This window comes from Pelmatolapia mariae, linkage group LG6, assembly GCF_036321145.2.
Source record: "Pelmatolapia mariae isolate MD_Pm_ZW linkage group LG6, Pm_UMD_F_2, whole genome shotgun sequence".
NCBI classification, from domain to species: Eukaryota; Metazoa; Chordata; class Actinopteri; order Cichliformes; family Cichlidae; genus Pelmatolapia; species Pelmatolapia mariae.
This window is the reverse complement of record NC_086232.1, coordinates 3833956-3978134: the sequence shown is the minus strand read 5'-3', so window position 1 is coordinate 3978134 and position 144179 is coordinate 3833956. Positions and strand designations below refer to the sequence as shown.

General features: G+C 40.3%; 1 protein-coding gene across 2 annotated transcripts; it reads left to right on the top strand.

The window, feature by feature from the left end:
- The first annotated feature begins 31841 nt into the window (after nucleotides 1-31841).
- Nucleotides 31842-117336, top strand: vegfc (vascular endothelial growth factor c). 2 transcript variants are annotated; one of them, XM_063475653.1, is made up of 7 exons: nucleotides 31842-32225; nucleotides 60889-61129; nucleotides 61492-61682; nucleotides 81058-81197; nucleotides 96768-96910; nucleotides 101886-102201; nucleotides 116813-117336. In XM_063475653.1, the coding sequence occupies exons 1-7, from the start codon at nucleotides 32109-32111 to the stop codon at nucleotides 116919-116921; spliced, it is 1257 nt and encodes a 418-aa protein (XP_063331723.1). In that variant the 5' UTR covers nucleotides 31842-32108; the 3' UTR covers nucleotides 116922-117336. The 2 variants fall into 2 exon arrangements, with proteins under 2 accessions (XP_063331723.1, XP_063331724.1); XM_063475654.1 differs by lacking the exons at nucleotides 101886-102201; nucleotides 116813-117336 and adding an exon at nucleotides 81804-81886 and having other exon boundaries at nucleotides 96768-96871.
- The last annotated feature ends 26843 nt before the right edge of the window (nucleotides 117337-144179 follow it).

Below are 144179 nucleotides of genomic sequence, written 5' to 3'. Positions count from 1 at the left end.
TCAGCTGATACTAGAAATGAATATTAAATAAATTCTAACAACAGCTGATCAAGCTTAAACGTGCTGCTGTTGTTTAGCGTGACATCCGCTGGTTTCCTCTTTCTGGCGCAAAGTCGGCGATAAACAAACAAGAGAGACGATCAGCTGATCATTGATCAGTTTCATGATTGAAGTAGCAACAGGAGAGAGAGGGGAGAGAATGAGAGAAGAAGAGGCAGCTGACAGCGTAAAGACGCTGAATAACTCCACCTTTGTGTCTTTTACCATTCTAGCTGAAGTCCGGGACAAACTGTGTTCCTTTTCACCTCAATGCGAAACGCGTAATATTTTCTCTGAATACGAGACGATTCCGTTTTTTACAGGACAGTTGGCAACGCTACTAACCTTATGAATAAAATAAAGTTCACTAATAGTAACATCATAGCACCCACCCAGCTGTATAGAAACTCCATCATGCTAGCTAGTACGCAGTACAAGTTATTGTAACTGAGGGTAAAAAGTCAGCACAACAAAAATAAACTCCACCTAAACTTGGTTTATATCTGACCCAGATAGACTGCAGGTCATAACTTCAGTTCAGTTCACCTGATACTCGGACCGGCAGCCGCCTCGGGTCTCTCCTCCTCCTGCCTCCCCTTTCCCTCATCCACCCGCTGGCCTTTATGGTAGCTCCGCCACAGCCACCACCAAACAACTGAGTTACTTCTACATATCGGCCAGCATCTGGCCAATCCACCACCTTTCATAACTAAGAAAATGAGTCTGTCAACAACAATTACTTCTTCATCAATGATGTTCTTGTGTCTTCCAGTTCTTGCTCAGTGCCTGGAACCAGCCCAAATTTCACCACGACTGCAATGTCATTTTGAAGAAGTTTATGTAATTTTCTTGGATTGATCATAGACAGACTTTGTAGGCTGACTCTTCAAAGGATTTGAATATTTTATATAAAATTCCAAACATAATAATTAGTATCTTGGGATGTAGACTACCGATCAAAAGTTTTAGAACACCCCAATTTTTGCAGGGTTTTTTTTGGAATATTATGCAGTTTAATGTCTCATTGCTCTCTGAAATGAAAGTATAGTACAAATAAGCAGTTGGAGCAGACAGAGAGAGTTGTAAGCAATCCAGAAAAGTTGAAACACCTGTAGGAATTAGTAGCACCAGCTTTTAAGGCTTGATCAACCTCCATTGCTGCAGAACTGCTTTAAATTGTTAACCTATGTTGTATTCCCTGAAAAAGACCTTTTTCATTATTTTTCAGTTTTGACTGAATGACTTGAATTGCAATAAATAAATGGAATAATTGGGGTGTTCTAAAACATTTGACCGGTAGTGTATGTTACTACATTTACTAACATGTTTTACACACAGTCCTGTTAATTTAGGTTTTACAGGTTTGAAATTGTTATTGACTGAACTGGGAGGTTTTTCCAGGGGGAAAAACTAGCTTAAAGGATGAAGTTTGATTAGTGTAACGTGCCAATTGTTAATGTATTTTAAGGAATAAAGCACTATATCTGTTAAATATATAGATGATAGAGCTGATAAGAAGACAATGCCATGTCTAAACTAAAAATACAAGTTGGAGTTATTTAGAGAAATAGGAGATTGTACCACACAAACACACACAGAGATACAAAAGAACCAGCTATTAGTTAAGTCAATGGCCTGTTTCCTTGGGCCCAGTCTAATTAATGGCGTCTAAGTGTCAACCAGCGAACAAAGGAGGCTTATCTCATGGCTAACATGCTTTCCTATGCCTTCCATCTGGTGTGGAAGGCATAGGTGTGTATATGTTTCTGCATGTGAGAGAGAGAAAGAGAAACTGCTTTACTTGTCCCATTTGACAAATTTAGTTGGACTTACTCTATGAGAAACAAATCAGGGTTTGTTTATTTCTTTTGAACTCATCTTTGGGCCCATATAAGGGGAATTTCTGTATAGTTACTGGTGGAAAATATGATGGAAAAAGAAGTAATGGAGGTCCTTCTGCTCCTTCTACAATGCTGCACGTATACAAGTGACTGTTTTGGGCACTAAAACCTCCACTGGTTCCCAGGGTGTGGGACGAGAGAGCCTTTTTTAGTAGTTTTGTTTGCAGGCTGGCTGTAGCCAGGGACAAGTAAGCACCTGAGATTCTGATATTAATCAGCTGGAGTATTATTTGTCAGTTTGTTTGTTTTTACTTTAACACTAGAGTGGCCTTCCAATGAGATGACAGTGCCAGCACTGTCATCTCATCTAGTCAGACCTGAAACTGTTCACACTTGTGCACCTCAACTCAAATGCTCTTGACTACTAACCCTACTATCAATATTAATGTTGGTTTCTTTTAGAAAGTACAGACATTCTTAAGCTAAGAGCAAGTACAAATACTCTGGGAAAAGTTGAAGTACTAATTCAACTTCTTTACTCAAGTAAAAGAAAAAGGTACAGGTGCTGAAATGTACACAAAGTACGAAAGTAAAAATTAGCTCTTTGGAGGACATTTTTTACTAGCTGTTTCTGTGCAGAGCTAACTAAACCTTGTCCTATATTAACATATTAGTAAAATAACATTAGTACATTGGGATACAGTGATTTAAACAGGATTTGGAAGGTTTGGGACCTGTAAGATCAGTGCTTCAGTGTGGGGAAAAGAATCACAACTCACAGTCATTTCTATTGGAAGTTAGAGGTCATCAGCAATCAGCTGCTGCTGTTTCTGTGAGGTTTACTGCTCTTTGTGGATTCACACAAATAAATTCAAAGATATGTACACAGACAAGCATACATGTCTTTAGCTGATATGCTGATGATATCTATTCCCTACAATGACTTTAAACAAGACAGTATACCACTCGCTGGTATGCAGGTTTAATTCAGTGGATGAATCTAAGCATCACCAGTTTAACTTCAAGCTCATCACAATTTCACAAACTTTAAATTTCCAGTTTATTAAATGCCACTGAGCAATCCTTACCTTTTAATTACTGTTGTGGAAACACAACTTGAACATCAAAACCAAACTAATGTTCTGAGATTTATTGATAGAAAGTTCAAACCTTTGCAAAGGGGACAATACAGTACAAACAGGGTTCATACCAGCATTGACAACTAGGCAAAACTAATTACAGCTCCATTCTAGCCACTGTGTGGATACAATCTTTGGCTATTCAGCTGAAGAGATCACAGTACCCTCAGTCATGTAGGAAGGCAAAGAGTGTCTTTTGACCTGAACAGAGGTGACAAATAGTTGTTTTCAAATGTTCACACTCATTCTTTGTTCAAGAAATTTACAGTTACATATCAACAGTACACAAAGGTTGAAATGCAAATTTTCCATTACAAATATAACCTCTCTTCTTCCTCTCTGGTTCTGTCTTTCTTAGCTTCACACAGAGATGGAGAAAGATATCTTTCCCTCTTTTCTCTCCCTAGGAAATCTGGCAGCTGTATCTTGAGCTAGTAGACACACTATGTGGCAAACTTCACAGTTACAGTTTATGTGTTCGCTGATATATGCTGAGCAGTTAGAAATGTTACATTTGAAATGACCTGCCTCTTAAGAAATGTTACTCCTGTTGTGCTCGCTGCTTTTCAGTAGCGCTAACTAGATGTTGAAGTACTACAAACACAACTTATGGACATCTGCACCAAAAATGCTGTTCCAGGTTTTTGTTCCAGCCCGCTTTAACCCCTGAGTATAGTGATATAAATGATAGATTTATGGCAGATAAATGATAGATAAATCAATAGGATTGTTATTTATGAGTTATTCCCACCATTTAGACTAGTTGGTTTGATGTTTAAAGGCACTCAGTGATGGAAACTAATAATTCTACTCAAATGCGTAAGAACTAAAGTAATGAGCCTGTTCTGGAAATGTAAGGAGTAGAAAATACAGATATTTGTGTAAAAATGTAAAATGAAATACTCAAGTACAGATAGCTGAAAATTCTACTTAAGTACAATAACAAAGTATTTCTAATGTCTAATGTCCAGCTTCCCAACCCTTTCTTTTTTTTGGCTGCGACCTTTCTCTCACTTTGTTCGGGTAGTTTTAATGGGCCTAGCTTATCCAAAACTTAACTACAAAGGAAAGCACACCAAAAACTGGATTTGGATAAACTACATGTTAAGACTAAGATACAGTCATATTTATCTTGTGTCCAAACGATCATTGGCACACAAGATAAATATTGTGGAACATGGTTTCCATATGGGAAACCATCCACAGTCAAACAGTTGTGTAAATATCCTTAAACTTGTAAATACTGGAGGAACCTTATGCCTTTTCAATCAGAACATTGTGAATTACAATCTCAAATAATCATTGTAATGTTTAAAAGGTAGCAAACATTTATGATTGTACAGAATGCTGAATGAGCCAATACAGATCAGGATAGATCATCAAATGGTTAGCGTTTGCACAAGAGCCAACAACTAGTTTGACATTCATATTTGTATTTATTTATTTGTTTACTTACTTTCCTACTTACTTATTAGCAAACTCTCACTTGGGCAGTCTTGAACAACGTTAAAATGAGCAAATGAAACCATCCAAAGACTGCACTAAACATCAGCACCTTAACTGTCAAATCTTCTTCCTTTTTTTGCTGGAAAAGTATTAACTTCATTCTGACTTTACAGTGGTCGCTCGCTATATCGCGGTTCACTTTTCGTGGCCTTGCTGTTTTGCAGATTTTTTTTGGTGCAATTTTGCATGTTTTTTTTTATTTTAACAGAGCATTGTGTTCTGCGTCCTGATCAGCTGTAGACCATTATCAATCAATCTCATGCCGTGTCTCCTGTACAGTACAGAATGCGTTCAGCTTGTCAAATTAACATAAATCTTCGCTAGCAGAATAAAACAAACACAACAGTGTCGACGTCAAAGGATTATAAGGCGCATTAAGTGAAACCAAACAGTCAAACTTTGCTCAACTCATTCTTCTTGCTTCCTCTACTTCCCTACCATTGATTCATTAATGTTGAATTCTCTCGCAGCTGCTCTATTCCCATGTTCTGGACCTGAAAACAGGGTTTGAGCTTTGGTTTGATTCTATAATACTGGACTTATTATTCTATGAAGGTTTGAACTTTGAGAGTGTTTAAACAAGAGGGAAGCATGTGAAAATGTTGATGCCTGTCCGAGAAAAGTGTATAAAGTGTGTAGTGAGGGGCTTTACAGCCTTAAAACATCTATAATAATTGTAAAAAATTGTGGGTTATATTTAGAACGTAACACCCGTGATAAACGAGGGAACACAGTACTTCCATCTGATGCAGTGCATTCCTTCTAAATTCTGCCCTTGCACCCAAATAATCCATGCAGAGTTGTTCTGCCTCTTCTCAGAGCTGTATGGCTGAACTGAGATATACTGCAGTTTAAACATATTATACATTAAAGCATCAAAATGTGACACCTTATTCACCTTGTGGTAGTCTACACAGAACCGTATAGACCCATCTTTTTTCACCATAGGAACTATAGTGCTACACCATGCACCGTTCATCTATTACTCCCACCTTCTGCATCACAGCCAATTTATTCTGAACAATTTGTGAACAATTTGAGAACACATCTGTAAACTGCTGTTGCAGTGTAGCAACATTTGCCACTCTCTGGCATGTGATCGTGATTACAAAGGAGTGACAGGAATGGTTGAATGTGGTGCATCATGCCCCAGCTTATCTCTGTCCTTTACCATCGTCACAAGAGAAACTGACTCTGCTCTCTGCATGCATTTCAGGAGGTTAAGGTAATGTGACTCCACCCTTGTCTGAACCCACCACTTCAATATCATATAATCAATATCTCTATAATCAATATCTCCCACTCACTATTTACCAGTTACTTTTACTAACTTTGAGCTTGGTGAAGAAAGCAAATATTTTATCTCCCAGTGTAAATTGCCTTATTGATTCTAGTTCCTGTGTTGTACAGGCAGTGTTGACATTCCTGGAGCAATTTTCCCACGATAACCTTTCCAGTGTATGAAGTCCAGGACATACTGAGTTTTGTTTTTACTCAGACTTGGACCCTCCTCCCAGTTTTCCTTATGTTGGTCCAATATTTACATAAGCCAAACAAAAGCTCAAAGGGAAAAAAATCCAGTGGCCTGGGCCATTTCCTGGATTGCAAACAACAGAAGGTCTAATCAGTGATACCATTTGTGTTCATCCTCATGAATAAATTGATGAATCATGGACTGCAAGGTCTTATTCAGGCATTTCACCGGCCCATCAGTCTCAGGGTGGTATACACCTGTCTAATGTTCAGCAATTGATACAACTCTTCTAAAGTGTGAGGCACTCTGGTCAGTCACTGTCTCTTTTGTGACTAACTCGGGACGTTACCTGAAACAGTGTCTATGCCGCACTCTTTTTGGAAATTCTGCGCAGCAGCACTACTTTGGGAAATCATGTTGCAGAATCTAATAAGATGATATCCCTGTGCACTCTGGGGAAATGGTCCAATGAGGTCCACACTACTGCACTTGCACAGGATCTCTATTAATGTTAATGGGCACAAAGGTGCACTTGGAATGGGCGACTGGTACACTAATTGGAACTCTGTGCAATATGCACACCACCAGCAAACATCCCCCAGGATGCTTGGCCATTAAAATCAGCCCATAATTCAATCCAGATTTTTAGCATACCCCATGTGACCAGCCATTGGGTTATAATGAGCTGGCTAGAAGCTTAATTCCAGATGGCTTTTGGGCACCAAGAAATAGGTGTTTGTCTCCAGTGCGAGTGTCATGCCTCACTACGAATAATTTGTCCCTAACTATCAAAAAATTGGGGTTTGACTGCACTGTGTTGGGGCATAATTTGACCATCTACTTTTATCACAAGGCTGAGTCTGGTGTCACTGTGAGACTGCTCCAGTTGAAAATCTTCTGTGAAGTGAATCAATGACCTATCTATCCCCCAAATTAAGGGGTGTGCAAGGTGGAAGCTAACTCGATGTGTTTTACATTTATGTTTAATTTTATCTGACATCACTTCGCCATTCGTAAACATCAAAATGTACACACCTAATCTCCAGTCATTCTGCCTCCAACAATACCCCACGCTGAACCAGAATATCACAGACCAGGGCCTATGTACAGCTCAACTCCACCATAACCCAGTGTGTATCTCCTTGGGAGTGAGATGCCTTTTCTTTAATGCTTGGACTGGATGGCTTTCCTTTGGCTCCCAGTTAGTTGTTCAAGGACCACCAGCTTCAGCATTGTGGATGTCTCCCTTTAACGATCCTGGCTACAATTACTTGCCCCCCCCCCATTTTTTAGTTTCTGGGGATAGTCTAATGGTCAGTGCCTGCCTCCGGAAAAGAACCCCATAAGCAGTGATGACTGTCCTCATGGTTCTATACGATCTAACACAGCTTGGCAGACACACACAAAGCCCTGCAATGCTACTGTTGCAGTCTCCCAAGATAGCAGAGGAAGCAGACACACTGCCCATTCAGCCTCCATCCATTTAAATGCCTCGATCTCAAGCTTCCCCCATTTTGTGCAATGTGATGGACAAAGTCAGTGAGTTAGCAGAGACTTAGACCGAGGAACCAGGGTTTCCAACACTGAGCCTCTACTTGAGCCTGCCGCAGTTGCTTTAGCTGCTCGAGCCAATTCCACCGTTATCTGCATCAACATTCGCGCGGTTGCATAGGCAGTGGGCCGTCATGCTACGCACGTTGGGAACAGTTGGGTGCCAGTTTAGCAAGTCATCCAAGGGTTCCCCAACACCTGGACAGCCCACATAGTTATTACAGTTTTCTTCTTGGTTTTTATTCTGTTTGACAGCTTTACACTGTTTCCTGTGATTCACACAAATGTTGCATGGCCTGCTCGATCACACATGCTACAGGCTTCCAGCTGGCAGACACACACACCAGTCCCTGCTTGCTACTGTGTGAAACAGAAGCAGCATAATTAAATGATGGCTGGTAGCTGTGCCAGATAGCCTCCCCTGGGACCATCCCTGAACCCACTGCTCCACCCCTCCCCTGCACCTAACCCCAAACCACTCACCACTACCACGATTTGATTTTTTACATTTATCAAATGGAGTATCACAATAAGGAGAGAGCAAACTGTGGTTGCAAGATAGTTGCACAGTACAGTGTTAGTGAAGCTTACAAATGATCTTCTTCTTGCCTTTAACAGTGGACTCAACTCTGTGCTTGTCCTGCAAGACCCAAGTGCAATGTTCAGTACTTTTTATCATAATATTTTATTTCAGAGATCAGAGTATGTTGTGATGTCATTTGTCTAACAGACTCCAACTTGTTCATGTAAATATGTAGTCTTTCTCACACATAAATGTTAATACTGGAGTTCTAAGTAGTTCTGTGCTGGGACCATTATATACATGCTTATACATAGTTTCTTTAGTAAGTATCGTTCAATGATACTTGCAGATGATACCCATGAGGACTCACACCAGTTACTTAAACTGCAGGAATGACCTCTATTTTCCTGTTTCTAAATTTAGATAAAAACAAGGTTAAAGTACTCAGCTCTAAAAATCTTAGAAGCAGTATATCTAACCAGATGCTTACTTTGCATCTGGTTAGTAATAGTGTGAGTCACTTGGAGCATTTTTTGAACAAGATATGTCTTCCACTGTGCTTCGCTAGCATAGCTATAACCTTAGCTATTAGCTGAGGCTTCTAAAGTAGTGGCTTCTAAGCCACCTGTTTGGTGGTTGTTTAAATATTTTTGAGAGGTTTAAATTGAGATTCTGGTGTTTCTGGGAAAATACAAGTATATTTAAAAATCAATTCAGGATTTTAATGAATCGATATCACCTTATTAAAGCTAAAATCGATTTTAATCAATACATCAATTATTGAAACCCACTCCTAACTCATAGTGAAATGTATCGCTGCATGTTCTCCTTACATTGCTGACTATACCAGTAGTATCCAAGAAAATATGTATTTTACAGATAATTCAGAAAATTTCTACCAAAATTGTGGTCATGTTAGGAGAGATGGCATCCATCGCACTTTAGCTAGAGCAGCATTCATTTCTAGAAATCTGGCCAAAATTATTAAATCCCCCAGTATGCGACAATGATAAGTGGAAGAGAATGGATGGATGGATGAACCAGGAAGGAGGCTTCCATTCTTTGCACACCAGGAGCCTAAAATCTGTGCAAATATTTCATGTGTTAAAAATAATTTTTTTAATGCAGCTTTGATTTCACTGGATGAATTTGTAGCATTTTTTTTTTAACCTAGCCTGATTTTTCAGATCTGTGTAAACAGATCTGACTACACAGACCGCTGTATTTGGCAACACTTGCACTTGTAGCTCAAAACGCACTCCGGTACTCAATACACATACCTCAGACGCACAGCTAGACACAGCTCTGGGTCAGTGGGGCTCTGAAATTATTTCTCTGTGTCCTCAGATGTGGTCCCAACACTTCCAAGAAGAGTTCAAACTGCCCTCTGACATCGTGAAATATGTATGAAAGTGGTTGTGATACAGCTTGTCTCAAACCATGAAATTCTCCCAGCTGCTGCCTTCTCCTGAGATTCAGATGAACTCAGACTCTCAGTTTCTTCCTTTCTTGTTTAGACAGAACAGCAGGACCATCTCATCATTGCTTGAGATCAACTTTATTTTTTTTTCCAGCTCGTTTTTTGGGAACAAATTTTTTGCAAAAACACAATCCCTTCGGTGTGTACATATGTTACACGAGAACTTTAGATCCAGAAAATTCAGAACTTCATGTTGCTGTTTTACTTGGTGTGTAATGGCCTTTACACACTGCAGCAGCTTCTTTCATCCTGTCATCCCCCCTAAAGCCTCATGCCCTCAGGGACTGTGTCTGCTCCCAAATCACCAACAAAGAAACCAAAAATTTGCAAAAAATAATTAGGGAATAAAAATTCACAAAAAAGCAGTAAAGCATTCTCAGCTTCACCAAAGAGTAAAACTGTCCAGTCTGAATTATTAAATATTATGTCACACAGGACTGAACGGACTCAGGCGCAGACACAGCTTGGAAAACAAAAGTTCACAATTTATTTACACAACCATTGGGGTGCAAGAATATTTACAAGTGACAGATGGGGTTCCAGGGCTCCGGGGAGGAAAGGGGAAGGGAATCCACACACACAAATCTTCAGTAGTTGCTGGTCTAATCTCTTCTCTGCTCAGAAAACGCTCCGTAACTCTCTCCTCAGACAGCACTCACTTTTCTTCTGCCACTCATACCTTTCAGCTCTCACACTCCAGTCCACATTGCTGCACAAGGGGTCCAGGGAAGGAAACACGAACAGGTCCAGGGAATCTACGCACAGAAGCGAGTGTTAACACTACACCAAGCAATCACAAAAGCAAACTTAGACTTAGCCGGGCTTTATGAACTCAGGGGGTTCAACATTCCAGTGATGAGCTGCTCCAAGCTGTAACCTTAGATAGCCATCCATCCATCCATCTTCTTCCGCTTTATCTGGGGCCGGGTCGCGGGGGCAGCAGCCTAAGCAGAGAAGCCCAGACCTCCCTCTCCCCAGCCACCTCCTCTAGCCTATCCGGGGGAACACCAAGACGTTCCCAGGCCAGCTCAGAGATATAATCTCTCCAGCGTGTCCTGGGTCTGCCCCGGGGCCCGGTGGGACATGCCCGGAACACCTCACCCAGGAGGCGCCCAGGAGGCATCCTTATCTGATGCCCGAACCACCTCAGCTGGCTCCTTTCGATGTGAAGGAGCAGCGGCTCTACTCTGAGCCCCTCCCGGATGGCTGAACATCTCACCCTATCTCTAAGGGAGAGGCCAGCCACCCTTCGGAGGAAGCTCATTTCCGCCGCTTGTATCCATGATCTCGTTCTTTCGGTCACTACCCACAGCTCGTGGCCATAGGTGAGGGTAGGGATGTAGATCAACCGGTAAATTGAGAGCTTCGCTTTTACACTCAGCTCTCTCTTCACCACGACGGACCGGTGCAGCGTCCGCATCACTGCGGCTGCAGCACCAATCTGTCTGTCGATCTCCAGCTCCCTTCTCCCATCACTCGTGAACAAGACCCCGAGATACTTGAACTCCTCCACTTGGGGCAGGAACTCCCTCTCCCTCTTCCAGTGCAAGCTGGAGGCCATCACCCGATGAAGCCAACAGAACCACATCATCTGCGAAAAGCAGAGATGAGATTCTGAGGCCACTGAAGTGAAAGCCCTCCGCCACTTGGCTGCGCCTAGAAATCCTGTCCATAAAAATTATGAACAGAATTGGTGACAAAGGGCAGCCCTTGCGGAGCCCATCACCCACCGGGAACGAGTCCGACTTCTTGCCGGCAATGCAACGGTTGTATAGGGATCGAATGGCCCGTAGCAATGGGCCAGACACCCCATACTCCCGTAGCACCTCCCACAGGACACCCCAAGTGACACGGTTGAATGCCTTCTCCAAGTCCACAAAACACATGTAGACTGGTTGGGCAAACTCCCATGTGCCCTCAAGTATCCTTGAGAGGATAAAGAGCTGGTCCAGTGTTCCGCAACCAGGACGAAAACCGCATTGTTCCTCCTGTATCTGAGGTTCGACTAGCGGATGAACTCTCCTTTCCAGCACCCTGGCATAGACTTTCCCAGGGAGGCTGAGGAGTGTAATCCCCCTGTAGTTGGAACACACCCTCCGGTCCCCCTTCTTAAAGATAGGGACCACCACCCCGGTCTGCCAGTCCAGGGGTACCGCCCCTGATCTCCACGCATCATTGTAGAGGCGTGTCAACCAGGACAGCCCTACAACGTCCAGAGCCTTCAGGAACTCGGGGTGGACCTCATCCACACCAAGGGCTCTGCCACCATGGAGTTGTTTAATTGCCTCAGTGACCTCGCCCCCGGAAATTGGCTGGTCATTCCCCTCATCCCCAGACTCTGCTTCCTCCTCGGAAGACGTGTCAGTGGGATTAAGGAGGTCCTCGAAGTATTCCTTCCACCACTCGACAATTTTCTCAGTTGAAGTCAGCAGCGCTCCGCCAGCACTATACACAGTGCAGGTAGAGCACCGCTTTCCCCTCCTGAGACGCCTGACGGTTTGCCAGAATCTCTTCGTGGCAGTCCGAAAGTCTTTTTCCATGGCCTCTCCGAACTCCTCCCACACCTGAGTTTTTGCTTCAGCCACTGCCCGAGCCGCATTCCGCTTGGCCTGTCGGTACCTATCAGCTGCCTCCGAAGTCCCACAGGCTAACCAAGCCCAATAGGATTCCTTCTTCAGCCTGGTGGCTCCCTTCACCTCTGGTGTCCACCATTTGGTTCGGGGATTACCACCACGACAGACACCAACCACCTTGCAGCCGCAGCTCAATGCAGCAGCTTCGGCAATGGAGATGCTGAACATGGTCCATTCGGACTCAATGTCCCCAGTCTCCCTCAGAATGCTGTTGAAGCTCTGCCGGAGGTGTGCGTTGAAGATCTCACGGACTGGGGCCTCTGCTAGGCGTTCCCAGCACACCCTCACCGGGTGCACCGGGTCTGTCCAGCGTCCTCCCCCGCCACCTGATCCAACTCACCACCAGGTGGTGATCAGTTGACAGCTCAGCCCCTCTCTTTACCTGAGTGTCCAGAACATATGGTCGCAGGTCCGGTGATACGACTACAAAATCGATCATCGACCTGCGGCCTAGAGCATCCTGGTGCCACGTGCACTTATGGACACTCTTATGTTCGAACAAGGTGTTTGTTATGGCCAAACTGTGATTTGCACAGAAGTCCAATAACAAAACACCGCTCGGGTTCAGATCAGGGAGGCCGTTCCTCCCAATCACGCCCCTCCAGGTCTCGCTGTCATTACCCACGTGAGCATTGAAGTCTCCCAGTAGGACAACAGAGTCTCCAGGTGGAGCACCTTCCAGCACCCCACCCAGGGACTCTAAGAAGGCTGGGTACTTTGAACCGCCACTTGGCGCATAAGCGCAGATGACAGTCAGGACCCGTTCCCCGACCCTAAGGCGCAGGGAACAAACCCTCTCATCCACCAGGAAGAACCCCAACGTACAGGCAGCAAGCCGAGGGGATATTAGAATACCCACCCCAGCCCGCCGCCCGTCACCAGGGGCAACTCCAGACTGAGACAGAGTCCAGCCCCTCTCCAGGAGACTGGTTCCAGAGCCCAAGCCATGCGTAGAGGTGAGCCTGACTATATCTAGCCGGTACCTCTCAACCTCACGCACTAACTCAGGCTCCTTCCCCACCAGAGAGGTCACATTCCATGTCCCAATTACCAGTCTTGGTAGCCGGGGATCAGTCCGCCAGGGCCTCCGCTCCTGGCTGCTGCCCGGCACACAATGCACCCGACCCCTACAGCGCCTCCACCGGGCCCCATGGACTAAGGCCCGGCCACCAGACGCTCACCCTCGGGCACCCTTCCCGGGCCTGGCTCCAGGGCAGGGCCCCGGTAACCCTATCCCAGGCAGGGTAAACTGTTCCCTTGATGTTTTCCTCATAAGGGTCTTCTGAATCACTCTTTGTCTGGTCCCTCACCCAGGACCAATTTGCCATGGGAGACCCTACCAGGGGGCAAAAGCCCCCGGACAACATAGCCCCTGGGATCCCTGGGACACACAAACCCCTCCACCACGATAAGGTAGTGATTCACGGAGAGGACCTTAAATAGCGGCCAGGGAAAACAGGAACTAATTAACGGCAGGTGCAGATCACCTGAGTTCTGCCCAGGCAGACAGAGAAGAGTGAAGGAAAGAGAGAAGGAGAGAGAGGTATGGAGAAACAACAAAAACAACACTGTGGCCCAACGTGAGCCAGCTGGAGAGACATGGGGACCATGACAATAACAGCCCTCAAAAACTGCGACATCTATAGCATTGTGCTGTGTGATCAAACTACATATTTCAGAGTGGCCTTTTATTGTGGCAGTCTAAGGCACACCTGTGCAATATTCATGCTGTCTAATCAGCACCTTGACATGCCACACCTGTGAGGTGGGATGGATTATCTCGGCAAACGAGAAGTTCTCACTAACACAGATTTAGACAGATTTGTGAACAATATTTGATAGTAATGGGTCCTTTGTATATGTAGAAAATGTTTCAGATCTTTAAGTTCAGCTCATGAAAAATGGGAGCAAAAACAAAAGTGTTGCGTTTATATTTTTGTTCAGTGTATATAGTGCTTTCTACGCTACCTAAGCACACATGCTTCATTCACCCATTCACACTCGGTCATACAAGCTTTTTTTTTTCTAGGCAAGTGCTCTCTAACATTCACAGACATTCATACTCTAATGAATGCAGCAGAGAGCAATTTGGGGTTACCATCTTGCCCAAGAATATTTGGCATGCAGACTGGAATAGCCAGAGAAGCACAGTGTTGCAAGCCGAATGTTTTTTTATTCACAGTGTTGTTTGGACTTTGAGTTTGCCCAGCTTTTCAGCTGCCCTCATCAACCCCTCACAACACACGGCTCTCCCATCAGGCTCCGGCATCCAACTTAAATGGGGAGACACAAACCACACAATGTCACAATGTCAAAGGCTGCAGGTTTGGGAGATTTGCTCCTTGCTGGCGCACGTGTAGTGGGCCTTGATCCAAGCCAATGACAGGTACCAACCAGGAGTCCACAGAGTCAGATGTGAGAAACCAATTCCTTTTGGGACAGGGAATCTTTGGGAGAGTGGGACAACCAGGCCTTTAGTTTCACTACCCACCCACCTCGCTTACCCCAGTGTCTGTGAGACTTTGTCCACCTGGTGAGAAGGAACGTGACCCTGGACCTCGGTGGAGAAAGTTTTGCATGCATTGATCTAAAACAAAGCGTACTTATAAATATGCATATGCAGGAGCCTGTATTCCTGTCTCAGTTTTGACCCCAGCTCACTGTTGCTTCGTATGACTCTAGTCTGCGGTGTGTCTCGCAATACTTTGGAATGCTGGCCATGCTGAAGAATTTCATATCCCCTAAATGTCTGTAGAGTGGCCTCTCTCTCTCTCTCTCTCTCTCTCACACACACACACACACACACACACACACACACACACACGCATACCCGCTTAAGTCCCATTTGGGGTCGCATATCTTAACTCCCACCCTTTGGGGACACCACTTTCTGTATGGTTTAGAAGCAAGCTGGCAAGTGAGTTTTACTCCTCCAAGACCACAGAAATAAAAAATCACTTGAGAGTTTCATTTTAAGCAACTTTTGTCCAGACAGTATTTTTACCCTCCCATTGGGGACTGGGAATGTTTAATGTCCCCTTTGGGGTCTTCAGCGATACACAGATAAACAAACTATTTTATGTCACTTTTGGGGACCTTACTTCCATTTGGGGTCTTCAGCAACACACACATACACAAACTATTTTATGCCACTTTTGGGGACCTTACTTCCATTTGGGGTCTTCAGCAACACACACACACAAACTATTTTATGCCACTTTTGGGGACCTTACTTCCATTTGGGGTCTTCAGCAACACACACATACACAAACTATTTTATGCCACTTTTGGGGACCTTACTTCCATTTGGGGTCTTCAGCAACACACACATACACAAACTATTTTATGCCACTTTTGGGGACCTTACTTCCATTTGGGGTCTTCAGCAACACACACACACAAACTATTTTATGCCACTTTTGGGGACCTTACTTCCATTTGGGGTCTTCAGCAACACACACATACACAAACTATTTTATGCCACTTTTGGGGACCTTACTTCCATTTGGGGTCTTCAGCAACACACACATACACAAACTATTTTATGCCACTTTTGGGGACCTTACTTCCATTTGGGGTCTTCAGCAACACACACATACACAAACTATTTTATGCCACTTTTGGGGACCTTACTTCCATTTGGGGTCTTCAGCAACACACACATACACAAACTATTTTATGCCACTTTTGGGGACCTTACTTCCATTTGGGGTCTTCAGCAACACACACACACAAACTATTTTATGCCACTTTTGGGGACCTTACTTCCATTTGGGGTCTTCAGCAACACACACATACACAAACTATTTTATGCCACTTTTGGGGACCTTACTTCCATTTGGGGTCTTCAGCAACACACACATACACAAACTATTTTATGCCACTTTTGGGGACCTTACTTCCATTTGAGGTCTTCAGCAACACACACACACACACATACACAAACTATTTTATGTCAGTTTTGGGGACCTTACTGTCATGTGTAGGCTGTGTGCAGGCAGGAATCGTAGTAGGAGGACCCAAAGTGAAGACACTCGGAGGCAAAACGTGAACTCAAATACAGCTTTAATGCTAAACTCAAAAAGTAACAAATCAAGGAATACAAAATAAACTTACACTGGCAAACGGACAGAACACACAGCAAGATGAGGATAGATCGCGACACAGAGAAACACAGGGCTTAAACACACAGAGGGAGCAATCAGGGAATGAGTAACAGGAGGGAAACACAGCTGGGGCAAATCAGGCCTAACGAAACAGGGGAAGCAAAACCAGATACATTAACATAAGACACGGACTTTCAAAGTAAAACAGGAAACATAACACAGACTGAACTTACAGACACAAACTCACAGGCAGGCACTACAACAGAGAGACATGGGACCAGGGCAGACAGACACTGAGTGGATATAGCAGACAGGGGAGACGGCAACTAAGGATTACACTGAGACAAAAACAAAAAGACAGAACTAACAAAGAAACCAAAGACTATTATATTATTTATCATTTCTAAACTCAAAACCATGGGTCAACGACCCAGGCATCCTAACACTTACTTCCCTTTGGGGTCTTCAGCAATACACACATACACAAGTTATTTTATGTCAGTTTTGGGGATATTACTTCCCTTAAAGGCAAGTCCTTCAAAGTACAATGTAAGGTTAACTACCCAATCTTACAATAATCTAAACAATAGTTAAGGTCTCTATTTATCTTGAAGAAATCAAAACTATGTCCATTGTCTCGGCCATAGAACAATTTAAATTTTTGACTGCATTTATTACTACTGTGTTTTTTTGGGAGTATACATGCACATCATTAATGCAGAGAAACTTGGGGAAAAAAATCATCTGTACTACTGAGTGTTTGTTACCAGCAAATTGTAAGGCAAGAACTTTGCTTCCAAATATGTTCACTGGGAAGAAGTCCCTGGTCCCCTGTCTTCATCTTGATCTGTTTTCTTATTCTATTGTGTTTTTGTTGCCTCCATACCTGAAAGAAGACACTCAATCTCATTCCTTGAGGAATACGGATTTTGCAGATCTTTTTTTTTTTTTTTTTTTTACGTTTCAGGCATTTCTCATGATGCTGCTTCAGCTTGGTTAGCCCTGAGTAGATAAACATAAGTTAAATAGGCAAACATTAGACAGTTAACCTAGTTTTTATATTATATTTAAATGAAAAAAGAAATTTCTAATTTCAACTATGAATTGTTAACAGAGATCATTTGTACACAATTACTAAGGGTTCATTTCATTTGCAGAAACTATCCAAACTTTGAAGCAAACCTATCATAAAAGATTTAATTTAATTATTAATAAACACACTTCTTTAACCTACATTAGAACTAATCAAAATATCCTTTACCTCAGGGCACCAATAAGTACAGTATTAAAGATCTGTGAGTGATAAGACAAGCTGTACGATTTTAGAATGGATTTCTTAATTTTAGTTTTCACTGATGTTACGAGTAGATTTAACATGAATAACAAATAGACAAGAGACAATTGAAAACTGCCAAAAAAGATGACTCTTATGACTTCTGGGGACATTTCTAACAAAAATGCACTGGGTTAACCTGAATGAGGACAATCAAAAGGATATACATAAATGAAATTGAATTGAATTGGTATAGTACCAGAGTACAGTGATCATTCACTGATGGTCATTAACGATCAGTGACCATTAACCATTAACTGATTAACACTAAATACAGAAATATACCTCCATTTAAAAATTGCAAAAACATATCCAACTATAGTTATTGGTACACCTGACTCTTATGACTTTTGGGGACGTTTCTAACACAAATACACTCCTCTTTAACCTAAATGGGGACAGTCAATGGGAAACTTTCCTTAGGGAACTGGTAAATACAATGAATATGATTATTAAATATTTGCTTATGTTAAAGTATGTATAATGATTTGGGGGATGGATTGCTTTATCTTAGTCCTCATTCTGATTGGTATTTGTTTCATATTTCCAAATCTAAGACATAATGAAGGGTTTTACAACATAACTCTTCAGTGTGGTGATCATTGATAAATTGTTCTTGAACTTCATGTATACATGAAAAAAAGTACATGATACTATTTTGTTTTAAAAAATACAAAGCATATCCAACTATTGTCATTAGTATGCCATATTCTTATGACTTCTGGGGACGTTTTTAAACACAAATACACTCCGCTTTAACCTAAATGGGGACATTCAATGGGAAACTTTCCTTAGGGAACTGGTAAATACAATGAACTCTGATTATTAAACATCTGCATATGTTGAGGTATGTGTAACTACTTTTTTGGATGGATTTCTTTATCTTAGTCCTCATTCTGATTGGTATTTGTTCCGTATTTTTAAATCTTAGACATAATGAAGGTTCTTTTTTTAACATAACCCTTGCTTGAGTGTGGGGATCATTGATAAATTGTTTACAGACTTCATGGATAGATTTATACTGAAAAAGGGACATGATAACATTTTTAGAAAAAAAATCCCAAAACATATCCAACTATAGTCATTAGTATGCCGTATGCATAGGACTTTTGGGGATGTTTTTAACACAAATACACTCCACTTTAACCTAAATGGGGACGTTCAATGTGAAACTTTCCTTAGGGAACTGGTAAATACAACAAACTCGGATTATTAAACATCTGCATATGTTGAGGTATGTGTAACTAATTTTCATGACTTACACCAACAAAGTGATCATTAAGTACTTGATTTGTTTGTATGCTTGCCAAAAGGACAAATCAGAAAAGCTGATAACCGTCTTTGTACTGCTGTTTTCTCCACTTCACTCCACGGCCTCTTGACCTTCGCACAGGGTTTCTCTACAAATAACACAAAACACAATGTGGACGGTTAACTTTACAACATATATGCAACTGTAGATTTTATTACAAACTGGGTTCTGCTTGTATATATTTGCAGGAAATGCCTAACCCAACTGTAGGCTGAATGGTTTACTCAAAAATTTGTACCCAAGATATGTAGTAAGCACTTTAAAATTTAGTATTTTAAAGATTACAGAAACATGGGATCAATTATTGAGTAATGTACTTACAAAATGAAACAGCCAATTGACTTTGATACATTTTGTTTTCACAGCTACTTATTGCATCTGGGCAAATCAGATACTAACTAGTTACTGCTGGTAAAATAATTCACCATAAAACTATTTTTGTAAAAAAACAAAAACAAACTGTCAGACTTTAATAATTTGTAATTGTCTTAAATAAGGCAAATATTATAATATCTGATCAATCATGATTATTGAGAAGTGTACTGAAACAGGCTGGTTTTTCAAAAGAAGATAAAACTATAATATTGAAAAAATATGAAGTATCTGAAGTATTTGAAGCCTAATCCTGAAAGTAGAGATAGTGTCTGTCTCCTGAATCCAAACTGGAAGCTGGTTCCACAGAAGAGGAGCCTGAAAACTGAAGGCTCTGCCTCCCATTCTACCTTTAAATACTCTAGGAACAACAAGTAAGCCTGAAGTGCCAGAGCGAAGTGCTTTAATAGGGTGATATGGTACTACAAGGTCATTAAGGTCATTGATTATTGATTATTGTTGATTATTGTTGCCTCCAAGGTGAGTCTTATTTTAACACTAAAACATAGCAGCCAAAGAGACAACACATAAACACACTTTCAATTGTTGGAAGGCACAAATATAACACACTATACAAAGGCTTACATTTTGTATAAGCATGTACATTATTTACTTTGAATAGCCAAATGAATACTACATGACAGCCTTGATGTTCCACAGAAAACACTGTCTGAAGCCCACTTCAGCAGCACAGCGCCAGGCCTTCTGTCCAGTTATGTTTGACAGTGAAAAACAAACGTGAGGAATGAGACAAACGAGGCTAAACAGAGCACGCTGCTCAGCTGGGTCATGCTGATGTGCGGCTACACCAGTAAATATACTGGACGGACAGACGCCGTTCAGTCACTGAAACATCGACACCACCATAAAACTCCATGTTGGCGTAAACACGTGGGAACGTTTATATTTGATGGATAAAGGAGGACAATGATTTCAGTCATTTTGGATTGTAAACACTTTAAGACAACGGAAGCAGTTTCCTTTACATATTTTGAAATGCTAACTTGATAGATGTTATAGCTGGGCGACTGAGGTTGGGTTTTAACAAAAGATTAAAGCGCTCGGAATATAAGTGCCTTTCGACTAAATCTAGGCTAAAACTGTGACTTAAAAAGGGAAAAAACCCAGTCTAGCTATAAAATGCCTTAAAGAGATACCCCAAATAAAACGGTACAAACCACAGTTTGGCCGCTTGTTATCTTTAATAAAGTTTGTGAACAATTAAAAAGCATTCCACTAACCTGCTTTGTTAAAAGCCTGGAACTCACACAGGTCTGCAACCAAAACACTGCATAGGATTTTTCATTATAGATTTTTACTCACTGAAACTGCCAAAAATCTCTAACTTCAGGTTTTCTTGCAAAAATCATGTTTTTACTGTAATTAAGCGTACATTTTTCCCTTTTAAACTGAAATCCAGATCCAATAATAATTTCTTACGTTAATTTTATATTTCTAAGAGCGAGACTGAAGAGAAATACAGATAGAAAATGCCAAGAATTGAGGGGGAGGGGACGGTAGGTTTGGCATAAAATTTAGTGTTAAATATATCACGAAGGAATCGGTTTTTGTCCCTATGTTCAATTATAAGAAAAATTGTGCATAGTTAATTGCAATAAAATATAGATTGAGACGAACTTTATGCATTATTCGAAAAAAAAAGTATATTTACTGGCGTGTCATTAAGTTTAAAAAAATTAAACTTAATGTAAGATACCTTTTTCTTTCGTTTCTTAGAAAGACAGCATTTGCACAGTTTTCATATAGTAAAAATGTGAAATCTTACCTGCAGAAAGCTTTGCAGTCTTCAGAGCTCCACTTAAACGGCTACTCCGACTGTGGACTGAATGACGTCACATGCCCTGCAAAAGTTTGCGAGCTGCAGTGCAGGTGCGCGGGGGGAGGGGGAGGGTCACTGATGGAGCAGCAGAGAGAGCCAAAGTTTTCTCCTCAGCTCTGACTCTCAAACCTGATTTACAGGCTACAATATATGAAATAAAGGAAGCCTGACATTTATTTTAACTACAGTTTAGTACACATTATGAAATAACAAAAGAAAATTTATCTAAAGTAAGATTTAGTTTTACAGTCTAATTTAACTTTATATATATCAGTAGTGGAAAGAGAGATTACCATATTATTTATTTATTTTACACACACACTAAACAGCTATATTAGGTACACCTTGCTAGTCCTGGTTTGGACTCTTTTGCCTTCAGACCTGCCAAAGTGCTGGAAACATTCGCCTGCCCCTCCCCCACTGCAGCAGCTATGGGGGAGGTGCAGGGCATCAGTTAAGTTGGGAGTAGAGTGAGCTACAATTCTCGGCTCAGCTCCTGACTCTGGCTTATTGTACAGGCCTGAACACATGAAACAAAGGAACCCTGACATTTTTTACTACAATTTAGTACACATTATAAAAGCACATACTAAGATTTATCTAAAGTAAGATTTAAATTTACAGCCTAGTTTTACTTTATATACATCAGTAGTGGAAAAGTACTTAGTATTTATCTAAAAATATTATTACCACAGGGGAAAAAATACATATATATATATATACACACACACACAGTGGACTCATGGCGAGCCCTTCAGGAGGCGAAATGATGCAGTTTAATGCAAAATAGGTATTTCATCTGCTATGATGGGAAAGCCAGATATTTCATAGATGAAACTTTGAAATATCTGGCTTTTGATGATGATCAAACATTATTTTTTCTGTATAAGCATTTTTATAGTAGCTTAGTGTAACTAGTTTGAAAATAATGACAGAAGGCTGTGGACAGTTATGTTCTTTCTGAATGGAAAACAGAAATACGCATAAGATGCTGAGCACTTGTTGGCCCTTTTGCCTTTGCTCTGTGCTCCGTCTCATCCCAAAACATCTCCAATGGGATTGGGTTAGGTGACTGTGGAGGCCATCTGGTAGGCACTCCATCACTCTCCTTCTGGGTCACAGAGCCCTTACACAGTCTGGAGGTGTGTTTGGGGTCATTGTCCCGTTGAAAAATAAATGATGGTCCAACTAAACTGGTGTCACCAGCAAAGCTTACTTAGCTGATTGGTTGTTGCCATAATATGACTTTTAACAGTAGTCAAATAGGGCTGTCAGCTGTGCACCAACCTGACTTCTGGACAACACAACTGATGGCCCAAACCCCATAAAGATGGAAAGAAATTCCACAAATGAACCCTGACAAGGTACACCTGTGAGTTGAAACCATTTCAGGTGACTACATCATGAAGCTCACTGAGAGAAGGCCAAAGGTTTGCAGCGCTGTCAACAAAGCAAAGGGTAGAATCTAAAATATAAAACATATTTAGAGTTATATATCAGCTATCTCTTTGCTATATAATTCCATATATATTGCTTCATATATTTGATGTCTTCAGTTTGTATGTACAATGTAGAAAGTAGTAAAAATAGAGATCTGATGGAAACTGTGCTACTATTCGAAGACAAAGAAAGAGGAAAGGGGAGAAGCGTGTTAGGAGTCGAAGAGAAGGACAGGCAGGAGCGTGGAGGTACTATGACTGGCAAAGGGAGAGAGCTGGCTGATATGAATGGAGAGAAGGAAGGTAGATTTACTGTGTGTGCAGGAGACGAGGTTGAAGGTTGGATTTCAGTTAGAAGAGAAAGAGGAATTCTGCAGTTAGTTTGATAAAGTGGTAGAGAGTGTTGATTGGAGCAGACGTCAGTAGCCATGTAGGTGAAGGAAAGAGAGATAATGAGGAGGTGTTAGATAGGTATGGTGTTAAGCAGAGAAATGCAGAAGGTCAAAATTAGGAAGAATGGAAATGGCTGGGGTTAACTCATACTTCAAGAAGAAGGAGGAACATAAGGTGACGTAGAAGAGTAGAGGAAAGTGCACACAGGTGGCTTACATCCTAAACAGAAGGGTCAGTCTGAAAGAGATAGGAGGCTGCAAGGTGGTGTCAGGAGAGAATGTAGCCATGCAACATTGGACACTAGTCTGGAGGATGACTTTGGACGTCAAGAAGAGGAAGAGAGTGAAGGCAGAGACAAGAACTAAGTGGTGGAAGCTGAAGAAGGAAGAATGTTGTGCAGTTGTTAGTTCAGCGAGGAGTAGAGACATTCTCTGGGTGGAAGGGAAGAGTTACCAGATGACTGGAAAAATACAACTGAAATGGTGAGAGAAAGGCAAAGAAGGTGTTTGGTGTATCTTTTGGAGAGAGAAAAGAGGACAAGGAGACTTGGTGGTGGATTGGACACTTTCCGTAAGTTCCTCAAAGGAATAGCTAAGAGAAAGTGCGGTAGTCAGGGAGATGGAGAAAGTAGACAGGAATACTGGGAGGCCAGGCCTACTGCAAAGATAGAGGTGGCAAAGGAAAAAGCTTATACTGAGTTGTATGTGAGGCTGGGCACTAAGGAAGGAGAACAGTACTTGTATCAATTAGCTAGACAGCGATTGAGCTGAAAAGGATGTGCAGCAGGTAAGGGTGATTAAGGATAAAGATGGTGAAGAGAGTGTGTTGAGAAGATGGAAGTATTCTCTCATTGTCATCATTAATGAAGACATTAATGAAGACAGAAAATGAGGACAGATGGAGGAAAGTTAGTGAATCAGGAAGTGCAGGGGATTAGTAAGGAGGAAGTGAGGGCAGCTATGAAGAGAGGAAAGGCAGTTGGTCCACATGACATATCTGTGGCAGTATGGAGATGTTGAGGAGAGAGGACTTTTTAACCAGATTGTATACAGTGTGTTATGTAGACACAATTTGTAGCTCACTACTAAAGCAGGGTTATAGTGGTTTTTCAGATTCAGTCTCCTATTTGTAGAGATATTTTGGTAAAATATGCTGGTAACGCTAAATGGAAAGCAGCCCCTCAAGACCTTAAATAATTTTTTAAACTGAATAGTCTAAAAAAGTTACTGATATGCTAATTATTAAATATTTGCTTATGTTAAAGTATGTTTAATGATTTGGGGGAGGGATTGCTCTATCTTAGTCCTCATTCTGATTGGTATTTGTTTCATATTTCCAAATCTTAGACATAATGAAGGGTTTTACAACATAACACTTACTTGAGTGGGGTGATCACTGATAAATTGTTCTCAAACTTCATGTATGGAGTTATACAGAAAAAGGGACATGACACTATTTAAAAAAAAACAATACAAAAACATATCCAACTATAGTCATTAGTATGCCATATAGTTATGACATTTGGGGACGTTTCTAACACAAATACACTCCGCTTTAACCTAAATGGGGACATTCAATGGGAAACTTTCCTTAGGGAACTGGTAAATACAACGAACTCGGATTATTAAACATCTGCATATGTTAAGGTATGTGTAACTACTTTTCAGATAGATTCATTTATCTTAGTCCTCATTCTGATTGGTATTTGTTCCGTATTTTTAAATCTTAGACATAATGAAGGATTTTACAACAATAACCCTTACTTGAGTGGGGTGATCATTGATAAATTGTTTATTGACTTTATAAGTAGATTTATACAGAAAAAAGGGACATGATAGCATTTTTTTAAAAATCCCAAAGCATATCCAACTATAGTCATTAGTATGCCATATACTTATGACTTTTGGGGACGTTTTTAACACAAATACACTCCACTTTAACGTAAATGGGAACATTTAATTGGAAACTTTCCTTAGGGAACTGGTAAATACAACAAACTCGGATTATTAAACATCTGCATATGTTGAGGTATGTGTAACTACTTTTCGGATTGATTTCTTTATCTTAGTCCTCATTCTGATTGGTATTTGTTCCGTATTTTTAAATCTTAGACATAATGAAGGATTTTACAACAATAACCCTTACTTGAGTGGGGTGATCATTGATAAATTGTTTATTGACTTTATAGGTAGATTTATACAGAAAAAAGGGACATGATAACATATTTTTAAAAATCCCAAAGCATATCCAAATATAGTCATTAGTATGCCATATACTTATGACTTTTGGGGACGTTTTTAACACAAATACACTTCGCTTTAACATAATGGGGACATTCAATGGGAAACTTTCCTTAGGGAACTGGTAAATGCAATGAACTCTGATTATTAAATATTTGCTTATGTTAAAGTATGTGTAATGATTTGGGGGGGGGATTGCTTTATCTTAGTCCTCAATCTGATTGGTATTTGTTTCATATTTCCAAATCTTAGACATAATGAAGGGTTTTACAACAAAACACTTACTTGAGTGGGGTGATCATTGATAAATTGTTCTTGAACTTCATGTATGGAGTTATCCAGAAAATAGGGACATGACACTATTTAAAAAAACACAAAAACATATCCAACTATAGTCATTAGTATACCATATAGTTATGACTTCTGGGGACGTTTTTAAACACAAATACACTCCGCTTTAACCTAAATGGGGACATTCAATGGGAAACTTTCCTTAGGGAACTGGTAAATACAATGAACTCAGATTATTAAACATCTGCATATGTTAAGGTATGTGTAACTACTTTTCAGATAGATTCATTTATCTTAGTCCTCATTCTGATTGGTATTTGTCCCATATTTTTAAATCTTAGACATAATGAAGGATTTTTTTTTAACATAACCCTTGCTTGAGTGTGGGGATCATTGATAAATTGTTTACAGACTTCATGGATAGATTTATACTGAAAAAGGGACATGATACTATTTTTAGAAAAAAAATCCCAAAACATATCCAAGTATAGTCATTAGTATGCCATATGCTTAGGACTTTTGGGGATGTTTTTAACACAAATACACTCCACTTTAACCTAAATGGGGACATTCAATTGGAAACTTTCCTTAGGGAACTGGTAAATACAACAAACTCGGATTATTAAACATCTGCATATGTTGAGGTATGTGTAATGATTTGGGGGATGGATTGCTTTATCTTAGTCCTCATTCTGATTGGTATTTGTTCCGTATTTTTAAATCTTAGACATAATGAAGGATTTTACAACAATAACCCTTGCTTGAGTGTGGGAATCATTGATAAATTGTTCTCCGACTTCATGGGTAGATTTATACAGAAATTAGGGACATGATACCATTAAAAAAAATACAAAACCATATCCAACTATAGTCTTTAGTATGCCATATTCTTATGACTTTTGGGGACTAACACAAATACACTCCACTTTAACCTAAATGGGGACATTTAAAATCCTGCAGCTTATTTATGTTTCTTTGTTTCAGAATAATAAATAAATAAATTACACAAATAACATAATATTCCTTTTTATGAAGCGTATTTATTTTTTCCGTTTCATTAGCCTCTCTTAATTAACGAGATAATCCTCATTGTTAGCTTGCACATGAAAAACTTAAGGATGCTAATAAACGTCCTTTTTTATTTTAGAATCATAAAAGCATAAAAAAATTGAAATCCCCTAAAATATTGAAAGTTTGGTTCATTCAAACATCCCTTGATTTTTAATCCAAGACAGCTCTGAATGTGTAATTTATACGTGGCTAGCTTTTTCGAGCTAATTAGCTAAAGCCTTTTTTTTTTTCAAAATTATCAAGGGCACATCTAGCAAACCAATATTAGCATTTATTACTAAATAACTTTCTTACATTCAAACAGAAAATGCTGAAACATTTCAGCAGAAACCTTAAGATATAGGTATAAGAAACTAAAAAAGTTTTAATTACCTTTCATACCTTTAAAGCTGCTCTACATGCTGCTGCTTCCTGGCACACACCTCCATGGCTGTGATCAAGGCCTATGGTGACATAGAGGTCTTACCTCACCTCCCCTACCTTTAGGCTGTCCCTGCTCTGTCCCTCTTGACTCTCACACACACAAACTCCAGACCTGCGTTCATCTCTTTCCTCTCATCCCCCCCACCTGACAGACATACAAAACTCTAAACATCGCCCTTTAACTGACTGCCCCACCCCTACTTGCACACAAACTCTTGCCAGAGAGCACTCTGATTGTATGACACTAGTGTTTATTGTATTGTGTTGTACAAAGGACTTTTGTTTTGTTTTTATCTTTAAGTTGTTCACTGTACACTGAAGACCGTGGGAGCATTACAATTTAAAATTCCTGTGTACATCATCTGTACATATGGGTTTTCACAATAAAGCTGACTTTGAATTTGACTTGAGTCAAGCTCTGCACATATCTCTAAGGCCCAGTCCAACCATGCTACAGAAGCTAATCTTTCCCGCTTGTATCCAGGATATAATTTTTTTTCTGCATGATCCATATCTAATGACCATAGTCTTACACAGTTTTTGATCAGCTGTTAAAGAGACTTTGGTGAGAATTAAGTTTTATCACCATTCAATAGAAATTCAAGAAACATCTTAAATATGTTGCAATACAAGGATCAAGAATTTAGAGTAATTTATGTCAAGCTGCATGTAACAATGTGGCCCTTAGCAGCTGGAAACACAGTGAGATGGACCAATTTATTTGCTATACAGCTTTCCTTACAACAATTAACTCATCGAGCTTCTTCACAGCACAAATCCACCCTCTCTGATGACAACCAGCAGCCTTAAATATGTTCAGCTGTCACAGACTAAACCATTCTTCCACTCTCAGGTAAATTCTTAAATCTAAGGATCTAGGATCTAAAAGAAGGCTACCAACTGATTTTAAAATTCCCAATAAATATTCAATAAATAAACTTCTTATGTGCAAATGTTTTACTGTGCAAATCCATGCTTAAAGTGCAATGCTAAATAAAGTGCTTGATAAGGTGCTTTTAATAAAATGAAAGGTGTGCTCTAAAGTGCTATACAAATCATATAATATAAATAAATTTAGTAAGGGAGTCCTCTTCGTTACACTGCAGTTCAGAAAGCAAATATGAACCTAAAGTGCTCCATTATTTCATGCATCGGCTTCACATCATGCCAAATAATTCTTTAAAAAATATTAAAGCTATTTATATCATAATTACGTGAAATATGAATCTTTTGTATTTTCTAGTGTCCTCTTTACCTTTTGAAAATATAATCTACTTTCTAACAAATAGTCTACTGATTTCTATTATTTAGTCAAGAGAACAAATGTTTGTTTATATAAAACCATTCATACAAAAGAATGTTGAATAAGATTTTCAACAAAGATCAGTATATTAAAAGAAATCTTACCTCTCCCTAACCCTTGTATTATTATAGTGTAATACACACACAAAAAAATCCAAGAAATGTCACTTTTGGGGACAGTGGAAATTTTTGCAATTTCACACACTTCCACTAGGGGCAACATAGAGTTATACACAGATTTTGAAAATTTTTGGGGGCAATGTCATACACATACACAAAAAATCTAAAACATGTCACTTTTGGGGACAGGTGAGTTTTTTGGATTAAAATATGTTTTAGAGCATGCTGAACGCTGTCAGAGGTAAATCCAATTGGGGACGGTGGTTTTGGTCCCCAAAGGGAGAGGTGTCCCCAATTGACTGGTGTGTGAGCTGATAGAAGTCCCCAATTTGGACACAAGCAAACTCACACACACACACACACACACACACACACACACACACACACACACACACACACACACACACACACACACACACACACACACACACACTCACTATAAAAGAATCTTGGCTAGACTTCAACCTGGAGACAGACCTCCTGCACAGTACTGCCTTTACCCTTCACCAGTGTTTTAAGTATGTGTGTATATGTGCTTCTGTGTCTCTGTGTATATGTCATTTTTGGGCCTAGAGCCTGAGGCCTGTATAATAAGTGTCACTCCATCTGTCAATGCTATTCGCCAAATTTGAAGCAGCTCATTTTGTTCACTGTGGACTCTACACTTCTGCAGATATAATCAATTACTTTTTAAATTAAGTAATTCACTGCATTACTTTTAACATAACTAACAACTAAGGTTATAAATTATTTTTTCCATAATGACCCAGCCACCTGAAGAGTTTGAGTTGGTTGATAAGTGCTTTTTGAAAAACAGTACATCAAAACTACAATGCCTGGCTCTATTTGCCCCATAAACTTTAAATACCTACTCACCTAAAAGGCACCCTATTCAGACACCTGACCCACCACAGCTAGGTCTTTTTGATGCTGAGGAGCAGTGGTTCTGTTATGAGCTTTTTTTAAGCCTTAATCCAGAAACCGTTCGGGAGAATCTTATTATCAACGCTTTGAAAATAGCTTCTCACCGCTTGTGGCCATAAATGAGGAAAAAATATCAACCACTAAATTGATAACGCACCAATCTATTAAAAGGTAGATCTGCATCTATTATAATGAAGCTAATTACACACCCAGTCACCAGACTCAGAAAGCAGTGGATAGATTTTAAGGGTTTATTTACTGTGCGCTGGCTGAAAGTTAGTGGGCTGATGCAGGGGATATTCCACAGCTCCAAAGAATGATGCACAGGAGCTCTGCCAAAAGACACAGAGAGTTAGCAAATATCCAGCGGCGATAAGGTGCAGACAGAGGCGGGGGGAATTTACTGAGTTGGTCTTTCTTAAATAGCTGGCTTACAAAGGCATGGAGAGAGTACTTGTGCAGCTTTTGACTGAACACAAATCTATGAATGATCCAGAGTAAGAGTGGGCAGGTCAGGGAACAGGTGAGTGCTTACTTTGAGAGCGCACAAAGTTTGGATTCAGTCAAACATTTACAGTCTTGACTGAATGACTGGAGCTCAACGTTCGCAATAGTGACGATGACAATCCAGGAGGGAACCACTGCAACCTGCAACCTCGTATACTCGATAAACTCGATTGAGAAATATGAAGCAGGTGTAGGAAGGATGACACCCACGGAAGATCCCACTCAGGGGTGGGGCCAGTGCGTTGTTAAAGATACACAGTTAAAGATACACATAAAACCAGTCTTCAAGGGCCACCAGCCGCACCACAACAGCAGCAAAGGAGACAACAGACCAGCATAAACACCAGCATCCAGTTTAATATAATGGGACTGTTGACCACTCAAGGCACATTTTTGAAGTCATTATACAATATTAAATGATATACGATATATCGACTTGCTTCCTAAATCATTTGGTGTCCATCATTGACATTAAGCAGAGACGTCTTTGTCCTGCTAGGTTTTTGTGGCAGTAGTCTTACCATGGACCTACAGGCTATTAAAAAGTTTGCAGATGAATGATTTTGTAGGTTTTGCATGCAGCTGTGATAGCACTGAGGCTCTGCCAAGCTCAACACACACAAGGAATAATAATTGCATCTTTATAAGTACCGACAGAATGCTGAGGTGTACAATTGTAAATGGCTTCATTAAATGCAACTCATAAATTATCACAGCCAGAGAGACGCATGCATGAATTCACTCTAGAATGCCCGGAACAATGATACTCTGTTTTGTTCAGACGTGGGTGATGTAGGATTGAAAACATATATTGCATCAACATAATTGATGACATAAATGACATATTAATGTAATATGTCATTTAGAAAAAAATGAGAAAAAAGTGCGATGATGAATGAGCCAGTTTTAAAAGGTAGCTGGTTAGTTTGACAGGCCACCGGGGACAATGACCTGCAGTCCAACAGTATATAATGTTTCTGTGACCTTCACTTTCAGTTCCTCATTAAAATGTTTTGTAGCATTAATAAGTTATGGCAGATATTTTTCCTTTGTTTTCCTTCAATTTAAGGGCAAAATGGTTAATAAGAGATAAGATAAACCTTTATTAGTCCTAGACGTGGGAAATTTTTTGGTCAAGGCAGAAAGTACAAGTTAAGAGCATTAAAAATTAATAGCCCTGAAAATGAAACATTAAAAAATTAGATCCCTGCCTCTGCTAAATTATTAATATCCCCACTGGGGATAGAATCATACCATAGAAACATTCCTACTTTGTGTTGACCACATACCTGATTGCTGAAGTTAGGTTATTCAAAACCCAACTTGTAAAATACATTCAAACCTGTGCTATCTCACTGTTATTGAATGCAGTGAAATTACCATAAATGCATCTTACTTTTTTGGTGTCATTTTGATTTTCCCACGAACAACTGCAAAATACTGCATTACTGCAGAAACCCATGCTTAAATGATAGTAAATATTGTCAAATTTTGAGACTAAATTAGTTATCAAAAGCTTGCAAAACAACTTTTTTTTCCCCATCAAATCATAATTGAGTTTAACCATGATAGAACCACAACAATCATGAAAGAATGAATATGCTACTGTTTTATTTTTGGAGTAAGAGTTTCAGCTGTGACTCTGTCCATAATTTCGTCGTACACGTACAATAACAATAAAGGGCTGTTCTTCAGTTCTATTCTACACATGTAACTTATTTGTATTATATAGCATTCTACAAAAGAACTAAAAACCAAACAAAAACAAACTGGTGATGCAGTTTCTGTCACCTGGTGACAGAGGTCAGTAGAAATGATCGATAACTGTTGCCATCCTCTGAGCTGTTTTTCCAGAGACGTGGTTACTTGTATGCTCTTATTTTGAAGGCAGCCTATTTTCCTGTAATTGTGCGCCTTGGCGTTCTTAATTGCCGGGACAGCCTCTGTTGACCCTCCGGATTTATCAGTTTCCATGTGACCGGGCTTTCATCCACAGCGGGGTTCACACACACACACACACACACACACACACACACACACACACACACACACACACACACACAGGCCCTCCAAGGAGAAAGTACTGGACCTTGCCAAGAAGACAAAGGAGAGCGAGAGAGAGCGAGCGTGCGTGTGTTTTCAGCGACAAAAAGAGGGGAGCGCAGATACTGGGGAGCTTTCTTTTTTTTAAATTCCACATTTTTTATGATTCTCGGATCATAAACACTTCAGGAGTTGCTCATATAAACATGCACTTACGAGGATTTTCTCTTTTACTGGCATACCTTCTCAACACCACCCTCGGCAGCGCATTGAGTCACAACGACTATTATGAATACTACGAGCAGGAGCAGCTGGATGAGCCGGTGAGTGTGAAGCTGTTTGAGGGGAGCGCACGTCTCTGCCTACATGTGCTGTAAAGTTTCAGCTGATGCAGTCACTGAGGACGTCCAGTGACTCAGAGGTGGCGTTCCCACTGAATCACAGTATATTATCAACTTTGTTCACGCTGTGGATATTTAGGGATTAACATGTGATCAGCTGAATATCTCATTCATTTTGCGTTCATGAAGGGATCAGGAATGAGGTGCAGGGTTCCCTATGTGACTCTGGTTCCTGTTGCTTAAGAATGCAGACAGTTGTCTTCACTGACATTTTGTTAGTTTAGAATAGACAGAACTCTACACATGTGTCACTCATGCATGAAGATGTGTATCTGAACAATACAGCAATATCTAAAAAGTAAAATCGAGAGTAAATATAGAAAGAAAACCTTGTTGTTGCATTCTTTAACTGTGTTTTAAGCTAGGGTGGGAGTGGACTTCCAAAGACTTTGAAATAATCCCACTGTTGTCCAACTGAAAGTTAGTATGGATGAAAGATGGACTGGTGATCTCTCTCTGTCTTCTCTTGCCCCTGTTTTCTTAAAGATTCTGGGACCAAAAATCAAGAGAAAAGCAAGTTTATGATTTGCAGCCATTCAGACTTTGACAAGTTTAGTATTAGTATTTAAGAGACCTAGAATATTAAGTGAAAGCTTAGAGGAGTCAATAATATAAGTCTCACATGTAACTTTATTTACTGGTCTCTTAAAGGAAATAACTGCTCATCATAAGAGTTAACACCAATACTAACTATCCCAGCTGTTCACGCTGGTACAGCTGTTTTTCTGTTGACAACTATCTATATCCAACATAAACCTCTGCCAAATCCCAAACTCAGGGAGCAACCCACTGTGATGACCCCTTGTGAGCAGCCAAAAGTAGCTTCTTCTCTTCTACGGTATGTGGGATATTGTTTGTTTAGCCTAAAAGTTCACTGATGATCTTTTATTTTTAAATCAAGTTGAAGTCTTTGCATATTGCAGAGAATTTATTTGCACAAGTAACCGAGTGGACAAGAATATTCAAGTTTTTTTGAAACACAAATGATCTCTTCATCTATTTGTGGGTGGGATATATTAACAGGAAGGGACAGTGGCGAACAGTAGTGAACCAGTGACAGGGACATAGGCGGCCAAGGCTCATTGATTTCATGTGGGGGTGAAGGCTGGCTTGTGTGGGCCAGTCCAATTGATTTGAAAAACTTCATGCTGGTTCTGCTAGAAAGGTGTCAGAATACCCAGTGCATTGTAGTTTGTTGCGTATGGGACTGCACAGTGGCAGACCGGTCCCATGCTGACCTCTGTCCACAACCGAAAGCAACAGTAGAGGCAGTGTGATGTTTTGGGCTACGTTCAGCTGAGAAATCTTGGGTTTTGTGGCTGTTACTTTGAAATTTACCACCTACCTAAGCATTGTTCCACACCATGGACACCCTTTCATGAAACAGTATTTTCCAATGGCTATGGCCTCTTTCATCAGGATAGCGTGTCCTGCCACAAACCAAAAATTCCCCAGATTCCACAGATATCGATTGGATCCCATAGACATTTAATCGAGCATCCGTGGGATGTGCTGGAGAAACAAGTCTGATCAATGGGGGGCCCACCTGGCAACTTACAGGAGTTCAATGATCTGTTGCTAACATCTTGGTCCCAGATACCACAGCACACCTTCAGACGTCTTGTGGAGTCCATACCTTAATGGGTCAGAGAGATTTTGCCAGCAAAACGGGGACCAACACAGTATTAGGCAGGTGGTCATAATGTGCCTGATCAGTGTATATAGTTCGTTCCATCTTGATTCAACACTTTTTTCCCCTCATCTCAGTACCATTGGTTATCATGGAACAGGTTCTTGGTTTTAAAATTGGTAGTCAGACAGTTAGACAGGCAGGGCTAATAAAAAACACTTAATTACATTCTGGGATGAGTAGGGTCCATTAGCAGATAAAAGCCTGGATGTCTTTAATTTGTTACCGGTGTACATTCTTCCAAATGTTTTTCAGTTCCACAAAATCCTGACAAACAGTAAAAGTATCCATTTTTTAATTTTCTCGGTTATCTCTGTTTTCATTCCAAGTTTCATTCTTTGGATAAAGACAAGAGAAAACAAAAGGTGTTAGTAATAGTGATCAGAATGAGAAGCCTGGCTCCTCAGTTTGATTTAGTCTTTTTCTGCCAAGCGTCTGGATCTGAGAGGTCAAGGAACACAGAAACGCTGATTTCATGCATTGGTTCATAAACCAGCATCTTTTTTTTTTACATAGAGGATCTTAACTGGCTTTTGTTAAATTGCTATTACACATACCTGTTGAGTGTTACAGCAATAGTTGGACTAATACACCACCAAAAAGCTGCCAGCAACCCAGATTGAACTGAATGAACAGAGGAACTGGAGGAGAGGAAGGGAACATTTTTCAGGGCAGCGGGGGTGGGTAGCAGTAGGGATTAGGAAGAGGTATTTTCAAATTAGCCACAGAAAAGAGCCAATGGAGGCAGGTGTCATAGGGGTCAAGGGTGTTTGTGTGTGTGGGTGTGGGTGGGGGGCCTTTCACTGTGTCTGATGAGGGTGAGGTGGCAGAGATAAATGCTGAGCAGTGGCATGAAGTCATGTGATCTCAGGGTATTGTTAACTGTAATGATGAGTTTCTCTTGTAGCTCTGGCTTTTACTCTGAGAAGTTTCACCAAGTCATCCCTGCTGTCAACCTTTTCAAGACAGACTGGCTTCTAGCGTTTTCTTTCCCTTGCTAGTTGCTGCTAAGCACCAAATTTAACATAATTAGATTTTTGATTGCTCAGACTTTAACTGAGCAATGTTGTCCAAGTAAATTACCCCAAGCTCTTCCTTTCTTCTGTTTCCTTGAGGCTGACAATGCTGCTCGGGTGGCAGTCCTTAAAGTCATTCAGCTGTTGTCAGTGAGGCAAACTCCAACTCCACAGTGCTGGACTGCAGCTGGCACTGCTATTTCTTATTATTTTCTGGAAACGTGCCATGGGCTACTTTAAGTTGAACCTTCACCAGATGGAGAACTAGTTCATGTTCACGTTCAACTTTGCAGTGCCCACTGAGCCTACAGAAGAAGGACTGCTGTTGTTTCCTAAAGTTTTACACATTGCTTTGGAGCTCCTCCATGGGATTTATATATTAAGCTGTGAAGTGTAATGAATGTTGGAGCCTCTATTGGAGCGCTCCCTACTAGGTATCTTTTCTGCTAAGACAGGGGTGTCAAACTCATTTTACACTGTGGGCCACATACAGCCCACTTTGATCTTAAGCAGACCAGACAAGTGAAACTCCTCTTCATGTGAGTGTAAACAAATGGCATATTTAACTGTTTTTCTACATGTTAAAGAAAAAGCTCTTAAACTTCTGGTAGGTCATTGCTCAAACTTTCAATTTTTTTGTTGATATTGTTCTTTTTTAGCTGTAGTCATAAAACAAACAGATTTCTGTTGTAGAAAGTGGAAAAAAAAACTTTCCTGAGAGGTAGAGCTGTGAAGGAAGTGCAATTTTATCGTGGTGGCAGCAAGCTCTTTAATTGTTTGCTGTTTTTGCTGTTTGGTGGTTGTTGAAATGGTTTTATGAGCTTTTAGCTGAGATTCTGATGTTTCTGTGGATACCATACACATCTGTATTTAAAAATCAGATCTGGCGGTACATCACGTCAAGCTAGAAGTTCTCCCTCTTGCCCCTGCTACCGGGGGCATTGGGGTTCAAACAATCCAAATGCATTTTGGGAGATGTAATTTATAGTCAGTGTGCGCTTTTAAGCACCATATAGTAAACTTATTTTAAGACAATCATGCACATGCTCTCATGGGCACATAAAATGACGTGACGGGCTACATTTTGCTGGTGGGCCTTAAGTTTGACACATGTTCTAAGATGTGATCTAGAAGAAAAAACATGTTTAACTCCTTGCAAGGAATGTGCGTGTGTGTGTGAGACATTATAATGCACACTTGTGTATCATCCTTCCCTGATTCATTTGACTTACTACATTGGCTTGGTCTTGAAGGAAGTATTCCCAGTCAGCCTCTGCAGTGAATCTTGTTGTCATTTATCTTTACCAGTTTCCTGTTGGCTCCTCTTTGTTTTTACCTCTCCTCCATGTTTTCATTGGCCCACAAGATTTTAACTTTAATTTTTTTTGCTTGATAGCTTTATATTATTTTTTTTAAGTTAAACCCTATCAACCTACTGATCACAAAAACAATTTCAAAATATAAATAGTGTTGCAGGGTAATAATAACACATTACACAAGCCCCTTCCTGGAGTAACAGATGAACGTTTGTTTTTTTTGTTTTTTTTTTAACCACAAATGGAAATACTGCATGTGCCAGGGACTTTTAACAAACACATTAAAGGCCAAATTTGTTGTTACTGGCAGCATACTGGGCATTAATTTACAGCGTGCTATATGTTAGCACATTGAAATTAGTTTTTACTGAGACTTTCAGTGTGGTTCTGGCTAGAAGAAGGCATTCAGTTGCTTTTATATTAAGTAAGGCTGCAATTAAAGATTATCTTGGTAGTCAACTAATCTGTCAATTATTTTTGTGACTGGTCAGTGAGGCGGCGATTAGGTCCAGAACGTGTTGACTTTCATTTTTTGGAGGTCATCTCCTTCCGCCGAGGCATACTGGTGGGCCCGGTGTGAACTGCAGTGGCGCCAATGACCAGCCTAAGCAACCAGACTGTCCAACACCTTTATTCAGGGCTCATACTCCTGCAGCTGTTCAAACTGGTGGCAAACCACTGCAGCCTGCTCCTGCTGCATGTCAGCTCGGCCACCATCTGGGCCAGCGCCTCAGCTGGCTGATTGCAGGTCCGCCACACTGCAGCTTGGGTTTTGGCACCAATGTGTCAATAAATTACCCATGCACACATGGGTCCTTTATTACATGTTGAGGGTTTTTTTTGTTGTTGTTGTTGTTGTTGTTTTGAACAGTTTCTGCAGCAGCTGAGAAGACAGCTGGAAACCTGTTGCAGATGCTCAAATGGGGAGATGTGATCAGATGTGATCAGATGTGATCAGATGTGATCAGAAGCGCGGGTAAACGGCGGGAGTAACTATGACTCTCTTAAGGTAGATCTCCCTGTTGGAGCTTAGTCTGGGGGGAGTTATTTTTTTCTCCTTATCTTTCCTCATGTTGTCCTTTTTTAATGTTATACCCCTCTGACCTGTCTTCCCCATGTGATGTTTGTGTAATGTATGTATGGTCGGATGGGTAAGACGGCGCTGGCACGGCTGGCAGCCTTAACCCAATTTCCCTCGGGATGAATAAAGTATAATCAATCAATCCATCAATCAATGATAAAGGTCAACTATGTGTATTAGCCTCCCCTGACACCACACCCTGAACCCACTGCTCCACCCCTGCCACAGTGGACTTCAAAGGCCCTCTGATAAGAGGAGGCAGGCCAGAGACTGTTACAGCTTTAACCACTCAAGTAGACAGTGGCACATTCAAAGACTCAGTGGATCCTACCAGAGGAACTGGCAAAAGCTCTTCGATTGTCTTGAGGTTTAGGTTTTGTTACCGTAAATCAGACAGAGTTTCAGTCAGTTGCCACCTCTGTTCCAACATCTTATAATAGTGGCTGCTCTGCCTGGTAGAGGCTAGAGCTGTGCTATAGCATATTGTCCACGATAATACTGATAAACAATTTTAAGTGTCATTGTGATATCATTGTTATAGCAACAATACGGGACAACCCCAGACACGTGTGACAGTCAGAGCCACAGGTTAACTTCCAGTGAAGATTTAATAATACAGGTAAGCAAAATCAGAGCCAAACTAAGATGCAGAGATTTTTAAGTTACAGTAAAATGCTTTGTATCCATATGTACAACTAATCACGTCATCAGAAGTTGAGCTAAATTTGTGAAGAGATTTGTAATTCAGATCATTCTAACTGAAAAGGCTTTGACATGTGGGCACACTCATGCTTGTTTGCCTTTTTTGAATTCACATTAAATCTAAATCTGGTGGGTGTCTGAAGACCCTCTCCTTTCTTTCTGTGTTTTGAAAGAAGGTGAAAGACCGCTGGTTTGGCAGCATTGCTAAGGTACAAGTCAGTCATCATCGAAGAGCTGACTATTATGAGCAGGGCCACAGATTGTGCATAACTCTTGAAGTTGGAAAGATCAGTGTTTTCATAGACGTTGTAGTAATGCAGTTTGGCTAATATATCAATAAATAAAAAGATTTTATTTTGTTAAATATTGAAAAAGTAACCACAGGATGGAGCCCAGACAATGGCACTGTGTGTGTGAGTCATATGTTTGTGTTAGAGATGGGCCGATCCGATATTACGTATCGGTATCTGTCCGATACTGACCTAAATTACTGGATCGGATATCGGACAGAAATAAAAAAATGAATCCGATCCATTAAATATCACAAAAGCACCTCGATTTTTTTTTTTTAAGCCATAAAGTAAGACCAAAAAGAGAGTTCTTATCAAAGCTGTGTCCCAGATCTCACACATCTCTGTAGTAACGTCTTGATGCATTCTCAATCATCCAGGAAAGTAAGTCTCCAAAAGTTGATTCTGTTCATCTGGACGTAGCGTTTTGTGGGAGAAACGTTTCGTCACTCATCCAAGTGACTTCTTCAGTCTCAGCTGACTGCAGGTTTCCCCAAATCTTATAAACAGTACATTTGCATAATGACTGAAACCAGCCCACTGAAGGAACAATGGGCTGGGAGGTCAGTTCCTTAATCATAATTATGCAAATTCTCATGACCATTGATCAACAACCACTGACCAAAACCCACTGATCAAAACCCACTGATCAATGGCCATGAGTACCATTCACAGAGAGTTGAGGAATGGCTGCAATCACAGCATTGTAAGATGGCGAAAGATGTACCCTTAGGCCCCCTCCTCGATTCAGAGATGGTCTTTCCCTTTTCACGTAAATGGCCTCCTTGACTCCGCGCTCAAACCAGCGTTCCTCCCTGTCCAGGATGTGTACATCCTCATCATTGAAAGAGTGTCCACTGACCTGTAGGTGTGAATAGACTGCAGAGTCCTGGCCTGACGAGGTAGCTCTTCTGTGTTGTGCCATCCGCTTCGCCAGAGGTTGTTTGGTTTCCCCGATGTATAAATCCTGGCAATCCTCCTGGCACTTAACAGCGCACACTATGTTACTCCGTTTGTGTCGGGGGACCCGATCCTTGGGGTGGACCACTTTTTGGCGCAGCGTGTTTTGGGGTTTAAAAGCCACAGAGACCCGGTGTTTAGAAAAAATGCATCTCAACCGTTCCGATGTGTCAGGAGTATCGGAGCAGTTTATAAGATTGAGGAAACCTGCAGTCAGCTGAGACTGAAGAAGTCACTTGGATGAGTGACGAAACGTTTCTCCCACATATCGCTACATCCAGATGAACAGAATCAACTTTTGGAGATCTCTGTAGTAACATACAGCATAGATGTACATGAAAGATTACTCAGAAATAAAGTATCAGCATTTATTAAAATAATGATCCATAAATAAAATAAAAAAATGTTGTTTTTGTGCATAACAAAAAGCTCACAATTGTGCAGTCAAAATGTAAACTAAAGACGCTGAGCATAATAACAAAGACAGATTTCGCAGCTGCTCTGTTCCCAAGTTCTACTGTGTGACTGACAGCTTTGAGTGACGCCCACCAGCCCCACGCACGAGGCAATCCGCGGTAACTCGTTAACGGCGATTCGCCGCATTATGGCGTTAACGTCATTTTAACGAGATTAACGCTAACAGCACTAAAATAGTAACCTCCAAATGTTTTCTTTTTACCGACCAGCTCCTCTTTGATAGCTGCCGTGTCCATCTTGTCGTTGCCTGCAGGTGAAGCGATGGGGGAGGGGGAGTTGTGTTCAGTGCAAGAGAGAGGCGAGGTGGAGAGTAACGTTGCATACAGACAAAAGTGGACGAAAGAGATGCAAACTAGCAGCTCCACAAGTATAATTATAATGTAACATAGACTATATCGATATAAACAATATTGTCACATATCATATCTCGTATAAAAATATATCGATATATTTAAAAACTCGATATATCGCCCAGTCCTACTCAGTATTGCTGAACTATGAAATATTTTGGGTGCAGTGTATTTTTTGCATACAGGTTTAACAGAATAGCTTTAGTGTTTTTTGTTTTTTTTTTTAAACTTGAGTATGAACTTATACAAAATGCAGCAAGATATTAAAAAAACAGTTTTATTGATTAAAAAATACACTACATCGGATTCATGTCAGTATCGGCAGATATCCAAATTTATGATATCGGTATTGGTATCGGACATAAAAAAAGTGGTATCGTGCCATCTTTAGTTTGTGTTAAAAGTGAAAAGGAGTGAGCTTAAAGATGCTGAAACACTGTAGAGCCGAGCTGAAAAGGAGATTGAGAACGAGAATTCTGTGTGGTTTTATTCAAAAAAACATATTTTAGCTACCACCCTGCATTTGGCCTTACATTTGCTACTGGCACATGTTTGCACATGTTTGCCAGAGCATTTTTGGCATATGCTGCCAAATTTTTCTATGCTGTTCTTATCTTTCCTCTTTGAACAACTTTATTTTTCCATTTCTTGGCCTGTATTTGCCTCTTTAGACCTCAGATGTTGGCGTGGTGGAGCTTTGAAAAGTCCACATCACAATAACGCTTGTTTTTAAATGTGATGTCTTCAATTAATAATGTTTATCTTCTGTCTCCTCATGTGCTCAAGCAACATTTTCTTTAATTATGTATTTTTGACCTTCTGTGTGGACAGTTGACCAATTGTTTGGTCTATACTAGAGGTAATGAGTGGGAACTTATCAGTTGCAGTAAGTGAAAAAGAGTTATTAAAGTTGACACATGGTTTAAAAATTGGTTTGTATAGTGAAACGTGAACATTTCTGTTAATTAGGTAGAAGTATAAAACTTGAAATGAACACTAATGCACATCCTGCTATTTTCATTAGTATTTTCTTCACCAATAGACTGATGAGTGGAGGTTTTGAAATTTAAATTTTCCAACCAAAGTCTAAAACTGTGTTAACATGCCGGTTTTTTACATAACAAAGTGGTCTTAAACAGGAGTGGGTTTAGAGTATGTTTCCTGCAGAGGTCATTACACAACATCTCATGCTCATATTACTACACTTGTTCATGCTGAGCACTAGTTTTTCCATCTGACTGAACAGAAACAGTGCAAGTTGTGTTTCTGGTATTAATTTTCACTCCAGGAAATCTTGACAAATTGAGAATAGAAGTAGGGTTGAAAAAGCAAGTCAAATATTGCTGTTTCTGTTATCTTTTAAACGAGTTTATGGTTTACACTGATCTGTAACATAGAAACTGTAAATGACCCTAAATTGTGAAATAGATGTGGTGAATTAACAGTGTATTTCCCTCACTCTCTCACTGAATCTGTCTCAGTATCATCCTGTATGTGGGTTTATGTTGGTCCATCACTTACTTCATCTTAGAGGACTAAGGATAGATTTTAAGCTTTTATCTTGAACCAGTTACAACAAAGTTTCTCTTTCATCTCTTAGTTTCTGTCTAGCCTCTACCAATCATTCTCTCTCTCTCCCCCTGCCCCCTCACCCACCCACCCCTTACTGCTGTCTGTCTGTATCTCTCACTCATATTTCACCAACCCCTGGAGTCTGCAGAAGAATGTAGTGTGTAATTAACAACCATTTTGAAGGAATGTTTTGTGATTTATCCAGCTTAGGCTTACTACTCTGCCTCAGTACAGAGATATGTACCCTTTGGTTCCACGTACCACTTGCTGAAAATATACATAACCTTACCACTGTTAAGAAATAAAATGACTGTGGTCGATTTAAAAAACACCCAGAAGACATTGTAGTCAGATGTAGTCATAAACAATACTTTGAGATACTTAAACTTCTCCAATTGGGGTAAACCTCCTTTCCAATTCTACACCTAGAAAAGATCTTGGGGACTGGGGCCGCTGCCAGGCATTCCTAGAGTAGCGTCACTATATACTTAGGTGTGCCAGGTCTGTCCAGCATCCTCCCCCGCCACCTGATCCAACTCACCATGTCCCAATCATTAGTTTTGATAGTCGGGGATGTTCGCCAGGGCCTCTGCTCAACACACATTGCACCTGACCCCCTGTGGGTGGTGGGCCTTCAGGATGGGACCCATGTCCCTTTTTAGGGCTGTGCCCACCAGCACCACACGCTTACCCTTTGGCACCCTCTCCTGTCCTGGCTCCAGGGCGAGGCCCTGGTAACTCTATCCTGGCAGCGTGAACTGTTCCGTCAATGTTCTACTTATAGGGGTATTTTGAATTAGTCTTTGTCTGGTCCCTCACCCAGGATCAGTTTGCCATGGGTGACCCTACCAGGGTGCAAAAGCCCCCTGACAACATAGCTCCTGGGAACCCTGGGGCACACAAACCCCTCCACCAAGGTTTCGATTCATGGAGGGAATACATTTTTTTTTTAATTTATATAGCACCAAATCACAACAGCTGAAATGTCAGTCCTATGTCACATAGAAAAATGGTGTAAAAGAAGTAGGCATTAAGCTAAACCAAATACTCCTAAGACACCCACTCTGTCCCGCCATATCACATAGTGACACTAGGCAGCATTCAGGGACGTCACACTATCACATGCTAAGACACACTGGGTCCATCTTTCATTATACTACATAGTACACTGAGCTAGTTACCCTAAGCACAGTTCTTACCCCATGCCAAACAAAAAAGGGGTCCTAGATAGCATATCAAGGTTGTGAGACTGCCTCATAATGTGGACCTCTGTAAGTTTATGTTGTTCATCATGTTGGAAATCAGTGCTAAAGGGGGGAGGGTATGCCAGTGTGGCCAAGGAGTACCCTTGAGTTAAAACATGACAAGAGATTTCTGTCACCTCTTAACAAAGTTCCAGTTTGTTAAGAGGTGACAGAAATGGTGACAGTGAGAAAGTGTTGCTTTGAGTGGAAAGTCGGGAATACAAATAATGGCTAATAGTTAGGTATACACACTTCTATCAAGCAAGCAAGTTTTGATTGTAAACCCTTTTCTTTAGTACTTACTTTTAGCACACATTAATTAAACATCTGAAAAATCCCATTAACACAACATAAAAAACATAATGTGACTAGACAATCATTGTAGACATGAAGATAATTATTATCGAATTAAATTGCTCATATTCTTCATACCAACAAACTATCCAGAGTAAATGTGTGCTCAATAACAATGTTGATCCTTCAGATGAAAGTTAACAGGTGTTAGTTACACAAAATATTTGTTAGATACTGCTTTTGGTGTTTCAATGGGATTTGGTGACATTAAGAAATTAAAAAAAAAACAACCCAAAAAACAGCCTTATCTTAAAGAATGCAGTCAGGGCATTTTCTAGTACTATATAACATGCTGCGTGCAACTCTCTGTGGCTATTTGAGTTTCATAGTACAGAAAGTGTACGAGTGTATGACATCTGACACAACTTGAACAATATCAGAATTGTGTGCTGGAGATGGTTTAGTCACTCTGTGAATAACTGTCTGGAACAACAGAAGTCTTTACTAACCGAATACCAGAGTAACCTCTCTGTGATCTCTGCATTATAAATATTATTATTCTGTACTTTAGTTTCTGCCTTAGGTGATTTTCCCTGAAAAGTATCTGGAACTTGTTCTGTCAGTAAAAGTTCCAACTTTAAGGTTTCTTGAGACTGCAAATTAGTAATTAATAATGTAATGGCAGATAGACATAAAGCAATAGCAGCAGACACAATGCTGCTGGACTTTGAAGATTAGGCATCACAAGAGATCTTAACAAACTGGAGTCGGAGACATCCACCTCCCCTATGAACAGCGTCGTCAGTTCAAGTTGAATGAGGCAAAACACAGTTTGAAGCTGTCAAAAGCTTTTGGAGGCAGAGTTGTTCCAATGAAAAACAAGTTGGTCAATGGTAACTCAATTTTATAGAAAACACACCAGCAGCCAGCTGTTTCCTCCAAGTACAGGTTGATAGGCTGGTGCTGCATAAGCTGCTTGTTGCATTCCTCTGACTCACTTCCTCTAAGGCCATGTTCTCCGGGGGCAACCCATTCAGTTCTTAAAATGGCTTGACCTGATGATCCATGATAGTTACATTCTCTTCGTCTTCTATGCTTCCGCACGTTGTCATCCATTCTGATACACATAAAAACTAAGACAGGCCTTTGTCTGCCTGTGAGTACAGCTTTCAGCAGCTCAGCATTACATATGTCACACTGGTAGTAGTGTGGTACTAGTGTGACTACTAGTGTGGCTGGTAGTAGCACCAGATAAACTGCCACTCACCTGCTTTAATTCTACAGTCACTGGAAGGTTCACATAAAGCCCACCCTCCCTACTTTAATGACATTCAAATGCAAATGTGGTCAAATGCAAAATAACACTGATGAGCTCTTTTTGACTGCCTGTGATATATTCAGATTTAACCTATACTTTACTAAAACTGTGGCTGCTGTGATGTATTCTCTCTCTTTTTTTTTTTTTTTTTTTAGCTAGGAAATCTTGAGCAGAAAAACAGCGTACTCAATCTGTAGCCACTGTGTGGGATGATGAGTTTTGGAAAGCAGATGTAATCTGATTTATCATTTTTGAAAAAAAATTAGTGCGACAGACTTTTAAACGTGACATATTTTTATGTTTGGGAAGTGAAATTACATGATTGTTAAAGTAACTATGAGATGTACTTTATCCCAGATTAGGGAAACTGTTTTGTTATAGCTGTTCAAGATAAATTAAAAAATTAAATAATTCAATTAAACACAAAGAATACATTTGAGAATTAACCACACTTAAGAATAAATAGACAGATAGTCTAAGTAAAAGCTTAAATGTATAAAAGCACAATTTAAAATGGCTTACTAAATTAAAGTGAACAAACTTAAGTGTGTAAATTTAAGTCTAAATTGAAGTGATCCCCTGCTAAATATCAAAAAAGTGCAATAACATGTCTTAGTGTGCAGGGTGGGAAAAAACTATTAAGATTTCAGTGTTGTGTGTGGTCAGGATTGTCCATGTTGGACAGAAATTTGTTCTGCGACCTCCTTCTGTGAGCCAGCTTTCCTACCCAATTTATTTAGTCTGTTGATGTTACCAGCTCCCAAACTGCTCCCTAGCACACCACAGCAAAGTACTTTGTGCTCAGGATTAGTGACTGAGAAAAGATCTTCATCTTTTTGCTGCACACATTGAAGGATACTGGCTTCCTAGAGAAATAGAGCCTGCATATCCCCTGTGTTTGTCCTCCTGTTGTCATTGAGGATGCCAAGTTACTCGTACTCCTATACCACATGAGAATCCTTTCTCAGAATAGACGCAGGCTGAAGTCGATCACCATCTCTCTGGTCTTATTTATATTCAGAATTTTCCCTTCCCAGTCCACTCAACAAAAATCATACACTAATGCTCTGTACCCCTCCTCCTGTCCGTGACTGATGCATCCAAGCCCTACAGAATCAGAGTATTTTTGTAAGTGGCATGACCCAGAGTTATACTAAAAGTCTGTGGCTTATAAGGTGAACAGGAATGGAGACAGCACAGTCCACACACTGCACAAGAGCAAATCAGAGCACTGCCAAGTCTCACGTACTACCTGACTTACGTAGTCAGTAATCCATAAGACAGTAGGGGAAAGTGGGGTGCCACCCACTATTTCTAGGGAACCAAAGAAGAAATTGATCATGTGACCGCACATTTTTGAAGAGTCAGCCATTTTACTCATCCTGCAAAGAAGAGAGCCTCTTTGAGAATTAAGCACACTTAAGTTGAAAAACTGATTTTTGCCTTTCAGAGTAAGGCAAGTGTGGCCGTGGCACAGCTCACTCCATCCAACTTATGAATATTTTAAACACATTTTAATGTAATAATATGAATAGAAAAATAATGAAAATAAAATAGATCAGAGTTCTAATTGGGAGGACAGGTGGAGAAGGGGAAGTCCATTCATCAGGTGGCAAGGAAAATGAACATATTCAGGATGACATTAAAACGATACATGGAGAAGAAAAAGCTAGTTGGAAAAGAAATAAGGCTATAAAAGAATATAAAAGAACTGGACTTGCCAATCAAGTCTTTGACAAAAATATAAAGAAAGAGCTGACAGATCATTTAAAAGCACTAGCAGCTTTTATGTGTTCTTATTTTGTGCATTCTCAAAAGCCAGTTCACAGTATTTGAGTATGCACAAAGAAATGATATTTTGATCCAGCTGGCAGAGATATCAGAGGCAAAATCAGGTTGGGATAAGTGTGCATTCAAGAAAAAGTAGTAGAGAACATTAATAATTATTTCCCCAGGAAATGCTCATTATCAGTTATCAAAATGCAGATAGTTCACAGAGAAGCAAAATTGGGTACTTGGAGCGTAGATCTTCAACTTTTCTAAATCTGAAAGTAATTGTGATTGTCATTGTGAACTTTGCAGGCAAAACCAAATCCTACAACCGCGTTGGATTGGTTGAGAAGGTTGATGGTGCCGACACTGGTGCAAAGTTTTTAAGGTGAAGTAGTAATAGGTTTGTGAATGGAAAGCCCATTTTCACTTTCAAAGAAAGTAATGGAGTCATCCCAAGAGAAGATGAGCATAAAAAAACAAAACAAAAAATAAACAAACATGGGTGGCTGTGGCTCAGGTGGTAGAGCAGCTCAGCTACTGATTGGAAGGTTGGTGGTTCAATCGTTGGCTTCCCCGGTCTGCATGTCAAATATATACTAACCCCAAGTTGCCCTCCGATACGTTCATCGTAGTGTAAATGTGTGTGAATGTAGATTAGTTTGCACTTGTGTTTAGAAGTGCTTGTATGAGTGGGTGTGAATGAGGCATGTTGTATACAGCGCTTTGAGTACTCCGGGAGAGTGGAAAAGCGCTATATAAGAATCGGTCCATTTACAAACAAAAAAAATCCACACCACAAAAACTTGGCGGTACACCCAGAAGGGAGCAGTGGATAGCATCAACAAGTGGGATGTTATGGAGTAGGCCAGATGTGTGAAGAGAATTCCAGTTAATCTTGTCTTCATTTGAATTACATTTTGTTCTGAACATGTGTTCATGTGGCGCTAGGCCTTGTTTAAGAAAATTGACTTTTGATGTGCTCACGTGACACAGTTGGCCTTTGATGTTGTAAAATAACTTTAAATAAACCTTAAGTAATTTTGTGTTGAATTTGTCTACCTTTTATATAGCTAGACAGTTTCTGAGATCAAAATCTACAGTTTTACTTTCATAATCAATGGCACAATTTACCCAAAGGTATTCTCTCCACAACTTAGCCCACACCGGCAGCAAGTTGTGCCACAAGGCCACTTTTTTCCCCAGAAAGTGATTGCTCCTAGAGATGCACAACATCCTGAAACATGTGTATGTAGACACTACAGCTGGTGTGCCAAAATACCATACCAGGAGGTTCTTTAAATACAAGAGGGGAGCAAGTGAATCAGAAACCCAGGGCACAGAGACTAAAAGAGTCTAATCAGGAAACGTTTATTCCCAGAAGCAGAAAGCAGGGATAAAGCAAACAAGACAACATAAGAAAACATATGCAATAAAATGTCCCATAATTCAATTGTCCTACAACTCAAGATGAGTGTTTCTCATGTATAACAATTAGAAAGGAATTAATCTTCTAAAGTGGGGACCACCCTAGCCTAGTGCCAGGAAGACGAGGAGAACCCTCTTATCTCTGTCCTGTCCCACTAACAGGCTCGTCACCTCCCAACCAAGCTTGCGCTCCAGCACTCAAGCCTCTTGCTCGCTGCCACAGCGTCTTCCCTCGTGGCATCACCCTGTAAGCAGACAGACACTAGCCAGAAACGTCACCTGTGAAGCTGGCCTGGCTAACAGCCATGTCGACCCTCCCACCCGGAGAATCACAGTGGAAACGGCACTCACAAATGCAGGCTCACCTGCGGTGAGGTTCACCTCTGCCCTCGACATTTCTGTCACCAGAAAATGGGACCCTGTGTTGCGTCGACTTGCCCGTCCTTACACAAGTCGTCGCACCTGGTGATCAGACAGCATGTCCTTCTCTCCCACGCCTGGTTTCTGCCCGCTCCTTCCTCTTCATATCTGGACCGCCTCTCCTCCTTTGGTGCTCAGCCAGCCTTTTTTTAAAACAGGTCTTTCCCACAGCTGATAGTCCACCTCAGGGTACACCCACCCCTTAACAGATGCCTGCTATTAACTAATTTGTCCCATGTCGAGCCAGTCCACAGTGGGTTTCAGACAGCGCTTCCCTAGCCCTACAAACTGATACCTCTCTGCCAGCAATCCAGGAGAAACTACAAGTGATGACACCCATTCCCATTCATTCAGCTTCTCGCTCAGCAGAAGTGGTTTGATGGGATTAAAGGTACTGGAAAAATAAAAGAACATAATTCTAACAATGGCACCAGTACCATCCCAGTGATAGTGAGAACTCGAATAAAGAACTAAATTCTCAATAAAAACCTTATTAAAATTTTTTTTTCAAACTCCTAATTTTATAATTTAAAAAAACCCTTAAAAATAAGTAAATGGATTCAAAAATCAAAGATTTCGGGCATTTAAATGGCCACTCCACCCATTTTTGAATCCATTTCCTCACTGCACATCTCTAATGCTGTAGTTAATCCGGACACTAATCCATTTGCTAATATAATAGCAAATACTTTTTTTGTGAAATACATTTACGATTTGGCATATTTATTAATGGATTAATATTCCATCCATTCGCTTCCACTTATCCTTTCCAGGGTTGCGGGAGCCTATCCCAGCTGTCATAGGGCGAGAGGCGGGGTACACTCTGGACAGGTCGCCAATGTGTCGCAGGGCTAACACAAAGACAACCATTCGCACTCACGCACAGATTCACACCTATGGTGTAATTTAGATTAATCAATTAACCTATCCCCACTAACTGCATGTCTTTGGACTGTGGGAGGAAGCCGGAGTACCCAGGGAGAACCCACGCAAACACGGGGAAACTCCACACAGAAAGACCCCAGCCTGATCGTGGAATTGAACTCAGGACCTTCTTGCTGTGCGGCAGCAGTGCTAACCACCATGCCACCATGCTTCTTACTATTTCATTTAGAAATATTGTTTTATACATAGTGTTTCATTTTAAATAAATTATTACATTATACAATTACTTTATTTCATGAAACACTACAATAATATTTAAAAATGAATCTGTAAATGAAATCACCATGTGAAAGAAAGAAAGCAGTCCTACATATTTGTTAAATAATCACATTTTGGGACATGTTCTCATCAAAAATGACTCCTCAAAGTGTTACAGGAGGCCAAGAAAGGCCATAAAATGATCATATTTACCAGAGGATGAGAAATTATAAACTGACTTTCTTTATTTTAAATGAACTTTGCACTTTTTTGTTTAAGTAAATCATCAATTAGTTTCCAGAGCTTGCTGTCCTTTGTTTTACTACATGCACATGCACTCAAGTCTATTTGGGATTGTTGAGTTTGAATATTTGACACAACTAAATGCAAATACAAAAAGACATTTCCTGTTATTTCATTTGGGATTTCTAATTGTACAGTTTTCAATTCTCTGAATTCTCTGAGTCTCATAATTACAAATATTACCTCAGGTCTCTGACACGCATGCAGGCGTCTGGCTTCCCAACTGATTCTTCTGTTTTTCCATTTGTATCAAAGCTCCTGCTGTCTTCTGTTTCTGTTCCACAGGGTTCAGTGCTAGGACCAATTCTGTTTACATTATACATGCTTCCCTTAGGCAGTATCATCAGAAGACATAGGCTGTATCCCAATTCAGGGTCTGCAGCCTTAAAGTACGCAGCCTTAACGGTCCACAAGGGCCGCGTACTCAAAGACCGCTAAGGCCGGAAGTGCGAGGCTTGTGAAATGGGACGGTCTAGCCTCCGTCGCGCTGCCCAGGTTGCCTAGCAACCATGATACTAACAGCTGGAAACGTTTCATACAGCATTGTTTGACAGAAATGAAGGAGAAAATCTTTTGTTCATTTGTTTGTTTGTTTCTACATGAGCTTTGATCATTCTCTGTAAGATTAAGGTCAGCTATTGAACGGCGTATATTTTAAAGTAAAGGCTTTAAAACCAAGTTAGTACAAACGTCACTAATGTCACATAACTTTGCCGAGATGTGGCCAACAGTAATGTTTTAATGTTCTTCGTTATTAAACATTTGCACATAAATAAGTGACATAATATTCAGTACTTAAAGTTTACTCTTTGGGCACCCCTCATCCGCCGTTTTTTTCCGGCAAAATTATCCACACCCACCGCCGCGCTATGCATTCTGGGATATGTTGGGCCACGAAGTCTACACCGCCACATCCTTAAAATTCAGGGAAATGAAGGACGCATTTGAGGGCCCCATTTCGAGCAGCCTTCGAATTGGGACAGCCTTCGTCGCGTCACTGTGACATAATCGGCCTTAAAATGCGGCCTTTAAGGCTGCAGACCCTGAATTGGGATACAGCCATAGCATACATTTTCACTGCTATGCAGATGACACCCAGCTCTATCTATCCATGAAGCCAGATAACACACACCAATTAGTTAAACTGCAGGAATGTCTTAAAGACATAAAGACCTGGATGGCTGCTAACTTCTTGATTCAGATCGAACTGAGGTTATTGAACAAGGCCCTGAAAATCTTAGAAATATGGTATCTAACCAGATTCTTACTCTGGATGGCATTACCTTAGAATACTCACAAAGACTAGCAAGAGCATATTTCTCCTGTATTGGCTCCATTGACTCCTTGTTGAGAACCAAAATTGAATTTAAAATCATTCTCATCACAAACAAGTCTCGAATAGTTTGGATTCAGAAGACAGAGACACTCTCTACTAGTTATTATCAGTTATTATCGTTAGGTATTATTAGTCTTTGGCTCTCTTCTACATTGTCTCCTTGTTCTGCCTTGGGATGACTTTTGCCATAAATTGGATCTTGTGAATGAACTCTTGTTGTGAATAAACTACACTGAGATGCATTTCGAGGTCATTAATTTGAAAAACTACAGCTTATTCATAAGACATGTGCGTACTAAACACAGTCAATCACACAAGTTCTTTTACTTATTTTTCCCAGGGTAGTTGGTTTGCTTAAAATCTTGGAAACTGCATTGAACTCTTGGTTCAGCTTTAGGTCAACAAAGTGGAGTCTGATACTTGAAGGACATCTGGTGTAACAGAAATTTGGAACTTTTAGAAAATTTGAAAAAGCTTGCTGGTAAAAGCTAAAGAGCCCATATCTATAACAAAAATCCACGCTGTGAGCTGTTCACTTTGCTGGATAATTGACCTCAAGGATCCAGTCAGATATGAATGGTTGCGTTTTGATATCCGTCTAAGAATGTATTCCACACTCGGGAAAATTACAGCAGTTTACTACATGCACATTTAGAAGTTGATAGGCTAACACAAGTAAAATGATCAATAGGGTGCTTTAATATAATGCCAACCATATTAAAATGTTTGGCTGAGTATGGCAGTCTCAGTGTTGATTTTCCAAAGTAGTTTCTAACCATCAAATGTTTAAATCTTCTAGAAACAGTAAATAGCAGGAAAGGCCAAAATGGTGGCTGATCTGATGTCAGTTCTATTGAGTTCCCAGTCAGCTTTGTGATTCCTGCTCTGAAGTCAGAGCAGGAAACTGTGCCCTTTATCAGGTGACAAACAAGTCTTATTTAGAAGTATTTTGTTCTCAATTGTTTTGGCTTCCAGTCCTGCAACCCTGAACTGGATAAAAGTAGGAAAATAGATGGATGGATGGAATTCATGCGACAGCTGGGAAAAGTTTTTCCCACGTAAAGGGCCAGAGTGTGTGTGTGTGTTTGTGTGTGTGCAGAGGGTGGGCGGTGTGGGGGTTTAGACAAAAACAAAACAAAAGTCAGACATATGGAGACATAAACATTAGGAGAAAGGAAAAAAAAATCTGTATGGAGAAACTCCAGTAAGTATATAGAGACATGTAAGATAACATTAATACATTTTTCTAGTAGGAAAGTGTGTGCTCCACTTTCTGCTGTGTGTTCCTTCTAATTATTAAATGACAACATGTATGAATGCATGCATGTCTGTGTGTACAGCGTTGCTTGCACAAAAACAGTCGTATTGTTACTGTCAGTCTGATTCTTTACATGGTGATAATTCATAAATATTATTCTAAATTTATTTATGGAGAGGAAGTTAGATAGCATTCAGATATACCGCTCATACATTTGTCAAACTTTTGTTGTTCAAATATCTAATAGGCAGGTTATTAATGTAGCTTTGGATTATTGGTTGTGCGGTGTGTCAAAACCTTAACATTTGTTTAAGTCACAGCTACACAAACGCACACACATACGCACACACACATCAAAAAAATACCCCTCTTGCCCCTGTGGGCGGTCTATCCTTTAAGCTCAAATCCTCTACCAGAGACTCTATTATATCTGTATATTATAGGTGGGAATCACCAGACACCTACCATGTCCCACCTGGAGCACCAGGGGAGCTACACATTGTGGAAGAGAGCTGGAGATTCATAATAATTAATAATTAAATGTAGAGTGGTGTATGAACACATAGTGAGTGAAAAATGCGACTGAAGAAGAAACAGTGCATCATGGGAATCTCCCAGCAGCCTACACCTACTGCAGCATAAGGGAGGATTCAGGGTCACCTGGTCCAGCCCTAACTATATGCTTTAGCAAAAAGGAAAGTTTGAAGCCTAATCTTAAAAGTAGAGATAGTGTCTGTCTCCTGAATCCAAACTGGAAGCTGGTTCCACAGAAGAGGGGCCTGAAAACTGAAGGCTCTGCCTCCCATTCTACTTTTAAATACTCTAGGAACAACAAGTAAGCCTGCAGTGTGAGAGCGAAGTGCTCTAATGGGATGATATGGTACTATAGGGCTTTGGAGCGTGATGTCACGGGAGCGGGCCCACGCCCCCTCCCGCCATGACAGTAGGCCAAAGAAAGCACACGGAAGCGTCAGCTATGGTTCGTACGTGCTGTGTTGCAACGTTAGATCACACAATAGGGAAGGCAAGAAGCTGGAAAATGGGCTCTCTTTTAATCGTTTCCCCTCCTGGAGGCAACGGGAGGGATCTCATGTATCCGATATTACTAAACGAAGACGTCAGACTTGGATTTCACGGTCAGACGAGCGGATATCGAGTTCTCTGCCATCCCCAATTTTTTGTTGGTTTGCTCGCGGCATTTTCTTTCCGGTGAGTTCTAAATAAATTCATATCTCTCTTAATAGGCTTTTAGCGTTATTTTGAATGCACTGAGGTCATAGATAATTAGATAAAACATCCTAATGTGTGATGCTGCAGAACCACGTCATGTTGACGGAGTAGCTTATTATTTGGCATTATTGCAGGCAAACCAGCATATGAAATATGAAACAGAAAAGAAAAGTATGTTTATTTTTTTTTATTCAAGATCTGGGCCCTGTTTCAGAAAGCCGGTTTAGTGCAAACTCTGAGTAAGTATGCCCTGAGTTAACGAAAACTCTGGGTTTTCGGTTACACAAAGCGAGTTTAGATTAATTCTGAGTCAGTTACTATGACGACACACTCCGTGAAGCTAACCTGCCCCCTAGCAGGTTTACTTCAACTAACCCTGACTTTCTCCGCCTCTTTGTCGGAAACCTGACTGTAGGAAGTGTCAGACATGGCGTGCCCCTTCCTTGAAGAGCCAGTAGATGTTGAAGCCCAAATTCTCCACAGAGCTCTCCGCCGGGAGAGAGTGATTAGAGCGCGTTTGGACATTTTATCATTTCCTGATGATTTTCTGTGTAAACGTTACCGTTTTTCAGCACAATCTATAATATATTTGAATAACATCCTCAGGCCTTATATTGCTCATGTGACACAGCGCGGACATTCTCTCAGTTCTGTACATATTATTTGTATTGCACTTCGTTTTTTTGCAAACGGGAGCTTTCTGTATAATATTGGTGACGCTGAGCACGTTTCCAAGGCTACCGTCTGTCGGGCAGTCAGGAATGTTACAGTTGCACTGAAACGTCTCCTGTACTCGTTTGTGGTGTTCCCCGGTCATAGACCCACAAGATATATCAAAGAGGGATTCCACAAAATTGCAGGTATCAGGATGAACAAAACTTAATTCATGATGTGGTGATACTTGAACTACTACTTAAATTTTACATTTATTTTCAGGGTTCCCAGGCGTGATTGGCTGTATAGATGGCACTCACATTCCAATCATTGCTCCTTCAGTAAATGAAGGAGACTATGTGAACAGGAAGTCTTTCCACAGCATTAATGTACAGGTACATAGTTCCCTGTAGCATTTCAAACTAACAAATTATTTCAGTATAGTAATGGATGCTAATTTGTGTTCTCTGCACTGTGAAGATCATGTGTGATGCTGCCAACATTATCACAAATGTGGAAGCCAAGTGGCCAGGCTCTGTTCATGACTCACGAATTTTTCGTGAATGTACACTGAGCACAAAATTTGGACATGGTGAGTTGAAAATACTTTAAAATATATAAAGACCAATTGCTGCAGGGACATTTGAACTGAAGTGTATCCTTCTGTCTTAGGAGAGTTCACTGGCTACTTGCTTGGTGATAGGGGGTATCCATGTTTACCCTATTTGCTTACCCCGTACCCTGACCCTGAACCGGGCCCACAGCAGGGATATAATCTGGCTCATTGCAGGACAAGAGCCAGAGTTGAAATGACTATCGGAATGCTTAAGGCCCGGTTCCAGTGCCTTCAAACAGTTCCAGTGCCTTCAACATTGCCACAATTAGAGGTGAACACTGTCCTTCTGAACCAAACTTCAGCAGTGATCCAAACCATGAACATCCTGACCCTCCCACGGACATACAAGATGGAAGAGCAGTCAGAGACACCATATGTCACAATCATTTCCTGTGACCCATCACCTCAACATGTTTAAAGAAGAATAAACAGATTTTTTGTTCAACTGGCTTTATTGGTCGCCTGTATTTCCTGTACACAAAGTATTAATAAGTATATTATTATGTTGTTCAAACACTGAAATAATTCGTCCATCTCTGACCACTTCACCCACCCTTAACTGATGTTCCAGCAGTAAAATCTCAATCTTGGTCTTTTGGATCTGCTGCTTGAAGTGTTCCATTTCCAAGTCGTATTTTTTTATTTTCTTGATCAAATAGGTCTTGTACAGCTGCTTTACAGGGAGCTATTGAAACACAGAAAATAGCATTGACATTCATAGTACATGCCTACTTAGGTTGGTCGTAAATCAGTGCTGAACATCTTACTGAGGAAAGGTTTGTTAGAGAAGTGGCTGGACCCTCTTCCTCTGCATTTCCATCATCACTCTGTTAGAGACATAGAAAGTCCATGGTTTTATTATAGTACCACATTTTATTCAATTGTTATATTTTCCATTGTAAGATGTAAACCTCATAAAGTGTCTCTGTTGCTTCCTCCTCTGTAACAGCTGTCAATGTCTCTTCATGATTTTCCTGTAGTAAAGACATTAACAACATTGCTGTTCTACTGTAAACTCATATAATCTGTGGAGTATTAAGAGTACTCACAACTGCATGTTGGTCTGGCTCAACAGGAAGCTGCACCAGATGCAGTACACCATCACCATCAACTGATAGAATATGAGGTTTATACAGGTCACTTATAACTTACAGGGGACCAAATGGCAATTAACAAACATATACCAATCACCTTACACTTCATTGTCATTATGCTCTCAAAGACAACCAAGACTGAGGGAAGGCAAAATCAGTAGGAAAATAACTTCACTACAAAATAATTCATTATGGTAAAGAGTGCACTGCAAAGGTGACTGTGAAGAAAGGATGTATGCACATCATGTATTATTTTGAATTTACCTCTTATGTAGGCACTTGTGTCTTGCGGGGTTATTGACTCAGAGGATGTCCCCGCAGAGATGCCTTCAGCCACAGGGCGCCCACTGTTTTGGCTGAGGGCCAACTGCTCAGCCTCTGTGAGTGGTGGTGGTGGAGGACCCCCACCTGTTTTTCGGGCCTCCGCTTTTTTTCTGTTGGCTATAACAGGTCACATTTGAGCATACAGAGTAAGCAAATATGTACTTGTAATGTGCTCAGATAATTTCAATAAGTGCTTACAGAAAGAAAATTAATGTAGCCTCTAACTGCAATTGATTTACATAGGACAAACAGACCAAGCACTATGGCTCATAATACAATTACACCTGTTTGGACTATATTTTTATATTTCATTTTTACTTGCTGCCAGGAACGTTTGGGGCCTGTTGGGTTGCACATGCGCTCACATCACATCACAAAATAAAATGTATAAACTAAAAAATAAAATGAAATATAATAAAATAACGTGTTAAATGGGTGGAAATCCCTAGATCAATGTTTAAATTAACACTCACGCATTGACTCTGTCGGCTATGTTTTGCCATGCATGCTCCCTTTCTTTTGCAGCTGAGGCTGTGTTACTTTTTTTCTGCAAAATTTGCATGTTATCGGCATATGCTGCCATCAGAATTTCGGCCTCAAGCGCTGTAAAATACATTGACCGCGCCTTCTTTCCCTCCGTCTCCATGGTGCCTCGCTTAATCTGTGCTCCACTAATCAGGGCTTTATGTATCCTCGTGCGCGCGCTTAACTTGGGGTTAAAGCAACTCCGCGTTGATTGAACTAATTGTTATCAGCCTTTCTGAAACTGAATATTCCGAGTTGGACAGTTCGGGGTTACTCAACCCTGAGTATCATTTTTAACTCTGAGTTTTCTAAACTCGCTTTCTGAAACAGGGCCCTGTTCACATGTACTTTGCATTTCATGTGTATGTACTTGCTAACTATTTACATGGCAACGCACAGCTGGCAATCTCTGGCTGTATCTTGGTCATATGGTCAACGTACTCACAACGTGGAGGCTTAAAAACGGCCAAATCTTGTACCCAACCGTTTGTGAATTAGATGTGCGCCTCCAGGAATTTATAATTCCGAAAATGATTCGCCGTGTATGCGCTGACTCCACAGACAAGGTACGCGAAGATATCGGGATAGGACAACGGCGGTAGGCCGTCTGGGTTTCCGCTCCACTGCCTTTTTTCATACGGGTCCACATTACCGATGCACGCTATTTTTTCCATGTACCGTCTCTTGGCGTCTGGGTGCAATCGTTCGCGATACAGCCCTTTGTCTTTTGCGCTGATTTTAAGCATGGTTCTGGTAGTCCTGCTATCAACACAGTGGCCGTTTCTCAATTCTCAAGTACGCGGGTACGTACTCGCGTTCTCGGCGAGTACGTACTGGCCGAGAACGCACGGGAGTACGGACTCGCTGAGAACGTGAGCACGGACTCGTGATTTGTACAACTGGAACACCAGCGTACGTGATGATGTCACAGGTCCGGAGTTTCTACTGCCGTCCCCTTTTAATTTAACTGTGAGTAACATGTTATGAAGCTTAACTTTAATCACAGCCAAACCGGTTTACTCAGGAACAAATAAAACAGTGAAATAAACCAAACATTAACATTTAGAAGTGATCTAAGTGACTTATATATCATTTTTAACCTCAGTAGTGAAACCTCTATTAATAAAAATAGTGTACATGTACATACGTGTACATACCTTAATAAAAACAAGCAGGTGAGATGTTAGAACGCTTTTATTTTTATTTTAGTGGACATTTAATACAATAGACAGCTGCTGGGGTTTGTTTAACCTGAGTAGCGAAAAGACCGCGGGGGGGGTTGAAAACGATGTGCCGGGAGTCGGCTGTTCTGGACGAAATGCATTCTGGGATATTTAGCTGTACCAAGTCCACACCGATGCATGCTCGATAAAACGGGCGGAGCGAGAACACATCCGGGACTTTTTCGCGTTCTCGGCTTGATGCGTACTTCGAATTGGAACAGTACTTGGTCTCCGACTGATGACGTATCACGAGTACACGAGAACGCAAGTACGCACAAGTACGCATATTGAGAAACGCCCAGTGTGTTTGTTTTGATTTGTGGCCTTCTGACATGGCGCCGCGATCCCACAATGCACTGCGGCGTGACGTCAACTCCAAAGCCCTATAAGGTCATCAAGACCCCATAGTTGACTTCATATTTTTGTTGCTGATCAAATATAGTTTACAAGGTAAACAGCCACCATTTCTGTCTAGTTACTCACTTTTCTCAGCTTCATTGTAGAAAAATAACACTTTTTAGACACCAGTAATGTAATTAACTTGTTCATTTAAATTGGTCTATTAATTTTACAACCAAGAAGGACTGATGATGCTTGCTGCCTAGCTCCCATATTAAACTTATTTTTTTATTATTAGCCATTATCTGCAAGCCAATAACTTAATAGCTTAACAGACAGCCCATTCTCACTCCCGACGCGTAATGTACTGACGATTTGTCACGTCCCGAGGCGTTCCCTGGGAATGCGAAAGGTGACCGTCCGCGTTCCTATGCTACACACCGGATTTCGCATGAAATCTAATAGAATGATGCTCCCGCGGTAACACAGGTTCCAGCCATGTATTCCAGCCCTAACCATAACCTTATCCCTAAGGATAACCACCACCTTAATCGTGTTCGATAGTGTTTTCTAAAGCGTATTAAGTAAAATAAACGTACGGTTCTAATGTTTCCTCATTTTTCCGAACTCATAATATAGGGACGTATTGGGTGGCTGAAAGCGTAATATACTGACGATTTGTCACCTGGCATAAAATGGTAAGCTTTGTTAGTGAGAATGTGTTGGACAGCTAATGTAGCTATAGGGTAATTGGTAATACTTTAATGGATAACATTAATGTCTGTTGTTGAAATAGGAACTTGACCCTTGAAATTCCTCATAAAGTGCAATAAAGTGTTGTTTTATCAACTCCTGTTCATGGGTTCAGCACATAGTGAAGAGAGGGGCTTTGTCTCTGTCTGCAACAGTGCTTCAGCTGGAGGAGGCTGTATACATATGTACTGCATATATATGCATACATATGTACTGTGATTGCATGATCGCTACCTTTATAATATAAAGAACTTGCTGTTGTAATTTAAAACTATATAAATGAAATTGAATTGAATGAAATATGTATGCAGTACAATGTGTATAAGACATTGTAGAAGTGAATTTGTGAACCCTCATGTTTTCTGATTCCTATGATTCCCGTCAAATATGAGCCTGATTTTACATATTTGTTGTCATCACATCAGCAAACTGTTAAAATTAGGAATAAAATACTGCAACTACATAATCTCAACAGCCAGCCATACGGGCTACTGCTTTTAATTCATATGTTACCTTGATAAGATCATGTTTCCACCAGCAGACTGGAAGTCTTTAGTACCCCACAGAGTAAATGAAGAATCAAAATATGTCATCCATAAACAGCATATTATCTGCAGTAGAAGATCGGATCTGCACAGACACCCAAGCTTGGAGAAGCAGTCAAGAGAATGAGTTAACCAAACACTTCTGAAAAGCTAAATGGAGATTAGACATTTAAAATGGGCTCACCTGTGGACTAATGCATTGATATGTCAAAGTCACCCAAAATGCACAAACTGACTGACGGAGTAGTGGGCTAGCAGCTCCAGTGTTATTTGAGGTAGAATTGATGTTCCAGTTCTTCTTTTTTTGCATTTTGTTTTGTATTGTTTCTTTTTTCAGTGGGCTTTTTAAGGCGTTTTAAATATGTTGTATGGCTGCCTACGTTCACAGCAGTAAATTGCTTTATCTATTCAACAACTCCATCAGACTGGAAACCTTATAAGTGATGCATACTGTAATTCTTCCCACCCTCCTCCCCTTTGGTTAAGATCCTCGTCATACTGACAGACATTTGGCAGTGAGTAACCACTAACACGTGTTCTTCATTTGTGATATCCAAAGCAAATGTTTGCTCATGGTAAACCAATAAGATGAAGTGCCTCACTGATCTTGCACAAAGTTTATTTGTTGTTGATGTGACAAAAATGTCTTGTTACTTCAGATACTTTTGTAGTAGAAAAGAAAAGTTGTTTTCTTTTCCAGTGTTCCTGTGGTTTCACCCTCAAGTCTTCCAACTGGCAGCAGTAAGAAAGCTGTAGTGCTGAAGAATCCTTTTCTATATTCATAAAAGTCATAAAGTCAAAGCCATTTAAAGTGCTCCCACAAAAACAGGAGATATACAAAATGAATAAAGGTCCCCAGTATACATAGGTTACATAGGAAAAGGCTTTGAGTCATTAGGCTGACAGTCATATTTCTGAGACTCTGATTAAAGATTTTGTTGTGAAGAATTTAGGGGTATTTAACATTGACATTAAAAAGTAGGAAATTTTTATTTGTGTTTAAGAAAATAACCTTTAAGTTTTAGGGCATGCTTTGGACTTGAAATGCAGTTTGTGCACAACTTGAAATGAATTAGTTTGGGATGTTTGTCTTAACTCCAATATTGATTTGAACTGTGTTGATCCAAACTTGAAACCACTCTTTGGCCTTGACTGTTACCTCATTGAAATTTCTAGCTTGCAAAAGTACAATTTTATGGTCAGTCATTTAGGTAGAAAAGTGTTTATAGCCCTCTTCATTTGACTATTATAAAATATGTAATAATTCTCAGTGAAAGCAGTGTTCTGAGTAAAGGTGTCTGTTTTCACTTTTAGGACACTTCACCAACGCCAGACTTGGAACAGAGTTTGCGTTCAGCCTCCAGTGTAGATGAGCTGATGAGTCTCATTTATCCTTCATACTGGGCTGCTGTGAAGTGTAAATCCAAACTTTCTGCTGCTGCATCTTCATCCTCCAAACTCTCCCAGCAGTCACAGGTCCGTCAGCTCAGGCCACTGGGTGATACAGAAGAGCCAACATTTGCTGCTGCCTACCTCAACTTGGATATCCTGAAAAGTATGTTTATGTTTTGTTTATTATGTTCTTTCTTCAAATTCTACTTCTTAATTCTTTCAGTTTCATAAAGAGGAGAGTGAGTCTTCTTTGATTGGATCATCTAGAATTACTATAGTTAAGCTTTAGTGAATGTATCCAGTTCTAAATCTAATCCAAGGCCCGTGCTCATTTGAGATTGAATGAGTCAACTAGGATTTGACATCTTGCACAGAAATCATAGCCACTGTAATAAAACTAAAAGGTAACAATTCAACTGATTGTTATTTGGTCTGCTTTTCTCTCCACAATATACATGATAAATACTACATTAGAAAGAACAACAAGTCACTGTAGCAGTGGTCTGACTGTCTCTCTGTGTGCAGGTATAGAGTCAGAATGGAGGAAGACTCAGTGTGCTCCCAGAGAAGTGTGTATTGATGTGGGGAGAGAGTTTGGTGCTCCTACCAACGTCTTCTATAAGCCACCATGTGTGTCCGTCTACAGATGTGGAGGATGCTGCCACTCTGAGGACAAACAATGCAGGAATATCTCCACTGGTTACCTCAGCAAAAATGTAAGCACATTGTTTTATATCTTTTAAAATGTTTCCTTCTATTATTATTATTGATAAGCATTAGTAGTCCCCAGTCAACACACCTTAAGACCACTTTGTCAGTGCGCCCCAGGGTGGCTGTGGCTACAATGTAGCTTGCCATCACCAGTGTGTGAATGTGTGTGTGAATGGGTGGATGACTGAATGTGTAAAGCGCTTTGGGGTCCTTAGGGACCAAGTAAAGCGCTATACAAATACAGGCCATTTACCATTTAAGACTGTCTACAATGTTTGGACACAATAGACAAATTCAGGACACTGATAGCGGTTTGAAAGCTTTATTGAGTACTAAGTTAATGGCCTTGGGAACCGGTGGGCAGCATGGAAGTGCTATCTGTGAGAGAAAAGAGGCAAGATTACTCCAGGTCAACGCTGGAATGAAAATGTTGTCAGAGGACAAAGGAATGGAGTTATCCTCGGGGAGGTCCAGGTTTGAGTCAATGGGGGAGTCTGGTTGGCTGGTGGATTACTCTGCCTCTCACCCTGTGATAGACTAGAGCACCCCCAAGGATAAGCAGAAGAGAATGGATGAATGGTAAAGCATGTAGTGCCAGAGAGTAGGCAGTCAGGTGAGGGAGGTTGATGATGGCTACTGAGCTCTTCGGACAAGCAGGTAAATCAGAACAGCAGATGAGCTTGATTTCAGGAAACGAGGAGCTGTGGAACAGACTGAAACAAGGAGTTAAGGAAAGCTGTGAAGTGGTAACAGGTTTTCATCGGGATCCACATAGTGCCGAAGGAGGTTAAATGATCTGATGGAATTCTGCCATCTACCCAGTAAAGTACTCAGATTCAGCAGAAGTGCAAAAGTCATCAGTGCGGTCACAGGGCAGGCTGAGATGACAGCTTCAGCCATGACTCTGCCTGCGGAGAACAAAAAAGGTATGGAAGTATAAGTGTGGAAATAGACAAAAACAAAACCCAAATCCTTTGAGCTGCTTGTATAATGACAGTTTTCTTTGATACAAAAATAACTGAAAGTTAAGGTTTTATTATACTAATTTTATAATAAATCACAGATTATGCCGTATTGTAGTTTGTCGCTGCATTTTTTATTTTTTACTTTAAACCTGCTTTCATAATGAAGAAATAAAGCCTGGTGAATCCAGTTTTAACTGGTTCATTATTTGGTGGCATTTTTGTGTTAACATCAGGTACATCTTAACCTGCTTCTATGTTCTATGTTTGTGTATTGTCAAGGGGCAACTAGGCAGGAGGCACTCAATCGAAAGGTTTACTCAGTGATTCTTGAGATAAGGGACAAAACATGTCCGGCAGATAAAACCCAATTTTGTGGTTAAAAATATGCATACAAGTGTTAACCCAACTGCCTAAAAGACAAACCAAGGCAATTTTTATACAACAAAAGTATGATTTTGCATTTTTATACATATATATTTCTTTTAAATGGTACAATACATTATCTGTTGGGTCTGTTCCCACAAACCCCGCTAGTTCTAGAGACTTATTCATCATGAAAGAAAACAAGGCAACAGCGTTCGATCGATTACTTGCGCAAGGGAGGCCTCATCTGTGTCCAGCACGAAAATGACCCCATGATGGCCTCCTCTCGCTGGCTTTTATTGAGAGACAGTTCACACAAAACACAGCAAAGCAACGCCCCCCGCATTGTATGTATATGTGTGAACTTCTACATGTAAGTAGGAATGTGTGTGTGTGTGTGTGTGTGTCAGACCTCCTGCTGACCAAAGGGTCGTAACTGCAGGAAGCTTACATCAAACAGACCTTCCAGATAGGATGTGTCTGTAATCAAACATTACAGCCCCTCACCCAAAAACTCAAGAATCTGGGGAGGGGGACTGTGGAATTGCTTTACAATGTAGAAATGGATGGTAAGCATAAAAATGACAAACATTTAACAATTCACTCTAACATTATCAGTACCTTAAAAATCCATTGTCCAGAAGCAGGTGTGATAATATTAAAATACAGAAAAAAAATTAAAAGTAATGTAAAATTAAACGTCATGGCTCTCGTCACTAAGTATTTAAGTCAATACCTTATATAATATCAAAATATGCAATTGAAAATTTATTTTTACATATTTTTTAAGTGATTAAATTCGTGTCCAGAGTTTTTGTCAACACCATCAGATTTTTTTAAAAGTACAAAAAAATCAGGAATTATTGTGGGTAGCTTACACTCTGAGGACCCCTTTACCACTTCCTGTTTGATACACATGCCATAAGGTCACTGCTGTGATAATTTCTTTTATTTTTATTTCATTTATTGCATACCTTTCTGATAAAACTCTGTGTCACAACCATAGTGTGTCAACACCAAAGTCGATGTAATCCAAGATTTAATTTTTTTTTTTTATAAAAAGAGCTTCATTTAGGTAGATTGTAGAGGCCATAAGCAAATGATGAAAAACAAGATGGCTTCTGTCAGAAAAACATGTGTTATGAGAGAAAGTAGGGTATTTTGTCAGCACCATCAGATGTCAACACCATCAGGATTTTTGTCTGACGGTGTTGACCCTTTTTCTAATGGTGTTGACAAATGCCACAAAAGTGTGCTATTCACCATTTATATTAAGTTATTTTTTACTAATATTTCAGATATATTACTTCCTGTGTATTTTACTGATATTTCTGCTTTGTGTCAAATATTATCAAATTTGCCTTATCTTGAATCTCATTGTTTATGTATACATCATTAATCCTGTAGGAAAATGCTTAGTCCTCTGCATTTAACCCATTCACTCAGTGATGCAGTGGGCAGCTACAAATCCAGGATAGCCGCTGTTCGTTGGATTTGAATGCCCAACCTTCCGATCATGTGGCATCTGCTGAGCTAGCTGTGCCCCGAGAGCTGGTCTTTAAGTGATGATGTATGAATCCTGCTTCCGGGCCTAAACTACTCTGTGTTTATTAAGCCTGTTGTGCTGTTAAAATGTTTTAATGCTTTTTATCTTGTTCTATTACATCTAAACAAGCCCCTAAAAACAGTCAGTGATCACTGTCCAGCTTCACTGTGTTTATATTATGCTAACATAGCTGTGTCGCTAGCAATCATGTAGCACATCACTATATACGAGCTAGCCCAACTTCAGTAACCTGACAATAGTCACTGCTGTTTAGTTTTCTGTCTTCATTTATGTTGGAAGTGGTAGCAGAGCTGATATATCATGTTTAGGTGGAAACAAGCAATCTAACTTCTAACTCTGTTAAATTTCATATATTCTGTTTTCATGGATACCTGGATGTTACACCTGGTAGAGCACCCACACTGATCATTTTATTAAAGATGAAAGAATTTAGACAGTTTGTAACTCTCAGTGATGCCACAGAGTTCCTTTGACTTTGGGATCTGCAGCAAAGTTTGGACCTGGAAACGGCTAATGACATCAGACTTAAAGACCGGATAGCATCTCTATTGCTTAATGCATAATTGTGTTGTGAATATTCATCCTTAATCTGTAAAAAAGCATCAGGTTCAGAAAAACTATAGTAATTACAAAATGGTACATTTCAGGCTACAATAGCAAAGGGGAACCTGTCAGTAGAGGAACGAAAGAGAAGGAACAGGGAGTATCAAAAAAGGAGAAAAAAATTAACAGCCAGCCCGAGTTGAAGAAAGAGTTTCTCATAAAGGAAAGGGAAAGATGGAGAAATAGAGTGAAAAAGAGAAAAATAAAGAACATAGTGATCTGAAAGAAAGAGAAAAAAGGCAGAAGAGAAGTTTTTGGAAACAAGCACAGAGAAACAAAAGGAGAGAAAGTCCAGCAGGGTCTAAACACACAACCACAGAGTACTTTAGGAATCAAGGAGTAGTAGGTACCTACTACTGAACTATTAAGATGTAGAACTTGACGTGTGCAAAAACAGAATTGTTATGATGTGTCTTGTGATATTACAAAGGTTGTTAAGGTTTAATGGTCATTTTGAAAGAAATAATATCTTGTTTTCTACTAGTGTGTCAACACCGTCAGCACCTTGTCAACTCCATAATATGGAGTTTTGGTTTATTTTTCTCTTTTGGAGAACCATATATTTTCCTCCCTCATGATCTTCCAATAAAAATATGTAATTTTCTCAATAAATGTGTAATTTGCATTCTGCTTAATATGATTGTTTCTTATAGAGATTAAATACAAGCTTCTGAAAATATGTATGACTGTAACTCTAATAATAAAAAGCCAAAACAATCTTACTTTTAAATGTGGTATAATTACTTTGAAAACATATGTGCATAAACAATAGAATAGAGAAGCTGCTAATAGTCAAAATAGCTGAAACAACTTAATTTAAAATATATATTTTTGCATTTCTTTGTGTCTGACGGTGTTGACAAAAACCTTGCACTTCTCCAGCAAAAACATAAATTATTAAAAAATGTTACACCTGGGAGATCGTACCAAAACATGGTGAGACAGCCAAAACTTTGTGTAACAATTATATATAAGTATGTTTTTGAAAAATCAAAAAATATATTTTAGAAAATTAAAACCTGTTTTGTCCCTAATCTCAGGAATCACTGTACTGAGGACAAAGTGAAGATAAACCAATAATTCAAACACAATAATAATATAGCAAAAGTCCTGATTCCACAGGGCCTCATGGCGACACTCCGACCTTGTCGGGATGCCTACGGTGGAATACCCTGACTATCTGCGACACCCAGGGGTGTTCTTTTGGACCATAACCTTCCCAGTCAACTACATATTGGAAGCCTCTCCCACAGTGTCTGGGATTCGTGTTACAGGGAAGGCTGGCTGGCTGTCATTGACCTGGGGTCGTGGTGGGGCCTAGACATAACAGAGTGGTTTTTACTGAGAGACATGGAAAAAGTTATGAATCGTCATGTTACAAGGCAGTTTCAGGTGAGCAGACACTGGGTTGGTCATGGATTTAATTTCAAAAGATCCAACGAAGTTGAGAGATCATTTCTTTGACTCAGTATGCAATTAAACATTTTTTGGTAGAAAACCAATTTCTGACCTGGAGGATATGAAGGTGCGACTGTGGTGAAGGTGGTGCTGCATGGAAGGGACAGAGAGCTCACCTTTTGTAGTGGGGAATAGTGGAAGTTGATGCCCAAGTGATGATTCAAATGGGGACAGTCCAGTAGCCGAAGTGACACAGCAAAAGCTGGCTTCCAGCTCCTGATTTACTCACTCAGTTTGACACTTACTCTGAGGATGAAAGACTGACCTGGCTGCGATTGCTGAACAGTGTTGTTTCTATACCTGCGAGGTGAACCAGGGCCAACAGTCAAAGATTATGTCCAAGGGGATGTCGTATAGCCAGAGTACATGATCAGTGAGCAAGTGGGCAGTGTTTCTTTCACTTAAGAAACATCTCTAAACTGCGACATATGGTCTCTTCAGCTGAACTGGAAAAACTCATTCATGCATTTGTGTCATCGCGCTTAGATTACTGTAATTCCCTCTTTACCAGCTTGGATAAATCATCTCTCTCTCTCTCCTCCAGGCAATACAAAACGCAGCAGCCAGACTACTAACTTGTTCTAGCAAGCGTGCTCACATTACTCCCATCTTATATTCTTTACACTGGCTACTAATAGAGTTTAGAATTTGTTTTAAAATTCTTGTTTTATCATACAGAGCATTAAACGGCCCCAGATTATTTATCCAAGCTTCTTGCAAAATACACTGCTGCTTGTCGTCCCCGCTCACAGACTCAGAGTCTGTTGGTTGTTCCCCGAACACGACTGAAGACAAAAGGGGACAGAGCCTTTCAGTCTGTTGCACCAAGGCTGTGGAACAGTCTACCACCACAGTTACGTTTGGTTGACTCTGTGGATTCTTTTAAAAAGCAGTTAAAAACTTTTCTATTCAAACAAGCCTTTTGTTGATCTACGTATTTTATATTCTTCACATTATTTAACTTATATTTAACCTTTTACATTGTGTATAATGTCTATTGATTGTACTTTTTATTTTAATCTTTGTGTACAGCGCTTTGTGACTGCCTGTCTGTGAAAAGGACTTAATAAATAAACTTTACTTACTTACTTACAGTCTTGAAAGTAGAAGGAAGATTTGGAAGAGCAATAAAATGAGCAGCCTTCAAAAAGCAATCAGTTATGTAAGTACAACAGTATTAGGGTTGTTGAAAATGGATGAACGCCAGTAACAAAGTCCAGGATAATGTATGACCACGGGCAATCATGCATGAGAAAGGGTCTTAACAGCCCAGCAGGAAGAGAGCTGGAGGATTTATTTCTGCACACACAGAGGCAGAAATATATTCTTGGACATGTTTAGCAAGAAATGGCCTCGGAGTAGATGTTGCGGTTTTTCTCAGGGTGTCATGTAAATTTTACGTTTGTGTTAGCTCAGATTAGTGATCAGTCTGCCAAGTGAACAAACCAGTGATACAGGAGGATGGCAACATTGTCAGGAGTTGTCAGAGGTGTCGAATTGCTGGGACAGGACTTTGTGCTTGACATGACGGGAACTGGGTCTGTAGGTTAAGATAAGGTTGAATCTGGTAAAAAAAAATAGAGCCCACCTGACTCAATGGTAATGTAACTTTACTGAAATCACAAATGAAACAGCGCTAAAAGTTTGCAAAACCAAACCGTTTCCTGTTCGAGAGAACTAGCCACACAATCACTGCTTGCACCTTCACGGGATCTACTTTTAACTGGCATTTTTCATCAATGAAGCCCAAGGAATGACACTGATTCGACATGAATTTCACATTTCTCTGTTTGTGCTGAGCCAAGGGTGTCTGAGAACCAGGGCAGTGTTGCAGTGTTGCCTGCCTCAGTGTTGGGTGATTGCCAGACAGAGAGAGAGGGAGAGAAACAGGTTGAGTTTTACGGGTTATTTGTGGGAGCCACGTGCCATTTATTGCAGAAATTTGTAATCCTTTGGGAAGTGTGATCAGGGGAATGACTGAATCATTACCCAGAGTCTGATCAATAAAAGTCTGTTCGGTGTCTGAGTCAACTAATGCTTCAAGTGAGTGGGTCTGAGAGTTGACAGTTAGTTTTGTTTATTTTACCCACCAATATCCCTACAGTTACTGACGGGCTCTGTTTTTTTGGTGGCACAGGTCAGGCATCAATGAAATGTCCCCTCTTTCCACAGTAAAAACACTCACCAGCAGTCAGCTGTTTCTTTCGGATAGAGGGTGAAACAGGGGTGCTGCATGAGCTGCTTGTCACATTCCTCTGACTCATTTCTTCTACGGCCAAGCTCTTGCAGGGCAACCCCTTCAGTTCCAGAAATGGCTCGGCTGATGATCCATGGCCGAGCCATTTCTGGAACTGAAGGGGTTGCAGTCTCTTCTCCTATGCTCCCATATGTGGTCATCCATTCTGATACATTCACACAGAAAGTAAGGCATGAAGTGAGTCATTAAGATCCTTTGCAGCTAATTTGCCTTTTACCACACTCCTCTTACCATGTGTGAGGTTGATCAGGGTTCCCGAAAGGCTAAAAGACACCGTGTGAGATATCCACCACTATTTTCTAGCTCGCCAGAAAAAGGGGCTTCTGCAGAAGCTCCAAAGGCAGTAGTAGTCAAGGGGAAAATACCTGTGTGGAGCTCAGAGATGGAGTAACATTTGGTTCAAAATTTGGAGGTTTCATCATACCTTTTAATTTGGCAAGCTGTTGAACAATTGTGCCCTGCTCTCCAGAGCATTTTCATGTTTTCTGAGCTAAGCTTTGTGAATTGAGAGGATCCTACAAACTCACTCTGAGTCCATGTTAATTGCTGATTTGTTCTATCAAGGGACCACTAGGTCAGCAGGACTCAATTGCAGAATGTTTATTTACAAGGTGAAGGTAAAGCACAATCCAAAACACAAGAACAATGTCAGGGATGGTCCTGATTCCACGAGGCAAAGTTCTCCAAGGGTCCAGTCTCTCCATAGAATCTCTCTCACAAAAACAGATCCACTCACCACTCTCACTAACAGTTCTTGCCACAGGAATCTGTGCACAGGTAGACAGAGGTATTTATTCTAGAGAAAAAGACGACCAGAATGATCACAGATGACAGAACGGGGGCCTCACTAACTGTTAGTTGTCCAATGATTCTGCAAAGATGGTAGAATCCCTTAAGTAGTGGCAGCCAAACAAGGTTATCAGGAACAGGTGTGTGATCACTCCAAGCTGTGTGTAGATCGAGGGGGAGAACCTGGCATGAGTCCCACCCCTGCGCAAAAACCAATACATGCACACACACACACACACACACACATAGAGGAGAGGAGAGAGCTTTAAGAGGAGGTAAGCCAGCACAGAGACTGAGGGACCAGATCAAGTTAGACTGATTCTTATATAGCGCTTTTCTGCTCTACTTGAGCACAAGCTTTATAAAACTTGCCTTGATAATTTTTTTAAGTCCTTTCCATCTAACATTAGCACATGTTCATACTCCAGTGGATGTATCAGAGAGCAACCTGGGGTTAGTATCTTGCACACCCAGACTAGGAGCAGCCCTGGATTGAACCAATCATTTCCTGAGCTACAACCACCCCAACTTTTTTGTAATCTCTTGCTTTTAAGCAGCAGTTCTCCAGGTTTTCTGGACCTTTAAAATGTTTTCTTTTGATATTGGCTGCTTTTCCATTTCCAGTCATCCTAACCCCATGAATCATTCAGGCATAAAAAAGTGCCTGATTCAAGGGATAAACCAGTGTTGTTTCTATACATGACAGAGAAGTCGGCAAAAAAACATTTTTAGCCAATTTGCTACTAAGGGCCTCTCACTAAAACACATTTGTTCCCATTTCTTTAATTGAATCTAGGAAAAATGCAAAACATAACACAGCTTGATAGGCATAAAATAGTCATATTCAAAGCGCTGTTACCCCAAACCTTGCCAGCATGGTATACAGTGTGAATTTAAAAATAGTGAGGAAATTGGACAAATGCGAAAAAGTGGTAGGCCTAAAAAATATCTAAAGTAGATGAATAGTATCTGAAAGTCATGGTCTCAGTAAAAAGGAAAAACTCCAGCAAAAACCTTACATAGGAACCGAGAAATCTGGGAATCTGAAACCGAGAATCTCCTATTTAAAGGAAAACAACAGGGAGAAGAAACTGAGGTATGCCAAAGAAGAACTGGACTTAAAATCAGTGGCAGCAGGTCGTATGGAGTAATGACTGAAAAATATTCCAGCCACTCACTTGTGGTTTAGGGCTGCATTTCAGCCAGCAGTGTTGGGGATCTTGTCAAAACTGAGTATTGTCATATTTGAATCCACTTCCATCTGGAAAGTGTGTGATTTGTTTTTTTTGTTCTTTTGTAACATGACAGTGATCCCAAACATACTGCCAATACATTAAAAGCATACTGATGGACCTTAACATTATTTAAGCAGTGCAGGATCATCCTGACAGGGATCGAAACCAAAAGTCAGCCAACATCCAAAGAAGAGCTTTCAAACGTCCCTCAAAAAGACTGGAGAACTGTTTTCATTGCATATGCCAGGAGCGTGTAGGAAACAAGCTTTCATAGCCAGCTGTTGCATCTCTCTCTCTATCTCTTGTGCATAGCAGACAAATGTTTTCTATTCTGCATTTCCCCATCGAGGGCACTAAACCTGTAGATCTCATTTCTTCCATCTTCTTAGAATGACATCCGGAGTGGCTTGGGGCAGCATAAGATATTTTCTCAGATTAACCTGTTCTTATTGATTATTATAGAAATTGATTATGCATTGTCCTGGTAGGGTAGGTGGAAGATGTCAACCAGCCTTTTGGGACATTTACAAAGTGACTTGCTTAATTATTCAGTACCACTGTTAAATTAAAAGACACTCAGGACCAGATATGGGCAGCAACGGGTTACTGTAATCTGATTACTTTTTTCAAGTAATGAGTAAAGTATGGTATTACTATTGCAAAAAAAATAAATAAAAATAGCTTACTGTTACTTTCCCGTAAGCACACTACGTTACTGCGTTACTAAATCGTGATTTTGTTTGTGAGAGTGTCTCATGACAATGACATAAGTGCGTGCAATGTCTGTGGCAGCAACAGATGTGTGTAGAGCAGCAATGGATAATATGGAGTGTGGGAGAGAGTACGACCATGCAGCGTGGTGGAAGTGTGGAAGTACTCACATTACTTTGAGTTTTAGTCCGTAAAAAGTGACAAAAACATTAGTGTCTGCTGTACACTCTGCGTGGGAAGAAAACTTCTTTCTAAAGTGAAAAATTTAACTTCAGATCTGAGCGAGCACCCTGCATGCTGCCACGGGAATGTGACGTTCACAGAGAAACCCCCGGATCCCCCCACTGACATGACCACACCGGGCAAACCTCCACCGGCCCCACTCCTGCTAAACAGGTGACAATAGATTTAAGAGTGACAGGACTCAGTGCCGCTGAGTCTTTGATTTTATTTATTTTTTTGCTGTGTTTTACTTGCATCTATTTGAAAGAGTGAGTGTAAACACAAAAATATTATTTTATTTTATATGCTGGAATATGCAAAACATAGGTTTAAATGTTAAACACATTTCTTCAAGTCAGAGACTGTTGCATATAATTTATTTTGTGCTTGATGCAATGTGCATAAGTTAAAAGTTTTTTTTTTAAAGAGGCTTTTTCATTTGATTCAGTTTTATATGCTCGAATATGCTGAAAAAATAGAACTGGGTTGAAAGGTCTATTGCTTTATTATAGGGCTGTGCGATGTGACCAAAATCTCATATCCCGATATTAAGACATCTATCGTCCGATAACGATATAAATCACAAAAATTTAACATTTTCTGTAAATTCTGTGAATCTCGGGCAGCTCGACTTGTGTGAAGTGTTTCCAGCTGGGCGTCGTGTACCTAGAGTCCAGTGTTTTAACTGATGCATGAGACGATACATTTTTAGACATAAGTTGTAATGGCCGCTGTTTCCTTTGTGAGTATTTATTACACGGCGTGCTGCGGGGAAAAGCCTGTTCTAACGTTTGAGTCTAAGGTTTATATTTTAGCACCTGACGGCTCTTTTTTGCTTCTCATCCGTAAACACTCTGCATTAGTGATGCGCGAATCATGAACGAATCGTTCAATACTCGAGAATCACTTTACTGACTCATGAATCATGATTCACAAGCCCAACTGACTCACTGACTCATCCCTGTTGCTGTTAGCAGCAATATATCTAGCTTATAATTAAAATTGTGGAGAAAAACACAACATCCAGTATCTTAACAAAAACATTTCTGCTCTGAACTGGAAGAAAAAACCCTGAGTAGAAGCTCACATCAAGACAATAGCTCCTCGGTTCACAGTAGCATCGCTCTGCTAACATGCTAACAGCACATTTGAGCTACTCACCCCCTCCTTTCCTGTGCTGAATCGTAGAGCCAGCGAGTCACTCAGGACTCGCTAACCCCCTCCCTCCTGTGCTGAATCGTAGAGCCAGCGAGTCACTCAGGACTCGCTAACCCCCTCCCTCCTGTGCTGAATCGTAGAGCCAGCGAGTCACTCAGGACTCGCTAACCCCCTCCCTCCTGTGCTGAATCGTAGAGCCAGCGAGTCACTCAGGACTCGCTAACCCCCTCCCTCCTGTGCTGAATCGTAGAGCCAGCGAGTCACTCAGGACTCGCTAACCCCCTCCCTCCTGTGCTGAATCGTAGAGCCAGCGAGTCACTCAGGACTCGCTCACCCCCTCCCTCCTGTGCTGAATCGTAGAGCCAGCGAGTCACTCAGGACTCGCTAACCCCCTCCCTCCTGTGCTGAATCATAGAGCGAACGAATCACTCACTCACTCACCCCCTCCCTCCGGGCTCACAGCTTCTTCTTCTTGGTTGGCAACCAATGTTAAGGCGCATTAACGCCCCCTGGCTCACGGCTCAGTGGACATTTAGATGAGAAAATATATACTTGACACATTTAAGGAAAATACTAATAAAATAAAAATAAACAAGATAAATGTTCCCTTTAGAAATTTTTTTGCTCTTTTTTGCTTTATAAAATTGTTGTTTTCTTTTAGAATCACTCATCTTAGCAGTAGGATTTACATGAAAAGAGAAAAGAAATTAAGTTTGAGTGAAAATGTACATTTTTTGCACTCTCTGGTCAACTGACTCAGTGAATCAAATGACTCAAAAAACCCGATTCACTTTGGTGAGTGACTCATTAAAACTCGATTCAGTAAAAAGAATCAAATTTACCATCACTACTCTGCATACTCTTTCACGTGATTCAGTTTATTTTGAAAAGTCTCAACAGGATCTTGAGCTTTATTGTGAAAGGTTTATGTGGAAAATAAACAAGCGGACACGCCGTGGTTTTACCGTCGTTGTTGCTAACGACAACGCATAAAAACAAGTGCTTGTCTGTCTGTAGTGTGGTTATATTAAATATAAGAGAAAGAGAGAACTTTAAGAAATTAATATAGCCACTACACTGACCATCAAAACCATGAAAAAATATTGCCGTAAACAGTTTATTTTGTGACACCACTAAACAAACGATGGCGTAAAATGAAACGATAGATGTTTTTATATCGTCATCCGATATATATCATTATATCGAACAGCCCTACTTTATTACGTATTCAGGTTGTGTATCATGCTTTTTAAAACTAACTAAGTAACTAATTACTTTTGAAAATAAGAAATCAGTAATTAGTAACTAATTACTATTTTCAAGTAACTTGACCAACACTGCTCAGAACACAGACAGCTGTGACAGATAACAGTGATGTTTCGCATGGAGAATGCACACAAGGAGCCGAGGCATGCAAGCAGTCGTTCGAGGCTGATGTCTCATATAACATGATAATGTTTCATTTGGAGTAAAGTAAATGGTACTGCTTGCTGCTGATCCAGGCCAGTGTTTCAAAAATGTGGAAGTTGTACAGATTAGATTCTGTTTTCTTTAAACATTTCCTGAAGAGGCAGATCATGCAGTATGTAGTTCTCTAGCAGCTGGACAAGGAGCAGAGTGCAAAACATTAGAACACCATGAGGACATGCACAGCTAAGCACATGATGAGACTGTATAACACATTTTGTGTTAAAGTATGATGATTTTTTTTCACGTTCACACTCTGCAAGTCTTTGAAAGAAGACATAGTGTGGGTTAAACTGATGCCTCTCAGGGGAAATTCTACTCTGTTTCTTTAAATACTTCTTGATGTATCTATATACTTTAACTGGAGGAGGTAGCAGACCTTTATTAGAATTAGGTTTTTTGTTCTAATTGACATTATTAAATGAGCATAATTGGCCATTATTTAGTACAAAGCCGCTTTGAGGTTCTCCTATTTATCTTGCTGAAGTCACTACATTACATTGCTAATAGTCCTCAAATATCATAGTGGATAATATTTCTTAACAGGGTATTTTGCTGTGTTCTATTTGTGTACCTCATGCAACAGAAGTTAAACTTGTTTAAATAACAACAACGCCACAAACTACTGAATCAGACGTCACCACTGAATTAGCACAGAACACAAAATGTACATTCAAATGTTGTATATAGCACTTGAGTTGAGTTTGTTACCCTAAAGCTTTCAGCAGCCATCATTAGAGGCCCAGCTTTCACTACATTTTTACCTATATATGCATGTTGTATCTAATTAGACACATTTCTTAGATGTTCAGTGATTTTAAGACTGCTGCTCTGTACTTCAGTTCCTACAAAATCACAAATAATATATTTTTTTCTGTTTTATTGTAGCCTTTTCATTTTGTGGGATGCAATAAACACTGTAGCCAGGCTTTGATTTTTGGTTTCATATTTCTATTAGAAACTATGTGGCAATGAGCACAGTTGGAGAGGTTATCATCATAACAACAGCAGCAGTAGAAAAACATAATCTTGAGTGTAGGTTTCAAAATGACCTAAATGCAAGATTAGCTGACATTTTAGTTCACTGGAGTTATTAGCCACAAGAGACATTTTGTTTCAAATGCATTTTGTTTTATAAAGTTATACTCATATTCATATTCATGGTATCTGCCTCCAACATACCAGTGATGAATAAGCAATAACTAAGTTGCTTGTAAACTTTTACCTAAGTTTTATTTAAAAACGAACTGATTAAGACAAACATCTGGTATAAGCACATGTTTAGTATTTCTTAAACGAAACATTGCACATATCATTCCAACTGATGTATTCAATCAAATTATTTAGGACTTCTGTTGTTCCTCCGTTGGGACTGAATTAATGACAACAAAAATTGGACTTTTGTATGATACTTAAATGTCCATTGATTAATTGCACTTTGCAAACCAAAAGAAGCATAGCATAAATATGTTTCTGATGTTTTTGTACTTGTAATTTTGAGGCGTTCCTTCCTTCAGAATCTAAGTCAAGAAGAGTTTTATATTTAAAAAATGTGCCAGAATTGCAAAAGTTTACCTGAACTTGTTTCTCCTTAACCATAGCAAAGTGGGTGCAGTGGGTTTGTATGCAGACATGAAAGTACAAAAAACCCCAAATAAAACAGAGGGCTTGCACCTGATCAAAAGTCACACAGTTTGTGTTAAAGCAGAGGATTTTCACTCACCTTGAAACAAAGAGTATATTCCCTCACCTTCTAATTGTCACATAGCTGTTTTTATGGACTCAGTTATGAATTGTAGGATGGCTTATTGTTTTAAGTCAGCTGTGTTATTCATTTCCTATAACTGCTTGAATGAACGGGGGGTAGCATTCTGAGGTGATAGGTTTTTGTCAGGTGAACTGTTTAAGTGGATTCACTCAGCACAGGAAGTTAACTATGCCACAGAAGAATGTGAATGTAACTGTTGCTCACTGTATTTGGGTGTATATTGTATGCCATTTTTTCATGCAACTATTCATTAGTTTATTTTAAGCCCAGATTAATGAATAGTTGTCATAAATATGAAAGTAAATTGCTTCTCTGTTTTCACTGCAAGTATGCTAAATTTCATGTTGACATAAATCATTTATTCATTCTCTTCCGCTTTTACTTATCAGGGTCGGAGGGGTGGGGTGGGGTGGAGCCTATCCCAGCTGTCATAGGGCGAGAGGGGGGGGGTACACCCTGAACAGGTCTAGCACAAAGAAACAGATAACAGTTTGCACTCACATTCACATCTATGGGCAATTTAGAATCATCATTTAACCTAACCCCATTTTTTTTTAAATTGGGGTTAGGTTATATTGAAATTGATTTTTGTTTAAATTGATTAAACCAAAATTAACTTTATGTATATTATGGCTTTAACTATGGACATAAGGTCTGTCAATAAAGACTGATTGATGGATTGAATTGCATGTCTTTGGACTGTGAGAGAAAGCTAGAGTACCCAGAGAGAACCCACATAGACACGAGGAAAACATGCAAACTCCACGCAGAAAGGCCGCGGCCAGATGGTGGAGTCAAACTCAGGACCTTGTTGCTCTGAGGCAACAGTGCTAACCACCGTGCTACGGTGCTGCCGGTGTGCTAAATTTAATGCTGTCATAAATCACTAGAAGATATTTCAAAGAATCCCTATGCTTCAAATAAGACTTGTTTTTTCAGAACCTGTAAACACAATTTGATTTTTTGATTTAAAATGTGACAGAGAATCTACACTGGCAGGTTTTTAAAACTCATTCAAGACATTACCACTAACCATATAGAGAAACTGTGTTGTAGTTTCTGATGCATCACATAAGAGCACACATGCTTTAAAACACTTAACCCCAGATTATAATCAGACATGGACACGGACACCTGTGGATTCAGTGACCGAGTAGTCATTCCTGTTAAACGTCTTTGATATCTGCTTGAGCTCCAGCACCTGCAAGCATGTGTAGCTGATGCATGGTACTGTAAATTGGCCATGAATGAGTCTGGGCAGTCAAAAAGAAACAGGCAAGGTCTTCAGGTCCACTGGACCCGTGGCTAGTGGAAGTGTGGAAATCATAGGTCCTGTGTACCCTCATTTCCCCTTCCTCCTCTCTGGGCTTGTGTGTGTGTGTGTGTGTGTGTGTGTGTGTGTGTGTGCGCGCGCGTGTGTGTGTGTGTGTGAAAGAGAGAGAGAGAAGGAGAAAGTAAAGCATGTGAATTGACCCAGGTGTGACCCACCAGTGCTGTTCCAGCACAAGGTTGCAAAATTGGAGCACCCCACACTGTCTGCACACACATTCCCACACGTTTCACCCTTTGTCTTGCAGGAATGAATTTTGGGGACCTGACATTATAAATATCTCATTGTGCTTCCATACCTGATCAAAATGGCAAAGCGATTCTCTGTTCAGACTGCCTTACAGTTGATATTGGAAGAGACAGAGGGTTTTGATGGCGATGCAGAGGAAAAAGTTTAAGAATGCGAGGATTGAAGAGGACGATGAGCATCAGCCAGCTCTAAAGTTTAGCAAGCTTCAAACCTCAGGACCAGCCTGCAAGCAGCCAGCCCCAAGACCAGTGAGCAGACTGTCAGCAGCTTGCAAATAACACCGTATGGATGGTAAAAGATGGCAAAATTGAATGGTCTTCCTGCTTAAGAAATGAACCAATGTGAGCCAATGTGATTCGAATGATACCAGAACCTACACGCTGTGCAGTCATGCACAAGACATCAAGTCTTCTTTTGACCTTTGCATGCAATACCCTATCAAGAAAATCATCCTGGATTGCACCAATTTAAAGAAAGCAGAGTTTTTGGAAAGACATGGAAAGTCTTGGACAAAACTGATTTGGATGCTTACTTTGGGGTTCTTATCCTTGCTGGTGTTTTCAGGTCCAAATGGGAGACCACAGAATCCCTGCAGGATGAAGAAACTGGCAGAGATCTTTTTTGGACCAGGATGTCTCTGAAAACTTTCAAAATAATTTCCAGGACCATCCGTTTTGATGACCATGATCATAGACCAGCTTGACGGCAGAGAGACAAGCTAGCTGCCATCAGGATGGTGTGGGGCAAATGAGCGGCCGGTCTCAACTGTTTAACAACCCTGGCCCCAATGTCATCGTTGATGAGCAGCTGATGCCATTTCAGGGCTGCTGCCCAGTATATACCATCTAAGCCTGCCAAGCATGGTACAAAGATCTGGGCGCCTGTGATGCTGGTTCATCTTATGCATCTTACTTGCAGGTCTACACAGGGAAACGCAATGGAGGAGCCCCTGAGAAAAATCACCTTCTGACGCTGCCGGGTGCCGGGTGGTCCTTTCCGACTCGTACCAGGGTGGCTAGGCTCTAGCAGGGTTGACTGCCCGTTGCCCCTGACTCTCTGGGATTCTCGCCCTTTGGCCGTGGGAAGCCCATCGGGGCCTCCCTCGTTTTTCTGCTGGAACGGGTGTGCGGTTGTCACCAAGATGTGTGGCCTTGAGTCTTCAGTACTCTTGGAGGCTGCGGATGGTTCGGTTGTCCTGGTTCCATGTCTGTCAGCCTCTGGCTTCTGGGGGGCATTGTTGAGGCTTCCCACCCTTGTACATTTGTGACAAAGACAGGCATTCTAACACAAACTCACACTCTCTCCCACTCACACTACAACAAGATTCTTGATTTATGTATCTGTGTATTTTCTAATTTCTGTGGTCCTGGTGCTGTATCTTTCTTTGTTTTCTTTTCTCACAGGACCAGTTGGCAATATATTGTGTATTTCTATTTGCACTCTATCATTTTATTGTACCCCTACCCCTCTTTTCCCCTCCTTCTCCTGCCTTAGACTCATCAGACTATACCATATATAATGTAATAACTGAAATAACACAGATTCAGATTCCTTGTTTACACTGTCAGAGTCTGCAATCAAAAATACTTTTTTTGTGAGTAAAGATGTATAAAAATTTCTAAATAGTCAATGCAAATGCTTTGTTAAACCTTTGAATTAAAGCTGAAATTCTGCACTTGTTTGCAGAATCTTCACATCTTTGATTATTTGGATTAAAATCCACTGTTTTGATACAAAAGGCAAAATTTAATAAAAAATGTCATTGTTCAAAAGCTGAGAGAACAAAATGTTTCCTTTACAGAAAACATGTTTTTTGCTCTTTTTTGCACTCTTGTAAAAAATTAAGAAGCCATTCCTGCTGTACAAATTGTGGCTGTGGTATTGGTATCTTAAAATTGTCCACTACGCCCTTCTCCACAAATTGAGCTTTCATACTGCATAATCAGAGCAAATCTTATTTTAAAATGGCAGTAGAATTTTCACTTGGCCCCTCTTCGAGCCAGTGAAAACTAACATCTTATTGCTGTTGTCCTCTCCCAGTCAAATTGCAGCTTTGTGCATTGACCAGGCAAAAGATGTTATACAGATACTTCACTGTATTCACTGAATCATATTTTTTCTTTTTTTTACAACACTACAACTGGCCATGTAGAAAAGTACTTACTGGTAACTGGGTATGCTGTACCAGAATGCTCACCAGATTGACTGTTTAGCAAAGTAAAGCTGGCTAAACTGCCTCACTCAGAATCACACAATGCCACAATGAAAGGAAGTTTAGAGGAGATTGGGGATAAGGTGATGCAAATGCAGTACCAGTCAAAGTTTGGACAGTTCTACTCATTTGTACTCTGTGATTTGATATATGATATATATGATATACTACTCTATATACTGAGAAAAAAGTGATCCAAACCAAAGTACTGGTAATGAATTGAAGCCAAATTTTTTTCGGTGATCTTTGTAGAAGCAGTAGAAGCACTGCTATAGGGAAATCCAAAGTGGCCAACCGCAGGTGTTACAGTCTAAATGTAATGTTCTTGATCTCTCTTGGCTGACTGAAATGTGTTTGTCTTACAGTGGCCAATGTGCTCAGCATTGTTGCACTTGAAATCTGAGGTGTATGAAAAAAGAATTCAGTTAACTGTGATCTGCAACCTACTAGGATCTAGCTGTGATATTTTACACACTGAACCTTTGATGTGCAAGTTCAAGTGTGATGGAGCAGCTGAACAGACTATATTTGGGAGTGAAGGATGGCACTGATTGACATTTGACTGGGTGCTAAATCCATTTGAGGGTTACCTACGCCACTGGAGCCTTGAATGTTCACTAGCTACCAAGTGATGTCTGGCAAGCAAATTATTTTATAAGTGTATGGGGCTTTAGACTTTTTCTCCTTCTTTTAATTCATTTTCAAAACACATAAACCACATGTAACACAGGCTAGTTATTCTCTAGTGATATTGTGATCCTAAAACCAGTAGAAGAAAAATAAAGCTAATAGCTAATAGGTAGACTATGTTTCCATTCCTGAATAGTGGTTTAGAGAAGGCCACTTATCTTCTGAATGAGTATAGACCATTACCATAGTAGCTATTTCACATTGTAATGTACCATTGTATTGACTTTTTTGAGATACTCTCCTTGACAAATTGATAGGATGTGCATTGCTATTCTTTACAGTGCACATCAATATACATTCTTTTAATTCACGTTGCTTCTTTACAACTCTTTGCAGCTGTTTGAGATCAGAGTGCCAATCACCCAAGGGACGAAACCAGTGACCATCAGTGTGGCCAACCACACCCAGTGCAGCTGTCTCTCCAAACTGGATATCTACAAGCAAGTTCACAGCATCATCAGAAGAGCATTGCCTGAGTAAGTCTCTTTCACTGTACATGCACAGATTAGCTGTATGTGCCTGCCTTGACTTAATAACCCGGCGCGCGCGCGTGTGTGTGTGTGTGTGTGTGTGTGTGTGTGTGTGTGTGTGAGAAAAGGAATAAAACAGCCTTTGCTTTTCCAGTGGTGGTTTCATTCTATTATGACGATGGTTGGTTCCTGGACTGTGTGTATCTACAGCAGGTGTTACTTTAAGGAACACATTGCAAATTTTTCTAGGTTAATTATGACATTTGTACGTTCCTGTGCTTATACCTGCGTGATGCATGCTGGGATTTATGACCAGCTGACTCTTGGAATTCTCTTAGCAAGTTCTTCTTGCCAGTTTGTGTCCTCTGAAAACACTGCTGTTATAGAATGGAATAAAATGGCAAATAATTTAACACAAATCCGCATATTTACAGTGAGAAATGTTTTTTACTTTGTTCAGCCAAATGTGATCTACTTAGGTGCAGACAAAGTGGCTTACGCTGTGGAGCATTACCTGAAACAGAGGTGTACTTTTCATATTGGAAACGATTGACGGTGAGAACTAAGATTTCTTCCATCAATCCATCCATCTATTTTCTGCTGCTTATCCAGGGCTGGGTCGTGGGGGCAGCAGCCTAAGCAAGGACCTCCCTCTCCCCAGACACCTCCAGGCATTCCCAGGCCAGCTGAGAAAGGTAATCTCTTCAGCGTGTCGTGGGTCTGTCCCATGGCCTCCTTTGGTGGGGCATGCCCAAAGCACCTCATCCAGGAGGGATTCTAGTCAGATGCCTGAACCACCTTGACTGGCACCTTTCCATGTGTAGGAGTTGTGAATTTGCTCTAAACCACTCTTGGATGGCTGAATTCCTCACCCTCTTTAAGGGAGAGCCACCCTTCGGAGATGGCTTATTTACCACCGCTTGTATCCAGGATCTCATTTATTGTGTTCACCAGATCTCAGTACTCAGATCTTGTGATAATAAGCTAGGCTAGGGTAAGGCTTTGCTTTTTTACACTCATCTCTTCCCTTAATTACAATAACCTGATGCAATGTCCTCATCACTGCAGCCGTGGCCCCAATCCACCTGTCAATCTCCTCTTCCTTTCTCCCCTTAATCAGTGTGAGCTGGCGACCACCAGCTGATGAGCCCAGCAGAACCACATTATCTGCAAAATCAAAGACAATATTCTGAAGCCACTTGGCCATCTACCTGGATATGCCTAGAAATTCTCTATGAACAGAACTGGTGTCAAAGCTCAGCCCTCACTCGGTCCAACACCCACCAGGAATGAGTCTGAGTTATTGCTGACAATGTGGACCAAGCTCCTGCAACAATTACAGAAGGCTCAAATGGCTAATAGCAACAGGCCAGACACCCCATGCTTCCCATGCTCCTCCCACAGGATACTCCATGGGACCAAGTTGAGTGCCTTCTCCAAATCAACAAAACACATGTAGAGTGGTTGGGCAAATTCACACGCAGTCTTATATATCCTTGAGAGGATAAAGAACTAATCAAATGTTCAGCAACCAGCGAACAAAAATCGTATTGTTCCCCCTGTATTTGAGGTTCGAAAGATGGATTAACACTCCTCTCCAGTACCCTGCCATAGACCGTCCCAGGGAGGCTGAAGAGTATCATTTCCCTGTAGTTAACCCTCTGATACCCCATCCTAAAGATGGTGACCACCACAGCAGTCTGATGATCCAGAGGAACCACTCCAGAGTGCCACATGATGGAGTAGAGTTGCGTCAACCAGGATAGCCCTGCAACATTCTGGGCCTTCAGAAACTGTATTGACAGAAACCTCATTCACCCCAGAAACCCAAACACCAGTGAGTTGTTTAACTGCCTCAATGATTTTGCCCTAGTGATGGGCAAGTCTTCCCCCTCGTCCCCATACTCCCTTCCACCGCCCGACTGTCTTGTCAGTTGAAGTCAGCAACATCCCACCTGCACTATACACCATGTGAGTAGAACACCTCTTTCCCATCCTGAGTCTCCTGATGGTTTGCCCAAAATTGCTTTGAGGCAGGCTGAAAGTCTTTTTCCTTGTCTCACCAAACTCCTCCCTCACCTGGGGTTTGGTTAAACTATTACTTTAGCTGCATTCCGCTTGGCCTGCTGGTCCACATCTTGTTTAGGAATTACCACCACAACAGGCACCAACCACCTTGTAGCCCCAACTCCTTCGCAGCAGCCTCAAACAGAGGTGCAGAACATGGTTCATTTGGACTCAATGTCCCCAGCCTCCCTCAAAATCATTTTAAAGTTCTCCTGGAGAACATTATATCAGAACTTTTTATTTAATATTCATTACATGTTGTTATTTGTTTACGTATTATATTATATAATAAATTGGCTAAATACACACATATAAGCCAAAATTATGACCACTAAAAGGTGGGATAAATTACTTGTGCAGTCTGCACATGTCCAGTCACATGCTAACTATCATTGTTCACTGAACAAACTGCTCTCCCTCATGGACACTCCATCTCAACCACTCCATTCAACACTACTGAGCCATCAGAGATTCTTCCCACTTGTGATTTAACCCTGCTACTAAAAAGAACACTTCAGGAAATCATTCCCACCATTCTCTGTAAAGCTGTAACATAATTCTTCTTTCTGTGACAGGCATGCCACAGAAACATATGCCCGACAGAACACACCTGTTAGGCAAATGTTTTCACACATACTTTTTCATACATGTATTTCTGCATTATACCTTTTTGCAGTTGTTTCTTCTTTATAGTATACATATTATGTGTTAATGCAATTTGCACTGCTCGGTTGCACTCCTACTTTTTACTCATCACTCAGGAAAAAATTCTCATAGTATAAGGCCTATAGCACTTGGAATATGGCGTTTATTTATTGTACACTGTACCATTTTTATTCTTTATCCTGCTACGGTAACAAAAAAATTTATCTATGATTGTCATGTGTATGTTTTTTAAAAGACAGTCACTTCTAGTCATAGAAGTGACTAAATGACAGAAACCAGCATGACAATTTACCTGCTAGGAAGCCTTTGGACAAAAGTTTGCCCCACTGACTACCTCCTGCCTCGAAATATGAACTCTAGCCTCTTGAATTCCATATCCTGCAACCACATTTCCTGTGCTGAAACAATACTTACAAAGTAGTTTATTTAGAATGAATAAATAGTAATTGTGTTAATGCCAGAATCTAAGACAATGAACCACCACAACAGAGGCTCTAATGTGCTACATGTAATGTGCAAAAATCTCAATGTATTTGCACCCATTCAAACAGCCCAAACAGTGGAGATTGGTGGACTATGTTTCTTTTATAACCCCATAAAAACAAGATCACTCTCATAATCAGGAAAATAATTTCAGACAAAACCTAAGCCATTGTTTATCTGTATCTAAAGACCAAAAGATAGTGTAGGATCAGTTTTTGGTACATTCCATGGTCATTTCACCTGTGTCTTTCTTCATCCGTTTGAATCTGTATTTTTACTTTGTCACATGACAAAGCCGAAAGAGAGATTGGCTCAAGACAGCCAACCGGAAAGCTTGGCTTATAAAAAATATTGCTAAGCTCCATGATCCACCATTGCTGTAAAAACAATGGTCCATTGGCGTGAAAAAATTTGATGCAACTTTCAGCAGCTCTGGCTTAGAAAGAAAGAAATGCCATTTCCTTAAATCCATTTGATTCCAAGTTACAATGCAGAAATGAGAGAAAATCACCCAATTGCATTAACATAGCCTTACAAGGCTTTTTAAAATATGAGCTGGTAAATGACTATCTTGACTGTTTCTTTGTCTTGCCTAATTCTTGTTATAATGTGCTTATTTTTGTTGAAAAAAATAAATAAGAAAAGATACTCAGTAAAGCCGCTACTCCTCAATGTCAAACAGGAGCCAGTTGAGGTGGTTTAGGCATTTGAGACCTCCTGGAGACCTCCTGAGTAGTGATGGTAAATTCGATTCTTTTTACTGAATCAAGTTTGAATGAGTCACTCACCAAAATGAATCGTGTTTTTTGAGTCATTTGAGTCACTGAGTCAGTTGCCCAGAGAGTGCAAAAAATTTACATTTTCACTCAAACTTAATTTGGTTCTCTTTTCATGTATATCCTACTGCTAAGATGATTGAAAAAGATAAACAACTATCAGAGGAAAAAAAAAAATTATTTACTTTTATTTTTATTTTATTAGTATTTTCCTCAAATGTGTCAAATATATATTTTCTCATCTAAATGTCCACTGAGCTGTGAGCCAGGGGGCAGTAATGCGCCTTAACAACCAAGAAGAAGAAGCTGTGAGCCAGGAGGGGGGTGGGGGGGAGGGGGGGGGGTGAGTGAGTGAGGGATTCGCTTATGCTACGATTCAGCACAGGAAAGGAGGGGGTGAGTGAGTCCTGAGTGATTCGTTCATGCTACGATTCAGCACAGCAAAGGAGGGGGTGAGTGAGTGAGTGAGGGATTCGCTCATGCTACGATTCAGCACAGCAAAGGAGGGGGTGAGTGAGTGAGTGAGGGATTCGTTCATGCTACGATTCAGCACAGCAAAGGAGGGGGTGAGTGAGTGAGTGAGTGATTCGCTCATGCTACGATTCAGCACAGGAATGGAGGGGGTGAGTAACTCAAATGTGTTGTTAGCAGAGCGATGCTACTGTGAACTGAGGAGCTATTGTCTTGATGTGAGCTTTCTACTCAGGGTTTTTTCTTCCAGTTCAGAGCAGAAATGTTTCTGTTAAGAAACTGGCTGTTGTTTTAATTTTAATTTTAATTCTAAGCTAGATATATTTCTACTCTTGAAATTAGTTTGCTAACAGCAACAGGGATGAGTCAGTGAATGAGTCATTTGGGCTTGTGAATCATGATTCACGAGTCAGTAAAGTGATTCTCGAGTATTGAACGATTTGTTCATGATTCGCACATCACTACTCCTGAGCACCTAGTAGGTGAGGTGTTTCAGATATGCTGTGGAGGAGGAGGAGACCCAGGAAAGAGGGATTAAATCTCTTGGCTGGCTTGGGAGTGCCTCAGTATCCCTCCAGAACAACTGCAGGAGTGGCAAAGGTCTAGGTACCTCTATCCCAACCCAGGCCTGGATTGGGTGGATGGATGGATGAATGGATGGAACATTTTTTCTAATATTTGTTCTAATGGTCTGAAAACCTGTTCTTCTTTCACTTTAACTTTAATGTTTCTTTTTCTTTCTATTTTCCTTCCTTTTTTGAATTAGAATGATTATTGTTCACTTATATTTATGAGGTCATAGGAACAGAACTGGCTTGCGTACACATTTTGTGATGGCCAACAGATTTCCTGGGACTTTACTTGTGAGAATGAAATCGAAATAGGAAATGGAAGAAGCCCTCTTCAGGTGTGTGTCTGCTTGAAATACACTAATACACTACAAATTGGAGAGTAATGACTTGCTCAGATATGGAATGCGAAGTTATATGTATCCTAGACCTCAAGACTAGATTTAAATTCAGGAAAGTAAGACAGTTAAGATTATGTTTTTAGGTAAAAAGTAGTAAGTGTATAATATGATGATCTGCCCAAAGATCTACTAACAAAATCTAAATCACATATATTTAGACTTCAAACCCATTAACCAACTTTTTACATTTAGTCCATAAATATTTGAACAGTGGATGGTGAATTTGTTTTCATGTCTGGAGGTTGTTGTAACTCTTCTGTACAAATATGGAGACACACATATGTGCACAAACGCAGACAGTGAAGTTAAACAGGTTATAGCTGCAAAAACTCATGCATCAACATGAAGCACACAGATATGTTTCACATTAGGTGAAGTGCAAGAATGCACCCGAGCCATTCCCCTCTGCTCACGCCAGAAAGCTATCTCTCTCTTTCTATCACTCTCTTAAACTTTTCCTTTTCCTTTCCACTTCACCCTCTAATACTTTGTATGTGTGCTTGTGTATCCAAACCACTGCAGCTCTAATTGAAACCATGTTGGGTCTTTTTTCACCGCCAGATGCTTTCATGACTTCAAACAATTTCTCTGTCTGCAAACACACCAACAGTTGTCCATCTCTGTGTCTAAGTCAATGGTTCCCCTAAATATGGCATTTCAGATTAACAATTTTTACATTCAGGTGGTCTATATAATTGATCATGTGTGTTTCTGTGTACAATATTTTCAGGGGTAATATATTTTTTTGTTGGCATTTTATAAAAATCCAAACTAGGTATCTGATTTCCAGAGTAATTCACATTTCAGTTTATTTTCAGTTACATAAATATTAAAAGATGAATAACAATATGTAGTTACTTATAACATAATGGTTTACAAGTGTTCTACATTATATGTAGGAGTGGCATCATTATAAATTGATACCTTCCCTTACAGCCAGAAAAAGGTTACCTTTGCCACCAGTCTTAACGCCTCTGCATCTGTTTGCCATTTAGTCTCTTATTATACAATAATTTACAACCCCAATCCCAAAGAAATTGGGATGCTGTGTTAAAATGTAAATAAAAACAGAATGCATAGAGTTCTGAATGTCATGAACAAATGTTTTATTCACAATAGAACACAGAAAACATATCCAACAGTCAAACTGAGAAGAAGTACAATTTATTTTAATTATTATTTTGAATTTGATGAAATACTGTGATACAGGGTAATGTTTATTACTGTGGTATTGCAAACAAATTATAAAAGGACTCAAATGCAGGACCCAGGCAAAACAATGAGGCACATGAATCAGTTAAAGACTTTATTCAATCATGATATGTTTACAAACAATGATACAAATGTTTACAGAGATGAACAAACAAACAAAAACTCATGAATGAGCCTTTACTTAGGCAAGAGTCAGAGATTGACTTAACACAAGGATTACATTAACTAGAACAAGAGACTGTGCTAGCAGGGAAAATGGAAGCTGGCAGTGAGAAGCTGGGCAAGATCTGGGAGGGAGGAGAGGGAGGTGAAGCCAGGAGGTGAGTTTAGCAACATTTTCCACAGACTTCCTGTGAGAGCAGGAAGGCTGTGTGGAGTGGCTCCTAACTAAACATACAGTTCAGCTGGGATGCCAGGCAACAGGAGATAAATGGCATCGAGCAGAGGTTGGTGAATGCACATGGAAATAGTTTCTGAGGCAGGCAGGGTTAACACTGGAGACAAAGAAAGGTATGATATCACACGGGAACAAGTAGGAAGGAAGGAGCAAACAAACTGGCCTGTTTACCACACAAGGCGAGCTGATAATCTGGTGGAGTCTGGATTGGCAGGGGAATAATGTGAGATCAGTTCTAGCAATACTGGAAGAGCATATGGGACAAGGATGCAACCCATAACAACAGTGTTCAGTGGCTAGTGGTTCTGAGAGCTGTCTACAGCAACCTCCCTGAACAGGATTCAGTAACCATCACAGTGGCAGACTGTGCCAAATGGAACAGCTGCTAGTAGATGAGACACACCTGGAATAGCTAACTGAAGGCCAGACAGTCCTAGACCAGGCTCACCAACCTGTGCATCACCTGGATTGACTAGAAGAAGGCCTATGGCTCAGTGCCCCACCCATGGATCCTGGAATGCCTAGAACTACACAAGATCAACAGGATGTTAAGAACCTTACTCAAGAACTCAATAGGGATGTGGCGAACAACACTCAAGGCCAACTTCAAGCCAACTGCACAAGTCACCATCAAGTGCTGGATTTACCAAGGAGGTGTTCTGTCCCCACTGCTGTTCTGCATAGGGATGAACCCCTTAAGTGAGATCATTGACAAGACTGGCTACAGATACCGACTATGGAATTGAGCATGCGTTAGCCACCTCCTGTACATGGATGACATCAAACTGTATGCCAGTCGTGGATGAGACATTGATTCACTGATTCAAACCACTAGGATCTATAGCAATGACATTGGAATGTCATTCAGACTGTTGAAGTGTGGTCGACTGGTAACAAAGAGAGGGGAAGTAGTCAGAACTTAGGGGATTGTGCTACCAGAAGGCAACATTGCAGACTTCGAGGACAGCTACAAGTACCTGGGAATCCCACAGGCAAATGAGAACCACGGCAAGGCTGATAGGAAAGCTGCAACCACCAAATACTTGCAAAGAGTAAGGCAAGTCCTGAAGAGTCAGCTGAACGGGAAGAACGAGATCTGGGCAATCAACACCTACACCCTCCCGGTGATCAGATGGGATAATAAGATGAAGGCGCAGATTGTGTAAAGATGCCTCTGAGATGATCCAGCAGATAACAGTAAGGTGCAAGCAACCAGGGCATACATGGAATGTCATAATCAAGTGACCGCCATAGTATACAGGAACATTTATGCCGAGTATGGCCTGGAAGTCCCAAGGCCAAGGTGGGACATGCCCCCCAGAGTGCTGTAGAATGACTGAGCTAAGATCCTGTGGGAGTGTTGGATAAGCAGAAGAAGATAGCCATAGTAATAGATGTAGCTATACCAAGTGAAAGCAACATGAGAAAAAAGGAAAGCAAGAAGCTCGAGAAGTACCAAGGGCTGAAAGAAGAGCTTTATAAAATGTTATCTCAGATTGTATTTTGACAAGTCTTTGGGCTTGATGGTTTGGGTTATGCTCTGACATCCACTGTCAACTATGGGACCTTTTAAAGAAAGGTGTGTGCCTTTCCAAATCATGTCTCATTAACTGAATTTAGCACAGGTAGACTGAAATCAAGTTGTAGATGATCTGCGGAAACATAATGCTCAATTTTGAGGGTCATGGCAAAGACTGTTACCTATTTATGATATATTTTGTTTTTATTTGTAATAAATTTGAAAGAAATTCAAGCAAGCTTTTTCCACATTGTCATTATGGAGTATTCTGTGTAGAATATTGAATTGAAAATGCTTTGTGGATGCTGTAAAGCTGAAGCTGTCTGCTAAAACTAACTGAAAAAGCTGAAAAGTTGCAAAAAGTGTAAAAACTTTGCAGAAGCATAAGAACTTTGCATAATGTAATTACTTAGCAGAACTGCAATAACTTAAAAGAAACATGATACTTGGCAGATATACAATAACGTAGCAGAACTTAGTAAAAATATTGTAACTTAGCAGGAACATGGTAACTTCTCAGAAATACAAGAATTTAGGAGAAATACTATAAGATAACAGAAATACTATATTTAGCAAAAATACTTAAACATTGCAGAAATACTATGATTTAGGAAAATACTACAACATAGCAGAAATAGTCTGATTCAGCAGAAATAATGTGATTTAGCAGAAATGCTGCAATTTGGCACAAAAACTATGATTTGGCACAAAAACTATGATTTGGCAGAAATACTATTTAGCACAAATACTATGATTTGGCACAAATATTATAACATACCATGATTGAGCAGAAATATTATATTTAGTAAAAAACAACAAACTATAATTTAGTAGAAACACTATGATTTGGCAGAAATACTATGATATAGCTGAATTAATATGATTTAGAACAAATACTATGATTTAGCAGAATAGTAATAACTCACTTGGAAATATTAGAAAAGCAAAATGACCAGCTGAAAAAAGCTGAACATGGTTAAGTTCCCTCAAAACTAAGAAACTGTGAGAAATGGGCAGAAAAAAAACCAAAAAACAAAAACAAGAAAGAACAGCCAACAAATACACACAATTACAAATATGGACACATATGGAAATGCAAGTGCACGGAGACACACACACACAGGATCTCTGCCAGTCAACCAGTCTGAATATATTCAATTTGAATCCTACAATGAGATGCGGCCTAAAAACGGTCTCTCTCTCTCTCTCTCTCGCTCTCTCTCTCTCTCTCACACACACACACACACACACACACACACACACACACACACACAGGTGCTTATGTAAAGTTATTACAAGTTCAAAAACTTTTTCAAATACTGACATCAGCTTCTTCAGCTTTTTTCAGCTTTATATTTTCAACTGTATCTATGACAGTCAAACAGCCTGGATCTGCCCAATTTGAATCCACCAATCAGAGATGCTGCTTCTGTCTGCTTTGTCAGGCTGCGTAGTTGTTCCTGTCAATACAGCTGCACCCCTTGCTAACATAGACAGAGACATGGGCTTTCTGCAAAATATTTCTGACATGGAGCATTAACATAACATCTTAGCAAAAATATTGTGACTTAAGAGAGACATGATATTTTAACAGAAAAACTATGATTTGGCAGAAATACTATGATTTGGCAGAAATACTATATTTAGTAGAAATACTATATTTAGCAGAAATACTATGATTTTGCACAAATACTATAAAGTAGCAGAAATACTATGATTTAGAAAAAACGCTATGATTTACCATAAATACTAAAAAAATACCCGAAATACTATGTGATAGCAGAAATACTATGATTTAGCAGAATAGTAATAACTTAAGTAGAAATATTGTAAAACCAATATTACCAGCTTAACAAGGTGAATTTTCCTCAAATCTACTTATTGTTTAACTAAAACAAATTTTCACAAACAAGAAAGAACAGCCAGCAGATACGCAAAATTAGAGCTATGGGCACATATGGAAATACATGCACAGAGAGACACACACACATACAGGATCTATGCCAGTCAACCAGTCTGAATATATTTAATTTGAATCCACTAATGAGATGCGGCCTAAAAACGGTCTCTCTCTCTCTCTCTCTCTCTCTCTCACTCACACACACACACACACACACACACACACACAGAGAGAGCAGTAAGTGAACAGGGGCTGTTAATAGTGTTTCTTCTAAGTTTCCATGTCAATCAAACAGCCTGGAGCTGCTCAATTTGAATCCACCAATCAGAGAGGCTGCCTGTTTCCCGCTTAAACAGCTGCACCTGGTGCAGCCCTTTACACACACAGGCACAGAGAGAGACAGGCTTTTTGCAGTCTATTTTTCATATTGAGGACTCCCCTCGAACAAATGGCCATAATTTCCTAAGAGTAGGAGCTAGAATGCTCATTCTTAGACCGTTTTGTTCAGACGAGATGGGGGAATCTTCAAATGTTGACCATTTACAATTAAAATATGAATTATTAAAGATATATGACTTGTAATGTACCATAAGTTAGTAGATGCGAAGCAAAAACTGCCTTGACTTGCCCTCAAACAACGTTTTGTAAATCTAAATTTATATGGAGCATCAATATCATTCTTTCACCGTAAGATACAGCAGGCTTTGGTGAACAATCATGGAAATTTTCAGGTCTCTGTGGAAATCCATCAAAAAGATATGACAAGAGAAAAAAGTGCCTTTATTTCCAGAGTTTCAAATCTGAAGAAATCTGAGAGGAGTACAGATTTCCTACCCTCAAACAAACGTAATTCATGGCCAAACGGTAAAAGGTGAATAAAAAATTCCTGAATTGTGAGCGTCAGGAGTGTCTGAAGATATATTGGCACAAGCCTCATGTCTTAACTTTGCTTCGTTAAGGAGATATGACGATTCGAAAATGCGTCTCATTAGAGAATTCCAGCGCTGATTTTGAACAAACCCTCCACTGAGTTTCTATGGAGAGTTTTCAGACTTTGTGTTGCTCTGAGGAGATTTGCAAAAAATCTGTAACTCCCACAACAATGATAGTGAGATTTCTTGAAAGCCAGCAAAAATACCTACGTTTTGATGTATAATTTGTGGGGGTTGAGTGAAAATTGAGTGAGTAGCAAGCAGTTGTTTGGACATGAAGAGAAGATTCAGAAAGGTCCAATGGCCCACTCTAGGCCACCTGCATAGCAACCATAGCAACGCATGTACTTTCTGAAAAATCACAATGATGCAACTGAAAACTTAAAGAGTGATAAGATTAAAATGGTAGAAAATATGAAAAAGCTGAATTACACATAAATAGTCCAACAGTTTGACAACATTTCAAAGTTTGAGTGGTGTTTCTACGAGAAAGTATGAGGAAGTAGTGAAGTTTCAAAAACAAGCAAGTTTTAGCAGAATAGTGGAAGTTTGCCATTCATTTCAATGGGACAAAAAAAGGAAAAAAGCGTAATATTTTAAAAAAGTATAATAGTAATAAGTACCAAAAGATATAGCTAGAATGAGCAGAAATAGCAGAATATTGTGAAATTTGAATGGTGAAAATCGGACAAAAACTGTGGAAGTAGTTAAAGTCCAAAAAACGTACGGAAGCAACTAGAACTAGAAAAATTTGCATTTCCTGCGAAAATGCTGTGTGGATGCCTTAACGCTGAAGCTGTCTGCTGAAAAGCTGAAAAAGATGAAAAGTTGGAAAAAGTTGTATGGTGGTGGGAAAAAAAAAGGTCACCTTGAGCAGGATTTGAACCTGGCCCTCCTAGTCTAATGGCAGCTACTCATTTCCCTGAGCCAAAGTCATTCTTACAAAGAAGAGGCGGAGAGACGGACAATTCTGCTGAAATTAGCAGAAGCTGCTGAGAATTGTGCTGATGAGAGGTGAAAAGGCTGAAAATTTTGCAGAAAAGAGGTGAATCAGCAGAATGTCTGCAGAAAAGAGGCAAAGAAGCAGAAACTTGCACTGAAAAGAGATGAATCAGCAGAGTTTCTGCTGAAAAGAGTTTTTTTTCTGAAAACAGTCAAAAAAGCTGGAATTTGTGCTGAAAAGGGGTGAAAAAAATGAAAATTTTGCTGAAAAGGGGTGAAGAAGCTAAAGTATAGCAAATCAAAGTATGTGTGCCAAAACATAGTGTTTCTGCCATATTGTGGTACTACTACATTACAACATGAATACGGATTAAAGATGAAAGAAAATGGCAACAAATTCCTCCACTACAAACCAGTCTGATACCACTTCTTTGCAGTGTTCACGTTTATTAAGGCACTACCCAAAAGGCGCCACAGGAGGGCACTCCAACACAAGAGATGACCTTTGTACACTGATGCACTTAGTAACAGTCAGCCTCCTACTTAGCCACTACATAATACAGCGGAAATACAGTAGCAGAAATACAATGTTTTTGCAGAAACACTGTAATTTCACTCAAATACTATGAAATATCTGTAATACTATGATTTGGCAGAAATACTATAACTTAGAAGTAATACTATAACAAAAGGGATTCCTCAAAATACTATGAAATTGCAGTAATTCTATGATTTGGCAGAAATACTGTACATCGTACAAATACTATATTTTGATTTGAGCTCTATGATTTGAAAAAGATGAAAGCATTGAAAAAGGTGAAAAGGCTGAAGATTTTGCAGAAAAGAGATGAATCAGCAGAATTTCTGCAGAAAAGAGGCAAAGAAGCAGAACGTTGCGCTGACAAGAGTTGAATGAGCAGAATTTCTGCTGAAAAGAGGCAGAAGAACCTGGTTCTGCTCAAATTCACCAATCAGAGGTACTGGCTCTATGTGCTTTATCAGGCTGTTTACTTGTATGTATTTCTGCCATGTGGTGTTGACAAGAATCTGAGGTCCATATTAGAAAAGCTGCTAAAATCATAAAACTTTGCAGAATTGTAATAAATTATCAACATAAATTACAGGTCTGTGATAGTGTATAAATTTGTAGTGAAAAAAAAACATGTGGCCCAAGGTGGGATTGAACCCACGACCTTTGAGCTGCAGAGCCGTGTCATTACTGATTGCGCCACCTGGAAAGGGGGCGGGCGTCTGAAAGACAGAGACTTGACCAGTCAGAAAATAGATCGCAGTGAGAGGCGAAAAGCGCCGTTTTTTGGAGTTACAAAACGTCGTGTGATTTTCAGCGACAATCATGCCAAAATGGAAGGAGGACCAGGTAAGAAAAAGGCAATCTATGACTGTGGGGAAGCTGGCTCAGAATCTGATGCGATAGCTTGATCCAAAAAATATAATGGTCCTTTATTCCAAAGTATCTGGGTGTGAGCAGTGGAAATGACTGGTGGGGTTTTTGTTAAATATTATTGCTTTAGATCTAGAGAACTTCCAAAGCCCTCACATCAGTAGTTTCTGTTTCTTTGGGAGATGACTTAAAGCCTAGAACACTAAAACTGTTTGTTTTCTTAACCGTAACCCTGGGTCCATTGTGGAATGTGGTTAGTTATGCATAACTCAGGACATTTACTGCTAAGTTGTTCAACAGAATACATGGTCCAAAAACAGAAAGCAAAGCCAGGAAAACATCACTAGGAAACACTAGAAAGCACATAGCAATGTGGGGCAACTTCACAATGGAGAAGGGGAGACTCAGACAATAAATACAATAAGTAATGAAGCCAGGGAAAATAAGTAAGGAACACAATGAAAACATAATACAAATGATGAGACAAGGTAAGTAGAACATAATATAAAACACAGATGAAAAGACACACACAAACAAACACAGGAACTAACAAACAGAGATGGCAAGCTTAACCATGTAAACGCGACACAAAAAGGCACAACAGGAAGATTAAAAAAGCAAAAGAGTCTACAAAATAAACCAAAGGCAGAATGCTCATGAACATAGCTAGAAACTGAAACAAATGAAACAACTGAAGTAAGAATCAAGATACTTAAATCTGGTAAACGATGATAAACAAGAGTAAACAATATTGATCAAACTAAGAACCAAAAGAGTGTTAAATAATAGCAAGAAGTGAAAGTCCATAAAAGAAAAAAATGTTGTCTTTTATGCCTGCACTGTACATACAGTGTTGCTGGGTCTTTTTGGACTATGAGTTGGCTAATTTTTGTTATGTTATCAGTTTTAGGGTAAACTTAGGTGTGAGGGCAGCTTAGTAAATTTTGTTGTATTAGGGTTAGGGTTTTTTTTTTTTTTTTTTTTGCATGCAGTGACGATTTATTTATTTATAAAACTTATCAAATCACTTTGTCTAAAACCCTGGACCATGACACAGATTAATTACAGCTGGCTGACTACAGGCCACAAACTGATGGCCGGACATTCTCCTTCAAGTCGTACAGGTCCTGAAGCAGCAAAGCAGCCCCAGATCATTAGACTATTAGCACAATATTTGACTTTTTTACATAAGGTCAGGTAGGTTTGTATAGATTTTTCCCTTCATAAATCAATTCATCATTTACAAACTGTATTTCATATTTACTTGGGTTATCTCAATCTAATAGAAAGATGTTTTTGGTGATCTTACACATTTATTACAGTGATAAATATACAAATACTTTTTCCCAGCACTGAAAAAGCATAAACCATCTATTAGGAGGAATGCATTTGTTATAATAATTAAATCCATGACGTTTCCATCATAATCTGTCTCTTCCTTGTCCATATATACACATAATGTGTGTCCAAATTATTATTTTCCTCTTGACCAATTACCCAGACTTGGGAGAACAAATAAACAAAGGCACTCTCATTGCAAATGTTTTAGGACTGGTCATCACTGATGATCATATAAAATACATAAGGTTGAATTAAATCATTTAATATATTCAGGAAAATTAAATTCAGGATTTTCTTGCATATTGCTAGCACAAAGATGCAGAAAGACCTTGCACAATGGTTTGTGTGATGGGCTTTTCTCTTGATGCTGCATTTTGCTGCATTCTGAGTGAACCAGTGAGCACATCTATACTGCCTAACACAGAAAAAAGGAAACAAAATTTCAGAACATGTGGATTAACTAAGTATTATCAATCTTTTTGTCTCCGTCTATTGAAGGTGTCCATTAGCCAACAGGACGTGTCCTCTTGGTCAGACCTGGAGCAACAGGCAATGTAGGTGCATCAGTATCACTGCCAGTATGCATGTCAATCCTCTTCCTCCACTAGTGTTCCCTACAAAGCCCTCCCAGCAGCACACTGGTGAGTGTATCTTTTTTTCATTTTTTAAGAAAATACTGCAAAGTTACAGTTGGTTATTTTACCCAAACAATTTTGAAAAAAAAAACCCAAAACAAAACAAAAGAGAGTAAGAAAAACAACAATTATAGCTGGTGACAGGCATGCAGTAGGCATAAGAGCAAGAAATTATCATCTGCTTCCACAAAGTTAAATCTGCAGTACTAAGCAGTGTTAATGGTACTGTGTGGTTCTTACTTTTGCATGTCATTGCACTACCTAAAACCAAACCTCATCACCTAATTCATGTGAAATTAAAGTACTCTAATTAAATCAACTACTGTTCAACAGTCCAGCCTAGAAGTAATAAATGCATGAACTAGTTTTTCATTATGGCTCTGAAGAGAATGTTTCTAATTTTAGAGATATGCATATTTGTTGTGTACATTGAAGGACATATGCTGGTCAAAAAAGACCGTAATGCCATCCAGAGTAAGGATCTAGTTAGAGACCATGTTTTTAAAATGCTTAGTACCAAGTACAATAACCTAATTTTTATCTGAATTTAGAATTAGGAAATTAGAGGTCATCCAGGTCTTTATGTCTTTAACATGTTCCTACAGTAAAACTAATTGTTGTGAGTCATCTGGCATCATGGATAGATAAAGCCTTGTTAGCCTTGTTGTAGCCTTGTTCAAAAGGCTACAAGAGCTACATGCCCACAGAGGCTTAAGGGTATTTTCAAAAGTACAGCATGAACTGTCTAGGAATTACAGTTATTTACACATTGTTCCCATTTTTAAAGGTTTTTAAAGGTTATTGATTCTTGGATGAAAATCTTTTTCATTCATTGTTTGACTGAAGTCTACAACCCTGTGCCATCACAAATGCGTATCTCCTCCGTTGAGATACTCTGCCAGGACTTTAAGATGAGATAGAAAATAATTCATTTATCAAATATTTGGGAAATTCTTTTGTCACAATAATAAAAGTGTTGTAAAGCATTATATGATAAATATATTGTAAAAAACTATTGAACATGATCTCAAAGAATCTGTCCTTGAGGAAACAGAGCCAGAACCTTTGGAAACATCTCCAAAGGTTTCCAGTTTGCAGCCAACAACAAAGTCTTCCTGATCAGTTTGTTTACTTTGTGGTATCACCAGCTCTGGTGTTGCTCCCACAGGACACCTCAGCCAAGTCGTCTGTGTAACCTAGTGTAATTTCTGCGTCTCTCTGCCCAACATTCTCTGTGCCATTTCTGCTCTTCATCCCGTGTTTGTATGATTTTAGGTTTGTTCTTTAGCTGTTCCCAGTTTAGGTTATGTTTTAGTTTTGCCCTCGCTTTTGTTGTGTTCACCTTCTGCAATAAAGCTCACTCGCATCACAGCCAGTGCCAGCAGTTTGGGTCCTTCCTTCACTACACCACACGACTGCTGCCACAGCCGTGACAATAGTTGTTTCTGTGTGGCATCTACTTGAGTTACGGAGTGAATTTGTATCTGAACGTCAGTCTTGGGACTTTTTCTGAAAGCCAGGTCTCAGTGAAAATTAGAGCTCTCTTATTTCTCGTTGTGTTGTAATCCTGGCTCTTAGCTTGTCCAGTTTATTTTGCGGAGACCTAGAAAAAGGCTTTGGACCCCACTGGGTAGTACTCAACACTATGGCAGACTGCAAAGGCCTGGCAGTGTCTCAATGGAGGAGATGCTGCATTTGTGATGGCACAGGGTTGTAGACTTCAGCCAAACAATAAGTGAAATAGATTTTCATCCAAGCATCAATAACAATCCTTACATTGAACAATATGTTGTCCAGTGACTGTTGAACCTTTAAAAATGGGAACAATATGTAAATACAGCTGTAATATCTAAACAGTTCATGCAGTACTTTTGAAAATACCTATTGAAAGCATGTATTTTAATCACATAATAATTGTACAGAGTGTACAGAGCAAAATTACAAAAGTGGTGTCACTGACAAAACACTACATGTACAACAAGACATGCAAATTCAACTGAGACAAAAAAAATCAACAAAGTCAATAAACTGAAAAAAGGACAAATTAGCAGTTTCTATGAGACCAGTTGCAAAGTTCTACAATCGAAAAGACAAGTTTTATTTTCATCTGCAGCCAGGTTCATGGCAGAAAGCTAGGCTTTATAGTGCAGGTAAACTACAACACCAAAATTCCTATACAACCTCTTTCATGTCATGTAGGTTATTGTGAGTTGACTGTATTGTAGCCTTGTTTAGAAATCTAATGACTATAATGAAGCCTGTGGGCTGTGAAATATTATTGTTGGTATTTAAGGTTAGAGTAGAGAGATTCAATTAGATTAGATAAAACTATTACAGGAAATTCAGAGTAACCTCACATGATAACACTATTCACTCATAATAATGAGTATGTCTTTTTTATGTATGTGTGCAGAGTGTATTTGCCAGTGACTGTCACAATGAATTAAAACTAAGACTGTCAGCCAAACCACAATGCAGCAGCATAATGTGATTATGCGTAATAACATGTTTTTTACATGTTTCTTTAGAAATATTATGCAAATACTTTACAAGCCTCTTTCAGTATTAAATAAAATCCCCCAACCCAAATCAAACACCCTCTCTTGGCTCTTTTTTGTAATATATTAATGGTTTAACTTTGTAAACCAGTGTTCTGGAACAGTTTCCAACTGCTTCTTGACAAAATGAGTTTGCTAAGTCACAACATATGAAGCAGTGGGCTGGACTGTACATTTAGGCATTTTGAAAAAGCTGTAGGGTCTATATCAAGAGTTTGCATGTTATTCTTGTTTAGAATTGTGAAATATATATAGATAGACAACCATTCATACTCACACCTAGAGGCAAGTTTAGAATCACCAATTACCCTTCCCCACCTAAAGCACATGGCTTCAGGAGGAAGCTGGACAACCCATACAAACACAGGGAGAAAGCCCACACTGAAAGGCCCCAACCAGATGGTGGATTTGAACCAATGACCTTTTTGCTATGAGGAAACAGTCCTAACCACCATGCCACTCCTAGCTGACTTATTGTTCTCAAAAACTATTTCCCTTATATGATGTGAAATTTGTACAATCAGATAATCAGTTCATTTTGAATTATTTTATTATTGCCTTAAATATGTTGTCATTGTTATTAATACCTACCATCTATCTTCAGTCAGATACATACACAGTGTAATTCAGTTCAAATAAAATGTTTTTTATATAGTGCCAAATCACAACAACAGTCATCTCAAGGTGCTTTATACTGTATAGTAAAGTGCTCTAATAGGATGGTATGGTACTATAAGGTTAAGGGGCCTGATTGTTTTAAGACCTTGTATGTGAGGAGCAGAATGTTCAATTTGTTAAATAATTAACTTCGGTCTGTGAGGAGGACTCACCATTTACATGAACAAATTGGAGTCTATTAGGATAGATGTGATTCAAACCACCGCAGCTCAGTACCTTTAATTCCTAGTGTATGCTCTAATCTTTGTAATAAAATATTATGGTCAGCAGTATAGAACACTGCACTGAGGTCAGGTGAAGCACAGAGATGAGTCCACAGAGGCCATAAACAGATCATTTGTAACTTTCACTAACGCTGTCTCTGTACTGTGATGAGTTCTGAAACCTGACTGAAACTGCAAATAAACCACTTTTCTGCAGGTAATGAGTTAGCTATTTTAGAGTCTATGTGTTGACCTATAATTAGCTTAGATGGTTTTTAAGCAATGGTTTAATTACTGCAGCTTTTTTTCATGTAGAGTAGCAAACTCATTTTCCAGGTTAAATGAAGATTTTCTAAATTAGTGAGACACCCTTTCCTCTCTAGCTTATAGTTCATCTGCTTTAAGGTGTATGTTTGAGAGTTATACTAGAGAGTCAAGTACTTTTGATTTTTTAAGAGGTGTCACAGTATTCAGAGTCATACGCAATGACATGTAATACTATTAACAAAATAATCAACCTCGATGGGAGCACAGTTCAGGTAGTTGCTCTTCAGTGTGTTGTCCCATGTGATGAAAAAGCTTTTGTCCCATTTCTGATTTGATAGTTTTTTGCATATTTATCACATTTAAATCATCATTAAACACAATTTATTGTTTGATGCATGCTCAATCATCCAGGTACGGTAAGTAAATCTCCAAAAGTTGATTCTGTTCAGTGGGAGAAATGTTTCGTCACTCATCCAAGTGTCTTCTTCAGTCTCAGCTGACTGCAGGTTTGCCCAATCTTGTAAACAGTACATTTGCATTACGACTGAAACTAGCACCACTGAAGGAACAATGGGCTGGGAAGTCAGTTCCTTCATCATTATGCAAATTCTCATGACCATTGATCAAAGACCACTGATCAATGGCCATGAGTACCATTCACACAGAGAGTTGGGGAATGGCTGCAATCACAGCATTGTAAGATGGCGAAAGATGTACCCTTAAGCCCCCTCCTCGATTCAGAGATGGTTTTTCCCTTTTCACGTAAATGGACAACCGCTGCCTAAGAGAAAACCTGTAGTGATCCCGTATGTGTCAGGAGTATCGGAACAGTTGAGACGCATTTTTTCTAAACACCGGGTCTCTGTGGCTTTTAAACCCCAAAACACGCTGTGCCAAAAATTGGTCCACCCCAAGAATCGGGTCCCCCGACACAAACAGAGTAACATAGTGTACGCTGTTAAGTGCCAGGAGGATTGCCAGGATTTATAGATCAGGGAAACCAAACAACCTCTGGCGAAGAAGATGGCACAACACAGAAGAGCTACCTTGTCAGGCCAGGACTCTGCAGTGTATTTAATGGAAATCTATTAATGAAAAAAAAAATTTATTCAATCTATTCTATTCTACCTGGATCCGTGTGAGAAAGTAATTCTGCTCTGTACCAGAAAATCCTGAAGTAGAATGTTTGGCCATCAGTTTGTGCTGATCTATGTAGTTCATGCTAAGTTTAAGTAACCAACTTCATCAGTGTCTCTCTTTCTTCCAACTCTACAGACATATTCTCAGCAGATTTATGTGGCCCCAATAAGAAACTGGACGTGGAAAGTTGTCAGTGTGTGTGCCACCAAACTCAAGACTGTGGTCCTAACCATCACTTGAATCGCAATACCTGCCAGTGTGTTTGCAACTTGCCACCTAGCCTATCCTGCCCACAGAACCATGTATTCAACAAGGAGACCTGTCAGTGCACATGCAGCAAGACATGCCCAAGACATCAGCCTCTCAACAAGGCAAAGTGCTCCTGTGAATGCAATGAGTCGCCAAATAAGTGCTTCCTGAAAGGAAGGAGGTTCCACCAAGCCACATGCAGGTAAGGAAAGATGTGAGAAGTTCACTACCTTCCATCTGCTGTTTACTCATTTAAAATAACATTGTTGGCAAGAATAATGGGATTGGAATAAATAGAACCTTGTCTTCAATCAACAGCGTGAATATTAAATCTAAGCTTATACATAACCGATTAGATACACCAAAGACTGTTATCAGCCACGTTAAATCAACGTCTTTTAAAATTTTAGATGCATAGATTTGACTAAAAGAGATCACTAAATGCAAAATATGCAAAAACTGAGGTGAAATAGATCACTTTGTAAAGGTTTATAAAGCAATTATAAGCCTACAGGTTTTCCTAGATCAACATTCAGAGACTTTATATACATTTGGATAAGATTTATGTTCAGATAACCTAACAGTATGACAGAAAGCTCTTTTACATGAGGCATAAACCAAACACAGATGTCCAAAAATAGGATATTGTACCTATGGTCGAGGCTTGAGGTAGCAGTATAAGTTGGAATGATTTATTGCTTCAGGGACGGGTGATGCACACTGAAGAAGAAACCAACAGGGATCAAAAGAACTTCAAAGAAAACATCAGGTTATTAGTTTTGATGCATGGTCAATAAACTAGGGAAGGATTTCCTAGAAAGTTGTTTTTGTTGTTCTGGATGCAGTGTTTTCAATTTGATTCAATTCAGTTTTATTTATATAGTGCCAAATCACAAAAAATCATCTGCATTTTCAGTAGGAAAAATGCCTGGATTTATACATGGTCCAGATGCACAATGACTAAAACTAGGATCACTAGCTAACAATGAGTTTCAAGCTCACTTTCATTATTATTAATATGACCATTGATCAATGACCATGAGTACTATTCACAGAGAGTTAGATAATGGCTACAATAAATTTATTTTCCATAAATGATCAAAAGTAAAAGTACTTATTTTCTATGTTTATTATTTTGCAGCAAGGTGTTACCATCAGTGTTATATGGATTAATATTACTGTTTCGGATGTTTAGATTGAGTTTATTTTAAGCACTTAATACTTGATTTAATCGACAGCATTGCATCATATTTTATAAAATCATAAGTTTTATAGTGGCTGTGTCATGGTCCTGAGTCTGGGGACCCAGTGTTTATGACAGTTTCTGATTTTGAATAATCTTTGATTTGGTGTCATTTTTGGTACGGTCATTTGTATTTCGAGGTTCCTTAGTTATGCCCCGGTTATATTTGTTAGTTTTGTTACTGTGCCTCCCCTGTGTTCCATGTGTCATGTCAAGTTAGTTGTGTTCTCATGTCTGTTCTTCACCGATCACAGTGTCAAGTTTGCGTCTTAGTCTGTGTCTCATGTTTCCTGTTTTATTTTGATAGAGCTGTGTCCTGTGTTAGTGTATTGCTTCTTCCCTGTCTCGTTATGTCAGATTAGGCCCAGCTGTGTTACCCTGTTGTCTAAGGAGCTTGGAAAGAAAACCGTTTGGACTTCTTTAAGTTGCTTGAAGACGTTTCACCTCTCATCCGAGAAGCTTCTTCAGTTCTAGGTTCAAATGGTGGAGAGTCCCAGATTTAAGCCCTGTGGGATAATCCCCCTGAGAGGGACAATGATCCTCTACCTAATCACATGAGCCAAGGTGTGAAAACGGGTGTAGGTCACAATCAGCCAAGGTTTCAGGTGAGCTCATTGTGAAACCTAGCCCCACCCTATCATGTGATTTCCTGAGGTCAGATGGCCCAGGATGTGAGTGGGCATTAAGGAGTCTGGGAAGGATCTCAAAACTGGATTATAGATGGCAGACAGCTGGTGTCGTAAACCACTGCCTCTGTTCAAACATGGTCGCTCACAGTGGACATAAATGGCTTCTTTCACTCCTCTTTCAAACCATCTGTCCTCTCTGTCCAAAATGTGAATATTGGCATCCTCGAAAGCGTGACCTTTGTCCTTTAGATGCAGATGGACTGAGTTTTGTCCCGTGGAGGTGGCTCGTCTGTGTCTACATTGTTAAGCTTGTGTTTAGAAACTTAACAATGTAGTGTATGCTGTACAGTGCAGCGAGGAATGCCCAGACCTCTACATTGGCGAGACCAAACAGCCACTTCATAAACGCATGGCACAACATAGAAGAGCTTGATATTTAAAAAGTATAATAATTATAGTTATAAAAGAAAATCCCATTATTAAAAGGCTTTACCACAATGTGGCATGTTAAACTGGTAACATCTACAATAGTATTCAAAATTGATTAAGAACTGAAGTTGGGATATTAGAATAATGGCTTCTGGTACGATAGTCTCCCAGGCTATCACATACAAGCTGCTGACACTTAGTTTGAGCACCTCCAGACATTATTGACTGGAGTATTAGAATGCCTCCCCCATACAGATTTGAGGTGCTCTGTAATCAAGCAGATTTATTCCTGATTCCAGAGACGTTAACCAAATGCGGCCACAACATAATAAATAATTTAAAGGATGGATGGAAACAGCCATTAGTGCTGTTAGAATGCAATAATAAAAGCTCTCTTTTCTATTTTCTGGCCAGTGTTTTGTGACTCCTCACTCCTTAGCTTACTGACTTGGTAGGTGAAGCATGCTGGTATAAACATTTTAGCAAATTTACTGTATGTACCAAGTATTTTTTAATTAATGATGTACTTTGCAATTAATTTTTTTCACTTTCATGGATAAGATCTCTACAGCTACACATAAATGCACACACTCAAACCTTCAGGATGTTAGTGGCACTGGTGTAAGACACTGATCCCACACCAGTATGTAGGGGTTTGTTGCAGTACAACGGTGTGTAACACAAGACCCTAGTGTGCTAATGACTTCTCCTAGCTGTCAGTTAACCATTTCCTCTATGGCACAGGAGGAAACGTGCACACGTACACACACATCCTTCCATCTGGTCCACTTTCAACCCACTGTGACCCTGTCTGAGTGTGATTTATGAGTAGAACATAACAGTAGGAATCTAGTGTCTGGGATCTGATCATTATGCATATGTAACTATGACCATGCGTCTAAAAGAAATTATGCTTGTCCATTTGAACTCATCTGTGTATTTCAAAGGGGGTTTATTGGTCTTATTAAGTAACAGCAACTAAATATTCTGTCATTCACCATGTGAGACCCTGTGCAGCTGAAAAAGCATGGGCGATTGCAGAATTTATAATGATAAAGTATAATAAAGGATTAGATCATTGTTTGTTCCTTAAACTTCCTTGGCTACAAGGCTTGTATGTCTGTTTGGACAATGAGGCTTACGTTTTAGGTTACAGTCAACCAAACATGAGCTAGGACATATCATTTTAAGATATGTAAGCTCTTTTTCTGTTGCCAATTATGACTGAGATATGAACATTTTTTTTATATCCAAAATATCTAAGTAGTCAGTTATTTGACTTTTTCCTTATTAGGCTAAAAAAACTCCAGATAATTTCAGAGAAGAGTAATTGCATCAAGATGGAAAGTAAGAAATTTAAACATTCAAATTGTTCTGTTGTGTTGAAAGCTCTGGTAAATCTGGCACTGGCTATAAATCATTTGGTAACTCTAAAGGGAGTAGTTTGGGCTACTATTTGTAACCTTTGACCTTTTTAACATACAGGAAAGTGTTTGTCTTAAAGCCGTGTTTGCTGAAGTGAAAACTTGCAGGCTTCTGGGACACAGAACACAGAACATTTATTACACATATGTACAGGGATATATACAGTCCCAATCAAAAGTTTAAGACCACTTGAAAAAAGGCAAAAAAAATCATATGGTTGGATCTTAACCTGCAACAAGAAGAAATGGGAGTGCGACAAAACATTTTTTTGAGCATGCAATTTATTGAAAACAACGCTTAAACTGAAACAGGCTGTCTAACAGCTGATCAAAAGTTTAGGACCAAATACCTTTAAAATGCCAAATCTGTGCAAAAATGTGCCACTGAACTGACCGTTTGGACTTTGCAAGAGAGCACCAAACATGGGACACTGAAAGGTGAAAGAAAGTTTTATTCTCTGATGAGAAAAAAATTTAACCTTGATGGTACTGATGGTTTCCAGTGTTACTGGCATGACATACAGATCCCACCTGAGATGTTTTCCACACACCACAGTGGAGGTGCTTTTTCTTTCAGTGGAACAATGGAGCTTCAGGAGGTGCAGGAGCATCAAACGGCTGCTGGCTATGTCCAGATGTTGCAGAGAGCATCCCTCATGACTGTGTGGTAACAACTGGGTTTTTAAACAAGACAACGCTACAGTACACAATGCCTGCAGGACAAGGGACTTCTTCCAGGAGAATAATCACTGTTTTGGACCATTCTGCATGTTCCCCTGATGTAAATCCAATTGAGAACCTTAGGGGATGGATGGCAATGGAAGTTTACAAAAATAGACAACAGTTCCAGACAGTAGGTGCCCTTCATGCGACTGTCTTCACCACCTGGAGAAATGTTCCCACTCACCTCATGGAAACGCTTGCATCAAGCATGCTGCAACAAATTTTTGAAGAGATCAAGAATAACGGTGGAGCTACTCATTACTGAGTTCATGTTTGGAACTTTGATTTCTGTTTTGGGGGTTGTTAAAAAAATGTTTTGTCTCACTCCCATTTCTTCTTGTTGCATGTAGAAGCTCTACTTGGAACCTTGTTAAGATGCAACCATGCAAAATATGATTTTTTTTTTTTTGCCATTTTTCAAGTGGTCTTAAACTTTTGATTGGGACTGTATGAGCGCAAGTATATATGTATATATATATATATATATATATATATATATTTTTTTTTTTTTTTTTTTTTTTTTTTTACTTGCTAGATACGGGACAGGGGAAAAGAAAAGGGAGAAAGAAAGAGGGGGGAAAAAAAAAACAGCGGAGAAGAGGGACGGGGATAAAGGGCAAAAAACAAAAACCAACAAAATAAGCAGACAAAAAATACATATATCGATCACCTGGATCACCTGTTGAGAAAGAAAAAAGAAAACAAGCAGAAGAAAACGAGAGTAATAGAATAAACAACATCACAATGATATATGGGAATATAACACTAAATACTTAATATTAAACATTATTGTGCAGCACGTAAGATCGACAGCGCACAGTGTGCTTTGAGGTAGGAGCCAAAAAGGGTGTAGTTTGTGTGTGTGATCACCTGTGTGTACACCTGTGAGCATGAGCGCGCTTGTATTTAAAAGGTTCCTTAATGTAATGATCTGCTAGAGGGTGTGGGGGGCCACAGTCCCATCCTCCAGGGCATGAAGCAGGTATGGAGGAGATCAAAACTCCAGACATCCAGAGGCCCCCATAACACAAGAGACCAAGGAAGACCAACAGAGGGGCAGCCGCGCCACTGTCCCAGAAAGAGCTGAGGAGAGTCCCAGATGAGGGATCACTCAGCAGCGGCGGAGCAGAAGCCAGGGGGGGTTGTAGTGACGTGCCCGTGAGCTCCGCCGGCAGCCAGCTGTGCCTGAGTGACCGAGCCCCAGGCCGAGAGGCCGAGGGCACCCCACCCCCGAAGTGGCCCGAGCGAGCCCCAGGTTCCAGGCCCCGATAAGCAGCCACCAAGGAGTGAGCCGGTGTGTACCCGGACGCCCACCCCCGGACACAAAGAACCACCAACGCATCGATGTCTGAGGGCGTCTGCCACCGGCAGGGGAAGTGGTGGGGGGAGATAGGCCTCCAAACCTTGGAGGGCCTGAGATGTCCCCAGAGAGGTGGCGTCTGATACCCAACCTGACATATAGACACAGACATACAGGCACACTCAAATACAAACATCCATTCCCACCCTCATGCTCTCATAGGCAATTACTCCACACTCAACCAACGTGGAGACAGACATAAAGAGACGCTGTACACACAATCACACTCCCCAAGCGTACTCTAAGAACCGGGTCTAGGTACCCTTGCCCCTGGAGGGGGAAACTGCACCCAGACCCAGGTGGTGTTACCCTTTTCCCTGCAGTGGGGAGAAGCAGACTGCCCCGACTCCGCAGCAGCAGGGTGGCCCCACACACCAGACCCCAGTCGGACGGCCAACTCCTCCTCCTAGCCCCCCCGCTCCAGCAGGCCGCAGAGACCGGGGGTGTGAGAAGACTCCAAACCTCCCTCTACCCGCTCATATGTAGTGTTGATGTATATGTGTTCTAAGGTGCAATTAAAACCCAGGAGGGCATGGAGCTACCTGCCAGAGAGCAGCAGGTAAGCGCATAGCCCCTCCTGATAGCCCTCAATGTCTAGGTGTATTTAAAATTGAGAGGTGGGCAACGACGCCAGGGGTGAGGTGTACACCCTGATGGTAATTTGGAGTCCGTGTTGTGAGCCCACCCCCAAGATCCTATATGTATGTGTTATGAGAGTGTGAGTAATGTGAATGTCTAAGTTGTGAGATAAAATTGAGGCAGAGGCAGCCAGAAGGGGACAGAGGGGGGGGATGCCTCCTCTGCACCCTGGTGACACACCCCTACCCCAAGGCCCTGCATGTGTGGGTGATTGTGGTGGAGCGGGAAGAGGGAGGGAGCTGGAGATGGGGAGGGAAGAAAGGGAGGGGCAAGTGACCCCTCCCTGGGGCCAGCTCCCCCGCTGACCCCAGTAGGCACCCCCATACTCTGCAACCCGCCAGGGAAAGGGGTCCCAGGCCCATCCGGACCAGGGCCCAGTGCAGCAGCGCCGCCCGGCCCCACAGAGCCCGGGACAGCCCACCCGACCCCACTACAGAGAAAACTGCACCCACCCCATCATCCACTCATCTTCCAGACTACACAAGACAATAGACGCCCAGGCTGAGATCTTCCTCCACCTCTCCTATATCTCCCCCTCCTGCAGAGAGAATTCCTGAGGAGAGGAAAGCTCCTGCAAGATGTGACAACCTCCCCCACCAGTTGAAGAGTCCCCCAGGTGGCTCGATGCACTGGCGGCGCCCTGCGCCAGGGCTGGGCCCCCATATACCCACCCGCCCACAACCCCAGCAACACACCAACCAGGTCCCGAGGCCTGGCCAGGGCCCCAGCCCACAGACGGAGCGCCCCCAGAACCTCACGCCCGTCCCGGACCCACCCAGGGGCAGCCAGGCTACCAGGTCAGTAACCCACATCCGTCAGCACAGACCCTCCCCTAGCCCCGCTGCACGCAGCCACGAGGAAACCGTCACCTAAGAGCCAACAGAGCCCTTAATTGGCCATGACCGCTACCCCGGGTTGAGCCCCCCAAGGAAGATGCTCCTGGGGAACCCCCCGACGCCCTAAGCCTGTCCCTACCCCCACACCAATCACAACAGTGAAGGTGGGACCAAACTATGACCCCCCACCCCCACTAGGTGATGGAGCTGATCAAAGGAGCCCAGAGCAATTGATCTGATGTGGTGGCAGAGGCTGTATCAAGACTAATGTAATCTAATAGATAATTTCTATACTGGTTAGAATTAAGATTATTTTTATTTTTCCAGTTCATGAGGACTGTTTTCTTGGCTATGCATAGGGCAGTGAAAACCATGTGGGCTATATTCTTTTCTGAAGTGACATTATCTAAGCTGCCCAACAAACACACTAAAGGGGAAGTTGGAATGTTACATTTCAGACACTTCGATAAGTCTTCACATATCTCACGCCAAAACTTCTGAACTGGTGGACAGAACCAAAGAGCGTGGATATAATTGTCCGGTGAATTGGTTTGGCAGTGTGAGCAGTTGTTGGTAGACGTAAAGCCCATCTTGAACATCCGATGACCTGTATAGTGCACTCTATGTAGTATTTTGTATTGAATTAATTGAAGACTGGGATTTCTAATTAGATGAAAGGTTTTTAAGCAAATCTGAGACCAGAAGTTTTGGTCTAAGTTAACTGATAAATCCGCTTCCCATTTTGCAATAGGAAGTGATATTGATTCATCTATTTTAGAAAGCATTCTGTATATTTTGGATAGTAATTTGGGGGTTTTAAGAGTAAGAAATTGAACCACACTTGGTGGTGTTTGTAGTTCAACTTGACCCGGTTTAAATTTCTTTTTTACTATGGATTTAATTTGTTGATATTCTAAAAATCTTTTCTTGTTGATCCCATATTGTGTAACTAGTCTGTCAAATGAAATAAATTCTATTCCTTCTAATATATGTTCTAAATATTTGATTCCTTTACCACTCCAATCTGGAAAGTTTATCATATTATTGTTTTGTAATATGTCAGGGTTGTTCCAGATAGGTGTACGTTTGCATGGGATTAATGAAGACTCTGTCAACTTCAGAAACTCCCACCATGCTGTCAGAGAGGAGCTAATGTTGACGCTTTTGAAGCATTCATGTCGTTGAATGTTTGAGCTGATAAATGGTAGATCTGAAATCTCTAGATTATTGCAAAGTGCTTGTTCTACATCTAGCCAAGGTTCATCTAAGAGGGTATGTTTTAGCCATCCTGAGATAAATTGGAGCCTGTTGGCTAAAAAGTAGTGCTGAAAGTTAGGTAGTTCTAATCCTCCTTTATCCTTGGTCTTTTGTAGTGTTTTTAAGCTTATACGTGGGGGCTTATTTTTCCAAAGGAATTTGGACATATATGAGTCTAGAGATCTGAACCAATCTTGTGGCGGTTTAGTTGGGATCATTGAGAATAAATAATTTATTTTTGGTAAGACCATCATTTTTATAGCGGCAACCCTTCCCATGAGTGATATGGGTAGACATTTCCACCTAGCCAGATCGCCTTCTACTTTCTTTAAAAGTGGGATATAGTTTAATTTAGTTAGATCTGCAAGCTTGGGAGAAACATTAATACCTAAATATTTTATATTTCCCGATTGCAGTGGAGTAGAAGAGGAATTATGGAAGGAGCAATTAATCGGAAGGACTGTAGATTTTGACCAGTTAATTGAGTAATCTGATATTCTTGCAAAAGAGTTTATCAGTTCAATCACCCCAGAGATATTGGTTTGTGAATTTTGGAGAAAGAGTAGCACATCATCCGCATAAAGGCTGATTTTATGTTCCACGTTCTTGCATTTTATGCCCTTAATTACTGAATTCTGTCTAATTGCTGCTGCTAGTGGTTCAATAAAAATTGCAAACAGTGAAGGGGAGAGTGGGCATCCCTGCCTGGTGCCCCTCAGGAGACAGAAGCTGGAGGATGTCTGGTCATTTGTTCTGACACAAGCTGTTGGGGAATTATATAATATTTTTAACCAGTTGATGAAAGAAGATCCAAAACCAAATTTGTGTAAAGTTGCAAATAGAAATTTCCAGTTAACTCTGTCAAACGCTTTTTCTGCATCTAAAGAAAATATTGTAGTTTCAAGGTTTTTACTGTATGAGTAGTCTATCAAATTAAGTAATCTACGTGTATTTGTTGATGAGTGCCTACCTTTTATGAAACCAGTTTGGTCAGGATGAATTAAGAGGGGGGTTATTTTCTCTAGTCTCTTCGAGAGAGCTTTGCAGATTATTTTAAGGTCTACATTTATAAGGGATATTGGACGATAGCTTGAGGGATATACAGGGTCTTTGCCTGGTTTTAGCAGGAGATTAATGTTTGCAGAATTCATATTTGATGGGAGTCTGCCATTTTCTTTGATTTCCAACAGCGTTCTGTAAAAAATTGGGGCTAAAATCGTCCAGAATTCTTTGTAGAATTCTGCAGGAAAGCCGTCTGGACCTGGAGCCTTATTATTGGGCATACTTATCAGGGCTTCCTGGAGTTCACCTGGTGTCAGTGGCGAATCCAATGCCATTGCTTGAGAGTCTAATAATTTTGGGAGAGTTATGTTGTCTAAAAACTGATCAATTTCCTTTTTAGATGGGTTTATTTGTGGTGAATACAACGTTTTATAGAAATCCCTGAAAATGTTGTTCATTTGTTTCGGGTCATATACTGTGTTCCCAGATGAGTCTTGAACAGCACATAGAGTTGTTTTTTCTTTATTTATTTTTAGCTGGTTTGCTAGAAATTGACCGGATTTATTACCATGTTCATAATTTTGTAAGCGTAGTCTTTGTACTAAGAATTCTGTTTTTTTATCAATTATCTCATTTAATTCTAGTTTTGTTTTGCGTATTTTGTTCAATGTTTCCTGATCTTGGTCGGACGCATAGGCTTCTTCTAGTGATTTGATGGTTTTTTCTAATTCCTGAATATTTTTGTTTTCTTTTTTCTTTTTATGAGATGAGAAAGAAATTATTTTACCTCTCATCACAGCTTTCCCTGCTTCCCATAGAACAGAAGCTGATGTTCCGGGAGTGTCATTAAAGTCTAAATATGAAGTCCACTCTTTTTTAAAATATTTAATAAAGTCTTCATCTTTAAGCAGTGATGTATTAAATCTCCAGTTTTTACTAGGCGTAGTATTATTCTTGTGCATTAGTGTTAAAGATACAGGAGCATGATCGCTGACAGCTATAGGGTGAATCTCAGTGTCTGAAATGTCCCTCAGCAGTGAGCTGCTGACCAAAAAATAATCCAGACGAGAGTAGGAGTGATGGACATGTGAGAAAAAAGTATATTCCTTACTGGTGGGGTGAAGGGAGCGCCATGCATCGCAAAGACCAAAGTCGCTCATACACTGTTTGATTATATTTATGCACTGCCAATTACGCTGAGTTCCTGCTGTATTGAGCCTATCCATTTCTTCATTTAGTCCAAGGTTGAGGTCGCCTCCAAGAACAAGTGTGCCATCTAAGTGTTCAGAGAGTGCACTGAAAAAACCGTGAAAGAATGAGGGATCATCAACATTTGGACCATATACACTTACAATACATAGCTTTTTATCAAGTATAGATAGTTTAATGATTAAGAATCTGCCCTCTGGATCTATAACTGTATCGAGCGCTGTGAAATTAATTTTTTTATGGATTAAAATTGCTACTCCCCTTTGTCTAGAATTATAACAAGCTGAGAACACATTAGGAAACTCAGGTGTTTTAAGTATATTTGTAGATATGCAGTACATTATGAACTCCAAACACGGTGAGTATTATGGCATCCAAAGAGTTCACTTTTGGTCACATCCTACCAGACTGTATTCTCCCAGTATTTCACAGGCCTATCTAAATGTGGTTCAGCTAAATTTAAACCCCCTTCCACATCCCTTTTCTTCTTTAGCAATGGAGCCTTGCATAATGAGCGTGCATACAGGCCATAGCAACTAGCATATTACTTATTGTTTTCTTTGAAACAATTGTACCTGCTGATTCCAGGATTTTATGTTGCTCACCACAAGTGATCCTTAGTTCTTGGACAACTCTTCTGATAATTCCTTTTAAACCCTTTGTCTGAAATCTTGCAGTGAGTACCTGGTTGTTGCCGGTTTATAGTAAAATGATGTTCTTACCACTTCTGAATTATGGCTCACTGGGACCTTTTAATAGTTTTATAGAAAGAGAAATTCTTATGTAAGCATTTCCATCAGTATGTTTTGCAAAACTAAGGTTGCAAAGGTCTTGAGAGATGGCCTTGATTTTACCCATTATGAGCTGTTTCTTGTGTCTTGGTAAAGAGGCACTTTTTATAGGCCATTATTTGGAGGCCATTAGAGAGAACAAGCTGATTTTAGTTCTGATAATAAATTTCAGCTGGTGCCATGATTTTCTGTGCTTTTTTGCACCTCCCTTTCTTTGTGTGTTCAATACCTTTTCCCTATGTCATTTCTCATTATTACACATAATTTATGGGCATCTGAATTTATGGACATCTATGGTTTGATTTTGTTACGTGCGGATTGGATGGGTTGTTATTGACATTAGGAAAAAATGTCATGTCAATAGAAAAAGGTTGACATGCTCATTAGTTACTTTGAGCATGCCATACAGTTATTTCATTTTACCCACTATGTGTGTCATATATCTCCCCATCTGATTGGTTAACCATCACCATTTTGTCCATCTGTATCTGGAAGTCCCATAGGATCTTAGCACGGTCATTCTCGACCACCCGTTGGGGCGTCTCCCATTTTGACCTCGGGACTTCCAGGCCGTATTCAGCACAGATGTTATGCCAGCCACTTGGTTATGGCGTTCCATGTATTCCCTGCCTGCAAGCATCTTGCGCCCTGCTGGGTGGATCCCAGTGTCGATGGATCTTGTGCTCAGAGCTTGTTCCTGTTCTGCCATAATTAGTCCCTATGCGCTATCTTTCAGTCCAGCTTTGTTCAGCCACTTGTAGGATTTCTGGATGTCAGTCATTTCCTATATCGGTTGGTGGTACATACCGTGCAGAAGCCTGTCCTTCCATGATGATTCTTCTCCTTGCTTCTCTTATTTCTCAGGTTTCTGCTGCCTGAGGTATTTACTAAGCACGCAGCCGATTGTGGTGATCTTCCTGATTACTCATGGATGTTTGTTGTCTCATCCTGAACAGTGGTTCTGAGACTCACGAGTCCTTCCATCTCCTATGGGGTGAAACTCTCCATGGGTGATAAGGAGCTTCCTTCTCTTGATGTCAGTGGCTTCTATCTCCTCCTTCGGCCAGGCTATCATCCCAGCAGGGTACCTGATCACCGGCAGGACACAGGTGTTGATTGCCCAGATCTTTTTCTTCCCGTTCAGCTGACTCCTCAGGACTTGCCTAACCCTCTGCAGGTACTTGGTGGTTGTGGCTTTCTTAGTAGCCTCTTCGTGGTTCCCATTTGCCTGTGGTATTCCCAGGTACTTGTAGCTATCCTCAATGTTTCCAATCCTGCGGTCTGGTAGTGCAATCCCCTCAGACTATGTTCCCTCTCTTCGTTACCATCTGACTACAATTCTTCAGTCCGGCATTTCAATTTTATTGCTGTAGATCCTAGTAGGTTATATCACTGAATCGATGTTCACTCTTGCTATACAGCTTGATGTCATTCATGTAGAGGAGCTGGCTGACAACTGCTCCATTCTGTAGTCAGTCCGTAGTCAGTAGGGCTGGGCCATATCATACCGTTCACGGTAATACCGGTATAATGTTGGGCAACGATAAGAAAATGAAATATCGCGATAGAGTATGGGTAAAACGCGCATGCGCAGTGCCTTTGTTTTCATACGCACATGGTGGAAAAAGCATGGCGGCAGCGGAGAATGAGAAGGGCGAAAGCGGATCGTTGAATGAAACGGATGAACCAGAACTGGTTTGTAAAAATGCTGCAGCTTCAGTGGTGTGGAACTGGTTTAGCTTTCGTCCATCAGATACACAACAAAGCACTATTTTTGGTAGAGCATGCTAGCGGGCCGTCGTTATTACCGTGTTTTTTGGAAAATACGGCACACTTTAAATCAATCCTTTGAGTTTTTCTGAAAATCGACAGCGCCCCTTATAATCCCGTGGGCCTTATGTATGAATTCTGGTTGTGTTTACTGACCTCGAAATGATTTTATGTGCTACACGGCACTCAAAAATCTGTCAAATGTTTTAGTACGACTTTGCTAAGCTATGAAGCCGCACCGCTTGATGGATTGTCGGAGCATTACGGCTATCGTAGGCAGGACCCTCGCGGAGTGATACGTACTATAATATTACCGTATTGTGTGTGTATAACCTCTTTTTAAGCTTTGTGGATATTATACATGGCTATGCTGAGGATATGTCGCCCAATTTCCACTGGAAATGCCTTTTGGTTAAACTGTCAGCAAGGAATTTGCATTTGCACTGTAAAATTTTTATATAGCTTTAATGCACATAAAAAACAGCTGCTTGTTTAAGTGAAAATAGATTGATGTTTTTTTTTGTTGTTGTTGTTGTTTTGTTTTGTTTTTTTGCACTAATAAAGTTGTGGAGTTATAAAGTATTTTGTCTAGTGTCAATTATATCGTCAGTTATATCGCTATCACAAATTTTCAAATGTATATCGTGATAAATATTTTTGGTCATATCGCCCTGCTCTAGTAGCCAGTCTTCTCAGTGATCTCTATGAGGGGGTTCGAGCCTATGCAGAACAGCAGTGGGGACTTTGCATCTCCTTGGTAAATCCTGCACTTGATGGTGACTTGTGCAGTTGGCTTGAAGTTGGCCTCGAGTTTTGTTTGCCACATCCTCATTGAGTTCCTGAGGAAGGCTCTTAGGGTCATGTTGATCTTCTAGAGGTTTAGGCATTCCAGGATGCATGTGTATGGATCCATGAGGCATTCAGTCACAGGCTTTCTTGTAATCAGTCCAGGCAGTTACAGGTTGGTCAGTCTGGTCTTGCAATGTCAAGCTACTGCTCTGTCAACAACTAGCTGGTGTTTCGCTGGTGTGAACCCGCTCATGTATTGAGCCATATGCTCAATACTTAGCTGCCTGATAGGAGCTTCAATGTAGTATTGAGGGCAGCTTATTGGCTCGTAGGTGGATGGGACTGGTCCCTTCTGGGGATCCTTGGGGATTAGGACTGTGGCCGGCATTCAGTTAGCCATTCTGGGTGTCTCTCATCGACTAGGAGCTGGTTCGTTTGTGCTGCCAGATGCTCATGGAGTGCAGTCAGCTTCTTCAGCCAGTAGGCAAGAATCATCTCAGGGCCTGGTGCTGTCCAACTCTTTATACTCTATATGTGTATATATGTGTATATTTATGTATATGTGTGTGTGTGTGTATCTGTATATATAGGCATATATCATGCCTATGATGAGTGTATATAAACAGCTAACTAAAACTGTACAATACATATCCTGACCTACACTGGACTGTTAGTGGTTTTGAAGCTAATCCTGTCTTTTTTTTCATTGCAGTTGCCTCAGGCCTTCCTGTGAAGTAAGAAGGCGAAGGTGTGAACCAGGTTTCTTCTTCAGCGATGAAGTATGTCGCTGTGTTCCATCCCACTGGAGAAGGCTAGACTAACCTCCATGCTATGGGACATTAACAAGATTATATTAAACTTAAAAAAAAAACAATTTATCACCCATTCTCCTCAGATCTGCTGGTCATAAGTATCCCTATTAGATGTGGGGGCAGCTATGTGTGTGGGCCCTAAAAAATGTGGGGAAACCTTAGTGATTAGGATGGAGATATGGGAAACTGATGAGTTGAAGGTGATAAATGCACTGATTTTGATATAAAGATATTTTTATGGGAGACTGATCTGAGATGAACATTGGAAGGAAGGACACTTTTTCTAAGATACTAAGTAATTTCTTTTAAAATATTTGAGGGGTTTTTGTATCAATTATGTCGCAGTATTCTTATGTCAGATATTGATTATATAATTTATTAAAGGTTATTTTTCAACTTTCTTGCAATTTCTGTATTTTTCATAAAAATACACCGATCAGTATTTTTGTATCATATAAATAATAATAATAAATATGTGTCAAATAAAGTATACTGAATGTTATATATTGTTAATTTAGGTTGTTATCCAGTCTGTTATCTCAGCTTTCACAACAGAACGGATCACCAGTTTATTGCTGGGCTAACACAAACAGACAGACAGCCTTATATGCTCATAGTAACTGGTAATTTTAAAATTACATAGCATGAATGTCCTATGGGAGGATACCCGGAAGAAGTCCACACTGTTCCAGTGAGAACACTCAAACTCCACAAATAAGATCTCTGGCAAACCATAGTGGCAGCGCTGTGTTATTGTTACAATGTCTAAACACAGACATTATGATCAAGAACCATGTTTTTCCAATTACAATAGTGTCTGCAGTTATTGACTCTGAGGATGCAAGGCATGTTTGATAGATATTAGGTAGATATTTTACAGAGAAGTTGTTTGAGCCTTTTACACAGAAATGAAATGTAAACTGTATACTCTGGCAATGGCATTTATTCTGCCCGTATCTAATCAACGTACTCTGAGTAGATCTTGTTCTGATCTTTGTGAGGAGGATCACACTTATCTCTGTCTTTTCTGTTATTTAGAAATCCAAATCCTCTTGATTCTATAAAAAATGAGCAGCTTTCTAACTGGATGTCATATCCTCTGAGTTGACACCTCACCTATGATGACATCCAATCACATCTAATCACCTGATTTCCAGCCACACCTTATCATCTGACTATCTGACTTTTCCACATGCATAATTTAAAACAAAGTTTACATTTTAAAATCACTTAATCACATTTTCTTCTTTTCTATGTTTTTCTTAATATAGAAAATTCCGTTACATATGAACAGTCAGTCACATGAGATTATATTTTACTTCATGTTTCATTAAGCTCATACAATTGATCTTCAATTGGATCTATCCTCAGTTCATTCTCACATGAAAATCCATTTCTCCTTTTAATCTAGTTATATAACAATACTTTCTTTTACTTGTCTTTGAAACTGAGTTTGTTGATCACAATATGCTCAATACAATTTCTTTTATTAAAATACATACATTTAAAAAGTCATACATTGTTTTAGATTAGTGGCTCCTTGGTGTCGCTAAATCACCCCGCCCATCCTTCCAAGGCCGTCTTCACACAGACTCAGTGTGAGGCCTATCCTAGAGTCATTACTGTATTTCTCTTTTTCGTTATATCTGTTAAATCTATACCTGATTATTCTCTGATCTAGATTAAGCAACTAAGCATTAATTAACTATGAGCAAAATCACATTTGAAGTATTGTTCTATGTTCAACAATTGCGACACTTAATACCATTTCTCTTGTCTTATCTTTCATATTCTTGCAGCATTACACATACACTAATCTACCAAGGTCAAAGCTGGATCATGTCTATGCACACGAAATCCAGAAAGAATACTTTTCATTACTCAGTTCATTTTTCATTTAACTTTTATTTTATCTTTGATTAAAAAAAGTGATTAAACTATAAATTATTTACTATTAGCAAAAGAACTTCCAAAAACCCAAGAGTTGCATTTCAAAAAAACGCAGACCTCAGTTAGCATATTAAATGTTGAAGTCAATTCAGTTCAATTCAATTTTATTTATCCATCCGTCCATCCATCCATCCATCTTCTTCCCCTTATCCGGGGCTGGGTTCCGGGAGCAGCAGCCTAAGCAGAGAAGCCCAGACCTCCCTCTCCCCGGCCACGCAAACAAAGCCCACACATCGTTGACGATGAATACCATTGGCTATACTGAATACTCTGCATCTTGGAGAAGATAATAATGCAATGCTGGCCTCTTCTAAGTTGCCAGACTAAGTATTGACTGGACCGGAGTTGAGTGTAAAGAAGCGAATTTGAACTTGAGAGAACAGACTTAAAGAACTTGTGTTATTACGTTATTATTTGTATAAATCCTACCGATACCTACTTTGTAGTGGCATTTAAAAATCTTTTTACATTTGATTTGGTTTGGAATTACCATTCATTTTTACCCAGTAAATGTAGTCTTCTAAGTTGTTCATTGTGCTCCTGCATTGCAAAATATAGTGAGTGTTACAAACACTGTCAAAGCCTCCAGTTATTTCCTTGTAATCTCACACCTTTAATGCCTACCTCTCGAACCTAAACACTGATCCATTCTTTTGTAGAAACACTGTACAACACTGTAGAAGAAAGGTTGAATAAACTTAGAAAAGTAAAGCAACAAAGCATTTTTGAGTTCACTCCAGTAAGGGCTATAATGTTGTGTCGACTTAGGTTAAGAAGTTCAGTCATAGTGTTATGCCACGTTTTTTAAACTTAAGATTTCTATTCAGATCAACTCATGTACTTAAGTTAAAAATCTTTGAATGTCTAATATTTATCTACTAATATATAGTATAGAAACTGACAACATGCGACAACAGCACTGCATATTTTTAGTTAAGAGAACATTACTTTTAACTTAAAGTATTTTGTTAGTTTAGCCTCACTGCTCGATAGTTAAGTATACTCAAAAATCTTTTGCAGTGTTGCCCTTATTTTTTAGTTAGAAACTGTACAGTTTTGCTGTGGAAAAGCTGAAACAAAAGGACCGTGAAAAGTTTTTCACAATGGGCTTTTAAATATCAACATTTGCAAACTTTTCTGTAAACCACAAATACCATTTCTATTAGGTCTACATACATCCTTAAAATGAGTTTTTCTAGCAATACAAAGTCCAGTGTCACCCCTAAAGTTCTGCCATGTAAAGTGAATAAAAAAACCCCAACAACCTAAGAACACCTATTTCATAGTACATGAAAGCAAAACAACAACAAAAAAAACCCAACATTAAATTCTAATACATCCTGAATGCAGAACCAGACACATCGGCTAGCATGTTACAATTAGCAAATACACATTTACTAAAGAAGGGGTATGAATTAGGAACCTCCTCATAGTTGTTGGATCTTTCATAAGTACTTCAATAATAGCTTCAAAGTCAACAGTTACTTTTCTGTATTTCTCTGTGTTGGAATTACATTTAAGAAGAAAGAGACAATTATGAACAACTTATTACATAATAATTCAGGCCCAGTAACTATTTTTGCCTTCCTGATTTATTTCACACTCGTTCTCTAGTAACTACATTCCATTGAAATGGTATCATATGTCGTATATATTATCGCATCTAACTGTATCCTAACCCTGGATGATCTGACAACAAAAAGAAGTTGCTCAAAGACCACAGGTAGCGTGACTGACCATTACTGAATAAAACTTTAATATTTTACCCTTCAGTGTAGTGCACATGAAAAGCTCTGCAACAAAGTGAAAAAGAGATTACCTCAACAAGAACTGCTAAGATACCAAATAAAAATGCCATTACCAATATTTTTTATCTTTACAATATCAAAATGGGACATTTCTGAAATATTAGTCAGATATTGCTTTTTTTTTCCCATTCTAGAAGGAACATAAAATAAATAACTGCAGTGTATGCACTAAGATTTCATCATTACTTTATTGACCAAGTCACAGTCAAATCATATCACTTGGTCAGTAAAACAAAAAGAAAAGAAAAAAATCCAGTAAAAAATCCAGTATGAGAACAGGCTTTGTTTTCATGAGCACTTTGCTGACAGGCTATTTCAGCAAATTATTCTTTAAAGTCTTAACCCAGGCAGAGGAATGGGTACCAAGACCAATGAGCACCCTTTGAATTACTTCAAAAGTCCTCTGGATAGTCCACATTAAGTGCATAGATGAGTCCAAACAAAAGGGCAAATGCAGTTTGAAAGTCACAGACATCATCCAGGACAATCTGCTTTTCAATAACCAGGGCAATGCTTCATATTGTCCCATCATCTTGTCAGTATCCCAAATTCAGCTCTCTTGGCACACATATTTTGGTTCTGTATGGACGTATGCAGCTACCCAGTGCTCTTAACTACTGCTCTGTGGTTATTGTTGGGAACAGCAAGCGGCGCAGATGGTGCAGGAAGAGGAAACAAAAGTGAGGATGCAGAGCTGGCTATCACATCCAGCTGCGAAACTAACAGCACAAATTCCTGCCTCCGTCTTCCTCACCGACGCCAGAACCCTCGCAAACAAAACGAGGAGCTACAATTATCGATTTAGTACAACCGCTTTGTGCTTTGTCTCGAAGTCTACTGATTGTAACTAAATTCTAAATCCATCCAAATATCCGCAAGCCATTAGTGGAGGACTGCAACAAAGAAACCGGTAAGGGAAGGGGTGGTAGGCTCTGTGCTTATGTGCTTCAGGACTGGTGCCATAATAGAAGAAATATAGACAATCACTGCTCACCTGACTCAAGCTCACCTGACTCAATCGCCTCCAACTTATCATCAGCAAACAGCAAAGAGAGCACCCAGAGGGCATCCATATTGTTCCAGGGGATATATTAAGGTATGGTTAAAACCTGTACTCCCCAAATTCCACCAACATGCTAAGTGACATGTTGGTCGCTACAGAGAGACACTCCTCCCCAACCATGTGACAATCTGACCACCTCTCTCTGCTCCTCATCCCTGCCTACATCTCCCTCAGGAAACAAACTCCTCCAAGAACCAGGGTCATTAAAAGATGGCCAGATGATGCTCTCCTCCAACTACAGGACTGTTTCGATCTGACAGAATGGTCCGTCTGTGAACAGCAGGACCTGCAGACATTCACTCAGTCTGTCCTTTTCTACATTAAGTGTTGTGTAGAAAATGTAACACTGACAAAAACCATCTGGGTTTTTCCTAACCAAAAACCTTGGATGACGAGTGAAGTCCAGACACTGATCAGAACTCGCAACTCAGCCTTCAGGCTGAGGAAAAGTTCTCTGCACAACATTTTGCCAAAGCCAATCTGAGTAAGAGCATCAAACAGGCCAAGGAGGCCAGAGGGACTCCTCACTGACAACAACCCCCTGCCAGGTGTGGAGAGGTATCCAAACTTTCACTAACTACAAAGGATAGAACCCCCCAACCCCCAACAGCAGCCTCAAACTCGCAGAGGAGCACAGTACATTCTTTGCTCGGTTTGAGGCCCCTCACCCAGCTCACCCCCCTTCTCCCTTCAGGAACATGAGGTCAGGAGGACACTGAGACCAGTGAACCCCTGGAGAGTGGCCAGTCATGATGGCATCCCAGGGGGTGTGACTAAAGCCTGCGCAGACCAACTCGCAGGGAAGAAGGCGATTTCCACCTCTCTGAAGGCCTTCACCATCATTCCTAACCCCAAAAAGACTGGCATAGACAGCCTTGATGACTACAGACCTATAGCCCTCATGTCTGTAGTCATGAAGTACCTTGAGCAGATAGTGTCTCAGCACCATCAGAGACTGTCTACCCTCCTCCCCTAACCCACAACAGTTTGCTTACAGAGCAAATCGGTGGAGGATGCCATTACCATCAGATAGCTCAGATAGCTATCTGAGCTATCTGATGGTAATGGCTCATCACAGAGCGCTGAGCTATCTGGAGAGCAGGAAGAACTATGTGAGGATGCTTTTTGTGGACTACAGCTCAGCATTCAACATCATAATACCACACATCCTCACCACCAAACTGGGCCATCTTCAGATCCCCCCTACCACCTGCTCCTGGAGCAAAGATGTCCTCATAAACCAGTTCCAGTCAGTCTGACTTGGCTTGACTTGACTGAAGCTGAACGTCCTTAAAACAAAAGAACTCATAACGGACTTCAGGAGGCACCTGCCTCTGATTATAAATGGAAAACGAATCTGGAATCTGTCTCCACCTTCAGGGTTCTGGGCGCCCACATCTCCACTGATCTCATCCACAACACCAATGCCCTGGTAAAGAAGGTCCAACAGCAGCTGTACTTCCTCTGCTGCACTTCTTTCCCCTAACCTGGACCAGAAAATGCTGCTGTCCTTCTACCGCTCCTCAGTGGAGAGCGTGCTCTCCTACTGCCTGGGTGTTTGGTATGCAGGGGCCACTCCTGAGAACAGGAAGGCTGCACAGGGGGTAATTGAAATGTCTTTACTGTCTTTACTATTTATATTTTTTTTACTCTTGCACAGTTGGTGTGGTGCACCCATAATTTTGTTGTACATGTACAATTACAATAAATGGTTATTCTATTCTATTATATAACAAAATGAAATTTCAAAGTTGAAATGCATTTTTGTGTTTGAGTAATTTTTGGCCCCAAAAAAGTCAAAAGAAACTTTCATAACAGATTTCACACCAAACTAATGATGTAAGGGCTTTTACAATTTGATTTTCTTGAAAATAATTATTCACCAGCAATCTATTGTTAGGAAAAGAATTCACAAACTAACTTAGAAATCAAGTTAGTGGGGATAGGTTAATTGATTAATCTAAATTGCTCTTAGGTGTGAATCTGTGAGTGAATGTGAGTGCGAATGGTTGTCTGTGTCTCTATGTGTTAGTCCCACGACAGACCGGCCACCTGTCCAGGGTGTACCCCGCCTCTTGCCCTATGACAGCTGGGATAGGCTCCAGCGCCCCCCGCGACCCTGAAAAGGATAAGTGGAAGCGAATGGATGGATGGATGGATAGAAAACAATGCATAGGTATAATCTGTATGTGATTCAAATACTTTGTGAATGCATTGTGTATGAGATAGCAAAACCCTACTACTGCATAATGACCAATTCAGTCTTGCATTTTTTAATGTGACCAGACATTCTGAAGAAGAGTTCTTTAGGAAAACGCATGTAACGAAGATGCAATCATTTCTATTGAAAGCTCCAGAAGATTTGTACAGGCTGTGATCAGCTGATCTAAATCCATCACAGCACAGCAAACTGCGCTAACCTGCAGAGTATTTTCAAGCAACCTTTAAATAAAACAGTTAGTCTACCTCAGTTTGTTTTGCAAACATGTAAACGTAAAATTTTCCAGTTTATCAAATGCCACTGAGCAGTCCTTACCTTTAAATCTATCATATCTCCATCTGTGAGTGAAGTTAGCTCTCTTTCTTTTCTCTCCCTGTGAAATACAACAGCTGGACTTCTAGCTGCAACACACTGTATATCAAACTGCACACAAACAGTTTGTGTGTTTGCTGATATTTGTTGACCTGATAAAAACCTTACATTTGAAATTACCTGCCGCAGCATGTTACACCTTTATGCTTGCTCATCTTCTGTAAGGCTGGCTAGAGGCTGAAGTACCGCAACTGCAACTTGCACCTGGAGTCCAGTGCCGGTGTTGTGCCAAAGAAAAAAACAAAAACAAAACAAAAATACCGGCCCACTTTAACCCCTGACTATGGCACACACTGTTTAAAAATGTAGGGAGTAAAAGTAAAAAGTTGTCAGACAAAAAAAGACTAAAGCAAAGTACAGATACCTGAAAATTCTATTTAAGTACAATAACAAAGTATTTGTACTAATGATGTATTTCTTGCACAAACAAAAATTGTTAGTGTTTGTATGCAACTAAAACATTAGATAAATAAAAAAAAAACTCTATTTACAGCCAAATCTTAGTCAAAAAACAGACATAAACAGAGAACCCAAATATTATTAGGAGCTTATGTATATTATACTTACTTGTATCATCACAAGTTAGAAAAGATTTAAATAAAAGACATTTTGAAAATATCTCTTAATGACTACTATTGTTCTGGTCTCACTGCTATTTTTTTCCATTGATAGACCCTGTTTTTCAGATCATTTGTGAAATCAAAAGGTAAATGGACTGATTCTTATATAGCACTTTTCTACTTGAGTACGCAAAGTGCTTTATACAACATACCTTATCCACACCCATTCATATAAGCACTTTTTTCTACACCTAAGGTTTTTCTAACATTCACACACATTTATACTCTAATGAAAGCATCAGAGAGCAACTTGGAAGTCACTGTCACTTAGACACTTAGGCATCCAGACTGGACAGTGGAGCATCCAGGGATTAAACCACCAACCTTCTGATTAGTAAATGACCTGCCCTTAGCTAAAGTGATCACAAATCAAACAGCAAATAAAGCAATAAAGCAGTGCATCTGTGCAGTGCTCAAAACACCTGCACAGATGCACTAATTTTGGTGTGAAAAAGGTGTGTGCATTTGTCCCACCAAACTATGAACAGGTCTCAAAGTGCCTTCTGAGCAATGAATAAATTAAATAATGAATTAAAACGTGAAAAGTGGTCTATATGTTATGTTTTTCTTTTCGATATCTTAGGGATTAGATTCTGGTATTTTATTTTTTTTTATAAATTTGCTTTTGTTGTAGTCTCCAGGAAGTAAAGGTGGGACAATTGTAGAGGCTCCAGCAAACAGCCGCAGTGCATACAACTAATACACAAACGTAAACATGACTCTCCATAATAGCATAATAGGGAAGGAAGCTAATGGAACTACCCAGGTCTGCTGATGAAGCGATAAGATGTTGGCACACAGCATTTGTGATCGTGTATGTCTGTGTGTGTGCTTGTGTGCGCGCATTTGTGATTGTGTGTGTGTGTGTGTGTGTGTGCACGCGTGTGTGCGCGCATTTGTGATTGTGTGTGTGTGTAGAGGGGAGTAAGACTTTCTGTACTTGGTGGAAGAGAAAGTTGTTCACACCATATATTACTGTAAAGTCCAGTATTAACAATCCCACTCCCTTCCTGCCATTGAAAATCCTCTTTGACTTATGACATTTGTGTGTTTGTCAGTGTGTGTTAATGACAGGGAGAGAGAGTGCAACCATGTAAGAAGGAAATGGGGGTACTGGGTGTGTCAGTTGCTTAGATAAACAATAGAATGAAACACTTCAAGTATGTATATCCATGATATATATGCTCAATTAAAAGGGAATGACCTCTTATACTTTATGCTTACATAACATATATACCAAAAAATTTCAATGGAGCCTGGACTCTTTGCTGTTGTTCCATTTCAAAAAGCAGATCAAACATAAAATAAAACCACAAGATTATACTATTGATCTTTTACAACATTCACTTAAATGGATTTATAAGTTCATGGAAACAAATACATATTTGACATTACAAAATACAAAATACCAATTAGATTCAAACACATTTAAACAGAAATTTAATCCAAAATTAAACTGCAAAAGTAACTTTAAATCATAAAGTAGAGACAGATGTGGCAAGTAATAAAAAAGTCACACACTTTGTCCAGCTACAACACTAAAACCCACCCATTTATTGTTATTGACCCTTGTGAACAGCTTTAACTCATTCTGTTCTCAGGAAGAGGAACAAAGGTCGCTCTCCTCCTCTTGGTCCAGGAGGCTGGACAGCGGACTCTGTAACCAGATGGCAGCTGCTCAAATGAAGGAAAAAGAGCATGGGAGGAGTCCTTGAGAATTCGAACAGCCAGGCCGCAAACCTGCTGCTCATATATAGATGCCAGGAATTGGGGAGGAAGTCCAGTAAACTTAGAACACAGCTTTACATTCTTGTGTAAGTTTTTTTTTTTTTTTTTTTTTTATATCCACCAGTAGACCGTAGAAAATGTGATGACACTGTCAATGAAAGTGTAGTGGAGGGTCAGTAGAATTTTATTACTGACAGAGAAAGCAGTTTTCTAAGGAGGTACAACCCCTGGGTGCACTTTCTCAGGATCACCTCAGCGTTGGAGGAGAACCCCAGGTGGGTGTTGAAGATGGTCTCCATCTACTTGAACTCCTTTACAATCTCTACAGATGACCCATGGATAGGGTTGAAGAGAGCCATAGCCAGCTCTTGCTGTCTCCTGGAGAAGGTCACCACTATCTCATTGGTCTTGCTGTTTAGCTCCAGCTGGGAGGAGTTGCACCACTCAACAAATTGCTGCAGACCTAGTCAATGGTACTGGGTGGGGCCAGACAGGAGAGCTGTGTCATCAGCAAACTTCACCAGGTGACAGCTGGATTGACTGGACCTGCATCTCATTGGTGTTGCAGATGAAGAGCAGGGGTGAGAGCACACAACCCTCAGGGGAGCCTGTAGAGGTTGTGAGGACATTTGAGAGTCTATTTTTGACCCAGACTCTCTTTATGATGCCTGTAAGAAAGTCAAGGGTCCAGAGAATGAGGTGGTCATCCAGGGTAAAGGTGTCGATGATGAAGGCTTTGACATAATTGATACCTCTACCTGTCTGACATGCAAATTGGAGCCAGCTGAGCTGTGAGTTGGCAAAAGAGAAGATGTGCTCTTTCATGATTCTCTCTATGGCTTTAATCACACGGGAAGTGAGGACCACAGGATGAAGTTTTGTTCAGGGTCTTGGGTCAGTGCAGTGTCTGAGGACCTGGCCACTAATGTTGTCTGCACCAGGCGCACTATTAGCTTTGGTCCTCTTGAGGGCCCTCACCACGACGTTGGTTTGGAATCTGATTGGAGAATAGCCGAGCTTGATTGGCTATTTAAGTAAATATGTTGGTCTCAAACCTGGTGAACAAGGAGTTGAGGATGTTGGGGAGAAATGCTGGACTGATGCATGTAATGAGGTCAAGCTGATTGGTGGTTCCACTGGGTGTTTCTGTAGTTAAGCTTGGCAAGCTTAATGGCTCTCTTGGAATCTCTGTTGACCTCCTTTTAAAGCTCAGAGTCAGAGAAGAAGATGCTTCTTATTATTATTTATGATCCCCTTTAACTCCTTTGTTACCCAGGGTTTGTTATTAGGGCAGATGGTGACAGTTTTAGGGGATCATGTTTTCCTCAAAGAAGGTGATGTAGGAGGAGACCCTGTCCACTTGCAGTTAATGCTAACTTTGACACGATCACATCTGTTGTGATTGAGTGATTTAGTGACAAATTCAATTAACAGAGATAATTTTCTCCTTATTAGCTATGTATCACATGAGTAGTCTAGATCCTAGACCCCTCAGCTCTCAAACTCAACTGAAGTGCACAAGTCTTTAATTAAATCATGATTGGTGTAGGTAATCATGAGAATGTACTTAAAGGGGCCATGAAATGCTACACATACAAAGGCTAATTTAAACCACTGAGCCCTACTCTCAAAAAATGACACAGATGCAATCCCTGGTCGGGTCCTGAGAGCCCGCGCTGACCAGATAGCACCAGTGTTCACGGAGATCTTCAACCTCTCCCTGGCCCAAGCAGCAGTTCCCACGTGCTTCAAACAGTCCATCATTGTTCGTGTTCCTAAGAAACAACAGCCCGCTTGCGACAGTGATTACCGCCCAGTAGCACTGACTTCAACAGTGATGAAGTGTTTTGAGAGACTGGTGAGAGACCACATCACTTCTTCACTTCCTGCCACCATTGACCCACTTCAGTTTGCATACCGGACTAATCGTTCCACAGACGATGGTTCACTTGGACACTGGCAATTATGTTAGGATGCTGTTCATGGACTACAGTTCAGTATTCAACACAATAATTCCCTCAAAGCTTTTCACCAAGTTGTAGGATCTAGGACTCAGCTCATCACTATGCCAGTGGATCGTCAACTTCCTCACAGACAGACTACAATCAGTGAGGGTGGGAAAACGTGTCTCTCCCTCCATCTCACTCAAGTACCTCCATCTCACTTAAGCCCCCTGCTGTACTCACTGTACACTTATGACTGTGTAGCCACATCAGACAGCACCTCCATTGTCAAGTTTGCCGACGACACTGTTGTTCTGGGCCCAATCTCTGACAACATCGAGAAGGCCTCCCTGGAGAACTGGTGCCAGGAGAACAACCTCTTCCTAAACGTCAGCAAGACTAAGGAGCTGGTCGTGGACTTAAGTAGAAAGCAGGCAAGGAATTACAAGCCCCTGAACATCAGTGACGCACCAGTGGAGAGAGTGGACAGCTTCCAGTACCTGGGTCTCCACATCACTCAGGACCTGTCATGGTCATGTCACATCAACACCCTGGTCAAGAAAGCCAGCCAGCATCTCTTGTTCCTCAGAAGACTTAGGGGCTTCCATCTGCCGCTGAGGGTGCTTAAGAACTTCTACTGCTGCACCATCAAGAGCATTCTAATGGGAAACATCCGCACCTGGTTTGGGAACACCACCAAGCAGTACAGACGAGCTCTTCAAAGAGTGGTGCGCTCCACTGAACGCGTCATTCACTCTGAGCTTCCTGACCTGCTGTTGAATCATCACTAAACAGTGCAAGAAACGAAGCCAGGAAGATCACGATGGACCTTTCCCATTCCAGCAATGGACTCTTCTCACTGTTGAGGTCTGGGAAGCGCTTCCGCTCCCTTAAGGCCAAAACAGAGAGAATGAGGAGGAGCTTCTTCCCCCAGGCTATCCGGGCCCTGAACCAGGGGTAGTCTGGACTCTTATACATCACGTCACCGCATGCACACTGTTTATTTGCACACTTCTTATAATTTCTTTCTTAAATTGTCTATTTGCACATTCTACTTTCTTATCTTATAATTTACCTGTAATTCTTAGTTTAGTCTTTACTTGTTAGGTTAAATTCTTTATTTATTCTTTACATCTGTTAGACTTTTTTTTCTTCTATTATGCAACTCTTATTACCTCTTTCTCTTTAATTTTTCAAACTGTAATTTATTTTTTATTGTAAACTTCTAAAATGTAAAATTTGTAAAGTCCGTAAATTTCTTTACTGTAGTATAATGTTTGGACATTGCACAGCAATAAGCATTTTACTACATGTCATACTGTGTATGATTGTGTGTGTGACGAATAAAATTTGAATTTGAATTTGAGATGTAACTCTGACTGTGAGGCTGGATTTAAGAAATAAGTGCTTAAAATTAAAGCTTTAAAAACATGTTTAGCGCCATCTTCTGTGGCGTCATTTGCTTGGTTGGTTGTGGCTAACAAACTTACATTAGTTTATGTCAGCTAACTAGTGACATAATGGATAACTCAGAGGAAGATAACGACACTTAAAATCAGTTTAATGGGATCACTTTAGTGCTGCAACAATGACCTTTATGTTAAGAAACCGAGGATATACTGCCCACTTTCACTGTCTGTCTCTTTAGCAGTAAGTGGCTGGTCACTGTTTGACTAGCTGCACTCAAATGAGAAAGTCCAGTCGTTAGCCACAATGTTCATGTTTGCAAGGCACTTTATAAATGAGGAATGTGTGGAGGAGAGCCTGTTTGAGCTAGGTGACAGGTGGTTCATCGGACCGACAGAAACAGATTTTCCTCCTCTGGCCGAGTGCACTGAGCGGCGAAATGAGTTGATGCAATCAGTGCTATTTTATTCAGTGAAATAATCTTTCTCTTCCCAAGCAAATCCAAACAGTTTACAACATAACAAGCCACTAGATGCACATCACACAACAAATATAATCAGTGTTGGGGAGTAACGGAATACATGTACCGCCGTTACGTATTTAAAATACAAAATATGAGTAACTGTATTCTGTTACAGTTACCGTTTAAAAAGGTGGTATTTAGAATACAGTTACTTTGTTGAAATAAATGGATTACACGGCGGTATTTTCCTGTTTCATATTGTCGCGGGTCAGGATTGTTTGGGTTTTGTCTGACAGCTATGCTCTGTTGTTCCAGGCGGCAGCGTTACGGTTGCCATGGTTACAGGGTGACGCGCTCTCTCTGCGACTGTGTGTTTCCTGGGTGAGAGAGCGCCTTTTTGCCTTTTTGTTGTTGTTGTTGTGCAGGCATAGCCCTAAAGAATGTAGCCTCATGGGCAGTGTAGTCCGTGCTGCAGGGAGAATGGACTGCCATACCCGTTATGTGTCTGTGAGCGCGAGGAGGGAGAAAAAGGAGAGTGGAAAACTACGAGTTGTCATCGAGCAGAAATGGGAGCTGGAAGCATGTAAATATAATAATAACCACTGCAGCCAAGAAGAGTGCCTGACAAGCCCAGTTGTAAGTACGCTATTAAGACTCGACTGTACACTGTGTTCGTGTTTTCCTCCGAAACAATAAGTTCCGTTGGAGCAGCCTTTCAACGCCTCTCTCTGTCTCTCGCTAGCAAACTTGACCCAGACAACAAAGTAAAGCTATTTTTTGGCTACGAGCCCGACACGAACCCAACGTATTAGCCAGAGGTCCCTTTACTACGGTTCGGAGCCGCGGACCTTCAGTAATAGTAATAAATCACATTCATGTAGTTGTAAACAGCATGGTAATATATTAAGTAATCCAAAGTATTCAGAATACGTTACTCTCATTGAGTAACGTAATGGAATACGTTACAAAATACATTTTGGGGAATGTATTCTGTAATCTGTAATGGAATACATTTTAAAAGTAACCTTCCCAGCATTGAATATAACTATGTTTCTTACCAAAGCACAACCGGGAATCCCATCAGCACATCTGCAGGGAAAGTAGGTCAATGTGTGCGAAGGCTCTTTTCTTTTGTTTTTTCCTCACATCATCTCACTGACTGGATTACTTCATGTTAGAAGTGAGGAAAAGCGAAACTCAAATGTAAGTAAAGGAGACTGTAACACGATATTTTTTTTGTTTCCTGCTGACATGCTGATGGATGTTAGGATTTCCAGTCGTCGTCAGTAAGAAACTGTTAAGTTTTTGGTGTGATGCGCATGGAGTAACTGTAATGTTCTTATTCATCAAACAATAAAACATCAAGAATTGCGCCTTGCGCTATCTATTTATTTTCTTGACCTTTTGTCTTCTTCCATATTCTTATTCATTCCTGAGCGCCCCCTGTGGGTAGCTTATTTAATGGCAACTATCATTAGATGTGTCCCAAAACGTAGGCTGCATCCTCCGGAGGCCGCATTTGAAGGCCAATTACGTCAAAGCCAGGCGACGAAGGCTGTCCCAATTCATCGACTCCTTCAAATGCGTCCTTCATTTCCCTGAATTTGAAGGGTCGGGTGTGTCCTTCGTGGCCCACCATATCCCAGAATTCATAGCACGGCCCAGCCAATTTCAGTTTCCAACAATGGCGGCCGCTACTAAGTTTTAATATTACTCTTATTAATCTTTCTGGGTCACAAAATGAACTTTTAACATATTTTCAGGCGAGAAAGTAGCCGTGTAAACTTTAAATCTCTGCTTGGTTTATTAAGACATCACATATTTGCAAAAGTGCTCCGACGTTTTCGGAGACGTCTGTTACCCACCAGCTCCATAGCTAGCTGGGGGTTTCAATGGTCACTTGACCCGCCGAGAGCAGCGGACTCCCGGCTTCATCGTTTTCGGAATCCCGCTGTCTTTCGCTACTCAGGTTAAACATGATATATAAGTCACTCAGATAACTTAAAAATGTAATTGTTTGGCTTTTTTCTGTGTTTTATTTGTTCCGGAGTAAATTGGTTTGGCTGAGATCAAAGTTATTAGTTTAGATTAGATTAAATAAAGCTTTATTAATTCATCGGGTGGGTTCCTCCGGGATTTTTACACAGCTGAATAAACGTAAAAAATACAAAACAAAAACTGATTAAACAGAAGTGTGAGACGGTCAAGAATTTACGGCAGTGTCCTGTTATATTTTAGATAGCAAGTAGCAGATGGCTGAGTTTTTTAACTCCACCGAGACAGCGGTGACGCAAATCTGAAGGCTAGACTGTCCCATTTCACAGCCTCGCACTTCCGGCCTTCTCGGTCTTCGAAGGACCCGGCCCACGTAGACCACGAAGGCCGGGTCCTAAGAAGGATGCAGCCTACGTTTTGGGACACAGCTATTATGTCCCCCTTCCCAACCGGTCAGTGTTGCATTACCCACAATTACCACAAGTACTGTCACTCTGTAAAATCTTTACATTCTTGTCTAACATTCAACATGTCACAAATAGTGAAACAAACTACATTCTTTAGCAATTTTCTGCATGACCAAATGTCATAGCACAATCCAAATAAAATAAATTCAGTTGTATCCCTTATATTTCCCCGACTGAACCAAATGAGTACCATACACCCCTCAATCATATTATAGCGCTTCACATTTTACAACTTAAACAGTCAATAACACATTATAACTCAGCGGATTTGAAGTAAGTGTGAACAATTACTATTCTAAATGAATTACTATCATTTATTTACTTTAATTTAGGTCAGAAGGTGGACCAAATAGAGAAACATTGAGGGGATTTAAATACAACCTTGAACCTGAAAGAAAAAAAAACACACAAAACAAAAAACAAACACTGAACACATACCAGAGTGAGCAGTCATCTTAACAGGTATTAAAGCTGAACGCTAAACACTACCAAAACCTCAAATGCAGATTGAACTGATGCTCACAATACAGTAATTATGAAATCAAAACAGGAATTTGAAACTTTGCAGAGCAATAATCAAAAACTAAGCATTAGAACAACAATCAAACCAAACACAAAATATGATGTAAAATCCTGAGTTGTCCGCAGAACTTTTTTAAGGCCCATCATAGTAATTTTGTTTTGTTGTTGTTGTCCTGGAGAAGATGTGACTGGCCAGTTGCCTATGTTAAGACTGGTTGGACCTGAGCTTGCAGAGTAATTTCTTTTTTTTTTTTATATATCCCATGGCTCCATGGTGAGTCTGAATAGGTTCATGATTCACGAAGCTCCATGGAGCTTCTTCAGGCTGATCCGGACCTAGGTAGCTGGGAAAAAAAAAGTAAAGTTACTGTTGTGAAGTTTCAGTCTATACCATTGTTGTCATATTTAAACATTTTGCTTGCTTGCAAAAAAACCTCCTGATGATTGCTTTGTTTGCTAGCAGATTGCTGCAGTTGCCCATAGTTGGAATAAATGTCCACAAACACTTGTTAACTAACCACTGAGTGTTAGTGAACTTCAAAAAGTAGAGCACAAACTACTGACGGAGAATCGGTGAAACGGAGAATTTAACTCACAAATACAGAAGCAGAAACTTCTTAAATGGTCTGCACCATACAACAAGCCAAGACATTACGTACACTAAATATGCAGGAAATGTAATGTTCCTACAGTGAAGAGGTTTAGTCCGGTAACTGCAAGTAGTTGATGTGGCCTAACAGATCCTACAATAACACAGAAAACCCCCAACAACTAGATTTGCCCTTTCACCAAGCACTTGGTGACAGTGGGGAGTAAAAACACCCTCTCAACAAGATCCAGCCTGATCTAGTCATAACCGCAGTATATTTAAAAGGAACGTTTCAAGCCAATTTTGTGTACAAAGTTAAAGAGAGGTGAGGTATGGTATGTGCTTGGTCAGTTGGAGTTTCAGTAAAAATTCAGTATAAAGTGTATCTAAATCTGTTACACCGCTGAAAACTCTGCACCACCTGGCCTTCCACTAACCCTGAACATGCTTTTATCACATGGGATGCCTATCAGCCAAAATGGTTTTTATGTAACTCATCTGAAGCCCTCCTGGCTATAGTGAGTGTGTATGACAGAGAGACAAAAACAAAGAGGCAGCACTGCTAGTCCAGTCTTCTGGTTATAAAAACACAGCAACTGCCAGCACTGGCAGATCCTTGGCCCAGCTAATATTAAATCCTTTAAAAAAAAAAAACCCACACACTATTCTATAAAAGGTCATTTAATCTGACTTCCAAACATGGAAATGAAACAGTCAATCACATGGAGCATGAAATATTTAATAAAAACTGGTCTTTATTTATGGCAGATCACCTCTCACATCATTGAATGTTTTCAGATGGGTCTATTGGAGCCCAGGAGAATGTCTCGGTTCAAAGAGGTCTTCATATCAAATATCTGACATCTTGATTCACTTTATTAAAGTACTGTGTGTGTAATAGAGCGATATAGCTTTCAGCATCATTTCCAAATGTATGCTAAACATCATAATGAAGAGATGCATGGTGCACCTATTTATTTTGATATTCTGAAAGATTAAATAAAAGGTCTGAAAAGGTGTAAGGGACACAGCAAAGACAAAAAAAGAAGGCAAACTCCCTAGATGTTTGTCATTTTCCAAATAAGGCAATATAAAGAAATATGCTGTCTTTGTCTGCCCATTAGGAAGCTGTAGTAGTAGTCATCTACAAACAGTAATGATGAAAGTGATTTGATACAACAATTAAAACTGAGTGAGCAAAACTGATTGTGGAAGTGTAACACTAATGTGTTTCTAAAACTCTAAGATCAAAATGTACTTCACCCAATTTTGATGTGAAAGTGCTCACTGCTTTGGACCAGTAGGTTTGACTACGTACAGGAGAGGCAAACTGAATGAGACTCAGGCAACTGTGAGTTTTGAAAATGCCGGCTTTTGTATTTTACTGACCCAGAAAACAAAAGAAAGAAAATGACCAACATACAAAAAACATTACAAATAAAAGTATCTCTTTTTGGTACCAGTATTTTCCTCAGTGACAACTCTGTGGTTCAATCACAGTAATCACTTTTAAAAAAACCTTACCTGGGTGCACCCTTCTGTCAGGTTTATATTGTTGATTGTCATTTATGCTTAGAAATATTTAACCATATATGATTAGAGGTGTATAATCGATTGTGTAGTGATAGGATGTGTGATCCTTAGGAGTCTGCAAAGACTTTCTGTGCATTCCAGAGTGTTCTGGCATGCACACTCACATCTTAGGGTCATGGGAAGAGGTCGTATCTTTTCTTGCTGATATATGGTATAGCAAACACATCTATATCTGTTTTACTCTAAGTGCCTTTTGTTTAGATGGACTGCTGGACTTCCAGACCAGCAGGTTTAGGGAAGTCGTTTATGGGGTCACATTCTGACCACACACACACACACACACACACATAGACACAGACGGTACTCTTTGTTCACATGTGTACCTATGTTAATGAGCCTATGCATATTCATGTAATCTCAATAAAAGAGCAGTGTTACGAGGGAGCTGATGAGAGTGAAGGAACGGTGCTTGTCGTGGTTCTCTCCCTCATATATGAGTAACACAAAGAACTTTGCCTACTTGTGTCTTGCTTTTGCTGTGTAGTAGAATTGTCTTGAACGTTCCAGCGAATAGGTTTATGCTACAAACCTATCATTAATTGGTCCTTCGATCCGGATCCCTGGAGTCGACATTCACCGAGGGGAGAAGAGACACGCTGAAAGACTGACGTCAGCCAGGACTTATAGAAGTTCCTGCAGTAAAGTCCCGAGACGTGAGAATTTGTCATCGGGCCGGTCTGCTTTTTCTGCTTGATGAATGACGATCGACGGGATTCGAGGCTAATACTACCCGTAATCGCAATACCAAGTAAGTTGAAAATAAGCAGGTCCTGAGAAATCGCCCTGTGTGTATGTGTCCCGAGCGTCCGGTGCGTGTCCGAGGTTTTGGTAAAATCGCCCAAAGGCCCAAGCGTCCGGTGCATGTCCGAAGTTTTAAAATCGCTCTGAGGTCTGGGTCCCGAGCGTCCCTTAATTGGGCTTTGCATCGCAAAACTGGGTTGGGGTCCTGGAAACTGGGTTGGAGGTCCCAAGCGAACTGGTGTGAGTTTGAAGTAGGCCTATTTTGTTGTTGTTGTTGTTGTGTTTGTGTGAGTGGGTGCGGAGCAGAAGACGTGGTCTGTGACGCCAGCTATTGTTGTTGTTATCATGGGTTCCTGAGCAAGTAAGACTGCCTCACAGGGAGATGACACATTCATATAAGAATTCGGTCCCGGCAGCGCGAGGTATTTATATTCTCTTGAAAAGTGTGATTTTGAGGGTAAACTGGTTGCTGGAAAATGTCAAATGTTAGAAGTTTTCAGAAAACACAGCAGCCTTGAAGAGCGTGCAGAGAAGGCCAGCCCACATCAGCAGCAGTTAAGACATGCTCTGGTGAATGGCTTTCATCCACCCCTTGTCGAAACAAAATGTTTAGATGACAGTTATGACAATTAACAAGAGCTTATTCATGTGCTCTAATTCCCTTTTTTTGTCTTTGTTTTTTTTTGTGTGTGTATATTTTTGTCCTAGATGGCCTGGTGCAGCAGGTAGGGGCGAACTCTATGTCTGAGTTGGTCTTTGCTCAAGCAGTCCAGAAATGGCTCAGATACGCTCCAGATCGTACGGGTGGCGCAGGACGCACATCCTCCATCCACATCCCGGAGTAAATAATAAAAAGTGACGTGAAACATAGAAATGTAAATAGGAAACTTTGTCTATTAATAAAGTATTTTGCAAATGATACATGTCTATTGACATTTTTTGTTTTTTTGTTTTTTTCAATAAAAAGCAAATGTGCAAAAGAGGTGGAAAATCAACATCATAGTTCAACAGTGTTTCAATATCAGAATCTGACATTGTTTCAATGTCAACAGTGTTAGAAAATATGGCGTCGAATCAATGTCAGCTTTCAACATTGATTCAATATCGAAACCTGACGTTGTTTCAATATTTAAAAAGGGTGCAAGAGTGACGTTAGGTCAACGTCAGATCTCAACGTTGATTCTATGACATCGCCTGATATTGACTAAACATTGTTTCAATGTTTCCTTGCTATCTGGGAAATGGCAACATTCATTTGCAACTTCATAGACTTTGTTAACAAACTGCAACAACCATTGAGCTGGAAAAATAGATCCAACCGCCCACACCCACTTCCCTTCCTGTTCGTGGGATGTATAGAGTCCATAAAAAGTCCTTAAAATAAACCGTCCGTAAGTCCAGGGGGATGTGTGTGAAGAAGGGGAACAGCAAGTTCAAAGTGGCGTGGTGTAGTGTTTTTTTTTTGTTGCAGCTGGCCTACCACACTCTGCTGTGCAGCACAGAACAAAGTCAATTGGTCCGTCAACGGGGTTGGCTCGCCATTGATTACAGGATCCATTGCAATGCATCAAAAGGAAGGCACACAGGGAAACAAAAAAACCTGACCTGTCAACGACAGTGTCATAGGACATACTAAGTTCTCGTATAATCACAGTTCACTATCACCTAAAATGTATTATTTGGAACGTTACCCATGTTACAAATTGAAAATAAACAGTAAAACACACAATAATCTGTGCATCAGTTTCAAATGCCCAATTCCCAATAGATTGAATAAAGTTTTCCACAAAGTGTTTGTAAACAATTTCCCAATAAACACTAGAACATTTTGCCTACAATAGACTCATGAAAAGTGCAGATAAACAATGAACAATTAAAACACTGCTCACCGATCTCAAAAAAGAATGATCCGGAGCGCGAGATGGCGCAGGAACGATGAAATGGCATCGTCTCTATCTCCAAAAGTTGATTCTGTTCATCTGGACGTAGCGTTTTGTGGGAGAAACGTTTCATCACTCATCCAAGTGACTTCATCAGTCTCAGCTGACTGCAGGTTTCCCCAATCTTATAAACAGTACATCTGCATAATGACTGACTGAAACCAGCCCACTGAAGGAACAATGGGCTGGGAGGTCAGTTCCTTAATCATAATTATGCAAATTCTCATGACCATTGGCATCGTCTCTAATTCCCGACCTTCCTCGACCAAACAATGTAAAAGGAACCAGCTAGTTACTTGTCTTAGCTGTACACATACAATAAAACGATCTTTCATAAGCAGTGAATGCTAACTCTTCCGTTTTTATGACTTTTCTTTCCCGTACCTCGTTTCAATGAATCTCCGTGTCTTTTTTCTTGCTAGCGTGGTCATGGAGGATTCGCGAGAGAGGAGGAAAAGCCTGCGCTCTCTCAGACGGAGATGGCGGGCGGGGCGCTGCACCACGTTTCAGCAGCTCATTGGCTTAGAGCAACTCACGTCTACTCCAGAGCAGTTAACTCTTTAACTGCTGTACCTATGGCTTATTCACTATAAACCGAGTGTAACTGCTGAGATTAATGATCTTTTTTTCATTTTGGTACATTTTATCCAAGCCACCCTTGGATATGGGTTACAGAAACAACATCCAACAGCAACAAATATATTGTATCTATTTAGTTTATTGATTTATTAGAATGATGATGGATCCACCCATACAAAAGGTCCCACGCTTGATCTGATTTTTTCCAGAGGTCTCAATATCACAGTCACCCGTGCTCTAGATGTTGGTGTCTCTGATTATTATTGCATAATTTCAGTTTATTGTTTACCTGTCAAAACAAATATCAACTGATTTATAGATTAGCTTTATATCGCTGCCCTCACAGTTGATACAATTCACAATTCAAGTTTCAAAATACTAGTTACCAGTACTGTGATCATGTGAGGAAGCGAGTTTCTCAAATTATTGATCACAGTGCTCATGTCAGAACTGTAAACATACAGTTACGTAACATGGTCCACCAAAATCACCCTGAACAAACAGTGAAACATGGTAAGAGATGGTAAGGTAAAGGTGGCACAATCTGCCAGAGAGCTGAGAGAAAATACAAAAAAAATAAAAATAAACTAAAAATCTATTTTGAAATCTATACAAGTGTACTTGACTGTTACAACAACCAGACAATTCTATATCTCCCAGCTGATTAACAATGACCAGTCCAATTCTGCTTTTTCATTTTTTATTCATCAATAAACTACATAATCCTTCTAAAACTGTTCCAGCTGAATATCTTTCAATAAATAATGTGTTCTTTCTTGTAAAACAAAGTTTATAATAACATAGATAATATCTCTGCCTCTCTAAGTAATTTATCTGCCACACATTCTTAACAAATTACTGCCATAAGCACCGTATCGACGTAAATTCTAAAAATCTGGAAGAAAAAGAGCAGTTAAAACATTCCATCTCTATTCTTGATCCCATCCCCACCAATTTTTTAAAAGATGTTTCTCACTGTTTTCCAAATCATTTGATAAACAATATCAGTGGCTCTCTATAGACCGGTGTTTTCTCTGTTTGTCTCATATCTGCTATATCACACTTTTCAATTCCATTCAATTTTATTTATGCCAAATCAAAACAACATCTGCCTCAAAGCACTTTATATTGGAAGGTAAAGACCCTACAATAATACAAAGAAAACAGAGAAAACCCCAACAATCATATGACCCACTATGAGCAAACACTTTGGCAACAGTGGGAAGGAAAAACTCCTTTTTAACAGGAAGAAACCTCCAGTAGAACCAGGCTCATGGAAGGCTGGCCATCTGCCGTGGGTGGATGTAGACAGGACAAAGACATGCTATGGAAGAAATACAGAGATTAATAATAAATAAATAAATGCAGAGAGGTGTATAAGCAGAGTGAGTGAACAAGGTTACTGACAAGGGCTGCCACAGACAATTATTTTGATAGTTGACTAGTCACCGACTATTTTTGCGATTAGTCGACTAATCAGATCATGCGTCTATTGGACGTAAAACGTACAGCTTATTGCACCAGCATGCGTCTGCTCTTATATAACTATCATTAGCTTACAGCTTGAAGTGTTTAAGGTATGTGCTAATGAAAAATAAGGACAAGATGATAGTTTATTAAACTTTTAATGAAATTTGCAGATTGTCTCGGTGGATAAACTCGGCCGTCTGTTCTTTCTATGTAAAACAGCACACTGGAGTAAATTCTCTACCATTTCACACTTCTGTTTAATCAGTTCTCTGTTTGACATTTATTCAGCTGTGTAAAAACTATAACTTTAATCTCAGCCAAACCAATTTACTGAGGAACAAATAAAACACCAAACAATAACATTTTTAAATGATCTAAGTGACTTATATATCATGTTTAACATGAGTAGCGAAAGATCGCAGGGGGTTTGAAAATGATGTGCCGGGAGTTCGTTGTTCTCGCCGGCTCTAGGGAGCCTTGAACCCCGGCTAGCTATCTAGCTGGTGGGTATCAGACGTCTCCGAAAACGTCGGCGCACTTTTGCAAATGTATGAGGTCTTGATAAACAGAGCAGATATTTGTAGTTTACCCAGCTACATTATTGCTTGAAAATATGTTAAAAGTTTATTTTGTGACCCAGAAAGAGTAATAAGAGTAATATTAAAACTAAGTAGCTGCTGCCATTGTTGAAAACTGCAATTGGCTGTGCCGTGCTATGAATTCTGGGATTGGTTGGGCCACGAAGGATACACCCGACCCATCCTTCAGATCTGGGGAAATGAAGGACGCATTTTTTGGCCGCGTTTGGGGGAGTCTTCGAATTTGGACAGGCTTCGCCACGTCACTGTAATGTAATTGGCCTACAAATGTGGCCTCCGAAGGATGCGGCCGCTAAATTTGGACACAGCTATGAAACTGGACACTGCTTCTTCTTCTTCGGGGTTTAACGGCAGCTGGCATCCCTGGACATCCCACATAGCAAGCAGGTCTGGCCCGGATCTGGTATCAAGCCGGCACTGCTGGCTGACTTCTAGCATGATAAGATGTATGTTATCCAGATACGGGCCAGGCCTGGCATAGATGGCACTGTCTATGTGATGGCATGCCACATCTGGCTCGATTGTGGTTTGGTTTATGTGGCCCAGGGCCATAGAAAACAGGTCTGGCCCAGATCTGGCATCAAGCTGGCACTTCTGACTGACTGGTGTCATGGCAGGGTGTATGTCAACCAGATGTGGGCCAGGTCTTGCAATGGTGGCACTATTTATGTTCCTATTTTCCTATTTTAGTTAGAAGACCCAAATGCCATGTTGCAATACTATACTGCTATGGTAGCCAATGTTTCAAATGCAGGTTTGACAGGTTTGTGAGTGTACACTTTATCTAAAACCTAGTAACGGTTTAGTCATCTTTGCCAGTGGGTGGCAATAGCTCAGGCGGTAGAACAGGCCACCTACTGATTGGAAGGTTAGTGGTTTGATCCCTGGTTCGTCCAGTTTGCATGTCAAGAGTGTGAATGTGTATGAATGTAGTTAGGAAGCACTCAGTTAACAGAAAGTGTGTGATTGGGTGAATGTAGCATGTTGTAGCAGTTTGAGTAATCTGGGAGACTCAAAAAGCACTATATCAGTCCATTCACTGTCTGAACAGAGTTTTGTCATGTTACTTTTGCACTGTTATGCACATGTTGTTATTACATGGCTTAATTAAGGTACACATTAGGCTGACATCTGGGGCCAGAGCTGAAACTGGCCCGTGACTGCACACAACTTACACATGGCCAACATACCGCAATAATGACGGCCCTTTGGCGGTCCAGACCAGGTTTGCCAGAGATAATCCACACATGGGCCAGCAAAGGACCACCAGTGTGTCTGCAACTGGCCTTGTGCTGGCCCATATCTGGGCCACCAAAGGGCCGTCATTCTTTGCAGTATGTGGGTCATGTGTAGGCACATTGTGTGGGCCAGATCTGGGCCATACCAATTTTGCTATGTGGGATGCAGTGCTGCCATCTTCTGTTTCAGTCCGTTATTGCACTCTTAAATCCTACTACTTATTCCTGCGTCTTTTGGGATCTTACAAAGCTTCAAACGACGCATCGACTATTAAATTAGTCGTTGACGATTTTAATAGTCGACGTAATCGTGACTAGTTGACTAATCGTGGCAGCCCTATTACTGACGAAGAAGCACTCAGTGCATCACGGGAATCCTACAGCAGTAATTCTTAGAGTAGTTGTCAAACAGCTAACAGATCATCTGCAGAGGAATGGCTTATTTGAAGAGTTTCAGTCAGGTTTCAGAGCTCATCACAGCACAGAAACAGCTTTAGTGAAGGTTACAAATGATCTTCTTATGGCCTCTGACAGTGGACTCATCTCTGTGCTTGTCCTGCTAGACCTCAGTGCAGCGTTCGATACTGTCGACCATAATATCCTATTAGAGCGATTAGAGCACGCTGTAGGTATTACAGGTACTGCACTGCAGTGGCTGTATCATATTTGTCATGGTCCTGGGGCAGTGACCCAGTGTTTTGATTTATTTTATTATTGTCATTATTCCTTGGTTTTTGGTTACCAGTGTTTTGGGTTCTGTTTTCGTATTTTGAGTTCCCTCTGTCCTGTGTCTAGTTTGTTTCTGTGTCTGTCATGTGTCTTATAGTCCCATGTTTCCACGTCGTTGTGTCTAGTCTGTGTCTTGTTACTTTGTCTCCAGTTTCCTGTCTTACTTTGAAAGTCCAGGTCTCATGTCTATGTATTCTGTTTCGCTCTCCCTGGTCTCATCATGGGTAATTATCCTCCCAGCTGTTCCATCTTTGCCCTGTTCACCTTCTATATTTATTGTTTGTGCTTGCCTGAGTTCGTTGTCATGTCGTTAACGTACTCACCCTCATGTATCACTGTGTGTTCCGTCTGTCAACCTGCCTAGTTTATTTGTATCCTCAGTTTGGTTAGTATTTTCTTTGACAGTTTTCAGACCACTTTTCTGTGGAACCAGCTTCCAATTTGGATTTGCGAGACAGACACTCTCTACTTTTAAAATTAGGATTAAAACTTTCCTTTTTCCTAAAGCATGTAGTTAGGGCTGGGTCAGGTGACCCTGATCAGGTGACACTGATCCAGCTCAGTTAAGCTGCAATAGGTGTAGGCTGCCGGGGGATTCCCATGATGCACTGGGTGTTTCTTCTTCACTCACTATGTGTTAATAGACCTCTCTGCACTGAATCATACTTGTTATTAGAGCAGGGCGATATGACCAAAAATATTTATCACGATATATTTTTGAAAATTTGCAATAACGATATAACTGACGATATAACTGACACTAGACAAAATACTTTACAACTCCACAACTTTATTAGTGCAAAAAAAAAAAAAAAAACCATCAATGTATTTTCACTTAAGAGGGCAGCTGGTTTTTATGTGCATTAAAGCTATATAAAATGTAAAAGTGCAAATGCAAATTCCTTGCTGACAGTTTAACCAAAAGGCATTTCCAGTGGAAATTGGCCAACATATCCTCAGCATAACCATGTATAATATCCACAAAACTTAAAAAGAGGTTATACACACACAATACGGTAATATTATGTTGAAGCACAGTACGTATCACTCCGCGAGGCTCCTGCCTACGATAGCCGTAATGCTCCAACAATCCATCAAGCGGTGCGGCTTCGTAGCTTAGCAAAGTTGTACTAATACATTTGACAGATTTTCGAGCGCCGTGTAGCACATAAAATCGTTTCGAGGTCAGTAAACACAACCAGAATTCATACATAAGGCCCACGGGATTAT

What these genes read in the sequence shown, in the direction of transcription:
- vegfc (XM_063475653.1), top strand. Translation starts at nt 32,109, where the DNA reads ATGCACTTACGAGGATTTTCTCTTTTACTGGCATACCTTCTCAACACC. An exon ending in CAACTTGGATATCCTGAAAA is followed by an intron (nt 61,130 to 61,491) that starts GTATGTTTATGT and finishes CTCTGTGTGCAG; the next exon opens with GTATAGAGTCAGAATGGAGG. An exon ending in GCCCTCCCAGCAGCACACTG is followed by an intron (nt 96,911 to 101,885) that starts GTGAGTGTATCT and finishes CCAACTCTACAG; the next exon opens with ACATATTCTCAGCAGATTTA.